The sequence below is a fragment of the Hippoglossus hippoglossus genome, chromosome 3, assembly GCF_009819705.1.
Source record: "Hippoglossus hippoglossus isolate fHipHip1 chromosome 3, fHipHip1.pri, whole genome shotgun sequence".
NCBI lineage: Eukaryota > Metazoa > Chordata > Actinopteri > Pleuronectiformes > Pleuronectidae > Hippoglossus > Hippoglossus hippoglossus.
Window position 1 is genome coordinate 24,861,175 of NC_047153.1, and position 144,179 is coordinate 25,005,353.

The 144,179-nt window shown below is 41.0% G+C and overlaps 1 protein-coding gene across 1 annotated transcript; it reads left to right on the forward strand.

Moving 5' to 3' along the window:
• Positions 1–9,728: 9,728 nt before the first annotated feature.
• On the forward strand, positions 9,729–120,501 carry LOC117753428 (A-kinase anchor protein 13). Its single transcript, XM_034571509.1, is given in 45 exon segments — positions 9,729–10,126; positions 25,599–25,642; positions 35,172–35,325; positions 37,698–37,858; positions 38,382–38,553; positions 44,221–44,404; positions 46,947–47,136; positions 47,403–49,503; positions 50,776–50,861; positions 64,306–64,360; positions 74,269–74,414; positions 76,316–76,320; positions 76,695–77,039; positions 77,944–77,991; positions 81,529–81,706; positions 82,361–82,463; positions 86,006–86,048; positions 86,252–86,363; positions 89,524–89,683; positions 92,349–92,416; positions 92,529–92,595; positions 92,910–93,060; positions 93,343–93,455; positions 93,725–93,871; positions 94,202–94,455; positions 94,901–95,026; positions 95,702–95,819; positions 99,189–99,437; positions 100,084–100,160; positions 101,392–101,573; positions 102,548–102,575; positions 102,625–102,676; positions 102,778–102,966; positions 105,707–105,853; positions 107,899–107,972; positions 108,800–108,844; positions 110,131–110,181; positions 110,428–110,700; positions 113,863–113,887; positions 113,890–113,954; positions 113,956–114,042; positions 114,461–114,532; positions 114,535–114,720; positions 114,723–114,756; positions 117,609–120,501. Coding segments are annotated over 44 exon segments (7,209 nt in total). The 5' UTR covers positions 9,729–10,126; positions 25,599–25,609; the 3' UTR covers positions 117,662–120,501.
• The last annotated feature ends 23,678 nt before the right edge of the window (positions 120,502–144,179 follow it).

The following is a 144,179-nucleotide window of genomic DNA, read 5'->3' on the forward strand; positions in this document are numbered from 1 at the left end:
CACCTGCTGGAGATGGATAATCATAACTCTCCTGCACCACATCTCATCCCTGTGGTTTATACACAGAAAATATACAGAATCAGAGGGAAGGAAGGCCTGACGCCACAGAGGGAACAGCAGTTATGTTTGGAGGATCTGATGGATAGATGAGAGCCCATTTTTCAAATTATACCACATTATACAATATGTTACAGTTCAAGTGTTGAACTTGAATGCTTGGATCATTAGTTGTGAAATCCTGAAATCTTTCAAATGTCAAGAAGATATTTCATTTAGTCCCTGTGATACCTCAGTGACCTGCCTCGGGCGTACTCCATCTCAATGTCAGGTGAGAGTGGCTCCAGCTTCCCCCACAGCCCTCAAAGAGATGAGCGATATAGATAATGGATGGATATTGAATTTACTCTCATACGAGCGAAATTCTTAAACTTGGGATATGTCAGATTATACATTTTCTGTTGATTGACTTGATCAAAAGCACTAAATATAGATATCTTACTACCCAATAGTACTCTTCATATCACATTAATCATCTTGCAACCTCGTACACTCTACAGGATCTACCTGGTTATTAGTAAAACATAAATTAAACTGTTAATTATTAAACTCGATTTTTATACATGTTTACAGATTCTCCCTCGTTTTACATTAATGCGTGTTAAATTTTCACTAATTGATGCATGAAAACACATGTCACTGTAGTAATTACAGTAATTATTATTATCATCCATCCATGAGCAGCTGTGGAGGTAGAGCGGGTCGTCCTATAATCACGGTTCGATCGTCATCTCCCCCATTCCACACCGTGTCCTTTGGGAAGATGCTGAACCCAAAGCTGCTCCTGACGGCTGTGTCAGCAGTGTGTGAGTGATGGGTGCTACAGCAAGTGCTGCTCATATATATATACTGTATGAATGTGTGTGAATGGCAAAACTGTACTGTAATTACTACAGTGATATGTGTTTTCATGCATACAATTGTTTGTACTGTAAATATTTGATAGGGAAACTTTAACACGCATTAATGTGAAATGAGGGAGAATCTGTAAACATGTATAAACAGTGGAGTTGGTTAGATCTAATGCTGCTACATACTTTTAGTGGTCATCAAGACGAGAAAAGCAGCTCTATAAATACAGATCCATTTACCATTATTGGTATCATTTATCCTTTGAGGATGGCAGAGGGTACACCCTGGACCGGGTACCAGCAAATCACAAGGCCTTTATTTGATTATAATATTACAAAAAAATTATAATGGTGTTTTTTAATATGTTGCATTGTGGGTAATATATTACTGTCAGTAAATGGACAACACTTCAAAAATGTCTCTGACACCATACATACACTACATTATAAAAAGTGAATGTCTATGTGCCACAAGTTCTTTATTCACTGCAGCAGCCAGTCTGCCAACTCACACACCCCCACCTGGAGACATGGTATGTCCTGCTATGGGACATCATTATAGAGAGTAGATGTCTTGCGTAGAGGCAAAGCTCTCTAATCCGAAGGCCAGATAATTCGAGTGCAAAGAGGATTAGCTCCACCCCAGCAGAGCCATTGGCTAAATTTAGCCCCCATACCCCTCCTCAAAGCCCCGCCCTTCACGCCCTTTACCCATCCATCCACGCACGCTCTCCACCAATCGCATGCTGCAGTGCATCATTATGCCATCATGACATTCTTAGACCTGTCCAGCCATATAATCCAGTATTTAGCCCCAACAGTCCTGCATCCTGTCAATGTAAATAATCACATCTTTACGAGATCGTGTTGGTGTCAGTTCTCCTGTGAGGGGAAAGTTAGAGTTGTGGCTGCTAACTCCCCAACGTCTCTGCCCTTCATCTGCACAGCTCAGTCCTCTGGCAAACACACTGGGATTACAATGCCGGCTCGCACAATCCCTGCGATGGCGAGCGTACTGCATCACAGAAACGTCTCATGCAAGCATCCAGGAAATTAATAGCATCCACGGGGAGGATTCTGGGACAGAGTGATAAACCCACTCCCTGCTTTAATTTGAAACCACTGTCTGCAAGTTAGCTTTATTATTATCCTCCAGTGAATTCCGCAATGATTTCAGGGTCACGTGAATGTTTGTGTCTGCCTCTGACACTCGACATCCCCTGTAGTAACTGCTCGTTGAAGATCAGGGATTTAAAGTTTGTTACACAGACTCTGCGAAATGCACATTATTTTGATTAGAATATGGTTCATGTTGACTTGGGTTGAGGGAACTATTTGCTTTTGCTGCTTTTCTTGTTTTAAATGAACACTTGATAAACGTCAACGTTGTTTGCTTTCAGTTAGATTTCTCTGAAATATCATTTATTAGCCCCTCAGGGTTTCTGTATCACCAACTCCGGTTTCAGTTCTCTTTGCTTTTGTCAGTGCCTCGTCCTGTGTGTGTGGGAGGAAAATAACTTTAAGAAAACAAGGCAGAGGCAGTAAGCAAAGCCCTGCTGGTGCAATTACTGAAATACACTTTTGTGTTTTTATTCCTTTGCTAACTGAGCCTGAATGGAAGTGTTGCATTTTTGTGAAAAGATGTTTTTTTCAAAAATACTTTTTTAGGGCTTTAACCACACCTACAGTTTTGTTTTGGGCTCTTTTCCCCTCTCCATGTGATTGAAAGTGCAAAATATAATTCAAATGAAAATACTTTTTAGAATAAGTGTCCTCTGCAATGCAGAGATATGAAGTGTATAATTCTTCTTTCACATGCCGGTTGAACTTTGTTTTATACATCATATCCAAAACCACTAGACCTTTCACAGAGATATTCAGAGAGATGTGTCAGCAACAATACATCAGGCCCTCCCTGTTTCTTTCCCAAACCATGCATCTTTGAATTATGTGTGTGGAGTCACTGTGCCTTCACTCCTCCTGTTTGCTCCTAATTAAAGAGCAGAGATCTGCCGAAGGTAATCTGTGGGGCTTTAGTGAATTGAGGTGGGATGTGGAAGTGGGTGGGAGGTAGTGTGGGTCCAACCTCCCCACATCCCTCTCATCGGATTGGGCATGCCCGTTTGGCTTAAATCACCTGACTCTGTGGCGTGCATCTAGGATTGAATACATGGACACACGCATGGTACATGCATGGAAACATGGAGACTTAGACAAAGATGCATAGGTTGATAAACTTTGATCTACATTTTTTCCTTCTTCATCTGAAAATATGCAGAATACACACACACTTATACACACACACACACTTAGAGGGAGAGAGAGAGAGAGAGAGAGAGAGAGAGAGAGAGAGAGAGAGAGAGAGACAGAGAGAGCTTGTGTGACAGTGATTTGTATAGTGGTGTGTTTAGACTGAACAAATCCCAGTTGATGGGATCAACTGGATTTACTGACCTGCAGCGCCACAGACACTGACATCTTGTGGACACGACAGGGACTGTTATAGTCCCTCTCCGATTAAATGGTTTTATTTGATGAAAAAACATTTTGGGTGATATAAGCATCAGTGAGTATTTCCACCTTAACACTGCACTAAACAAATGCCAGTCTGAAACAAAGTGAATTCTAACAGCCAGGGTTTGTGATGTCGCAAACCTAAGAAGCCAATCCTGTCAACTCGTGGGTCGTCTGGTCACTGGAAAAGGCTGATCAAGTCACAAAATGAGGAAGGAAGGTGTAGACTGTAAAGCTACATTTAAGGCCTTTTTATGACCATATTTAGAATTTTTCGATGACAAACCTTTTTGAATATGTAATTTTAAAGGGATAGTTCACCGAAAAACTAAGACATTCATATTCAACTCGAAACGAGGTCATTTACACCATGTTTTAAACCCTAATGTCCACTGATCTCTTCCTACGAGGTGCGTTCACAGACCCTCGGACACTCCATCTTGGTATTATGTCGGCTAATAATTTAGCCACTTCCAGTGGACGTTTAGGCTAAAAACACGATGTAAATGATCCCGGTTCGAGTCGAATATGAATGTCGCCATTGACTTCAATTGTATTGGATTCTGCTGCAACAAAGTTTACCAATTAAACTCCAGACATGTTGTTTGGACTCAAACACTTCACCCACCCCTCCGTAGGCACAGTGGTGAGTAGATGATGAGTGCATTTTCATTTTATGGTCAACTATCCCTTTAAGGAACTGGAAGAGAATTAGGGATTGAAATATGTTGCTGGACACAATAATACAATTTTTGAAGAATAGTGAAAGGTCTTTTCCTGGGAATGCTTTTTTATTTATTTGACCTTTGTTATAGTGGGGAACATGTTGATAAATGTCTGTTCTGGGGGATTAAAAGGAAAGGTTTTCAGCAAATAAAAGTCGCTTAATAAAAGCTTAAAGCTGCCCCCTTTCTCATTTTGACTCATGCATTAATGCAACATTTTGATCACATTGATATTCCATAGCTCAGTCTGTTAATGGTTTATAAAGTTGCATTCCTTTAATAAGAGGGCATACAATAAATAAGTGGGTTAGTCTTTAGGATAAGGATTAAGGTGTTTCTATATTTTTCTCATTGTCTTCTTATTGAAAGTCTACTGATACTTTATCACAATTTAATTTTTTTTAATTCTAAGTAATTTCCTCAAACAGCAGGGCACCAATATTTGGTAAACATTGCTCAAAGAGGAGTTAATGATTCCATTGTTGCCGATTATTTTCAGCTGTGGATGAATACACATGTGGTGCTCTTATTAACTCAGATTCAGCTTTTAATGAAGCAACATTTCATCCAGTGGTTTCAACAGTGGCTCACTGATGTGTTTTTAATGGTTCCTGAACAACAATAGAAGTCTGCGGCAGAGAGAAATAAGATGTATCCAGAGAGACTTGTTATAGGATCTATTTATTGTATCCATTTATTGAAATGTCCTAGGATTTCATAGGATATTTCACAATTAAAAACATCAATAGATTTATCCTTAAAAACGAGCAGATTGAGTGAAAATCCAACCAGCTGAACGACAGCAACATGACTGGTATGTTGTTAACTGTGCAATAAAGTATATAATGTCAGAAGGGTCAGTGACAGTGATGTACACACACAGTGAATTATTTACCTGACCTTGCAACTTCACTCAGCTCAGTCATTTATAGCAATGATTAAGCCGTGTAACTGATTGGGTTTTAAGTTTCATAACTTTAATGTTTTGGTTTATAATCACTGCTCTCATCAACCATGTTTCTATTTGGTCCAGGCAGCTGTTTTCAGTCCCCCAAAAAACAAACCAACTGTGCTGCTGCCAGAAATTAACTATTAATATAAAATAGCGACAAGCTGGTGAAAAATCAGTCGTACATTTAGAAGATATGTAAATGGCTGTTGAAGGAAAACTTACGATTAGCACAACTTTTCATTGTGGAGGTTGTTTGTTTCCACAAACTCAATTTGAAGTTGATGTGATTATTCTGTTGGAGGGGTTCATTAAAGTAGAATCCCTACAAATAGCAAAAACCAAGCAAAAAACTGTACATCACAATCAACATCGCCAACAACTGGCCATGATACATATACCTACCGATTGTCATAAATATTTTTAGGGGGCGCTAACAAGCCATTTTGCAACCATCAACTGTAAATACACATCAACTTTCGCTGCTATTCGTGTTCAACGTAAACGGATAACATTCATGACAGTGGTTTGAAATCACTTGAACTGAAAGACAGTACCAATTTAATGGTACCTGACTGACAGCAGATAGGTCAGAATGTTGTATTAGCTTGAAATGTATTGATAAATGATAAATCATTTGGATATTGAAGTTCACACAATTTCATCTGGACTGTAAACGCTTCTCAGTGCAGCTTTAACTGAAGAAAAACAATAAAATCCTCATGGCCCAGACTGAGGGAGCAAAAATGCGGATTGGGACTGCTGAGTGCAAGAAGCTTTCCACTGAAAGAGTGAGACAGTATATGCAGCACTCTGAAGGCACTTCAGCCAAATGATATGCCTCTCGCCCCTCTCTCTCTCTCCCCCCTCTACCTCCCCTCACAACTAGTGTGTTTTTGTCTCCATCCAAGTGTTTACTCTGGCTGGGGTTTTTCAGCACTATCGCTTCCATCCAAGTCCTCCAACTTACAAAACCTCTTTTTATCACCGCACAAAGGCAGCTATGTACTTCTTTGTGTCGTACTTGTTTCCCTGTCTCGCTCATGTTCTGGCAGCCGGCGGACAGCCCCTGCTTCAGCATTCCCCCCACGTCCCTCCATTCCTGCTCCAAACTGCAATGTGTCTGAAGGCGGCTTAACATGGCGGTGGACGAGGAGTCTTTTCAATACCACCTGCCATTTATCTAAGCGTCGGCTGGTTCCTGTGTGAGGAAGGAAACAATGCTCCGAGCTCATGCTGGTGACAGGAGGAAGGCCTGGATGCGTGCCGGGCCGTTGTACTGTGGTTCAGTCGTGATGGAAAGTGTACACCTGGTGTGTTGATAACTGTCTGCATGCTGGCTTGATGAGTGCCATATAGCAGCTTGTTTTGCAGAAGGTTGATCTTTAAAGACTGTGATGCAGTTTGTTGTATTTATATTACCGTAGCTATAACTGCTCTTCCAATATGCATATGTGTAATTTAGTCAACCAGTGACAGCTTGCGTCCTTTCCAAAATCATCAGAATGTTCCTTTTCCCACAAACACAAAAATGGAGTCGTACCAACTGTTCCACAAATGTGCAGAGGATGTATTTTGTGCCCCTCCATCAGGCTTAAATGTACGTCTCTATTTTCACCTGCTGCAGCTGAAGACGCTCCATGGCAGAAGACAGCGTATTTATTGTGGTTTCTCTCTCTACGGCAACAGGCATTTATTTTTAAAAGCGGGAGGACAGCAGTGTGATTCATCAGTAATGCTTTTGTCACAGTTACGATCCATAACAACAGATAAGCTATGCTGAGAGCGAAGCGTCCACTAAGTCTGAGTGGAACCTGATAGGTCACTCTTCCTCTTACAGTGTCAAGCTGTCAATCTGGACTCCCAGACTCTAGAATCTTTTATGACTATCAGCGCCCTCAGACTCACTGCTCGCTTCTTACATAACGCCTTCTCTACTGCCCCCAGGGACCACTCCTAAATTATTAACAGGGATTTCATCTGGACGTGTGGGCTCACATGCTGGAGATGGTTGACTGAAAGCCATTGGATGTTCGTATTTCAAAGCCGCATTATAAAAGCTCTTGTCACTCAAAAGATCCAGAATAACCCGAATTTGGAGAGTTTAAACACACCGTTTCCTTATGCATTATCCAGTTTCATGTGATGTTTCTTTAGAGGCTCTGCTGAATTTGATACATTTTTCTGAAGCAGTAACTAATTAAAGGTATAAAACTCAACTTGGTTGCCCAGTGCTGGTGAAATGAATTCTCCTTTTGAGCGTGGCCCTGCTTTGCACTCCCAGATACCCTTCTGCATAGAAACGTGATGAAAAGTAAGGTTACTCATTTGAATCATTTGAAGTCGTGTGTCGAGTAGAATACATTTCACACCAGTGGGCCACTGAGGATTGGAGACATTTGAATGTTAAACAGGGCCATCATATCTGAGCACAAGGAAACCATCTCAGTCAAGCACAGACACTCAGTGAGTTGCTTTGTCGAGAGGCAAAAACCAGTCACTGCTGTGAGTGGATCTGCTTTTCCAGGATGTTATGGGTCTGAGTGAGAAATAAATACGTTCCAGGACCTTTGTGTCATGTGTCATTGCAGGAGCCTTTTGAACCAGCAGAGGGCAGTTCAAACCACTAGAGTGTTCTTTGTCCCTTGGATAAAAGGTGACGCATGGTCATGATGAGACAGCACTGAAACCTCCCTGCAGAGTATTACATACACATAACTAATGTTTGCACCACTGGACACACCAAGTATATGTGATTCATACATAAATGACGGGGAGGTGTAGTTTCCACCTCTGAGTAATTGGCCCATAATATGAACGTCTACAGATGAAAGGGAGGACACCCTGCTCATACAGAGTCATGTAACATGTCTGACCTTACATGTAGCATTGAGGCCTATATTCCTACAGAGTAACTGAAATTAGCTTACATGTTAATGCTTTTTAATCCCTGTGTAGTGATACTAAAGCCCTCAATACAAAATGGGATTTACAGTTGCTCTTTTACAACTTTAAAAATGGAATGGGAATGTGCCGGGGAGGAGGAAGCACAGCACATCAGTTCAATTCATGCATTTAGTTTTTATAGTTGAACATGTTGTGCAATAACACTATTTCCACATCTGTCTTCCTTTATTGGGAACATGGAAACTTCTTTATCACTGACAGGTGGCATAGAGACGTTGTGTGGATTGCAGTTTTACCTTCACAATAAAAGCACATTAAAGTTAAAATGACAACAAATCTGTTGTAGCTGGTCTTCTCTGCTCTGTCTGCTAGGTGTCTGTTACCTCTGCAGAAAACAGACACACACAGTGGTTAGGTCTATGGTAACGGTAGGTTCAGGACAATGTAAGAGGAAACATATCTACAGGGAAACAGACTTCAACATAACACGTGTGTGACATGAAGTCTCGTCATTTCAAGCATGAAAACAAAGAGCTGTGCTACACAGTGATGCTGATGATGCAGAGAATAGCCCAATGTTGTTTATGTTGAGTTGAAGTCATTTAAAGTCTTTTAAAAAGTAGAGCCTGACCGATATATCGGTTGGAGAATATCGGCCGATGTGAGGATTTCACAGCATCTGCAATTATGTTTGCTGATAGGTGCCGATATGAAAACTGTGTTTATATTTTAAATAAACATGTTTATTTTAGTAATTCAAGTTGGATACATTTGGTTATAGTTGTGGTTTCTTTTTATTTATAGTTACTTATAATAAAATTCATGTTTAACTGCAAAATATCAATCCTTAATTACATGTCTTTGCCACAAGGGTTTAAAAATGACATTTTAGGAATCATTGAAGAAAGGAACTAAACGCACACCGCAAGGTGCAAGGCGGTCCGGAGCGATTAAACCAAAACAAAGAAGAGCCTTCACACTTATGCCACTCCACAATTCAGAGATAAATGGGCAAAATCTCGGCAACAACATTACAAAGGAACAAAAATCAAAAAAGGACAACAAGCCAAAAAGAAGACCACCAATCCATCGTACATTTTAAGGTCCTTTTTTTTATATAATATATTATCCTAGCTTTCTCAGACTTGTATTGGCCAATTGAATTATTGCATTTGTGAGTGCTGGTAGATAAGATTTAACTGTAGTGGTTGAAATAGATATCCACACTCGCCACCACAGAGCCCACTTGGTGCACTTTTTAAATATGGGTGATTCTCTTTATCATCCACGAGAAGACCTGGCGAAGATCCCATTCCGGATGGAAATGTTTTTCTCTGTGGCATAGAGTGGCATAAGTGTGCAGGATCTTCTTTGTTTTGGTTTAATCTTAGGAATCAGTCTAATTTTTAAAGATATATATATTTATATTTATCGACTGGTATGTTGATATTGAAAATGTTTTACTCAATAGCACTGGTTTTGGCAGCAGTCACCAAAAATCTACACGAACTCTTGTAAAAAGACAAAGAATGACGACACAAAGTGAAAAGGAAGAACACCATTAGAATAAGTTAGTTGGTTTAAAAAAGACATCTTACAATAGATGGCACTTATTTTTCATCTAATGAACAGTCACCATCAGCGAACCTTGTGATGTTCTCTTTTAAAATGGAAAACAGAAACAGGAAGTTGATATAATGTGTGCTAGCTTCATCCTGCGATAGAAGTGTGACCACGACCCCGTGTCCTTATGAGGAAAAGTCCCGATCACAACTCATACTGCTGTAAACTTACATGAATGTGAACATGAATAAATAAAAGTATGATCGCGGTTGTTTGGGCTTTGTTCAGCAGCTGTAGAGAAGTAGAAGTGGCGCAGAGAAGGAACAGCTCAGAATAGCCGCTGACTCCTCCCACAGAGTTGTCCTGGGAAACAGTAACAACTGTAAGAAAGTCTCACTTCTCATGTTTCTCTCCGGGGACTGACTGACGAAAAAGAAAGCCCTCACACTTCTCTACTCTGAGATCCACTGAAGGACTTTTCCGGCCGCGCGCTTCTCACGCTCAAACTTCGGCCATTAGCAGGATTATTATGCGTCCAAAAGCTGCGTCCTTTGCTTAAGGTAAGAGGAGTCATCTCCACATGTAGCTGCTACCACAAGCTAACACCGCTGAGCTGTGGCGCTAGCTCGTCTCTTCCTGTGTTCAACACGAGCAGCTCCATGGCTCTTTTAACTTGTTGCTTGGTAGCCATGACATCCTTCCTCATTCGGGGCCAATGTGGCAACCTCTCACGTTTCTGTGAACTCAGACGCCCCACAAACCTGTGAGAACATACCAAACAACAGCTCCGGAGCAGAAATATGCGACATGAAGTCAAAGTCTGTGAGACCTGTATGTTAGAAAATCCATTTAAGTAGGTTAACATCACTAAAAAGACGTCAAAGCCATGAAGGAATATTTAGAAATATATATATATAGATATATATATCTATATATATATATGTGTAAATAACTAATATAACAAGGCCTTACGATAAATATAGATACATGTATATTTAACTTATGTGTCATGTCAATGCATTTGGTCCATCCCTTTTTGGGATTACAAGACACCCATACAAAACATGTGGGAAAAAATACATGTTACTAAGAAGAAAGGCAAATAATACAATTATTATTTGCTGTATATTAAAAGTGTGGGATATATATATATATAAAAACACGATTTAAGTATGCTAAAATCACAAAAAAGATGTTATTGTCAGTAAGGAATATTCTCTGAGAGTTGAAAAAAGTACTGAACAAAACACGTGGAAGACATACCCAAAAAAAGAAAAGAAAAAATCAAATGACAAACAAAAATTGAGAAGGAATAATATAAGCTGTATATTCCAAGTTAGGAGATATAAAAAACGTGATTTAAGTATGCTAACATCTCTGAAAAGACGTTAAAGCCATTAAGGTGTAGTCTTTTGTATGAGTTTAAAAGTGCCTAGCCTTATTAATTGAGACATAGACAATTAGGATTTACAAATATATATGTAAATAACTAATATTAGGCCTAATGATAAATATACCTGTGTGTATTCTTTTACTTCTGTGTCATGTCAATGCATTTGGCCCATCCCTTCTTTGGATAACAAGACACCCATAATTAACGTGGGAAAAAGACACAAGCAAAGACACACACACAAAAGAGAGAACAATCAAAAGAAATTCTAAATTTGCTTTTGCTTACAGAACTATTACACATTCAAATTGACTGAAGAATGAGCTTTTTTCTCTCCTTCTGGGCTCATACGTAAGCAGCCAACTCAATCTTTGCACATCATCCATATATATAGAGGCATTTTTCAATTTATAAAACAGCATTCAGCAGTTCACAATAGAAAACAAAATGAAACTCATTTTCTGCAAATTGGACACATCTGCTTTCTTTTAAATGAATGCATCGTCCAGTTTCCACATTTTAAATGTAAAATAGGTGATAAACATGTATGTTTTTTAAAATATATTATGTGGTGTTGATGCTGCTCTCCATAGTAATTAAGTAAAGAAAAAGGGTCATTTTTCAGCTTCTCCAGGATTTCACAAGCAGTTCTGTGAGAAATAGCATTCATTAAATTGCTTTATTAATCAAGAATATAAATCCACTTTGTGCTATAAAAGTACTTTTTACAACAATAGTGATATAATGATAAATACTTCCCAGCCATAATTGTCTTCATGGGAATCATTACACTGATAGTTTCCCAAATAAAACTTCACTTAGACCATTATAAAGCCACTGCTGGGACATTTCAGGACTCTGTAGAGCTATTTCTCATCCAGGAAGTCCAGATGCATGAGCTGATTTCACTTCATGCTTTATTTCTTCATGCCCGTGGGACAATCTGCACACATGTAAGAAAAAACAGTAGCCTACTAATTAATTTGCACTCGCTTGACCTCACCCACTTAAAAATATTCAAAGGACCAGCCATATAAACATGGCCGCCCTCTGGTTTCCCGTGTTGTAACGCACTCATAGGTTTCCTCAGAAGTCACATCATGGGCCTCATGTTCCTAATCTTTATGCTGTCTTAATGCACACACTGAACTCTACTCAACCCTTCTCTCTACCCTACCATAATAATACTGGATCTTTGGATTCTACATCAATGATTCATTTACAACCAGCGCCCTGAGGAAATTAACGTAATGTGAAGGAGCATCTGGAAAGACAGGTTTTAACAACATTTGTTTTAATACCTCCTACTAAAAGGATGGATGACAGGGACTGGATACAGTTGTTATCACCCTTCTAACATGGTGGCATGAGCCTTGTAATCACTGGTTTTGACTCCTCAGACAGTTTGTGACAAGCATCTGTTTGTCTTGCTGTCATTGCAGGGGCTTCTTACAGTCAGTCTTAACTCTAACCTTCGTTGTCTTTTTTGGAAACCTAGTCATCTGCTTCTTCTATGTCTGAGTGGATTGGCCTGTAAATCTGAGTCGGTGCCTCTGAATGTAAGCATATCCAATGGTGAGAGGGTCGATGGATGATGCTGTCTTCTTTGACAAATACTGGAAGTGTTGTATGTTGAACAAACCGTCAACATGTTTAATTTAGACCTGCCATCAAGATGATAAGTTACAGTACAAGCTGATATGACAAATCACCAACATGTTTGTTTTTTTAACAGTGGAGCGGAATGTTTTCTGTACTGCTTTGCTAAAGCTAATGAATATTAGCATAGGAGCTCAGTAAAGCTGTGACACCCCATCTTCGATGTTATCATCCATATTGACGTTTCAATGTAGAAATCATCATATATCAATATCCCAACCCTTCTCCATCCTTGTATCACAGTTGGTTGTGCAGAGAAGGGGACTTTATAAAAGAAGGGAATACACCTTTTCTTACTTTGTAAAGGTGCATCAGACTTACAGAATCACTTTTTGTTCACGTTTGTTACATTTACACCTGGAGTCCATACTTGCTGCTGGCCCGGTTTTACTTTATAAACTGCATGCTTGCGTGTTAGTCTGCAGGCAGAAACTGAGACTGTTGGAAACGATGACGCAAATGCATGACCCATGTTTGCTTCCTGGGTGGATCTAATCAATTATGATGTAGCCTACCCTGATAGGTCACACTCCTCTATCATGTGACACCTTGACGCCATATCATGTGGCATCAGCTGTGACTGCCAGTGGTGAATGCAACATGGATAATGAATCACAAGTGTTACTAACCCTTACCTTCAGTAACAGTTCCACCTTCTTGTTGCTTCAAGCTAAGAAACGGTCAACTGCAGCTAAGCAACCAACTGAGTAGACGATCTACACCAACACATGTTTGCCCATTGTTAAAATGGATGGATGTAATTTCTGATGCAAAGATCCAATGCTCATCTGGATGAAGATCATCTTTGTTTAAAAAAAAAGAAGCAGTTTACACATCAGAATGTGTGGATGATGCTTATATATGCATGTGTGTCCGGAAAGTCCTGAGACTTGAACAACAAACTGCAGATCTTTCACTTTTCTCTGCCACAATTTATTCTACTCTTCATTGCCATGCTAATATACAAGTTTCTTTGCATAATTTGATATTGTTGGGTCTCAACATGTTAGCCTTCTTAGTCCGAAATTGATTTTATTATTATTGAATTATATTCACTTAGTTAAATTAGAATTAGAATATATTAATTTCTAGTCTGTTCAGAAACTATGAGGCTTCAGCCAGAAACTGCTTAGCTTAGCATAGCATGAAGACAAAAATATTATTTTAGCTTGTTCAAAACGTACTCTCCAAAAATCAGAAATGTAAATATAAAAATGTGCTGGTTTGTAGGAGAATTATGTGCCAGACTATTTCTTGGCTGGGAGCCATTTCCAGGCAACCAGTGGCAACTCTGGGAAGTTTATGGGTAGAGTCCCCCTGGTACAAAGGAATTTCCCTGGTTCCAGTCATTATACTAAGCTAACCCATTACTGTATGTAGCCAGAAATGTAATGCACAGACATACTGCCAGAAAGGCAATAAGCTTGTTTACCAAATATCGGACCTTGTGAGCTGCAGTTGCGCTGTTAGTTTGTCAACACTCAACAAACCAGTAAACATCTATCCACAGTTACATTTGTATTCATTTGAGACTGAGACTGAGACTGATCAGGAGGGAACATCTACACTGTGCCTGCACAAAACAAAAACTTATTACTCTGCTCTCTGTCTCCCAGCAAATGTTAGGCTCACTTGTGAGGCCGTCCCAGTCAAAAATATGTATTTAGCTCCAGTACAAGAAACAAATGAAAGAGGAGTTGGCTTCCCATTCAGAGTACAGTAAATTACCATGAGGATTCTGCTGGCTCGAAGCTGAACCCAGCCAATTTCTCATCTTCACAAACCCCCTAATTTAATGATGATGGAGGATATGCACAGTGTCAGCCTTGTAATTACACTGTATTTACTGTTGAATGGAGGCATTAGAGGAAATTTTCCAGGTATAGTTCATGATTTAGAGCTATCCCAGGGACGGGTTTTGCATGCCTGGGAGGGCGACTGCTGAATTCCCTACTGATATTCACAATAAAGCCTTGACTTAGTTTTTGTTAAGACTGGAATTGCTGGAATCCTCTCAGCATGCCAAACAGCAGCAACGCTGCCTGTTCTATAACAGTCGCCCTCTCTGCAGCTTGTTCAATCTCTGTACCCTGGAGTTGTGTTTTTTTTCTGCTGGAAATTATCAGACAGAATTTGTGGTTAATTGTTACCGTTCCTGTGGTGATGCAAAGGTTTTCCATAATGTGCCAGCACTAAGTTTATGGGAGAAAAAGTTAAATTGACCACTCTGTTTGGTAAGTTAGGGTTAGGCTTAAGTTAAGTGCACAAATTGCTTCCAACTCTGTGTTATGAATTTGCAGCATGGGGATCTTACATCTAACACTGAGGACAGGGGTGTAAAATATGGATTTTTAGTATGGAATTGGTTTATTGGATTAAAGCCGTTTGGAGGAAGTCTTCTATGTACATGTATACTAAAATCAGACTTCAATACATATACAGGTAATGTTTGTAATTTCCTGCCTGTGAATCTATTCCAGCCACGCACAATATGGCTGCATGCAGGTGTTTTTGTGATGCTAAGCCGTGATACAGACCGGACACTTACTCCTTTTTGTGGACCCCAAGGTAGGTGTAGGTACTATCCCTGCACAACTTATTGTCCACTGTATGTGTGTCACTCACCAGTACTCAGGATTTGATATATCTCTGCGATGTGTTACTTAGGATCCGAGCAGATATGTTAACCTGGCATGACTAGAGGAAGACGTTTGACAGATGGACAGATTTTAAACAAAATCTGAAAAAGCCAGGTAGCTTGTTACTTATTTCAATTTGTAACTCCCCAAACACCAGGACTCCTCTGTGCTGTTGTTAAGAAAAGTTTTCTGTCCAGTGCACAGTAGATTTTCATAAATTATTTGGGGGACTTTTGATAGTTGTGGACAGTTGTCAGAAGAATTTCCGAGTTTTAGGTTTCTGTTTGGTCCAAGCAACAGTCAAAGTGTTTTAAATGTGTGGTATTGCTATTTGCCAAGTTAATTATTTGAATACCTTTGCCACTACTGGACAGTTTGGATTAATATACACATACATTTATTGTACTAAATCAGAAAAAACGCATCATTACCAATGTCCGTTTCCTGTGATTCAGTGGTTAAGGTTGAGCAACTGTTGACATACTATTCTGTTAGCCTTTTCCACCAACATTTTAAGGTCTTGACCTTACTATGTGAAAGGCCTTGAGATATCGCACATTGTGATTTGGGGCTCAACAAATAAAGTAGAATAGAATTGCAACTGAATCAATTCCAAAATCTTGTCATTTGCCTTAAGAGATGGCGGCTTTGTCTCTCCCTATGCTTCAGATTACAGCACAGAAGAAGATGGTCAAAGAGCAGAGGCAGGATAGTTGGACTTGCACTGTAGCAGTTGCAGCAGTCACCTGACCGGTGGCCTGCAGACTCCGCCTCTCCCCTCTGACATCAGCGCTTTGATCTGCGTACTGTCTGTGTTAGCACAAAGCCATATTTAGCTCTGTGTAATCAGTGTGGTGAGAGCTTGCATGCCCACTGCTGACGATACCTGCCTAGTATAAACACACCTGCTCACTCTGATGAGCTTAAAATGAATTTAATGTGCACCTGAAGGAGTTTGGTAGTAGCAGTGTTCATCAGATAGACCGTGGGTAAGGTTTCCATCGATGTCTTCATGTGTGCTGTATTAGCTAGGACAAATGCTTTTAAAGTGTCTCAGTAGTTTGATGTGACAAAGGTAGAGGAACAATTAAGTAAGCGGTCTTGGACAAGACTCGGTAAATTAGGTTGTAGGTGTTGATGTCAACTAAACAAAAGCTTTAATATGTATATAGATACATCTTGAATTTGAGGTTATTCTTCCTTGTTGTTGTTTTGATGATATCCTTTAGGGCAAAGTCTGACTGTGATGCACCTACTCTGCTTAGCAACCTGTGTTTCTGTGATCACAACACGTGTTAGCAAAGAGTCCACTCTTTAGTTGTATTTGGGCTTCGCTTATCGGAAATTGTTTATTTTATCTCTGCTTGTCTCAGATGTGCTAGATACAAGATAAAATGACTTGAAGATAGATATTGAATTTGTACATTTAAATTTGGTTATATTTTATGAAAATGTAAAATCACAATTTTTTATAATGACACATTATAATGGGCCCTATGATTTTTTACCTGTACAGTAGTATTTCAGAAAATACGTATTCCACAATTGTAAAATTTGGAACTTGTCAGAAGAAAAATGGCAAAATCAAAGCAGCAGAGGCTGAGATATCTTGAATTCTAATCCCTAGAATGGGCAAAGCCTCAACATCTTGCATCCTACATTTCCCATAATGCAACTCATTAATGTCAATATCTTCTATTCAGTACATTTACTCCATTACTTAAGTCGATGTTCTTGAACAAGCTGTAGTTAGTCCCAGAGTTAGCTGTTAGGGACATAAAGTGTTCTTGTGGGCTGACTTGCTTGTTACTTAAAGGATGAATCAGTGGGGGAAGTGAGGACTTCATACACATCAGTTGCATAACTACTGCACTGCACTTCCTTAAACCACTGCAGTGGTTTTAGTTCCACACTTCTCTGAATCATAACCATTTCTAGAGAAACAGAGTGGATTGTTGGTTATGTGTCATCTGGTTGAAGTGTAACTCATTGTGAAGACCCTGGGGAGGTCACCATTGGGTCCCAGGGTAAACACACAAATGCGTGCATATTTGTGAGCAATTTAGAGTTTCTGATTGACTAAACTTGCATATCTCTGCTTCACAGAAATGGGAGCAGAGCTGTGATTCAAACTCGGAACCTTCTTGCTCTATAATGCAACTACTAACCACAAAGCCACTGTGGTCACTATCAGAGCTTTGTATGTAATATATGCCTTCATTGGTCTTGTTGTATAACTGCCTTTTGATGCGTATCAATTAAATTGGTTTGTTAATTGAAATGATGTAACCTAACAATACACAGCCCTTACTGCAGTGGGGAGGTTATATTAATCTGATCAGGCCTGCTATGAGACTGAGGTTAACATTGCTCAGGATTCTCCAGGTTAAACCTCTTACCTCCCATATGGGATGAACAGCCACTTTCCTTTTCTAAAACTCAGCTGTCTCGCTGTCTTTCTATGGATTTTCTTTGCTCCTGAGCTCCTATTTTATTTTATTTTAACTGTCTAATTGTAATTGAACAACACTGTCAAATCGCCCTTGCTCTCACTCTGTAAGAAATAAGTGGCCAAGTGCAGCAGACTTCAAACAAGTTAAATTGCACAATATAACATGTTTGATACATATATGATATAATATGATTTTTTTTTTTATATCTGCCCAAGCTTGTTCGTTCTGAAGGAGTCCCTTTGCTTCAAGCAGAAGCTCTCATATTGCTCAAATGTAATGTCAGCCATTTTGTAAAATCCACTATTTCATGTTCTTGCCAAACGCAAGCTAAAAACATTGAAGCCAATTACATATCCATGAAGCAAATATGAAGCTACCTACACCAGCCAACCATCTTAGCTTAATAGAAGCTAAAACTGTAAACAAGGGGATTCGTCTAGGTTTGCTCTGAACAAAGGTAATAAAACTGCCCACCAGCACTTCTTGAGGTCACCAATCAATACCCAGTATCCCATTTGTTTAATCTATAAAAAATTAAACTGTAAAGCAAAGAAATAAATTACTTTTTGCCCACTGTCAAATTATAACCTGCAGTTTTTGCACCGAGATATCTTAATGATTTATTGTACCTATTTCCCTATTTTTCCAATCTCTGTGATAACGCAAGTTAGTTGGCTTCTGGTGTTTTCTTCCTATACAGATGTTATATAATCTTCTGCAAAAAACTATTCCTTTAATATGCATACAGACTCATAGCATGTCATAGCCTCATGGTGGTGGAAACAGTGGGGAGGGGATGGCATCAAACCTGGGGAGGAGCGCTGATCAAGGCTCAGGCCCTGATTACAGGCCGGCCCCCAGTGCACCTCACAATAAGATAATGCTATCTGGGCCCACAGGTATTTGGTTTCAGTGGAGAGGGTAATAACTGTCACCAAACACTGAGGAGACCTTTCATCCCCTGGCCTTGTGTTGTCAGCCAGCGTTTGTGTGCAGTCTCTGCACAGAGGCAGCTTTTGTCTGGCCGGGTGCGGTCGCGTCACCACTAAGGCCTCATATCTGTCCATAGAGACAATAGCTAGGTTAGATTAAATCAAACAGCCGTGACTATCTAAATGGTAGTCAACATGGTGTGTCCAAGTTACTGTGGCTGCATTGTTGATAATGTGATGTAGCCCTGACTAATTTAGACGAGCCTCAGAAGAGCAGAGCTGATAGTGAACCGTAAAAAGAATCAGCTGAGTGTTCAACACAAAGCAGACACACTGTTACTATGGTGGCTTGTGCTGTGGCTGAGTGCAGTCAGTGTACGTCATGTTGTAGTGGTAGGCCAGTAACTAATGGTTGACTATTGGGAGAACACACGAGAGGTTAAACAAATGTCTTGAGTTAAATATCAAACCTCTGAGTCACATTGAGCCCCAGTCCTCAGTGTCCCATGTTTGAAGACTTTGATTGCCACTGTTATTTGATAATTGAGGAAACTTGCGGTTTTCATGAGTCTGAGTGATATATGATCAGGAGTTTTAGAAGTCTAATATTATGAGTGAGATATTGTTCATGTTTGGAATAAAACTAAAGGCAAAGTACATATGGTTATTTGGCCGAAATATGTCTGCTTTCATTCTGTCTTCGTTCCCACAGCAACTTAAAAATGGAAAATATGATTCAGCAACTCAAGCTCCCAGTCTTTCAATCAAATTAAATAGGTAGGATGTACCAAAGACAAGTTGATAATTACAGAATAAGAGGAGTGAAGATGAATATCATTTAACCATGGAGAGTTCATATGAACACTGTCTCCCGACAGGCTTTAAACCAGCCTGAAAGCTTTCCATGGCACCTCTGCCATGTGGTAGCAGAGTTTTTTTTTATCCAAAACTCCTACAGTACCATTAGGCCTCACATCTAAAGCAAGAATGCCACAGATGGGTCTTGAACCCCCAAAACTGGCATTGTTGTGGACAATTCTTCAACAACAGTTGGAAAACCAGCAGCATCCCATGTGGAGGTGATGTTAAGACAAGACATGTTTGGCATATATGCATGTATCAAAGGGTAGCATACAAAAATAGACCAAAAACAGGCAAAAAGTGAGGAATCCAGGCCAGATTGTCCTTCTCTAGTTTATGCAAGAGGGGCGGGCCTTCCACAGGTGGGGTACAAGCCCAGTCCAGCTCCTCACTGAGACTTAAGTTATTTTTCTGTTGTCATCATGGAGCCTCAGCATTGGATGACACCTCAGGTCTATATTGGGCTTCTGTCCCTGTTTACAGGTGTCTCCATGTCCTTGACTGCAACTCTCTATGCACTGCCAAATTCAAAAAACTTCACAGAGAGATTTCTGTCCCCATAATATGAATCTGCACTGACATTCGTCAAGTTAATTAATTGCCATTGGGAGGTTTTTGACCTAGAAAGACTGCAGTACAAAGCTTTGAGGTGATAAAACACATACAGCCTGTTATGCTCACCGAGTTCACTTAATCTGACCTATTTCATTTCAAGTATCTGCCGTGATTCTGCACAATGGACATTAAAGCAGCTACTGGCTTACTCTTTCTGTTTTTGGGTCTAAAGGATGATGGTCTTTTTCTGCAGCAGATGTGAATATTAAAACCTAGGGATGTACCAGTAGAATGACCTAACATGCCTTGCTCAATGACAGTTGTTGAGATAAATCATTGATAACTCTTAATATCCTATTGAGAATCAGGTGGTTTTCACTGGTGTGCGGCTCCTATAAGCCTCAGGGTGCCGACTCTCATTTGCAACATTTTGAACGTTCATTGTGAACGACTCGTTGTCACTTGTGGTGAGCTTCGAAGAAATGTTTCATGGAATAGAAGTAGATGCAGCTGTTTAAATTGTTCTTAAGCATTTTAACGAAACACAATGGTGAAAGCATTCTTGATGAAGTTCCGCAAATACAATGAAATGCACAGACAGTGGTCATTCTGAATTTTCCTTCCCAGTATTGATGTCATTTTGTTGATAAAATAAATGGGTAGATCAACCAAACAGAATGCGATAATGACCATGTAATGTTTTAAAGTGCAATGCTACACTAGGGCACATGGATCATGTTTATTGGGAGGAGATAGGTTCTAAAGGTTGAAACTGCACTGCCTTTGATGCATTTTGGATTTTTTATATATCCTCCGCTCCTACCAACTGCTTCAACTTTGACCTGCAATGGACACATGCATTTGTTTTAGTATTGTAAAGGACTGTGGCCTTTGGACAAGACTCAGATGTTCCTACAGGAAGTCCCTGGGGGAGTGGTGCTGACGGGAAAGATTATGTTGATGCCGTCACAGTCCTCCAGTCCCCTCTGATCTACCAACTGTCTACTGTTCCTCGCACCAATTCATTGGGTTACTTTCATGTTTTAATGCCATCAGATCTTATAGTAGATTGCCTTTGATCAGAAGGATTTAAAAAAGTTGATCTTGTGAGATGATTACATGCAACAAAGTGAATAACTGGTTTGTTTTGCTTCAAACTTACATTAGAAATGATCATCATCTCATGACTGAAGAGGATGCAACAGACATGTATTGTTAGAATATAAATAAATAAATAAAATGCATACACAAAAAATACATAAAAGATTTGTTTAAAAAAGAATTGAATGAATCATTTAAAGGAAAATAAAGCTGTTCCTGTGGCTAATAGGGTAAACAGTACAAATACTGTTTTTTACTTGACCTGTGACATTTACACATGCACAGACATGGGCAATACATTCACAGGCAGAGCTGGAGTTTTCAATATTAGCTAATGAGCTGTTGTCATAATCAGTCCCATGCATGTGTTTGTGTTGGGGAATCCTCAGCCTCAGCTGATTATTGGGAAAGGTGTAGGAGACAGTCCGATTAATGATTTGTGAAGCTAATCCTATTCATCCTCCCATTCACGTTACAGTCACATGGCTATTATGGCTTATTTTGATAGCCAGGGGACCTGTGGAAGCCATAACGGGTCCATTCCCACCCCTGACTCGTTGCATTACTACTGCTATTTCAGCAGTGAGGGGCTTTTGTCTCTTGATTTATCGGTCCATTTGTGACGGCTATGCACTTGAACGTAGCTGATGCCCTGTCTCTTTGTGGCCTTCATGCAGCACAGGAAGAGAATCCTGTTTTAGTAGCAGTTCAAAAGGCAGTTTCTGCCATTATAAAGACTCTAAGGAGCTTGGCAGAAGGCTGGCTGCACCCAATGTTTTAGGTGGAGTTAATGGGTTGTGCAATGTCTATAAGCAGGTGTCGGGTGGCCGTAGGTTGAGCTTAGGGAATGTCATTTCTCAAGGTTCTTCTGTTACCAGAGAAAGAAACTGAGTGTGGCTTGGATACAAGGTTTTATTCCTAAATTACGAGGATGATGCACAAGTTGTTAACTAAGGTTCCTCACCTTGTTTGAAGAATTGACGAGATTATGTGTTTCATATAGAGCTTCTGTGGTGATAATGGCTTTTTTTAAATATGTCAGTGTCACTCAGGCCCATTCCTCTCTTAACTAAACCGGAAGTCCAAAACTTAATATTGGCATCTGTTGGGCTTACTCAAACGTAAACTTTGTGCAGTTTAGTCCTCATCCGTTTTATTCATCACTTAAGAAATTGTAGAAATGGTCGGTTTCCAATCCTTTCCGATTCTACATTTTTTTTCTCCATTTTATGGCATTACACTTTAACTTGACCACCAAGCTCAAGCATTTTCCACAGCTCCAAAATATCTTGTTGCAGTAAATTGCTTGGAACTTGGTTACCTCTGTGAAAATACTGCAGCCTTTTGTGATACAGAAATCAGTGTATTCTGAAGATCATGTTACTCAAATACATAACTTTAAATATGAATGACAGAGAATAGCACCCATGACTGTGACATGTAACAACCCACTAGAAAAAAGATGTGTCACTCTGTTTGATTTGTAGCATCTGCAGACAGACACCTACGTGTAATTGGTGACAAATTGCTGATATGACAATCCGGTTTCCACCTCTGTTATTTTAATAGCAACGACTCTCAGAACCAGATAAAATGAGAAGCTGCAGCTAAATGTTTTCTACCTCGATTTGCTAACGATTATTATTGTTCGAGGTTAGTGAACCTGTGTATCTTTCTAACCTCAGTGTCTGAACTCTGTCACTCACTGCTGGGCCTAAATAGTATTTTACTTTCAGATGCTAACTTTCACTGGCTCATGCAAGAGAATACTGCATTCTAGAGTCATATTTCTTGCTGAAGTGTCTTCAACCATGAACTTGCAGCTGCAAACTCTGCTGTTTGAAAATCATGGTTCTATGAATAATATTGATAAAAACTGTATTATCAGTCACAGTTTTGGAAGTGAACTCCAGTCAGTATCATGTTTCTTGGGATCATGCTTTCACTCCGTCGGTAGGTACAAGCGCTCTTACTGACCATCAACCAAAACGTGACATTCATGAGACTGAACATGAGTGACCAGCATCATTGATGTGCTAACTAAAGTTGCACTGTTGTTCGACTTTTTGTCTATAAACTATATTTTAGACTAAGACTACATGTATAGGTGTGGAGAAATTGGGCTATGCAAGACTTTAGGTTGACTAATGTTTATTTTTATTATTTATTAAGTGTAATATTGTTATCAGCTGGGAACCTATCATATCATAGGCTTGTGAAGTTGAACTAATAGATTCCTGTTGCCTCATAGTTTTTTGTACATGTGCAGAGTTTGTTTTGGAGTCTGCATTGTGCTTGGAGCTGGTCCTTTGCTGACATTAGCGAACTCTATTTCTCAGCTAATGTTAGCTCATGTTGCACATTATTAGCAGTGTAGGGGAGCAGATGAGAGACATTGGGGCAAGGCACTTGGAAGCAAACATTAAACATGACATCCATAGGATTTTCCTGGATAATTTACATTCCAATCTATTCACACTTTGACATATAAAAAGTGATTACAAGCAGATTGCCTCACGTTCTTACATTTAATACAATTAACAACTGTTGATGTGCTCTTGAGCTTAGAAAGTGACCATTGCCTTGCAGACTGAGCTCTTGTGTGCACCTGCCAGGTGTGAATATACAGAGTGGAGTGAGTGGAGCTCATATATGGAGCTCAGCAAACCTTCCCTGGATGAACAATGTTATCAATTTTGTCATAAACAATGAAAACTTAATGTAGTAATATACTTACTTGCTACCAAATATGTTTTTATTATACAGCACGTCAGGTAATCTGGTGGCCAATAGCACATCAGATAGGTGAAATGTTAAAGGTGATCTGTGCTTTTGAAGCAAGACCCCAACCCATGTGTTGTCACATGCTGCAGGGTGGTCATATAGAGAGCAACGGGAAATGACAAATGTCCCAAATATCAAAATGCAGAACAACCAGTGAGGCTGTTGGGGACATTATGTGAGAGTCTTATTAGTCAAAGTCGTGCATGTGGTGAGGAAGCTGGTCCCTGGCCCAGTGCACTTAAGGCAAGAGGATTAGACTCCAGAGTATTATTAGAGCTACTGATTATCCCCTTACTTGATCCGCCTAATTCTAGCTCAAGCCCATTTATTTTAGCAGAAAAGTGGAAAAAAATGTTTGGATTTGGCTGAATGTTGTGAATTGGCCTTGCTGTGCCTCAGCTCACTGTTTAGTCCAGCGTTGACTCTTTTGGTGTACTCTGCTGAACTCATTAGGTCCTGGCCTTTTGTCGCCGCCTCCTCCGCTGTAGGGTGCATGTGATTAATGCACTGCTGACCACTGAGGCCAGCAGCAAGGACTTGTTTTAGTGCCAGGGAACAGCAAACAAAAGAAAATTGTCTCTCCAAATAACTGAGGAGAATACAGGCTCTCAAAGCCGGCCAGTCCCTTGACTCATAGATGAATGCAAGCAATATCTCTTCAAGAAAGTTCAATACAAAGGTTTCCAATCCATTTGTCCTCAAGTGTACAGCTGTAATATGTTTGTTTGGATTTAATTACACACCCACTGCTCCTGACCTTGTGCCCAGAAAACAGCTTTGAGGCCTGTGTCCCAGACTGGGAGTGGGGAACCAAACGTGAACATGAGCTGCTAAATCCTGCTAACTGATCTGTCCAGCAAAAACCCACGTAGAAGAGGCAAAGTATTGTGCTTTGGTGGTTTAGCTCCATGGCTTTTTATGCTTAATGATAAGTTAATTGGTGATTGGCGGATGCAGGACTCATTGCTGCAGCCTCTTTGCAAAACAAACAAGCACAGATAGGTAGGATGATGAGAGCGTGTGCTCCCATGTGGGAATCAGTGTGTGCATGTTCTGTACTCATGCACTATTAACAGTGTTGGGACTACTGCCAGGGTCAAGCTTAACTGTCACCTTGTCGACAACAATGTTCTGACTAGATGCATTTTGTTGAAAAAAGGTATCTCTTGTAATCAAGAGCAGTTTGTTGGCAGGGTTCTGTTCCAGTTAAACACTACAGCAGCTCATTCAGCTGAGAAAAGAACAACAGTAACAAATTAGAAGTTGACTAGAATTATCTGAAGCCATTGCGAAATAACACTTTTTACTAAACATTTAAGGATTTGGGGAAATGTGTTTATTCGTTATCTTTCTGAAATTTAGTAAGAAATAAACAATGAGAGTGAATATTTGTCGGGAGGCCAGAGACATGGCTCAAAATGAATGCTAATCTTGCTCCGTGTCTGCTGCTAAACAGGCAACATGTTAGCCATATCAGCTTTAGACGGTCCTAATATGTTAATGCTATGTTAACAGCTTGTTGTACTACCCAAAGTGGGTATTATCTATTATATAATTTTGTATGATATCTATATTTATAGATATAGTGGAATGCAATATGTTATATAGTATAATATACCACACAGCTATAATGTCTCATTTGCTTCTTCTTTTTACAGTGTCCAGGGACATGAAACTCAATCCACAGCAAGCTCCATTGTATGTAAGTATCACCGTTCATACTTCCAAAGCAGCAGTTTCTGCAGTGTATACTTTTCGGTTTCTCTGAACACCCCATAACACCCACACAGGTGTTCTCACTTTCAGACCTCTTCTCAGGACTGTGGATGTAGACAACTTCCATCTTGTTAATTTTCAGTTTGATGATCTCACGTAATTACTGGAATAGCCAAACATTTCTGGACTTCAAACCAGGAACAGGTCAAATTAACTGGGAGAGCTAAAATCAGCTGTGTGGGTGTGCAGGGAGGATATTTGAGAACACAACATTGGGCTGCATGGAAATCAACTTGCTATTTTAATGTTTGGCTGGGGAACATGCAAAACAGTTTGTGCTCATCTCACTGCCCTCCACTGTGTAGTCTATTCAGTGATCATGTTTTACAAGGTATCAATTGGATGAAATAAGAACCACTTGATGGTCTGATGATTTTATAAAAATAGACCCAGATAATTTATGAAGAAATGACTAACATGAGACAGAAACAAGACTGCTGATATAAAAACTGGAATTTTTTTTAATTATTTTTAGTATGTTGGCTTCATCCATTCATATGATTTGTGTGTGTGAATGAGAAAGAAAAGTCTGTAGCCTACTTCAAAGTTACTTTTGTTCAGCTACTGTGTCTCCTGGGGTATTGGATGTTTGACAAAGAAGTAAAAGGCCTTTACTTTGCAGAAACAACGATTTTATGCAGTTAATTTCCCTACAGAGCGGAGCAACAAGAGAACCTTTGTGGATGTGGTGGATGAATTTCTCAAGCCTCAACAAAATTTCTACGCCTCCTTTTGATCATGTGCAATGAGTTAAGGGTCAAATTGCAGATAATATCATTCAAAGCTTAGCGTTTTTTTAATTTAGATTTGTCCTTGTTGTAACCACTTACCTGGACTTTAGGGTCTTTCAACATGATGATCATGTTATCTTTCCCCAGGTGTTGACAATCCCTAAACATTCCCATGTCTACTGGGAGATTTACCTTTTTTTTAGAATATAGTTCCTTTCGTTTGGCTTTAACTATCAGGGGTTTGCCACAGTGGATCTTCATGCCCATATTTGATGTGGCATTGTTTTTTATGTTTTTGCGCTGGATTCCCTCCTGACGCAATCCTCCCACTTATATGGGCTTGGGTTCGAGGAAGCGTGAGTCCAATTCAGGTTGTTATCTCATCTGATTGTGTCTGGAACATCTCTGGAGTCAGGTGCCTGGGTTGTCTGCTTACTAGTGAAGCTAGATAAGGTGGTACGGGTGGAGGACATGAAGTTAATTGCTGAGGCCATCTCAGGTCGCTGAAGTACCCACTATACCTGCTTCCAAACCTTCTTGTGACCGCACGTATGGATGTGCCATCCTGGAGGAGCTGGACTACCTGTGAAACCTGATTGGGCTGCAGGTACAGCCTCATGCTTCCAGCAGTGACAAGGACACTAGCAGAACACAAAACTAGAGCAAAATAAGGAGAGAGCAATTGTCTGTGGCCACCAGATGCAAAAATATTCCCTTTTTTGGAGTTTGTCTTGCTTTTGCCTCTTCATTGCACCTGTTGCCACTTTCATTTGCACCAATGCAGTTGAAATTGGTTCACAATCACTTGTGCTTCCTAAATGGACAGATTGATATCACTGAAGTTTAACTGACCTGGTGTTATATTGTGACGATTGTTCTTTTGAGTTTTTTGGAGCAGTGTATATAAAGCAAAAAAAAAAAGACTAGTTTCCCCTGGCAGAGCATTGCGTTTATTTTTCCTTTTGTCCTTTTTTGTATGATGGGAATATATGGCTGATTTAGAACTCTGAGTAACAGATAGATTAGAAACAGACAGGTTCTGTTAAAGGTTCAGTGGGTAAGATTTAAGTGAAATAGATCTATTGGCAAAATTTTTATATAAAATAATCCTAGCGATGTTTTCACTAGTGTGCAATCATCTAAATTGTATGAATTGTTGTTTTCTTTACCCTAGAATGACCCCTGCAAATGAAAATACTTTATATTCACATCGGGAGCGGGTTTTCTCTACGAAGGCCGTCATGTTTTTTTACAGTCGCCAAACTGGCCAAACTAAACACCTTTTGAGTTTTAATGACAACTGAAGGCTACCTCAGGTTCTCTTTCATGTTTGGAAGGGGAGGGTGAGGTGAGGAGTATTCAGCTGCAACATGCAATTTCACCAGTTACGAAATTCAACACACTGAACCTTGAACTTATTTTTTTCCTCAATGCTTTTAGGGGGTTGAATTGTTTCTAAAGACAAAATGGTAGCGTTAAACTAATCCCTAAATATCTTCACTTTGAATTGCAAAATCTGCACTGATGCATATTTACCCAGATGTGTGTCGAGTTTGGAAAAATAATGTGTGTCTGAGTAGTCTAGTAGGCAAGGAAAGCACACAGGAAATAAGAGAGGTCAGAGGCATCTCTGTGTTTGTGGGTGTATGTCTCTAAAGGCTAGACCGGTTCATACATTAACCACAGACACAACCTTATCTGTGATTTACAGTCTGACTCTTCAGTGGAACCAGGCGTGTAGTAAGGGGCTAGTTAGTCATCAGATTTTGGATACTTCTCACAGCATTTCACAGTGACAAAGCTCATAGGGGTTAAGTATTTGACCTGTAATTGTGCTTTTTAAAGACACATTTAATGAATTCTGCCATCAAGACTGACTTAAGAGGATAACCTCCGATTTTTTTGTCTGAATTTCTCATTCACTAAAATGACTTTCAGACGTATGTGAGAACAAAAATGCACGAGTCAGTTGCACCAGAAAATATCTGGAAAAGGTTTCAGTGAGCCCATTTGAAAAAAATCACAGCAAGCTAGTGCACGTGTTGATGACGTCTCTAACATGCACCGGTTGAGATTCAAGAACGTTTGTCAAGAGCTGACAACGTTGACGATATGCTGTGAAATAATATCTGTGATTTCTGCAGCGGGGTTTAGACATCGTGTTCTGCCTCCTGCATGCTCTACCCATCCGCCCTCCCCTGAATGTTCTGGACATTTTCCTGTTGTTATGAACATGTCTGAATCTCCTGTTAAGTTCTATACATGGGAAAGACCAAGTCTGAAAAATATTTTAACCCAATTTTGTTGATGTCTGAAAACAACTTAACCTAACTTAAATCCATTGTAATGAGGCTGAAGGTAGATGTCTTATAGTTCTTTAAGAATGACTTTGGTCAAAGATTGATTGTAATTTAGCCGGTAATCGGTATAGAAATTAAAGGATGATTGTTTCCTTTTAATTGATGAAAGTCTTTAAAAATGAGGGTGTTCTTCAATACTAGAGAGTCTCTGCATGCAAAGTCTATGCTGCAGGACTAAGTAAAAGGTAGACATATCTCTTGTGTTTAAGAAACTGATGAGGAAAAAACATGGGATCATGTCACAGGATTCCTTCACAAGTAGTTTGGGTGCTAGTGAATTGAAACAAATCTCTACTTTATGCTGCCTATACTAATATATATACAGGCAAGGAGAGGATTATTTTAAAATCATCATTAAAATTAGCCTCAGAGAGAAATCATAATAGTATGTCCAAAGGCCTCAAACCACGCACTGCCTTACCTGGTTAGCTGAACCCAGTACACTTGCAGGATGTGTGGAAAGGGCTACACTCACACATATTTAAAAAGAGGGGGGTGGGTTCATAGCCTCCAGCTGTTCTTTTGATGCTGCCTAAAAGCTGCCTGTTCACCATTGAAGTTCCATGATTAGCAGGTCAATACCTCAGCAGGTCACTTTGTTAAGTACTTATTACCAGCAGAGCACGGTCATACGGTGTGGCTGAAAGAAATCCATTTGTGCATGTCACATTGCTTTAAAACGGCTGGTGTACCTTTCTGAGTTAAGATGTGACACACAATAGTTTCGTAGAGGTTTGTCTTTTTTGCAGGCCAGCATGCGATTGATACTTCAGCCAAGGAGGTTAAGTTTGCATCAGTGTTTGTTTGTTTTTTAGTTAGTTAGCAGGATAAAGCAAAAACTACTGAACCGATTTCCATGAAACTTGGTGGATGGATGTGATATGGGTCAAGGAAGAACCCATTAAACTTTTGTGTGGATCTGGATCAGTGAGTGGATACAAGAATTGTTTTTCACTTTCTTTAAAATTGCGAGAATATTTTTTCATTGATTTCTCAGAGTTGTTGGGCTTTGACGGTGGTATGTACTCTGCTGAGTTCTCTTTTGCATCATAGCTATTGTTACTGTGTGTGTGTGTGTGTGTGTGTGTGTGTGTGTGTGTGTGTGTGTGTGTGTGTGTGTGTGTGTGTGTGTGTGTGTGTGCGTGCGCGTGTGTGTGTGTGTGTGTGTGTGTGTGTGTGTGTGCGTGCAGGGTGGGGCAGCTTGTTTGCATGTTTTGCAAAGGTTGCACTGTGCAGCTGTTTCCTGCAGCAGCTCTGGCAGATGTTTCACATCTCTTTTTCTCTACCTCCACCCTCTACCACCACATGAGCCTTCTGACTGACACTTATTCTGTTGATATTGTTTTCAACTGTTTAATATTTATTCTGTTGCATAAGTATTGATTCATAGGAGATTGATTACAAGCAATCATAACTGAGAAGGTAAAAAGTAACCAGAGCAGAATTGAAAAATATAAATTTTGTGTCTTTTTTGGTTGAAAATAAACGGCATAATGGCATTAATAATGGATGGATATTACTTTGGACAAAATGTGAGGCAGCTGTGCTGCTGTCACAAATAATTTAAGCAGCTATTGTGTCAAAAAGTACCTGGTTGGTTTTGTGACTGAGGGGATTTTCCACCAACCCCCAGCGTATAAAGTACATTTATTTTTTTGCTTCTCCTTTGTAGTGAGGATATGGAAGTTATTTTACACTGGTACGTCTTTATTTTCACATAGAGTGCCAATGCACAAATGCACTCTGGTTCCAATCCTCTTATTTCCTCAAAACGTAATTTAGAGTCTGAACGAGACTGTATTTTCAGCACCCATTGGCCATTTAGTGTTGATTTGTAGTTGCAAAAGAGATAATAGTTTTTTTTTGTGTTTTGTTGGTTCTGTAGTTGGCTAGCAGCAGCATTTGGTAAGCATTTTTTGTCTTTTATTTGAGATCAGTCACAATTTCTAAATTACCACAATCTTTTTCTGCTTTATGTTTTGTAAAAAAGTTTCATATTTACACGTTAGATAATATATACACAAATACAGTATATATCTTTAATTGGCCAACATATCAAATGTTCTGTCTGACCTACCTCTTTTAGATGTTTTCTATCTGAGCTGATACACTACACAGTAGTGGGACTCAGGAGTGATTACTGATTGTATCCATTCACATTGCAGACAAAAGCCACATTAGTGGGTGTTAGTGTATTTTTTGACCATTGGAAAACAGGCTATGTATCGTACAGGCTTTGCTAATTGACTTGAGATAAGAGATTAGTTTTTTAATGGAGATAATGTCATGCCTGCTGGCTTCCATCCATCTACATCTAATTTATGCCAGTGCCTCTGCTGGTTAAAGCTGAGACTCTCTGTGCATAGCAAAGCATGCATCCTCCATGATGCAATTCCGTGCATTAAGTCCTTGCTCTCAGAAGGTTACTGCAGGCTATTTCTCTTCCTGTGGCCTCTGGCTATGTGGTCAGCTTTGAGCACATTTTCTCCCTCACATTGTTCAGCACCAGCATCAGCGGCTTGCCAAACAGAGACATGACAATCCCAAAGCTACTGGTAAGCCTCACTGCTGTCTACCTGCTGTTTCCCCTGCTGTGGAGCAAGGCCTTGAGGCTACCGCCTCATAAGAAGCACCTTTAACCCTGACGGTTGAGCTCTCCTTGACACTAGCCTTCACCAGCTGCCATATTAGGATGTTTCATATTGGACTGGGCTGGCGAAAGGACTGCAACATTGGTCACATCAAGCGGGATGAAATGTCGCATTATCCCTCCTCGCTGTTGACAAGCGGCCATCCCCCAGTGGAAAACAGCTAATTTCGAACAATATCCCTATTTTGTTTGCTTCTCCTCCTCCTCAGTCTGTCCTCAGATGACACTTCATCATATCCCACAACGCTCACACACAAAGCATCCAGTTGTCACTTTGGAAAAAAGAAGGCACCACAATGATCTGTGTAGAATTGTATTTTGTCATTGGAACATAAATACTTTGGCAAGACATTTTATATCATCTGGTTTGAAAAATGTACAGTAGTCTGAGACAAGATGTTGTCCGAAATATATTTAAACTGTTTTGATTCTAAAATTTGGCAAGCCAGTTCCCCAACTGAAGTAAAGAGCAGGATACAGTTCCTAACTTTTGTATGAGCTCTGAACACCAATGACCAGCTTCTACACGGATCCACAACAGTGTATGAGGTAGTTGAAAATGGGTTGTTGAAATAAGCTGTGGCAATAAGCTGTGGCCATAGGGGAACATACTACCTAGTGAGACTGCTAAGAGTGGGCCTGGCACCAGCCACTGTGACTGTCCTTTACCCTCAACAAGAGTAAGGAACAAATACCAAAAAACCTATTAACGGGGAAAACATGTAGAAACAGTGTATGAGGTAGTTGAAAATGGGTTGTTCAAAAACGCTTCTTTTAGATATGCACTGAACTCCGCTCTTCCTCCGTATTTTTTCCGGAGGAGGTGCATGTGTGAATGCAAATGTTCGAGTCAGACGATCCGCAGTTTCTACGGACTTCATACGCCTGGCCTCCTAGTATAATGACAGTATAAATGCAGGAGAAGTTGATGTGTGAACACAGAGGGGATCCCCCCCCTGGATTCACCGTGAGCGAGTGGGGGTTGATTACACTTTTAACGCGCGAAAAATGAAAAGAACAAAAAGAAAACAAATATCTCCCTAAGAAAAAGCTGTGTCATACTAGTAGAAGACACCGAAAAAATTTAAAAATGTGTGTCTGTGGCCCTCATAGGACTGTAATTACCACGACCAATCATTTCAATCGGATTGAATGGCGATGATTGGCTGGCGTACTCTCACTGCACATGACCAGTCTTCAGCCAGAGAGACATACACCGCTGGAGTAGAGACGATAGCCAGCAGTTAGCATGCAAGTCATGGAAAAGTCAGCTTCTAGCATTTGTCAGTGTGCATTCATGTGTTTTGGGGCGTAGCTTTGATGCATTTTTTCAAAGTGTGTCAGGCTCTTGCTAGCATTTCCAGGATTACAAACCCTAGGTTTAAGCTAACATTGCAGACAAACACACGCTTTAATCCATTTCTTTTACATTTGGTTGTCTTAAGTTGTGTAAAGAATAAAAAGAAATCCCACCATCACCATATCTCCTTTTAATATCTCGACACTCTTACTCAACTCTCAGCAAACTGAAGGTCAGTGCTTTGTGTCATGTGCTCCAAACTGGAACATATGGTTGTGGAAAGTGAATTAATACACTCAATAACTGGCATTTATTTCCATAACTGCTGCAGTTGACTTCAGGTGGAGAGTTTCCAGTATGAAGCAGGGGTCTGGCAAAGACCATTGACTTTAATTTCCCAGTGAAAAAGCTGGAATAGTTGATATAAAATCACATATAAAGAAGTGATGCTGTTAATCATTTTGCCTCCTCCTTTTGTTGAACTTTTTTTTCATCTTCCAACTCCTCCTCTTTTACTGACAGAGCTCTTTCATCAATTCTTCAAAAAGTCAAGCTGCTCCTCAATTTTTCATCCCTGTCCTGTGCCTCTGTGTTTGATTGTTAATGATGTGATGTGCTGCATTTCAGCATCAATAAATCATTATCGTATTAACATTGATGCATTAGTGTAATTGCTGCAAACAACTGTGGCTGTGGGAAAACTGGCAGTCTCCACAAAGCACTTACTCTGTGGCCCTGTTAATATTTTGAGTTCTAGATGATCCAGTTGGGAAGGTTTGTAGTTCATAACTGACATCAGGAATTGGACTTAAATGCATCTTAAGTGATCAATGGTGGTTGGATTCCCAGTCAGCGGCGCTGGAATCTGGTGGTGTAGATTGTGAAGAAGGCTGTTCTGCGCTTAAATTTTTTTCATGCATGTTCAAATGTTTCATCAGAGTTTTTGTGTTGCCGGCCTTGGCAGAAATGTTCTTTTCACATAGTCTGCATTCCATTGTGTGCTATTGGCATCAAGCCTGATAAAATGGAGCCACATTTTTCATTTTTTATGTTTAAGTACACACTTAGAAATTCACACTGTAGCAAGTCTTTGAAAATACACACACACACACACACACACACACACACACACACACACACACACACACACACACACACACACACACACACACACACACACACACACACACACACACACACACACACACACAAAATACCAGTGTCTGGGGCTACCAGCATTATAATATCATGGTACAAGCATGCTGCATGCTTATTGGCTCAGTGACAATGATGAGATGGAATCCTTAGGTATTAAAAATTGGTCCTGTTTGATAAGGCAGTTTTCAATCCGTTTGATTCGTCTATGGCTGATACACAGATACACTTGCTTAATTGCGCTGCTAGAGAAGGAGGATTGAGTTTAATTAGGAGTGGTAGTTTTTGTCTTGTTTGTGGTTTTAAATACCTGGACCGTCACACACGTTCCAGCTTTGTCGTACTATAGATACGTGATCTAATCCAACTAGTCTTTAATGGAGTCAGGTGTGCATTCGTAACCTTCACCTTTTTTGTTAGAGCAGTGCTTAATGAAAAGGTGCATGCTTCCTTGATCAACTCCTAATGTGGTCTGATAAATCAAATCCAAATGCCTTCTTCCCTGTACACACCTGGTATTAACATGTGGTTTTTGTGATCCGATCTCAAGTGGACAGCTCTAAGTACAGGTGTGAGCGCACTCAGATCGGATATAAAGCCGATCATTCCAGATTATATTCGGAGGTGGTATCAGCACTGATCACCACATAATGATCGATACTTTCCTTAAATTGTGGAGGTGAGATCCGATCTGAGATCCGATCAAGTGGGACCACATTATAATGGTGTTTTAACAGATTTTAAAGGCCAGGTGTGAATGCACGCACTCCGAGCTGTCCACTTGTGATCGGATCACTAAAACCACATGTTAATACCAAGTGTCTTTGGGGCCTTAGTTAATTTAAATTTGGAGCCATAACTCAGCGTCTTATTGGAACTGCCAAGTTGGATTTTAGCAAGCGTGAACAGGGTCTTTGTTCTTCTTCATTAACCAACTGCAATTTGCTTGATCGTGAAAGGTGCTGTTCTTCTTCAAACTTATTTCAGTTAAACTATTTTAACTACAGAAGTTCAACATTACCTCAGCTTGAAAAGGAGAACAGATTTACAAACACCACTCGTGTCCTCCATTTTGATATGATGAATTAATAATGTATGCAAATTAATTTTGATGTCTCTCTAAATAACTGTTAAGATAGATTTATTTTATATATATTTTGTCTAGATGTATTTTTCTCCTGCTATTTTGTTGACATCTCTGTCTTTGTGCTGCTTTCTTCTCTATGTCATTTCCTCTTGCTGTCTGCCTGTCTCTGCAGGGGCAGTGTGTTGTCACGGTGCAGCTCGCTGATGAAGAGCTGGCTGCGGATGAGGAGGGCGTGGACTACTTCCTTCTGTTTGCTGGCAGCACACAAAGGCACCTGACCAGCACCCAAAGGAGCAGTCATGACACCTTGCAGGCGGTGTGTCCTGGTAAGCCACCCCACCCACAATGCCTTGCAGCTTCCCTGTCATATCTAATGGACCTGTGGGAAAGTGGCTCCACCTGCAGTAATGAATTTATAATAAATCTATTTGAAAGTCATTGTTGTAGGCACCATAGCTCAGTCTAGGTGAATAAAACATGAAAGGAAAGTTCTCTGAATGCAGCATCATTGCAAACTCATATGCTGCAGATCAATAACATATAAGGGAGAGTCAGTCAATATCCCCCCAACAATATAGTCATGTTTACCAAAAAGTGAAAACAATACAACATCTTATAGAGGTCAATCCTCTATAGTGATCAAGTGCTATACATACCCAACATTAACATTAAGGGATGCCAAAGCATGCCACAACATCGCTGTCTGAAACAGTAATTGCTCCTAGGAACAGGATCACGGGGCAGTCAGGAGTTATTGTAGGCGAGGAAGAAAGTCTAAGTGATAAATAATTCATCATCAACTACCACCACCACTGTCCTTTCACCTCACTTTAGGTTTTATCGAGCCTGGTTCATTCGTCACTCTCCTCGGAGCACATCCCACTTTTAGCCAGTTCTGTAATACTCAGAGATACTTCCCCCTGAGGTGAATGAGCAACAGCAGGTGGCACTGAGATGAAGGTTCAAAGGTCCCAGGGCACAGAAAATAGGTGGCAAAAATGCAGAATAGTTGTTTGGTTTGGGTGTCCAAATGTTGAGAAAGACAAAAATATTAAATGATGGGACAGATTAAAAAGACATTGTTCTTTGTTTTCCTCAAGAGTGAGGTGTTGACAGGAAAAAAGAAAGCAGAACATGATAAACTGTTATCTTGTTAAGAGCTCGCCTGAATTAACGCCAAGGAAGGAGGTGTGACTCCTCAAACAGATTAGTTCTGCTTCACTGCTTCTTCCAAAGGGCCGATCCTGTGACCAACCAGAAGGTCTGTAGTTTGGGGTGCCTTTGAGCAAGGAACTTGCGCCTGTTTGTTTAATGAGCTGAGATTGTTTGTAGAGACACGGACACAGTAAATGATAGGAGATAATAAAGCTTCTTTCAGACATGCGCTAAACCATGCAATTTTCTGGAGATGCTGAATGTGAGAATGCAAATGTCTGAGTCAGTTGCTCCACACATTTTACGGAACTTTTCCTGCCAGCCCCCTAGTAAAATCTTTCGGCAATCCTGCAATTCGGCAATTTTTCGAGTGAGCCCCTGTGAGAATACGGCAGGGAAGCTTTCAGCAAAGTGAGTGGGCATGTTTCTGACACATGAGGGATGCAAAACTGACAAAACACAAATGTGTTGGGACAAAAATGTGTTGGTGTCATACATGTAGAAGATGCAGACAATGTCAGCTTTGAATGACAGCAAAGTTTGAGAACTTAAAAACTTGATTTTTGCAGTGTAATTTATAAGTCACGTCCTGCATCCTGCATGCTCTTAACAGGTGCCTGGATGTTCTGAAAATGTTCCTGCAATCTCCTAGACAGAAGTAAAATCATTTAGACGACCATGTTGAGCAGGAAGCCACTGAATACATGTAGAGCCTCTACACCCTGTTAGCTGTGTTTTGACATTGGCCATGTTTGAGCACTACAGTCCTCATTGTTCATTCCTTTGGTTGTGACAACTGAAATACATTAACATAAACATTCGTTTAACTGATAACGTCTTGTGTTAATTGCCTGTTAGGTCAAATTTGATTTGTGACTGCTGAAAAGGTTGTAGTGGGATGAATTAAAAAACATCAAGTCAAATATTATATTTTAATAGTATGAATTTAATTGGATTCAAACCAGTATACACTGGGCTGTAGCTGATTATTATTATTAAAGAATTGTGATGTCTAATGAATAATAATGTTGGTTTCAATGCACGTTTGTGTACTGTGACTGTGTATGAAGGTTTCATCACCTCTTCCAGATAAACCTGTACAATGTACAGAGTTTATTCAAATAACAGAACATCTCAGACTCAAGCCGTTTTCAGACACGAATTCTGTGCTTTTCACATATGAAGGACGCATTAGGAGACCTTCGGGTCAGATAGACATGTTTTGATTTTTTCTTTTCAGCTATTTTTCTTTGAATGACTTTCTTCACAGGTCACAGCCACTGCACATTCACCATTACAGTTCTTTTATGGTTTTTTGTATCTAAATTTGCCATGTTAGCCACAACTAGCTAACAACTATTAATGTTCATGCAACACAAAGACATAGAAAATTGGGTTTGCCAACTACACTTAACATTATAAAAGGCTTGTTTAATACACGTGGTAGACTTTGCCATATACACAGCCAAACGGATATCTATTTCATTTTGTTACCTGTTCATTCCTCTCTTCCTGTCTCTTTCCTCATTGTATCATCTTGTAGCCCATGACTGCTGTGAGGGGGTGCTGGTCACCTTGTGCTCTCTCACCCGAGTTGTTCCCGAGTCCCCGAATAAAGACCTAAGCATGGGTAGCGTGTCTCCACTGGGCGAGCAACGATTCAGCTTCGTCCAGGATTTGGCTTTTGACATGGCCCAGTTTCTGGTGAGCAACAAGACGAGTCATTTCCATTTCTGCATCAGCTGTAAAATTACAACAAAAGCTGACGTTTGTCATAGAGCAAGAAGAAAGTTGTTACCCATGGTTACACAGGGACACAGCAATGTGGGCAGAGTGAAAGATTAACATGTCCGGGTTTCGTTCTGGCAAGGTCTGATGACTGATGGTCCTTTTTAAAAAAAATCTTTTTGTTATCATCCCATAGAAATGTAGTAGTAAGTCTGTTTACCAGGGAGGATGACAAGATAGAATGTGTCTTGAGTTCTCAAAGTTAATTGTTTGCTTTTGTCAACACAGCACAGTTCTAATTTGAGTTTAGTATGATAAATGCATGTGGATTTTCATATCGTTTGTCTTCATGCAATTACATTTTACATTTTAGCCATTAAGCTAATGCTCTGTGCTAAGGCTTATGCTGAGCGCCTTAAAATGAGCGCTTCTAGACTAAGCCTCAGCTTAGCCTCACCTTTGGAAACTTGACTCATGTTTGCAATTACCCTCCAAACAGGTGAGCACGGCGGGTCGGGCCGACGCCCTAGATGGGGCGCTGCTGCTGGATGAGTGTCAGATTCCTCTGCGGGAGTGTGAACGTCTGGATGAGAGCCTGGCGCTGGCCCTCCAGCATCTCGCACTGCCTCTGGGATGGACCTTACTGGGAAACAAACCAACCAACAGCACTGGTGAGACTGGAGGGCAGTGGGCTGACTGTAACATGTCATGTCCTAGCACATTACAAGTCATAGACGATGTCTCTGCAATGATGTAGAGATACCATCTGTGATGATTTGATATTGTATGAATAAAGATGATGCACAGAACAATTTTAGCTTACTTACAAGTCAAAAAACGAGAAACCTCTTTTGTGTATTCATTTATGTGGCTCATGTCTTTCACAGTGCCAGTGCTAACCCCAGATCAATACAATTAGGACGATTGATCACTCTCAGCATTTTGTTTTGGCATTTTCAGAGTAGTGCCACAATTACATTTTACAATAACAGTAAAAGTACTGCTGTTAATCATGGTCTGCCATCACCCTCCCCAACACATAAAGGTAGTTTGTATGGATGTGTAAGTTATTCAGGTCTCAAAACACTAGTCTGAAATCATTCATGACACAAACTTTGTCTGACCTCCACAGTTTCAATGTAAAAGTACAGTTTGAAGTAAGTTTCTTGACAAAACCCAGCAGGAGTTACTTGCTAGCTTTTAAATTGAATCATACGATGCCGTGATTTCTACAATGCAATTAGAGAAAGAACATCATTTTAAAATAAATTGGAAACACATGATACTGTAGACACTCTTTGTAGAGTTTTCCATGTATGGAAAAACTCATTGAGTCTTCCAGCAACCAGAACCATACAAACTGCAGGGCACATAAACTGAAGACTTGTGCCTGTTGTGTGTCAACACATCAACAGTATGTCTGCAATATATACAGATTTTTATGCTTATACTGTATGACTCTCTAATATATTTTTCATCAGTTATCTTCAATAATATTAAATACATCACTGAGTTGTGACAAGACATCAAAACATCAAGGACATCTTGTGTACTAGAAGGGAATTCCTAGCTTATAACTGGCTACTTAGAGTTTAATATAATCCATCCATCCATCCATCATCTATACCACTTATTCTTTTAAGGGTCATGGGGGAGCTACAGCCAATCCAAGTAACATTGGGCAAGAAACAGGATAGGACAGGTCGCCAGTTCATCACCAAGAAACAGAGACAAACAACATTTCACACTCACAATTCAAGTCTCCAATTAACCTAACCCTGATCTGCATGTTTTTGTAATGTGGGAGGAAGCTACCAGTACCTGGAGTAAATCCACACAGACACTGGGATTTGAAGCAAGATCTACAGTGCTAACCACTGTACCACCTTTCCACTCCTACTTTGATATAATATATAATCTAATAATTTAATGGTATGTAAATTGTAAATTGTAAATGGTCTGTATTTATATATTGCTTTTCTAGTCTTCATGACCACTCAAAGTGCTTTACAGTACAGTTTATTGCCATTCACCCATTCACACACACATTCATACAGTGCATCAAATTTTTTCTATAAGGGGAAATTTGGGGTTCAGTAACTTGCCCAAGGGCACTTACGCATTTGTAATGGGGAAGACTGGGATCGAACCACTGACCTTCTGGTTGGAGGCTGAACGCTCCTCCCCCCCTCAGCCACTGCCGCCCCAATGTATGATATGTAGTTAATAATAGGGTTACAAGTAGCTGCTGTTGGCTTGAGTGTATCCCTTGAGAAATGTAACTACAAGTCAATGCTTCAGCTGATAGCACATGGATACAACATAAGCTGTGAATGCTGATTTTCTATCACGTTTCTGATGCTACTGGAGATTATCTGGTCCTTTTCAATAACACACATCTCGCAAAAACCATCTCCACTGCATGTGAATGAAGGATTGTAAACATAGTATGAGGAATGTTATTGGAGCACAATATGGCCTGACAATGTGCGGGACATTCATTCGGTGCTGCAGTGATGCTATCATCACTGCTTTCATTTATTTTTTTATAAACACAAAAATATTTTACTTTACTTTATTTTTACTATTTTCTGTTGGGTGACAGAAAAGCAAATTCCTCTACTGTTTATAGGAAAGGAGTCAATCATCTTTATTAAGTGAGTTGAGCAGTGTTTAAAAAAAACTGTGTATACCTACTAATTTGGAGTATAAGAGGTATATGACTTGTATGTTTATATACAAAGTGTTTAACTTTGCTCATTTTGTGTTAAATACCTACCAACAGTGCAGAAAAAGTACTTTAATTTGCTGTGTTAAATGCAAAACCAATGCTCGGGTTTCACATGTTTAAAATCCAAGGAGAAGGACTGTGCTGTAATTTGGGGGTTGTGACAGTCCGACATGTCTGAAGGCACGTCTGTTCTTCTGCTTCTTCTCTTCTTGTAACCCCAAGCAGACTGGGCCCATTTTGGTGCATGACACTTTGTAAAATACACGACTTACTCACTTATTAACACAGCTCTAATTGGAGAAAGAGCCAGATAAGATCGGCAAATCAAATCATACTTTCTTGTTATCTTTAGTTGACACTCAGTGGATATAATGCAACCCATTCAAATCCCTCTCTTACAAACAGGAGGTCAATAAGGTTAGTGTAGTTGATAGCTTATATTCACAGAAAGACATGAACATGAAAATATGTCAGTGAATGGACTTTTCATCTGACTCTGTCATTAGTATGATCAGAGCCTAGTGTCACTGTGCTGCAGCGCAGACACACAGCAGTACGGTTGGGAGAAATGTGTATGTCAGTACAAACAAACATACATCTTTATTAAAATGAAAGTGCCAATTTTTTCCCAGCCGTTGACTCTGACGACTTTAATCAGTTAAAGGGAGCGAAATGAGTTGACGTTGATGATAACCTCTGTGAGATAATTGCTCTCTGTGAAGCAGCGTAAACAAGACATTGGGGAGTAGTTTGAGCACTGCTGCTGCCTCTGGCTGTTGTTAACATAATAGCTCATGGTTTAGCTTGTACTTGGAGATGAGACCAAACCAGCAGGATTTTAGACATAACTGACAAAAAACGACTCAGTCAGTGTACGGCGGATATGGAAAGTTTCCACCCTCTTTCAAATGTTTTATTCATTGTTGGTAGCCTGGACAGAAAACTCATCAAATCTCATTCTCAGTAATGAACTCCCTCCTGATTAGATAAGATCCAATGTTATGAAAAGTGTTATGGCTGTTTTGAGATGGACACACACACACACACACACACACACACACACACACACACACACACACACACACACACACACACACACACACACACACACACACACACACACACACACACACACACACACACACACACATGCGCGCGCTCGCCTACTGTCTCCTTTGCACTGAAGTCTGTTGTCATGTTGTTGATGTGGAAGGCGGCTTCCAGCTGCGGTGAGTGATGTATGCTCTAATAGGCTCTGCTTCACAATATGTCAGCGCTTCAATACAAGACGCTCAGCTGCAGTGGACTGTGGGGAGGAAGAGGAGTACAATTCTGCTCTCCATTTATCAGATCTGTCGGATGATGGATAGCGGCGGACTATAGGTGGAGGTGACAGTGGTTTATCTCAGTCATCCTTCACGCTGTGGACACGCAGCAGTCAATGATCTCACCATTGCCAGTCATTTATTTTCCTCCGAGAAATTCACTTCTCTTGAAAGAACAGCGCTTGTCATTAAAAATGGTGAACAACACCCACTTAATTCATCAGTTTTGAACAGTTATCAACATTTGCTGTCAAATTATCTATAGCCTGTGGCTTGTCAATCAATACCAATGTGCTGGTTGTTGAATGAATGAACACGAGTGTCCAAAAGCCTTTGTAGTTTCCTGCTGAAACAATTATTTTGTACTGAAAGTTTCACTTTTGTATTCTTTTGGTCATCAACAAGCTTAAGGACTTAATTTTAACAATCTGAGCTCATAGTCTAAATGGCATAGTGCAACTGCATGTAGGGCATGTCCACATCTGATAGTTCAGAAAGGTTGGGCTTAGTCTCTTGATTAAAGGTAGAGTTGGCCTTTTGTTTCTGAAACACTTTTTAATCTTATGTGTTAAAAAACTCCATATACAAACGGCATCAATCAATAAAGTTGTCTGGAAAAAAAAAAAAAACGCCAATGTCCTTCACACGGTAATTCGGACTGTCTGTGCGCACCCTGCTTGTGCTCTCACTGCATATGACCAGAGTCTGTAAAAGCTGGAGAGGCAGAGAAGATACCCAGAGGTAAGCGAGCGAGTCATGGACGAGTCGGCTTCTAGCAGTTGTCAGTCGGTGCACGTTCATGTGTTTTGGGGGCGTAGCTTTAAAGAGAGGGCCGATGGGAGGGGGTGGGATGAATCGGTTTCATATTGTAGCCTACTATATGCTAGCTTTTCCAGGATTGCCAACCCTAGCTTTAATCATGCCATCGTGCCATCTCCCATTGCCTTCTAAAGCCAGGTGCCCTTCCGCTTAAGCTTGCTATCATAAAGGCGGATTTGCTAGGAAGTAAGAAACAATGCTTTCCATTCACACACAAGCAGACCACCTGTGTGTGTAACAGGCAGAGTGTATGAACATTGAGTGCCTGCTCATGTTGGCACACACTTCTATCTTGATAATGCGCTCTTAAAATAACCCTAATGCTGCACCACTGACTCCACACCAAACAATGTGCGTGACCACACCTCATTTTAAGACCAGCACACTCTGATGGGCACAATCACATTTGCTATTTTACAGGTCATCCCTCAAGGGATAGTGTAAGAATTTCTTTATCAAATCTCAAGATAATCCGTCCCACAGATTTTGAGATATTTCAGTCTGGACCAAAGCGCGTGTTTGCGTGTGTGCTTTTATTCCTTTGTGAGTACACAAATGTGTGTAACTGTTTTTTGTGACGGCTATAGAGTGTGTGTACTTGTTTTTGTTGCCTCTTTAGTGTGTTTATTTACTTGTCTTTATTGCCTTTGTAGGACCTATTAACACTGAATTTGTCTGGACCAGTAGACCTCATGGGGACCAAAGCCCAGTCTTGATGATGCATAAAGTTATTTCTGAGGTCCCGGTAAATGTTAGGGGTATTAAGTTAATTGTGGTTAGGTTATGGATAGGGTTAGGCATGAATTGGTCACGGTAAAGGTTAGGGATAATGTTTTGGTTAGGGTGTACTCAATGAATCGAAGTCAGTGTAAGGTCTGAATATGGGTAGCTGCGCAAACCTGTGTGTGTGTGTGTCCATGAATCTCCATTACTGTCTGTGTGGAAGAGTAAAGGGAGGGTTTCAGTGTTTGTTTTTAGGAGTTCAGCTGATATATATAGGGCCAATAATGGACTTAAATTAAGAATGGGTGTCTAGTGCACGTAATGGGGCTCACCTCTGATTAGATGGAATGGTGTTTGATTTTGTGCATGCATCATTATTATTGTTGTTGTTGCTATGATTTGTTGGTTTTATTATGACATTAAACATCAGATGCTGGTTCATAAACAACTGTATTGGCCTACAAACACATGCACTGATCCGCTGTTAAAGATAGAGCCAAGCTGTGGTTTTATCAGTCTGTATATGTGTAGAGGTCTGTGTGTTTACTGGGTCACCATGGATCCTGTACTGGTGTCATTAGGCAGCACTGTGTTGTTGCCAAGCTGCAGCGGGTGATGGTATGTCAGCTACCACACCACAAACTGGCAACCTGGACCCTTGCTCTCCTCAGTCTCTCTGCTTCTTGTTAGCTTTATTCTTTTTGTGTTACTACACCTGTCATCCTCTCTCTCTTCCTCAGAACTGAATCCTCAGGAGACTCTGCTGCACTTCTCCGCTCGTCGAGGTCTATTCCGGGTTACACACTTCTTGCTGCAGCAGCCTGGAGCTACAGAAGCCCTGCGATTGGCCAACAGACAGGGCCACACCCCATCCGCCGTTGCTGCTTTGCGAGGACACGGACGTCTCCATGAGCTTTTAACAAAGTAAGCAACAAACTGATTTCCTTAGGCACTAAACAGCTATTGTATAACAACACCACCGTATATTAGGTAAAACGTAGCATTATAGTTCTTTTCAGTTTTACATTGCTTCAAAAATAATAACCTAAAGACCATTTTCACACAGTGGCCATTTTCCTCAAATGCTGTTATGAGTCACAAACACAAGGTCTGACGAACTGTTTTCATTTCACAGGTCTCTATCTGATCAGCAACTAATAAGACAATGGAGAGTTAATATTTGGATGGACACAGGACCATGTTTCAAGACATATTTGATAGCATTAGCTACCCTAACCCTACAGCTAACGTTAGCAGCCAAGCACTTCCTTGCTAACACCACTGTTTAATACTGTGTGATGGGAAAGACATTTTAATCAGTGCACCTCTGGGACCCAATTATTTAAGCCTGGAAGTAAAATGTACTGGAATCAAGCTAATGCTAAACGCTAAATGCTTGATCCAATGCTAAAGTGCTTGAAACAAAATTTTGTGTTTGTGTAAACTGTTTGAACACTTCACAGACATGTTCCAGTGAGAACTATGTGACATGACGTCACTCACTCAAAATATTTCTGAGGTCAGGTGAAAAGACACGTTGATATTTCAATATAAAAACAGCCCTCATGGCTGTTGTGTAAATATGCTAGTTAACGTTGAAACAAGGTCCCATGTCTCCGTTTTTTATCCATTGTCTTTTCAGCTGCTGATCAGTGTGAAATGAAAACAGTTTTTCGGATTCTATCTGTATGTTTATATCTATATATCTATATAGATATAGATATATCTATATCTATATCTATATATCTATATATACTACTTATTCCACATTCATCTGTCTGTGTCTGTCTGAACCTGGTCTTCGGTAACTGGGTCACACCGGGGGTCATAATTCGTTGCCAGATAATTTTGATAATTTTATTATTTTTATTTCACCATATTGGACTGACAGACGGACTGACATGTGACAGGTTCAGATGTCCATCTTGGCAACAAAATTTCACAGTATCCCTTCCTGTTTGTCTTCAAAGTAAAAGCACAATGTTTTTGTTGCTGCTATGCTTTATACTGAGCGAATATACAGACCTTTTATTCAAAACAAAATGTAAGCTTGGGTAAAAACATACACATATTTGATATGTAGACACATGTTGTTTCCATAGGATTTATCACATGTGGTGTTTAATTGTACGTTAAAAGACTGTCTCCTCAGTGTTTGACAGTGAAACCAGTTCAGAGTTTCAGTTAACGTTGCTCTCTTCTCCGTACAAACACTCTCATATCAATATATCAGAGGGTGGATGGCGTAGGTTCCTCCTTCTGTGAGGCAAAATAGTTTGTCTGTTGTTCTCATGGAACAATGGAAGTATCCACAGAGCATCACCACAAAGCCACACTGCAGCCTAGCTTTAGCACTCTGAGCTGCAGTTAGAGAGTTGAGGGCTAATTGAAAAGTTGTGGGCTGCCATTATTGTTTTCCGAGGGAACATGATTGATAGATGGGAATCGTTCCTCAACACAAAAGCCTTGGTTACAACTCCTGAGTCTACTGACTATGTTTAACTGTAATTCAAAACATACTGCAGTGTTGTCCCTCTCCAGTTTAATTGCAAGGGTATTTATGTGTTTTTATTTTGGAGGTGACAGGTATTATCCCTAACAATGCTTTGACTCCTGAGGTCAAATTGTTCTCATCCTTTTATAATGAGACCTTAAACGGCTCTTTGGTAAATGAACTGAGACACGGTTTAAAGTGGAAATGGACCCCGTTTATGTCTTCTTAGCACTTCACTTATCTGCCGCAGAATAGTTTTCACTTAACTCAAAATGAAGATGCCACAAGCTGAAAGACAGCCACCACTTAGTGAATGCGCTCACTGCCAAGCGTGCACTTGAGCTGCTTTACAACTTACAGCTCTCTCTCTCTTTATGTGTCGGTAATTACATTTCCCTCATGAAAAGTGAAGTCACTCAGCCTGGCCAGTGACCTCAGCGCCCAGGCCTCACAGCTCAAGCAATCCACCCAGGATTACGCAAACATATCCGCCTGACTGGGAGGTGTCTCCTCTTTACAGCACTATCTTTATGAACAAAAACACTGCACATACTTTTACCTTCAACACTTCGAGCAAATGCAGCAAGCGGGAGTTTTCTTGGAAAGCTTATCAACAAGGAGTGGTCTTTATGTAGGCAATCACTGGGCGTATTTTACCAGGAAAGGAAAAAACTTTTTTTTAACCGACTACAACGTCTAGAACTTTTTAACATTTACTAGCTTCTTTATTACTTGACAATATCTGTGCAGGTTGGCTGATTACTTGCTGAAAGGCTAAAATAGATGGAAATAACAACCACAACATTTGACTATTGGCCTTTCTATCTCTGGAAATAAAAAAAACAGCAAGCACGTGGATTATTGAAGAAAATGTGTGAGCCTGGATCGGCTGTTCAAAGCAGTTCTGTGCTGTGTGAGCCAATCAGGCTGTATAGACCGTTCAGAGTGATGCAAGTGTCTCTTTCACAACAGGGCTAACACGGACACAGAGAAAGGGGCTGACGGTGTCCACCAGGTCTCTACAGATGCCCGGGTAATTTGTCACCTCCCCAGGCTGAACACACATACTCTGACACTGAGAAACCACCCTGGCCGCGAACCTCCAACCCTTCAGAAGAGTGTGGAGCAGCTGCTGCACCTGATATGCCATCTCCATGCCAAGGTGAGTCACACCACCCTGCCCTTCTAACATGCTATCTCTGCTCACGTTGGCTTCATCCAGGAGCTCTGCAGCCACTAAACATTGTTGGATTGTTTGTCTTTTCTCTGCCCTCATTTTTCTAACCTTCAAACTCAGTTTGTATAACCGGTGGAACACCTTATGCAATCAGTGAGCTGCCGATTGATAAGAGCTAAGGAGCAGCAGCTCTGTTGGTTTCTCTGAGGAAAAAGCTAACGTTTATCCTCCTCCTTCTCTATGTTCTACAGGGAGTTTCTGTACTGGAGCTGCAGTTCGATTGTCTGCACACAGCTGCCGATTGTTGTGATGGCATAGAAACAGAGAGAACCTGCGTGGAGCAACTACAGCAGGCTGCCACAGCATCGGAGTGTTTGGATACAAAAACTGAAGGCAGCTGGGTAGAAAACTGCCCAGTGGAAAGCAGCGGGACTGATTCAGGACACAGTGAGACTGGAAAGGCAGAGAAAGACGGGAGGTTGTCTGCGAGTACTCCAACATCAGATGTACGCCCTGAGGACCATGGCCTTCGCTCCCCAGAGGAGCGGGTGTGTTTTAGTTCAAACATTGGGAGAGATTACTGCCAAGCAGAGGAGGAGGGAAGAGAGCAGCCTGTTGTTTCCACCCAAAGTTTGAGTTTGTGTCACAGGAGTGAAGGAGCTCAGAGTGAGGTAGAAAGGGCAAATCTCACTGTGGGAATCCTACCACCAGCAGGCTGTGGTAAACAGGCAGAGGAAACTGATAGAGGAGAGGCTGGGATCCGGGAAGGACAGGAGGCCACAAAGGGAGAGGACAGATCTGAGCAGGAAGAGAAGCACAGCACAGCCAGGAGGAAGGAGGAGGAGACCAACTCAGAGTCAACAGATCCAATAACGCCCGGTGGAGACGAGAAAGCTTTAGTCATGGGCCAGACTCCGTCGTTAGAGGGCTCAGAGGTTTCTGACAACTCTGATTCTGAAACGAAAGACTGCGCTCAGGAAGAGGTGACTGTCGGGACAGAAGACATGAAACTGAGTGAGGAACTCTGTGATGGACTCTCTTTAGACGAGGAGAAGATGGAGAATAAAGGGTTAACAGACCCGGTATCAGCCTCAAGGGACCTCCCCAATCCATCACTGATAGACAGCGGTGATGTAAGCGAGGAGCCTGAATCTGCTTTTTCACGTCTCGTGATAGAAAGCCTCCACAAGGGGGAACCTCCACCAGACATAAACAGCCTGGAACAAAACCAGGAAACAGCTGGGAGGGATTACGCTACAGAGCAGCAGCAGGGCTTGGCTCCAGACACCAATTCTGAGAATTGTACTGGAACAGCAAATGGTAAAGAGCTGGATGGTCAGGATGTAGCTGAAACTTCTGTACAAAGTATCAAAAACTCATCTTTGCCTTTGGATGAATCTGACAACACAGCAGATGATCAGACCGCCGGGAACTCCACAGAAGATACACAGATTGACCAAGTTGACTGCATGGCCCGCAGCCTCTCCAGTGATGACGATGGCAGTTTCCGGTCAGTCGGAAGCTCCACAACGGAAATCTTCCACCCCACTCAAGACGGTGCCACAGCAGAGGAGCAGGACTTGGTTCAAAGCAAGATATCAGAACTGTCGTCAGCAGGATCCATGATGGAGGAATCAAATGATATGAATCAGAGTGAAAGCGATTCACCCACTGTGGATGCAGGGCTCCTCTCGGAGCAGGACGCTGACGGGGCAGCGACATTGACCAACTGCAACCAGACTGGCACCGAGCCTGAATCACAACTGCCACCCAGCCCTCAGACAATGGAGCCTTTGAACCCGGAGGGGACAGGAGAGGAACTTGTCCCCGAACTTTCCAAAGAGGATCTGTCGTTGGGTCCCGTGTTGTCAGAGAGTGAGGACTCCGGAGAGGCTAACTGCTCTGACCTGAATGCAGAGATGGAGCATTCAGCACCGGAGGTCACCTGTACGGTCCTAAGTGAACCATGTCAGTCGGTTGCAGAAAAGATCGAAGTGAATGTCCCAGTTGGAGGTGATCCTCAGTCAACAGAGACCAGTGATAAATCCCCGGTGGCCTCAGGAGAGGAGAATGGGCATTTGCAATCTGTGCCAGAGCAACAGAAACAGGATGATTTAGAGAAGACAACAGAAGAAACGTCACCTGACGAGGGATTAACTCATGCAGAGAATGAGATCAGTGTCCCTTCATCACAAAGTATCACTCTGCTTTCAGACTGTACAGAAGCAGAACCACGTTCTCCAAACAATGAAACAGCCGGTGAACCTGTTGTTGAGAATGATTTGAATGGAAATCCAAAGACGTCTGATGCAGTGGATGGAGCCTCAGAAAGCCACAGCAGTGCAACCCAAGGTGAGCAAACACTGATTTATTTCAGTCTGAGATCAGGTTTATTCTAGTGCGACACTATCACATACATCACTGGGCCATGTGTTTGTCAAAGCCTTTTTTCTAAACAAATATGCTAAATCAGATTCCGAACTCCTCCAGTGATTAATGGCAATAGCTCCACAAAGCTAAGTGCAATGTCGCCCACCATAATTGTGCTCGCAGATATTTGGCTTTTGTGCGACATCCTGTCGTGATATATGGCTGCGTTTTGTTTTAATTAAAAAAAGTAGGTTATTCTAAAACACTTTCCCTAAAGTTTGACAGCACATTCAATTTGCCACATCAGCTTATGTCGGGACTGTAGGATACATGGTGACATGTTATGTAACAGTCGTTTATATCTTTGGCACCCGAGGCCAGGTATAGTCTGACAAAACTTCCCTTTATGTTCACATGTTCCCTGTTAGGCTCTGTCTCATGCACACATGCACTCCCTGGCTGCAGTATGTCAGCAGACACAGTCACATTACCAGGGCATGTGACCGAGTCTTACACGCGGAGCCAGAAGGCTGTGCTCTCCAGAACAAACATACATGGGATGTGAGCGCAAAGCAGGAAGTGAGACCAGCAGAGTCTCTCTTCTCTAAAGTGAACTTGCAGCTCTCCTCTGTTGGCAATTTTCACTCATCAGGAATAATTGTACTGGACCCAAGTCCAATAAAAAGAGGTCAAGGGCATGACTGGCACTGTGCGTCACGTAGAGAGCGGGGTGTCATTATGAGCAAGGGAATGTATTTACAGCCTGACAGCGGCCTAGCGTCATGAGGCTGCCAGAGACAAGGTTTCTGTTGTTTCAAGTTTTGAGTATAAAGATGTAAAATATCCACTGGGATTCTAGTGGGGGCTTAAAAACAAAAAGTTAAAAGTCCATTATGGATAGTTGTTTCTCAGACATGGTCACTTACATAACAAGACAGATTCCAGAGGAAGAATCCATCTCAAATAATTATATGATATCATCAGTGGACTGTTTGCTTTCTGTTTTTATAATCAAAGAATGACAAATTCACTCACATTCAAATGGTTGTTCTCCCAATGGGAGTTTTAGAAGTAAATAAAAACTATAAACTAAAGCTGCCACATCATTATTGTACAACGTCTACCTCATCAGTGTATCTGCAGTGAGAATAGACAAGTCTCAGTTCCTTTTCGCTCTGAACACTTGTTATTGATTCCTGTATTCTGAGGGTTTGCCTTTGGACTGATTGCATTGTGTTGTGTGCATTTCTCCAGAGGAAGATGTCATCAAGTCTGAAGACACTGTAATTGCTGCAGGGGAGGAAGAAAATGACACAGCAGAGGAAACAGACTTCTCCACGGTAAGCTTCAAGTCTGTGCTGTGGTTGTCAGCTATCAGACTCTGCTTTGTTGTCAAAGCAGGTTGGATTAACATGAGTCCAAGCTGAGTCATTGTTTGCAAAAGCCTTGAAACACCCCTCTGGCATAGGAAATGATCAAAGAGGCGACCAGTAACCAGTTCCATGAGCGACTACATGACCTGGGGAAAAATGGGCCTGAGTCTGAAGTTTACAGCAGATATTTAACTTTTCAAACGCACATGTAGCTTCATTGAGCTGTTGATAGGACGTAGCCACTGTGCTTCTCCTGCTGTGACATGTGTGCTGTGGAAAAAGTTCTGTGAATCAGATTCAGTGAGGAACTACAAAGCAACGCGAGAGCTCTGATGCCAACAGGTAATCTCTGGTTAGCAAGATGAATTAAGAACAAACAACAAAACATACAGTACAAGAGGGTTTATGACGGAAAAGAAAAGTAGGTGACGATCATCAAGCAAACATGTCAGTTAAATACTCAATAAAAAAATTGTTTAAAGTTTATATAGTGGGAAAACCCTGTGTCTTTTGTGTTTGTCAAAAGTCTGGCATGTAAGGCAAAGTAACTCTAAACCAACAGCTATACATTTATATCCAAATCCAACATTTTTCAAACTTTTGAACCCAACTCACAGCCTTCATATATGAAAATAAATCAACAAATAATACAGCCAATACTAATAGATGGTGGTGAAATAGTGATTGTAAAATGGCACTCAGAGATTGCATAACTCTGCCAAGACCCAACAGACTGCTTGTGAAACCATATCTAAATTCACTAGATCTGTATATTTATGTGGATCTCCATCAAATTGCACTCATAAATATCAGTCCATTCATCAGGATTCATGAATTATTCTCAGAGAAATCAACATAAATGTTGCAAAATGTCCCATCTCACCATGTTAAAGAAAGTGAATAAAATGTTGCTGGATCTACCCCCTGATCTGGATCTGCACCAAAATTGAGTGGGTTCTTCTTCTCTACCTCAGCATGGTAATCCGTCCAGTAGTTTTGCTGAATCCTGCAACACATACAAAAACAAAGCCTCTTTGCTCGAGGTAAAATGGTATTTGTCGAATCCCTATAGTAGACTTTACCGTGATAATAAACATAATAATAATTTGCAAACACTGGGAAATTTGAGGATTAATCAGAAGTTAAACACTTAAATTAAACAGTAAGTAAACACACTGAGTATCACACTCAACGTGTATCACACAAGTACATGTTGCCATCGATCGTTAACGTGGCTGCATGGTTTCAACTGCCGCTGTTCTTTGCGTCCTCGGAGTCTAAATACAGCTCATTTAGAAGTTGCAGTGTTGGACAAGAGTTTAATCCAGAGCTCACATGACACGGGTGTGACTCATTTCCTTTCTTTTATAATTGAATTATTCCGCATCCTGTTTGCATGACTGGTTGGCGCAACAGATTGAAAAAGCCAAGGCGAAGTTAAACCTGCATTTTTCAAGTCCACAACAGAACCTAATGAAAAGGTATGCATGAAAAGAAACACACAGGTCATGGCCAGAAAATTTCCACTGGGCTACTTTTGTTAGTAGTTTCCTCAGTGTTGAAAGTGAATGTGTGGATGAGTAGAAACTAAATCCTGTCCTGTTTGAGGCTTTCCAGAGTGTCAGGTACTTTATCATGTTGTATTATACACACGCCATTACTAGATGAATTGTATTTGTTCTTTCCCTTACTTTAAGAGTGACAAACTATAGTATCTTTTATAAAAGTGTAATTCTTTTTTGGCTTGAATTGCTAAGAATTTAATTTTAAGTAAAGAAAAGTAGTTAAAGGTTTTGGGAGAGAAGGTGGAGGCAGGGTTTGCTCATGAGAAGCTTGAGAGATTTGCAGGAAGTTGAGGTAGAAAGCTGTCTGGAACACTTTCCCCTCTGAGTAAAAGCTTTCAGTTTGAAGACTTGCAGCTTAGTCAGCTGTTTTTTTTTGTAATTCTAGTTAGTGCAGTCATTCAACAAGGAATATATTACCTGCTGAAGTGTCCTTAAGTTTGACCTCTACATTTACTTTACCATTAAATCCAACAGAATCTCCCTGCCTCGTCCAATGGGAGTCATGTTTTGCAGTTAGTTTTCTCTCTCAGCCGCCTCAGAGCACATGGATGTGATCTTCACAGGCCGGGACTTTACTCTGAAATGTTGCTGACTGACGGATTCCTCAGCAGCCATAGACTGGAGTGGCTCTGCTTATTCCTGGGTTGTGGTCTGGGTCAGTGGCTTATTCTGAATGCCAGATGCTTGACTGCAGGGGGATGTGTGCAGGAGGGCGGTGCAGCCAGCAGAGGGCAATGTAGCACCAGTGGCATTGTTGGAGCCTCTCCTCTTGACCACAGTGACAATGTAGTGACCTGCATCTTGATCCTGTTAAAATCTCCTGTACTTTCTATGATGAGAAGGTAACGATAAGGCATGTAGCAATAGTACTTTCATTCAAACAGTTTGATCAATTGAGACACATTCATTGCGATAATAGGAATACAAATTGTTATTATAACTGAAGAGGAATAGTTCATATCATGTGAAACTATTTGAAAAATATAATAAAGCAAAGAAAACGTTGTATGTCATGGGTTATTACAGCAGCAGATAATGAAACTGACTGGATAACAGAATCTTAATGACAGCAACAACAACTAGCTGCCTGAATTGACGTGTAAGGTTAATGAAGTAATTAAAATCACAAAGAGTGCGTTGGTGGTTTGATAAGATGTAAGCTGTTTAGACAGCAGATAATTTGGTCGCGGATGAATCAGCAGCCGAGGCGTCTGTGTTTCATATTTTTGGAGTACGGGAACTTGTAGTTAGCGAGAAAACGCAGCAGCTTCAACGTTCTCTTAAATCACACCCCAAGAGCAGAACAACACGCTTTTCCTCTGCAGCTGCGAGTCCTGTCAAAGTGCCAAAGAGTGTAAAACACCCAACACACAGGCATGAGATAAATTGATATTATTCTAAGTTTTTTGGGGGGTGGGGTGGGATTCACAAATATGTACTGGGAAGTCATAGCAAAGAGGAAGACCGTAATTGTCCACGTAAATGTGCTGCAGCCGAGAAGCTGTTCAGTAAACACATTTGGGCACGGATGTTGCTTGTATTTATGTGGGGAGTGGCTGCATTCACAGTCTTGTTGTGTAACAAGGCAGTAGGCAGCAGTAGCCTTGGGGATGCTAAGTACATTTTAGCTGCCGTTTTTGGTTAAAGAAATAATTGAATAATTGAACTTCACAGCCAGGGGTCAGAAAAGGAAGAAATAACTATATGCTTACAGCAAGATGAGGGGTATGCAGTACTGATTTATTTTATACAATATGCAAGCTATCGGTAATAAAGCCTCTATAACACAGTATAATAAACCAGAGTTAACTGATCAACTATACAGACAGAACCTGAGGTATCGTTTCCTGTGTTTATACAGAAGTAAAAACCAAGTGACTTGCACTATTTAGTTCCTCAACTGCTTCCAGTCAAGATGAATATAATGAGAATCAGGAGGAATCAAGTTCAAGTTTATTTATGTCATTCCATCCATATCTGTAAAACTGTCAGTGGAACGAAATGACATTTCTCAGTACCTGTGTGAACATGAACAGATAATACGACACAAAAATCCAGCGGTTTTAATAAAAAGTGCAATTCTCATAAACTGCAATCAAGTCCCTGAGTTAAAATGATTTAAAATAATAAAAAAATATACACATTAAAAGTATTATCAATTCACTAGTTCAAACAGGACGCTGAAGAGGTATCAGTTACAGGTGGAACATGTGTGTCAATGCACAGTGATATGATGACAGTTGACTCCCTGGCTTCTGAAGACAGATAAATATTTTCTCACAGAGAGACTGAAGAATATTGTTCGGTCACTGGCCAAGGCTATATGATGGAGCAGCATTTCTCTTTTAACATAGTATAATATAAATCCTCAAATAATTTAGTGTGTGTGTGCGCGCCCTCTTGCAGTTTCCCCTCTTCATGATGAGAAAAGATGGAAAAAGACAAGCTGGGGAGCTGTTTGGAGAGTTAATGTGCTCCACTTATTTCCTCTGGCTGTACACTAAGAACTATTGCAGAGCGATGTAGAGATCATCAGTTTTTCATCCCACCAAACAGCAGTTTACATTCAAAGTTTTCTATTTTCTGTGCAAACTCTGTGGCTCTTTTGGCTGAGCAGATTGATCGCCGTGTTTCCCCTGGACCATGGAACACCTGGTACTCAGTGAAGGTCAGAGTTTTGATTAGAGAAGGGTTTGATTTGTTTGTGGCTGCAGGGATTCACGGCTTTGTGATATTGGCCAGCTGTGGCCAGGACCTGATGTCAGAGCAGATTCTCGCGTCCCAGCCCCCACAAACCACAGGTTTACATGGATCTGAGTATCCTGCAGGAGGTGCTCAACCACACAGTGCAGGCCGACTCTTAAACTCAGGAGTGTACGTTGGATTCGGGACGTGGTGGGGATACAAATATCATAGATCTTTGCCATGTATCTTGTTTGTCATAATAACAAATATGTGTGACTATTTCCAGGATATATATGATTTTTATGAAGGAACATAAAGGTACCTTAAGAGATCGACAGCAGTGAAGGGGCAGAATATTTCTAGATGATTTAGTAAACTCTTGTCCAGCTGCTGTCCTGAGTAGTGGGGGGGGGGGGTAGCATATTTTCATGCTCTTAAAGTAGCATTTTTTTTTATCCTAGCATGACAGAGGAAGCCATCCATACTCACAATATCACACTTCTTCTCCTTCTTAAACCCAAATTATACTTCTCACGTCTGTTTTGCAGTGAGGGTCTGCATAAATTTCACCATCTGCACATGCGTGGAACTTATCTGTGCACACACCCAGAAGTCTGTGCTCATCCACTGTTAACCTCGCTGTTATTGTCCCTGTCTGATTTGTGATGTATCATTGCTCCCCGTGTGCATGTGGAAAAAGAGTTTTGCCTTTGAGACAACTAATTACAGGAAGAATTAATAAGGCCATGGGGATTTGAGTTCTGTATTTCCAACAGAATCGTATCATAATGATATGATATTATTATAATCTCATACATACTGTATGCTTTGTTGAAATGAAGTTTTTCAGAACGGATTTCCATGAAACTTGGTTTAAGGATGCAGTATGGGTCAGGGAGGAAACTATTGAATTTCTTTTGCGGATCCAGGATTTTTTTTTTTTTAATTTCTCTGACATTTCAAGATAGGATAATTCTTTTGACATTTTCACTTATTTTCCGCTGGAAATAATTTATGGATCTAGACAAAAACCAGGCATGTTTAGGGAACTAATATCTATGAAGCTGCTTTCAGACATGCACTGAACTCCGGAGATACTCTTTCTCTGCAGCGACTGTATGAGTGAATGCAACTGTTCGAGTAAGAACCTTTGGAGTTTCTGCGGACTTCTTCAATCTGGCCCCCAGCATACAGTCCGCAGACACTCTGGAGGAGCCAATGTGAAAACACAGCAGGAGACTCTTTGCAGAATTCACCGTGAGCGAGTGGGTGTGTTGATGACTTTTCTAACTCTAATCGACACAAAAAAGATAAAAAAAAACAATATTGCAGGATGACAAAGTGGTGCCATACGCATAGAAGACAACGATTAGATGTCAAAAGAGTTTTTGGTGAAAAGGTTGGACACCATTGCTGTAAACAAAAACATGTGATTCTGCAGCGGAATTAACAAGTTACATCCTGTTTCTGCTGCTCCACCCCTCACCTGAATCCTCCGGAGGATTTGTTGCTGTTTTGAATGTGTCTGATTAGAGAATCTCCCGCTGCATTGTGCATGGGTGAAAGGCAAACTCTGGAGAGAGTCCAGACCCAATTCTCCAGAGGGTCTCTTAAGTGTGTGAAATATTGTGCAGCTTGATTGAATTTAAGAGGTACAGTATGTTGTTCCTCAGTGGAGGTATGTGCTATTCTAATTAATGTGCGAACATGCCATATTGTCACGTATACATATATATCCATATTTAATTAAAAAAATATAGTAATAATAATAATATTCTTAATTTCATGATATATATTACATGTGCAAAAATGTTAAGTGTCCCCTGCACTATGTTGTAACCTCTGTCTCTGGATAGACATACAAGCCTGATCATTCCCAAAATCTTTCAGCACAGCTGCATCCAGTTAGAGGGACATTGTGTGAGAGAGGTGCAGTCTAGCACAAGGCTCCTTATTGGTGTCCTCAAACATATCCTCGTCCAGCAGGGGGTGTTGAATCTCAACAGCATAAATTCTCAAGATTGAATCATACTAACTGTAATAATGTCCTTCTGTCATCCGTCATACTGACAATGTAGTACTTTGGATGGCTGATTCACAGGATGAGGGAGCGACATTCACAGCCTTCATAGAGAGCCAGTGAGAGAAACAGATAGAGACAACAGAGGCATGAGTCAGGCAGAGTGAGGAGAGAAGTTAAGAGGCGACAGAGGAAAGGAAAAGAGAGGGAGGGAAGAGGAGAAGGAGGGAGTGAGAGAGCAGAGCTGGAGTCTGGTAGGAGGCTGCCTCTGCGGCCAGATGTGAAGTTTAGCAGGCAGCTTTGCCTCTCCTCAGTGGTGTTTCCCCTGGATTTTAACCTTCTGCTCAGTAAATCGGCTCTGGATATTTAACGGAAAATGTACGAACGACACAAGCGGAGGTACAGTCTCCGTGCCAAAGGAGAAAGAGCTGTAGACGTGGTTTTGATAAAGGTAGGCTCCCGATCCGCACTTGAAACAAAGTTGTGTAGTAAATGTAATGTCGTGCTGCTGCTACAGTAATAACAGTCATTTGGAGAGAAGCTTTGAAAACAGTTGTTAAGTGCTTAAAACAAAAAAAAAAGTAAAGGCAAAAGCAAAAATGCGAGGTAAGAAGTTTAAAAGCAGGACTGAAATCTTATAAGTTAACCAGAAATGGGAGGTCAAAGATGATTCATGAATTTCATGAAGTGATTCAGCAGCGTAATCTCCTTCCAGGCAGAATGACTCTTATTCCTAAAAAGCTGTCTGGAAAAAATGATCTTTCTTTGTAAAACATAATCATAACTTGTCACAAAGTGCTTCAATGTGCTTTAGTAGTCGACTTCCAGTTGTGTAGTGACCGGTCTTTGCTGTATTGCTCCACTATCAACAGCCATGATTGCATGGTTGTTGATAGTGGCCCTCCAGACACAGGGTGCTGATTATTTTGGGGTGGAGTGTGGTTCTTGCCTCTGCATGGGTCTGTTGTAAGTGACACAACGACAGATGCCTCCACTCGACCCATCTCTATGGAATACCTGTGTATGGCACTTAATGAGGCTCAGACAGTTTCAGGTCTTTCAGGCTTATTTTGTCAGGACAGTGAGCGAGTGTCTGACAAACTATAAAGCTAAAAGATAACATAAAGACGGCTGATGCTCTTCCACGTGAACTGGGTGTTTGATGGGCGCTTTCTAAATGGGATCTTTATAGCCACAAAAAGTTGAGCTATTTAAAGCCCAAGTGGCAGTTTCCCTGCTCGACACATATAGAACCCCTCAAAACACCATGTACACAGCAGAATTTCCTTTTGGTTGTACAGGACAGTAGTTACCTCTGTTGGTATTGAAGTATAAATAGTAATATCATTTCAAAATCTATGAACTATAAATGTGACAAAACTAAGTATCAGCCAACAGCCATCCACAAAAAAGCTATAGCCCACACTACCAGGTGGGATTCAGGAATCAGGGGTCATAAGGGGGCCACAATTTACACAGAGTGGCCAATTATATTGCAACTATCCATAAACAATTCCACTTCGGGGGCCAATCAGATTTCAGTTGGGGCCAGTTGGGCCCCCACCCCTGGATCTGCCCCTGCTCTGTGTCTTCCCCATTCTCTCCCTCCATGTCACGCTTGAACTGTTTTGTCAATAAAAGGAAAATGCCCACAAAAATATCTAAACTACTAAACAAGGCTGGATAGATTTTTATTTAAACTAAGGTAATGACTCCAATCTTTGCTCTTTGCAATATTTCCTCTAGTTTGATGACTCTTAACTACGATCATAAGCTGGAGTCATCATCATAATGCACAGACTAAACTATGTCCTACGTCATTGGACCATCTGAATGTCATTTGCTGAATGTGACATCTACACTTAGATCAAAGCAGAGTTGGAGGTACTGAGAGGAACATATGCATGAAGTGGATTGCTCTCTTTTATGTAACACCTCTCCTTGGTCTTTTGTCACTTTCCAAACTTGTTCCTGATGTCAGCTCTTCTTAATAAATAGCAAGGATGAGAGAATGTGTGTTGTGTTCATGTGTGTGTATGTGAGTGAAAGAGAGAGAGAGAGAGGGAAAGGGAGAGAGATGGGATGGTGTGGGAAAGAGGCAGTGGCGGGCTAACGGTTTCCTCTGGCCTCAGATGGAAACAGGCATTCGGCCAAATGACTTCATTCCAACCAGCGTTTCACATCCCAGCATCTCTGCTGGCCTTGAGTCACAAAACACATCATTACTCCACTTACTTAGAACAGTAACTGTGAATACGCCTTTACACTAAATAGCATAGCATTACTGTATATACAGGCACATGTGGTTTCAGCACATGGGTCGCAAATAGGCAGAAAAGAACACTTCTCCAAATCTACTTGCGCTTTATTAGACTTTTGTTTGCCTCTTTAGCGAATTTTTTATATTCTCGATCATTTTATGTCACAGGAAAAGTCAAAGAAACAACCTCTGACACTGAGAAAATAATTCTGAATGAAACAAGTGTTCCGGTGTTTAAAACAAGCAGAGGACTGAGATTCAATTTCCCTTCACCCTGAAATGTTCTTTAGCAAAAACTCCCTGTCAGTTCAGCTTTAGCAATGTTCTGTAGTTGCCTGTGACCTTTGACACACCCCCAGTGAGGGAAGCTAAGAGGGCAGGATTTTAGTAGAAGCAGCACTTCAGAAGTGGTCTTAAAAAACTGATTTAAAATCCCAGCAAAAACCTTCAACAGTCATTATAAGGGGCCGATGTGTCTTTTATCCTGTTGTAAGTGTTTGGTTGGTTGAATTCCGAGTGTCACTTCCAGTGTACAACAGAGAAACGCTCTGTCCTCATGTCTGCAACCAGCCGCCCTCAGGGATCAAACTGGGTTTACATACCTGGCTGGAAACAGTCACTCAGTCCGCCATGGCATCCTTCAGCCCTGCGGAACCTCTCTGGCCGCCTGCCTGTTTAGAAACAAGGCAGCCGCCCAAGTCCCGTCTGCCGCTGCGCACACTCACTCGCACTAGTCTGCCTTTTTATTTTTAAACCAGATGTGTTTTTACTGGGTACAGTTTGGATTCCCCCGACACTGCAAATATGCACTGGGCTGTTCTGAATTCAAGTTACCAGTTTGGCGGGGGGGTCGGTTCCTCACTCACAGGCTGACTGACTTGCTGGAACACTCGCTCGAGGAATTTGTGGCTCACACTCTATGCCTCTTGATTTTTGTATTGAACAAAATGTATTTACAACCTCATTGATCTTACTACATTTTTCTTTATGTCCTCTGGGCTTCTCTCAGGAAAATATGCTTCCTCAAGCTCACATGTCCTTAAGATAATCACTAACTTTCGTAGCAGCATCATTGCTGCTCTGTAACCATCCGTGCTGAACTAAGTGAGGAGAAGTTGAAGCTATGATATTTGAGAAGCTTCTGTTTTGTACAGACTGATCGGTTTTCTTTCATTCTTCAATCTTTTGGTCACCATTCATCCAACCAACAAATATAGGGCCAGACAGGGTGAAAATGCAACCTCCATCATTTAGGTTAAAATAGAATAAAATGTGTAGAAAATACATAATCACAAAAATTGGAAGACAGTATAAAGACATACGAATGCACTTATTGGAAGTCGCTTTGGATAAAAGCGTCAGATAAATGATATATAATGTAATGAAATAAGAATAAATAAATGTGTAAGTAAAAGATTTAATTCCTGTAGAATATTGCAGTTATTGTAACTGCCCTTGAAGTGTGTGTGTGTGTGTGTGTGTGTGTGTGTGTGTGTGTGTGTGTGTGTGTGTGTGTGTGTGTGTGTGTGTGTGTGTGTGTGTGTGTGTGTGTGTGTGTGTGTGTGTGTGTGTGTGTGTGTGTTATACAGTTGTTGAATACAAATAAAATACTAAAATATACAAGTGTAGAGTATCTAAGTTAATCTATAGCAGGCACTTCCACATCTAGAACCTCCACTCTCAAGTTGTTCTGTTGGTTCATGGTGGGGAAACTGTCAGAAGAGAAAATACTTGGAGCTGCTGTTTCCTTTACTTTGGCTTCAGCCTGCGTTTCATGCAGGTTCCCTTGTTTCTGTTTGAAGTTCTGCTGTCACTGCTCCCCGCTTGTAGCCTTTTGTAATTTGGAGCAATCACTGGCAATCTTTCCTCTTTTGAGCACAACCTGTGTGAGCATTTCTACATGTATGTGTGTGTTAGTCTGGTGTGTACTTGCGCCCTCGGTGACCAGCTAATCTTTCCTCGTCAGCGTGTTTGTTCTCTCTCAGTGGGCTCTGTTTGATATCTGAACACAGCTGTGAGAAAAGAAAAAAAAGCCTGTGTGTGCTGTCTGTGCGTTCAACTGTGTGTGTGGGATTTCTGCTGTGGTGTGCACGTGATGCTTGATGAGTGAAATAAAGGAGCACAAGCGAGTCTGTGGTGTGTGTGTGTGTGTGTGTGTGTGTGTGTGTGTGTGTGTGTGTGCGTGTGCGTGGAGCCAGTTGGTATGTAAGAAGTTGTGTGGGAATGCATAAGTGTATGATCACAGTGGGATCTTTGAGATACACACATATGCACGCACACACATGCACACACCACTCCCCAGCCAGAACAACTGAGCTCAGTGTTCCTCTGGCTCTCTGCAGGCTTGTCAGTAATCTGCAGTGGGACAGTTGAGGGTTGGCTGTTTAGAAACTATGCTCAGCCCCCTCACCCCCCAAAAGCATTCTGGGAGTGTCAACCTTGCCCGTTGGTTGGGAATCACTCATCCCTGTGTCTGTTAGTGCTTTGATTTGATTAATTTCCTGACTTTTCTCCTTTCATTTCGGCCGCTTTTCTCTCTTCTTCAATAACTGCTGTGCATGTCGTCCACTTTAGTTTTAACATCTTTCCCTCCAGATCTCTGTTTTAGTGAAACTGTCCCATAAGGCGTAGGTGGGCAATTTAAATCCCACATGGAAATGGGGAACTTTTACAATGAGAAGGCAACTACAGAATGTAAACACATTTTGAGGCTGTTGCCATGAATTTGAATGTACCGTTTGATCTGAGGAAACTCCTAATTATAGATTTAAAAGCACATTTCAAGTAGAAATACTAAACATTCTCTGGTTCCAGCTTCTCAGATGTGAGGATTTGCTGCTTTTATCTGTTTTCATGTGAATGATAATTGAACATATTTGAATCTTGGACTGACGGTATGTAAAACAACCATTTGATCTTTCTGAGCTCAGGGAAATTGTACAAGTGTAACAAACAAGATAAATGATTTTAATCAGTGAGTTTTTAAGGTGCATATGGTCACTGTATCTCTTTGAGCTCAGCTAACCTACTGTCTTCTGCCCTGTAAGTAGCAGACAGATTTGAGAGTGGTATCAAGTAGGGTGGGGCGATGACAAATTATAATAATTGCAATATAATTTTCCTCAGATTAACAAAATGTTTTAGTTATCAGTTATCAACTGAACATTTTGATCTTAAAGGTCGGAATCGACAATTTGTTTCTGAAACACATTTTAGCATATTTGTTCAAATCCTTCTCACATCCCAAAAGCATCAATAAATAAGTTTATCTGAAAAAACAAAAGTAGAAGAAATGCAATAAACACGACCAATCTTTGCTGGCGTACCACTTACTTTGCTCACAGTCAGCTCTATGATAGTCCGAAGTTAGCGAGTGAATCACAGAAAAGTCGGCTTCTTGGGTCGATGGGTGGGGTGGGATGTATCATTTTTTCAAAGCGTATTTCCAAAAATGTCAGACTAATAAATTATTTGCTGCTCCACTGTTTTCTTGTCCTTATATTGTCTTATCTCAGATCCTTTGCTCCCTTTTCTTATTCAGAAAACTCCACACTGACTTACATCTTAGTAAATCTAATAAAATTGACATATTACATTATTGGTTTCTTCTCCGCATAACTCTAATGAACTAGTGGACTGTTCACAACCAACGACCTGATAAATGTCAATATATACTTTTGGATCCATATGTGTGTAAAACTCAAAGCTGATTTGGTGGCCCATGGTGGAACTGCATCTTTTTGTTCCCCTGATTCACACAAGGTTGTGGCCTTTAGATTAGTGACTTATTTATACTTTGACTGGAGGTTCCTTTGTACACAGCCAAGTTTAAAGGGCTGCGCTAAAGCCTGTTGATCTGAGCCGGGCTTAACCTGGGTTTACTGGGGTTCAGAGTTAAATGGGAAGAATTAAGGATGGGGAAACAAGCTACTGTAGCAACATAGAAAAAAGGAAAACCATTGATGGAGGAAAGATGATAAACATCTTTAAAGGAAGAAGCATCAATTCTCCACTACAGTCGATGTAGCTGCAGTTCAGAAATCACTCGAGCCCCCAAAAAACAAAGCCATGTTGTCAGCCAATAAGGCTTTTGTAACAGGGGTCTCTCGTGAAGAGCTTGGTGTTAGCAATCTGGCTTTGTTAATAGATTATTAATCTGTTTTCAGTTCACTTGGTTTGTATGAGAGACACATTCAAAGTCAAAGCTCATCATCTTTATCTGCGTCTCGTTGATGGAGCTCATTAAAACACAATGAGCTCCTCTGAGTCTGTAAGCTTCACATTCAGAGCTGTCAGTCACGTCTGCACAGCTTCGGCCAAACTGTCGAAGCTTTTGTCTTGCCTGCGAAGAGGGAGGGGGGCTGCCTGTTGCTTTTGTAGCTAAAACCAGCTCTCTCACTCACTTGCGCGTACACACACACACACCCACCCACACCCACCCACACACACACACACACACAGCTGTTTTATAGACAGTCAGACCACAGAGGAAGCAGAGCCCCAGAGTTGTGTGTGTACAGCCAACCACAGATCTCTGACAGGCAGTGTGTGTGTGTGTGTGTGTGTGTGTGTGTGTGTGTGTGTGTGTGTGTGTCAGTGTGTTTGACTTGGTGTCAGTGTGACTGTTAGTTCTGAAGGCTGAAATCAGGCCAAAGTCAGATCTTTGCGAACACTTCCTCTAGGAGATGGAACCGGAGTGTAGCTGCTAAATCCTATGAGTCCACTCAAGCCTGCGTTTATAAAGAGTGTTTTATCGTTGCTTCCCATCCTGTGAGCCGAGCAACACTTCCTAACAGACGCATCAGTCTGCATCATAATTTCTCTGTGGGTGACAATCACATGTTGCTCAGGCTGATTCAGTGTCTTCCTGTTTCTCTGTAGATCCACCGAGATAGAGAGGCGTCGTTCAATCAGCCCTGCAACACTCCGCACTCAGGTAAGAGTCCTTGCTCGCCACTATTTGTCCAGATTTGCTGGTCTCAAAGGCGTTATGTATTCAAACAGCCTTTTTGTACATTGTTCTGTGCATTGCTTTTTAAATGTAAGATGATTTATGTCTGTTTCTATAAGCTCTACTGCGAGGCTACTTTCCCATCAGTGACAAATGTGTCACGCTGGGTCAGTCATGCATTAATGTTTATGGAAGATGTTTATATCCCTTGTCTCACGGAACCCATTTGTTTGACACGATGGCAAATTTATGTTTGGCCCGGTGACTCCTCAAGCAGTCTGCTTGAATGTCGCTGACACAAAGCAAAGACACTTGTATCGTTGAGCTTCTGCATTTTGACAACAGCCATTTTTTGTTATATTCAATACTGTAGCTCAACAGCCTCTGTCTGCCTCTTTTTTGTACTCAAAAGAAAATGTGTGAAATACTAAATCAAGACTTTGACAGGATGAGGTTTGGCTGTTAAATGTTTGTATTTTAGGGAGCCTGATAACCTCTGATTATGCTTCTCTGCTGTCATTAAATATCTTTTGGTCTTTGGCCTTACTCGAGTACAACCAAATTTACAAAGGTGGTAATTATAATCAGCTCTGCTTCTCTCTGTAACCTTTAGCCTTTTGTCAACCAATAGTTGAGTTGTGGTTTGGATGGTAAATCTGCTGATATATTTGTTACCTTTAACCTGTGGCTAAGCTTCCTTACGCTGGAATCTCACATATGAGTTGGAAGTTTTAACCGTAATGCTGCTGATTCACTTTGCATTGAGTGACGTCATGTGTTGAGAACGGTTTTGTGGTTCATCTGGTTGTGGAGGTGTTTTTCCATGTACTTCTCTTTAGCATTGACACATTAGCATGAGAAGCCAACTATGTTGTGCGGGTCTTGAGCATGGTCGATTGTTGTCCTTATGAAGATCGACTTTACAAAATGTTGTATACTGATACTTATAGGTCATGTTGGAGTTGGAGCAAATCCTTTTGTGCAGACTTGGCTTAATTAACTTTTGTTTGTTTAAAAGTCGTTGAAAATTAGCATACAGATGGAGGAAAGGGAGGCGATTATTTTACTGGGAAGAATGGGGCTAGGGCAATTGGATCAATAAGAGTATACAGTATGTGCCAGTAAATAGCCAGGGTCACCTGTCCAACATCTAAATAGCATTGGCATTGTAAGGCAAAGTTTTGATGAGCTGCACAGTATGTGTTTGTGTTTGTATCTCATGCTCAGACAGCATGTGCACAAGGATGTGGATGAACGCCATGCGCACGTCAATGATTTGATACATATTTTTGCCAACAGCTCAGGGTGGATAAGTTGGTGTGGTTCCAGTTGACCCTTGCTGTATTCCACTTGCCCCTCTGGAGTGTTTGGAAGAGACCCAGTCAATGTAACAGAGCTAATTAATGTTGACGCCAGTGGTGGTGAAGAGAAACAGCAGGATGGACAGTAGAAACCCTGCGGTCACAGATGTCATCTTAGCTCTGCAATAGTTTTTGGCAAGTTTCTCATAGTTGAAAATATCGATACATTGTGTTGGCATTTTATGTGTTTCTAACAAGCAAATTGTCTCTACCCCAATTTCATTTAAATTCCAGTTCACCTTTTTATGAATGTCTTTTAATTGTTAACAAGACATAGAATTTTCTAACAAAATACCCTTTGAGGCATTGAAGCTGTCAACTAAATGCTAAGGTAAGCATGCTAACATGCTTATAGTGAAAATTATACCATGGTCACTTTAGCATGTTATCATAACATTTACTAATGAGCATAAAAGACACGACAGAGACTGATGCAGGTTTTGCAAGTTTTCAGTTACAAAGCAAAGTATTGCATGGATTTCAAGTTTGACTTCATGGTGGTACGAATTGTGCTGACAGGGTTTTACCACAGTTTATATCTTTTAATCTGAGGACCACGGATTTGTGTACATTTCATAGCTATCCATTCTATTTGTCAAGACGTTTCACTCTGGACCAAAGTAAGTGAAAGGATGTTGCGGTCCCCTTGAGCTTCTCTGCTTTTTTGGCCAAAAACAACGTGTCATTAAACAGCTGATTGTTGCCTCTGCAGCTGTGAATTTATTTTAGTCAGTATATGGGGAACGACTTGAGGAGGAAGCTCAATCTTAGAAATTTTTGATGTTGACACATATGTCTGCCTGGGGAAGAGCTATGGCAAAGATAAGAAAAAAGTGATTGTTTGACCTCCATAAGATGAGTCTGTCAACAGAGACCAGTCTCAATAAAAAAAAGGCCAACAGATCGATGAACTGGATCAGACTGAGAACAAACTGCATTTTATGTGCGTGGAAAACAGATGAAACATATCCGTCCTCCAGATGGAGAGGAAGAGGAAAAGATAGGTTCGAAAGGACAAGATGAAGAAATAGAAGGGAAATAAAGGTGAAAAGAGAGGGATAAAGAAAGAAAAGTGTTAGAGTGTTAGACGGAAGTATAATGTAAGAGTGGGATTTCCTGTGCAGCAGCTGGAATAAGTCAACATCACTTCCTCTCTGGTGGAAATATACCTCTCCATCAATCTCTCTCTCTCTCTCTCTTTCTGTGTTTCTGTCTTTGTCTCTCTCCAACTGTGTCTCTCTTTATGCTTATTTATTGAGGATAGCAACAGAAGGTAACCACAGCAGGGATCTGGCTGCTTGTAAATCTCTAATCCACTGTTCACTCATAAGAGACAGTAGAATACAAGAAACACTACATTTTTAAAGTTGTATCTGAAATCTGTGCCTGATTTACTTAAAGTGACAGTAGACAGGCTTCCCACCTATAGTGTTATTAATGTTCACGGAAATGAATTGGTGAAACCGAAACGTTTCATCCAGTTGGTGAAGAAGTACCTACAAAACTGAAGTCATTCCCACCAGCTTCATGCAGCTCTACTTTGTGTGTTGTGCTCAGCAACAAACATTAGCCTGCTAACATGCTCAAGAATTACAGAGCCAAATTGAAGACAGTTGTTTTCAGTATCAATTCCTAATAGAGAAGAACATTATAATACCTACGATAATGCTGTGCTGATGAGCCAAAAGATGAAGTATTTAGTTATTTGTGAAACTTTAACCAACTATTATACAGCCTATATACTGTTATTGGAATCAACAGGCCAATCTTCTGATATCCCTCCTCGACACCCTAAAATAATTATTCTATTATTCTCTATTCTTGTAATATTCTGACTTTTTTATCTTAACATTGTGACTTTATTCTCGTAATATTAGGACTTCATTCTAGAACTATTTCAAGTGTATTCTCCAAATCAACCTCCCCCATTAAGTGGCCGTGATACTCTGATGATCATGGTCAACTCTTTGTGCTGTCATTATGAAAAATAGTGCATAAATGGATGGTGACTTATTTCAGACAGAGCTCTAAACTCTCACAGTCAAGACCCTAATGAGACTTGGTTAGAGAACAGAAAACCATATGGTGAGGGAGGGAGTTGTGGGAACTGACCTTCTTCTGTCAAAGGTCATTGTGAATGGGCTGACTCAGGAAACATGACTTGCAAATAAAGGTCAAGGTTAAAATCACAACAGCGACCACAGTGAGGCTCTGCTTGTGTGTTATCTGTCAGTGTGTAACCCTATTACGTTGCCAAGACTTCTTTCTGTATTTGTTAATATCAAAAGCAGATCATACTATACAGATATGGAGTAGGTTTAGATGCACAAACATGACTCAAGAGCACTTGGTTTAGAGGTTTGTGCAGAACAGACTATATACAGGAATTTAATTTGTACAGATCCTAGTTTGTGATTTAGGATGGAGCTGGACCAGCTTCACTATGGTTAATGTGTTGTTGGAAGGCCACAGCTTGCCTGGCTGCCTGTGGTTCACTAGGCTGTGTTAAGAGTCACGCTTCTGCTGCTGCACACTGCTGTTTGTTATGTTCTATATTACATTTATCACGGGTGAAGCCTGTTTTTCCTAAACTCAATTCAGTAACCCTTATTTATATAGAAGGAGACACGTTGGGTGTGCCTTGCGTTCAAGGCAAAAATCTAACAGTGAGTAGACAAAGATATGGGAGTAAAAGGTGGTCTTGACATGTGTAAAAGTGAAGGTTGAAATTACATTATGGTTAAGCGTACTTTTCAAAATGTGTTCGAGGAAGGAGAGATTATATATCAGTGAAAATGAGAAGCTTTTTTCATTAGGTATTTCAATAATTTAATACATTTAATGGAACAAGTTCCTTTGAAAAAATCTTAAACAACTTTATGTACAAAAATTATGTTGGAGCATTTAAATAAGTGGAAAGATTTAGACATATGACAGGATTTACATATTTCACTCATCCTAGATTCTTCAGTTAAGTTAACTAGGTACAGTATAACAGAAGTCTTTGGGTCCATTGGTTATATGTTAGTAAGTGAGACTTAAGTTGATTGTAATAATTTGGGCTATTAACATAAGAGTTCTGAGTATATACAATTTATCCTGCTCCAAAACATTGCCTAGAATCAACTCATTTGTATATATATATTTTTTAATTTATTTTATTTTGTGAATGTGTTTTGCTCTTCACTGGGTATGATACTGAATTAATTCAGTCCATCTACTGCATAGGACCTGCTCTGTTCCCTCAGACTTGAACACTAAAAAAGGAGCTGGTGCAGCTCAACCTGTTCAGGGTGTCTCCAGTGTGCTGGGTCCCTCGTGGTTTCTCAGCTTTGTAGAAAGACTGACTGGCTGCTGTCACCATCTGCAAACAACCAGCCCAGTCACACAAAGACATACATTTAATTTCCCATATTCTCTGAAAATACAGGACAAGGAAATGTAGGGTAAAAGGAGTGCTGACATTATCTGCACTGAGGGGAAACGGTTAAGATAGCCTCAGTGGTGACTTATCTGGACTAACAGTAGGAAAATGTAGGGATGGGTGTTTTTAGACAGGGAGATGCTTTATCTGTTATTCATCACCAGGTTCTCATTGCTACGAATTGATTTTTGTGCATCATAGCGACTTTTCAGTTTTTCCTCTGCTGCATTCCTCTAACAACAAACATTTCTCCTCCTCAGTTGTGCTTTTCGTTAACCAACATCACATCGAAAACACCAACAGCAGTAACTGTTTGTTTGACCTGAGTAGGTTCAGCATTGACAGCATCTCCTGAGCTATGAAAAGAGCTCATGTGTTTCAAAGTGAAAATATGTTTCTTTTGTTTGCCCCTGTGGAGATCTAGAAATGTAATATTTTTCTTGGGTGGGCCCACTGTTCTCCACAAATGAAAGTCAAATAAAAGATATATAAATAAATGAGTTAATATAAAGTCTCCAGTTGTATGAACTAATTTACATTAACAATGTTAACCACCCACTATGTCATCAGAGAACTTTACACCTGTTCTCAGTGTGTGTGTGTGTGTCTGTGTCTGTGAGAGAGAGTGAGAGGGAGAGTGTGTGTGTGTGTGTGTGTGTGTGAGAGTGTGTGTTTGAGACAGCTGACAAAACTCACAGTCCCCTGCTAGTTTTGGTGGACAGGTGCGAGGTAGTGGAGAAAAAACCCTCCCATCATCCACCACGGTCAGCACCACCACCCAACACACACACATTCACACGCGTTCACAGAGGAACTAAGAGCAAATGAAGAACTAATGCTAAAATGGTTTTACATTAACTTCCACATCCACCGTGTTGAAGTTAACGCTCCACTGTCTGCAGCGCTTACAGTCAAAGGTCAGTGTAGCTTTCGTGTTTGGACTGTGATGTTATTCAGCATAATTTACAAGAAACCTGCTTTTAATGAAGCCATGAGGTAACAGTCTATTTAATAAAACAACATAATACATAGGGCCCTGTGAAAACAGTGTTCAGTGATTATTTGATGAACAGAACTGCAGCAATTAAACTTGTGACCTTTCTACTGCAGATTTTTTTTTATATACGTGTCCTAAGGGAAAACAACAGAAATAATCCTCTGCATGTCACAATGTGGCCAATAGAGTCACACACCTCTACTGTGTTGGATGTAGACATTAATTTCATTTAATAATAAGATTTGAATGGCTGAGACCTCTGAAGACCACATTCATAATCAGAATTAAATATAATGTCCTTTCATGGCTTTGTCAAGCTCTGTAATTACAAATTATGTTTTATTGCATCAGTTCTCAAATATGGGCAACATAGTGCAATTGAAATGCACAATTTTAATTCCACTCAATTATGAAAACAGCTGATGAGTTCATCCTCTCAAGTAAAGAACATGATTACGTTCACACAGCGGGCCCAAGTGGCCACAATCAGATTCTTTTCTCCCCTGTGTGACCCAGATCTGATTGTTTAATGACATATAGTCACATGGAATCTGATCTTTTCAAATCAGATTTTGGTCACTTTCATATGTGGGTCTAAATCAGATACAGATCTGATTTTTTGAAACGCGTCCTCAGCCTGAACAGCCATGTGACCCATCTCTGAATTCAATGCGACTTTTACATCACTCTAGATCGACGTTCCTCATAATTTACACGGGTGAGGGAGTCACCTGGCGAAAACAAACATGGACGACAGCTGCGACGAAGGTAGTCATTGAGGTTTTAGACCTCATAAGTACTTGGGGTGACACGTCCTGTAAGCAAAACCTGAGGGTGTGAGTCTCTTGAATGTAGCCTTCCTCATTAATGCCGTGTAAAAACTTACAGTAATGTCTGTTACCCCCACTAACATCCCACCTCCTGACCCCCTGATGGCCTCTTCCTCAGCTGATTGGAGCTTATTTTGCAGCTTCATGTTTGTACCACCCTCAGGATTCTCAGAACCCCTCTGTGTAATAGCCCCATCCAGCTGGTAACATGAGAGCTGATTCAGGTCACTTACTGGAGGACCTGCTCTGCTTGTTCAGACTTTAACACAAAAATTAAAAAAAGTTGGTGCTGCACAACGTTTGTGCTTACGGCTACATCCATACAACCATCTCAAACTAAAACGATCACTATCCATACAAGCATTTTGGCTCTGTACTTGATTTTATCCCTGTCCATACTAACACACCTGAAAACACATATTACATGACCACTGTTGTACTCTGGGCATGCACCTATTGGTGTGCACAGGAAGCATTTGGTTGTTAGTTGCAGAAAGAGCTAGGCTACAAACGAGAAGCAGAAACCCATGACGGTCAGCAACGCTTGTAAATGATGATCCATGTTGTGTTCTACACTGGTAGCTGAGGGTTATGCCAGTTGTTTTATTCTGGAAAAGGGTCATGTGATAGGATCCTGAGGAATCAGCGAAAGCTATGATGTGACCAAAAAGACCCAATCAGCAAGCAGTTGTGAGTGTCTATGTCATCGTTTCCAAACATCTCCGTTTCTGCCTGACCTGACTAAACTGAAGCCACGGGAGTTTTCAAACTTCTCAATTTTAGCGGCTCCAAAAACTCCGACGGGAGTACATATCCGCAGCAGAGTTGATGCATTTTCAAACAAAACTGAGCAGGTGATGTAGTCTTAGACCTCACAGTGTATCCAGAGTGCTTAGTCCTCTGTGGTTTCTCAGCTCTGTCACCATCTACAAACAGTCACACAAAGAAACTGGAACAAATTTGACCTGTCGTGTTCTCAGAAAATATTGGACAGGGAAATGTAAGGGTAAAAGGAAAAAAAGGCATTTAATCTATAAGTGCTGCTTTTATCTGCACTGAGGGAAATCCGTTAAGGTAGCCTCAGTGGCGGACTTATGTGGACTAAGAGTATGAACATGTACAGAAGAGTGTGTTATTAGACAAGGATGCCTTTTAGATACTTATCTTGTCTGTTATTAATCACCACATCTCATTTCTACAGATTCTTTTTGATGATGTCTAGTTTTCAGTTTTTTCATTCATCTAAGCATTTCTCCTCCTGAATTCTGCTTGGCCTCCTCTTTCTTCATAAAACACCAACAACAGTAACTATTTGACTGCAACCTTTGACCTGGTTCAGCATTAACGTGGAAAATTGCTGCAATTTTTCTTCATCTCTCAAGATCAGTCACATTTGATTTTTGCAGTTGATGGAAACTTTCATAATCCCTTAACTTGGCAGTAAATATTGACATTTTTAGTTTTCTCTACTCTGGATATTTTTGGTGGGAATGCAACACCTCTATGAGGACACTCATATACCTCTTCTACACCAACATTTGCGAGTACACGCAGATTTTTTGAATCGCTGGTAAATCCACTAAATAAAGGTGATTGACTCCTTGCCCATTGCCAACAGCAGTTTGCATTTCTTTTCTTTTTTAACCTGGTGGGTCATGTTCGACGTCACAACCGTGTCTGAGACTGAGAAGCTCCCTCACCTTGCTGTCTTGCCAGCGTTGCATCTTTCACGATATGAAGAAAAACTGTTGCACATTGTTTTTGTTGATGTAAAAACACAAGTACACAAACGTAAAGTGCTTCTAATCCGCCAATGCCCAGAAGTTCAATGTGCGTCATAACACTGCGCAGAAAGGTGGAGGATCAGCTTCTAGACTGACAAAGTGAAGAAGAAGAAGAAGAAATTAGTGTGTTCGCCTCAGTGTCACGTTTTCATTACTGCCGATCGGAGCTGATAAAAACCTGTGTTTACTGCAGACTCATTTGACTTGGGAGTGAATGCTGATTGTATCCATCCCATTGCAGAAAAAAGCCAGATTTTAGTGGGTGTTTTGTCCAGTGGAAAAGGGGCTACACTGTATGGCCACATATACAGGACACGCACATGCACAGATGGAACTTCCTCCCGCTCACATGACTGCAGCGGACGATAAATAATCCTGAGGGATAAAGAACGACTTCCGCTTTTCACGCAGAAAATAGACATGAGAAATGATGCAAAATAACAAACCCCGGTGAATGATCTCATCTAGTTGTTCTTGGCAGCTGGCTAAAGTCAGCCTGCTGTTATACGTCTGTGGCTGCGGGTACAATCTTCCTCTTTTAGTCAGCTGTGGGATACTTATCTGTACATGTCCTTACATGTACAGAAAAATTGCAGCTGCAAAACACCATTGCATTAGAAGTGTTGTTCTGTGTGCAGACTTGAGGATGGATTGCTTTTCGCTGGGTAAGGGGGCTATTTTATTTATTTTTACTTAAAAATGACTCATGGTGGGTTGCTACTGAATAGCTGCTGTGGTTAAGAAACATTGGGGCCTTGCTGAGAGGCAGCGACCTGGGACTTCAGACCAAAAGTTTTCTACGAGACCATTCTGTTAAAGCTGCTTTGTCTTGAAGACATTAAATGTAATACATCGCTGGCTGTGGTTCAGGTGGAAAAGTGACCTACTTAAGTGCACATCAGTGTAGCTGATGTTCAGACTTCAAACTTGTCCGCATGGTATTTCTCATTCCTCCTCAGCAAACAACTGTTTACTAAGAGTAAATTACTTCTAACATCAGGGTGCAGTTGGCCTCAGGGTGACTAATGGTATATGTGATGCTGCGCTGTCATAAAAAACTGTTTTTGCTGCACTCTCCGTAGCATCAATAGCATTTTCAGTTTCAGCGATTTTTCTCTAAGTGAGATTTTCAGTTCTGGCCCTTAGACCTTTTGGAACACACAAACAGTAATTGTTTGCCTTTGCAGTTCAGCACAGACGGCTTTAGTGAGGACAGTTGGCCATTGATCCGTGCAGGCTTTTCACACCTTCTCAAATTCCTGCACTGATGTCTAACAGACCTGCTTGTGTTTGAGAGCAGTGAATGAAAATATATTATTTTGGAGTGAGTGCTCTCACTGAGAAAATATTAACATGGAATTTAAGTTTAATCACACAAACAGAATGTCAAGATTTCTCCTCTAATTTAAAATGTTTTATGGTTAACATTCCTCTTCTTCTCTCCTCCTGTCAACATCTGACATTTAATCGTTAACACATTATTGTTTTGTCTCACAGGATCCTCACAGTCATCAGCGTTTCCCAGTTTGCCCAGTAGGACCGGCAGCACCACCAGTTGTCCCTCCACAGCTCACAGAGACTCTGGCAGCGACATAGAGAGCTTCCTGAACGTAGAGCCCGGATATGACAGCGTCTTCAGAAAGGTCGGACACACTGCTGATGTATTTTCTTTTCATAGCCAGGGTTGGGTGGGAAGGGTGCCACCTCCATGACACACACGCTGGACTGGTTTGCCAATTAGATTGAATTTGCCAGCAGGGGAAATGACCGTCCACTCCCTGGAAATCAGTGTGAGATCAATTCTAATAGTGTTTATCTGAGGCTCAAATCCCTGTAATATAAACTGCGTTGCTGTATTAGTTTGAACCAGCTTGTTACAGAGCCCAGTAAATATAAAAATATAATATAAATATAAAAATAAGAAGAAGCAAACAAACTTTCCTGCAGTGTTCACCTTTAATGGCTCCAGTCTAAACATACAGTACATTCAGTCAGAAAACATTTTGTGTTTGCTCCTGCGATTTGTCCTATTGGGATTATAGGCTGTATATAAAGCTATTTTGTCAGTCTGTGCTCAGCTTCTTTATATATCAGCACCCAAGGCTGATATGCCAAACATCTACTAAGCATCTTTTTAAGCCCAGCAGCTCCATGCTGCTGCTGCCAGGGAGGTGCAAGCCTTGGTCCCTGCTGTCACTCGGCTCTCCTATTGAAAGTCTGTTTGAAGTCGGGCGCCCTTTGGTTAAAGTTGAAATACTGGTATTTCTCAATTTCTGCTGTGCTGGGCACTTGAAACATGCTTATGGTAATGTGAACCGCATGTCCCTTTTTGTTGTAAACAACAATGGGAAGAGTCAGCGCAAGGAATCAGCTGCCTGGGATGTTTACAGTATGATGCTGAGAGGGGTTAGGGCACTGCAGAGAGACAATGGCGGGTGAAATGTGCCATGAAGTCCACAAGCTTTGATTCCAAACAAAGACTGAAGGCTGAATTGAGAGGATTAATGTCTTTACTGCTCTCTGTAGGGAAATTGTCTTTCCTTTACACGATGCAGGACTGTAAATTTCTCTTTTAGTATAACTTTACATGCTCATTAATTATAATGTGTGAGGATGTGAGCATCGTCTAAAAGCGAAAATATGCAATCAAGTTTAAAACCTAGCTGAATTCTCCTCTGAAGCTAAAGTCATGTGACTCACAAACATACACTGCAGTCACATGCAGTCTGAACGGGCGCGCGCACACACACACGCACGCACACACACAAATAAACTCATGCGTCCTCTCTCTCCCAAAGGAAGTCGTGTATGCAGCATAAAGCAGATCTTTCATTCCCCGCTCTCCCAACAGAGGCAGCTCTATGCTCGGCTCTCACACTGCAGCTGGCTGCACAATAGCCCCAGTTAAAGCTCACACCTACAGATTAGCTCTAAATGGACTGTCCCAAACCTGTGTGCGCACACAGGAGCTGGTTCCCACCAGAGTCAGGCCAGATCGCAATTACAGTAATATTTCCTTTCATAGTTATACTCCTTACCTGTGTCACAGAGCTGTCAGACAGGTAAAACCCACCATGAATTTTGCATTTTATCATTTGCAAAGATGCATATTAGTTGACAAATCTCGTATCACAATGACAGCCTTTCAAACAGGCATGTATAAACCTAGAAAAGAAGTAGAAACATTTTCCTGGAAAATAACATTTGTTTTCACATGGTAGCCATTATTTATTGGTGCTTGTTTTAATGGCAGTGTTGCTATAATCGGCTCTGGCTCATATCCCTCAGCCTTGCCATTTGGTCCTCATTATATGCCATTCCTGTGGGTTAAATAGCTCTTCCAACTCCTCCTAATTCATCTCATGCTTTGGTGAAGAAATGCTAATGGGTACAGTGTGATAGGCTATTCTCTTCTTTTGTTTTGTTTCCTATTCTATTCTATTGTACCTCTATGTGTCTGACAGAACTGAAACTATATTGAATTCCCGTAAGTTACTTTCTTGTTCAGGGTTAAAGGTTTCTCTTCCTGTGTGACTGAGCAGAGCATGAATCTAACACTGCCAATTATAGTTCTCTCTCCACAAAGGCACTCCTTGATTAAATGAGGGACAGTAAGTGAGTGCTTAAAAAAACACTACTTTTACACATGTCTGGTCCCTGAAATAATAAATCAATAAAGATTTTGTTGGAGTTTGACTCAGGTTCCTTGAGGCTCATGGTAAACTATCACTTTTGGATGGAGTTTCTTTTACTTTGACAGTTCCCTGTCTGTAAACAATGCAGGGCAGTAGGAATTTTAAGAATATAAATATATTGTATATATTATTACTTTATATTATTATATCATTATTATTATTATATTATTATTATTATTATACTATATATATATATATTTTTGTGTTGTGTTATGTCTGCAGAATGACTGAACCAGTGACAGGAGGAGACCAGTGCCGCGAGGTGTCCATCTCCTGTTCCTCCACAGACGACACCGCCAGTGTCGGCCCGTCCAGCTCCAGTCCTGAGGGCAGCCAGCACCTGGGCTGCAACTGGAGCCCAGAGGAGGGCGTACGGACAGGGGCTACCTCTGCAGGTCCGGACGGAGGTGGAGGAGCGGGAGAAGCTGAAGAAGAGGCCAAAGACAGAGTGACAGAGGTGCCGCGGCGCTCTTGTCTCCTCCGGAACAGCATCCGCTCCCTGTCGCCTCTTCGCCGCCACAGCTGGGGTCCCGGAAAGAACAACAGGGGGGACGGCGAGATGAACCAACGGAGGTGAGATTGTGCAGAGGTTTAAATTAAAATCCATTCATTGCGATGAATGATTTCTAATTACATTGTGGATAAAGGTTGACTGATTTGGAGAGAGCAATATTAGTTCTTTGTCCAGACATTAGCAGCTTGTGTTAGTCTGGTGTTTGTCATTAGACGTCAGCAGACCTGATGAGTGCAGATGTATTATTAGGATGCGCTGATGTCACTCCCTCTGTGCCATGTAGAGTTATTCCTCCTGCTGTGACCAGCTGCGTTGCCATTTGTCTGATGTTTGTAGGGAGCTGCCAAAATTGTACACACACAGATGCAGACGCACAAAGAGCCAAGAGATACACACCTCAACTTGCACAGACACTTAAAGCCACACACTTCACACCCTCAGCATCACGTACAGTAGTCATCAGTTAACACATATCGCTTCACACTCATGTTAGAGCAGCGACCTGTCGATGAAAGTCTGCAGAGTAGTTGCCTGGCAATAAAAGGCCCGTGACACGATGTTGGAGTGAAAATAGAAAAGTAACTGTTTTAGTCTCTTTAACAGCTGCTATTTTTACGACATTCAGGTTCAGCTGAAACAGCCATTGTCACCAAGCTTTCATCTGCTCTCATCAATTTTATCATCAAACTCTTGGCAAGAAAGCAAACAAGTGTTTCCCAAAATCTATTCATTAATTATTAAATCTATTAGGATTGTTACTCTGGATAAATGTGATGTGTTACGACTCTTCCAACATGGTGGCATGTGCCTCAGAGCTATATCCTCAGAATATTTATAGACCCTTCATCAGTAAAATTGTTCATTTATTGATTATGCTCTTAATGACCTGCCATCCCCTCATATCCTGACTCATCTCACACATCATCCACCACTTCCTGTCTCTGTCTCATTGATCACCCGCAGTTCCATCCGTAGCCCTGGTGAGGGGAAGCCGACCTTTCACAGGAGAAGGTACCAATGAATCACAACAGTCAGTTTAACGCTGACTTGTTGCTAGGTGACATGAAATGACAGTTTTCATGTAGGTGTAGCCTGTGTGTGTGTGCGTCTCTGTGTTTGGATCTCCCACTTTGTTTTTAATGTATGCTTGCTGAACTTCTGCTGCACTGCGCTCCATCCCTGCAGGCTACCGCTCTGAAAAATGTTGCTCTTTTCACCCGCTGGAATGTGCACGATGTACTGTGGCAAATCTATGGTTGAGACACACTGGTGTATTGTAATGCAGTGGTAACAAGCAGCCACACAGAAAGAGGGAAGTCACAGGACTGTGTTGGCCAGAGACTGACAACAGAGCATTTTTTTGGGTGTAACAACTTTCTGTAGGGAATTTTTCAAAACTGTAAAGACATCAGTGGAGTTTTGAGTTCAATCCTGGAGGAGACGGTGTGCCACCGCAGTAAAAACAAGATTGAAGTTTTTCTGCTTGTGTGCAGAATGGTTAGATGCGAGAATGACTGTGTGAAAAACTGCACTAAAGTCAAGCAGGAAAGAGGGAGGAGGCAGCAATGAGGAATGAGTCAGTGTCATCGACCCCTGTTCAATTGCTGTTCATGACTGTGCGTGGAACCCTTCTCCACTTCAGCCTTCAAAGTTCTAACTATTGCTACTATCACTAAGATTTGCACCTGTGGTGGCTCCACACAGGCCTGTGCTTAAGGCTTGTGTATGCACCACGGCTTGTGAACGTGCTGCTATGACAGATAGCAGAGATTTTTTATTTCTTTAGGGCTGAGTCAAACTATTGACCTAGACTCGTCGTGATGGTTGTTGAAGATGGAGAAAGTTTTGCGCCTGTAATTGGCCAAAGCATCCATCCTTGAGGCTGGTGATAACAGACCTATGTGTAGTGCAGTGTAGGTGTAGTCTAGTTCTTTGGGATAGGGAACCAAGCAACATGTAGCAGTAAAGCCCTACAGAGGTTAGAAATTATGCATGTGAATGTGCAGAATCTGTAGGTGAAGATATTTGGGGCCGGAAGCCTTCTGGTTTACATTTTTAGCTTGACCAATCACGATTGTGCAGGCTTTTGTACGCTCCGCAGGTAAACAGTCAGTTTGGAGAGAAAGAGGCAGAACACATTGAAAGTATTGACTTTTTAATTGATCTGCATTCATATACAGATAGCTGTTAATAGAGATTAGCCAAAATGTCGTCTGGACCTAAAGCACCTACAAAAACTATCACTGTTTGTATTTTGTGTGAAAAAACGTTTAAGTCGTGTAATAAAAACTAGTTGCACTGTAAACATTGCATGGCGAGTAGAAGACGGAGCTTGACCATCTTACGATAGCCACTGTCTACACGGGAAGCCCCAAAATATTGGCTGTTGCCCACAGAAGCTAATTCGCCGTCAAACAATATGGGCTCAGAGACCGGAGGATCCTATTTGGAGACCAGAATGAGATACTGTGAGAGGAGAATATCATTACAGTATAGACTGCGTCAATCATTTACTGTACCTGTATTAGTGGTTTCCATTTGTTGTAGTACGAGCCAATGGAAGAGAGTAGGTCAGACATGGCCCTTTGAGCTCAGATATGAGCGTCGCTGATTTCTTCAACATTCTTATCTTGTTCTGAAATATTAGGATTCTTATCAATCAATCGATCAATAAGTTCTTATTGTTTGCAATGAGCCAAAATCAGAGCATCACTGACTCACTCTGGATTACGTTTATTCTGATGAGCATCAACATAAAAAAGAGCTTATTGCTTCTTTAACATTTGCGCGCTGTGAATCCAGCTGACATACTGCAAGTGCTAACTGTGAATAGCTAATAATGAACACTAATATCAGCCAGTCTGTCAGGTAATAATTATGACCTGACTGTTACTGTCAGAGACCACTGCTCTCCTTGGATGGTATCTTTCACATTCAGACTGAAATAACAACACTGCTCACTGCCGCAGTGGCTTCAACAGTGTTATCAGTAGACTAACATCTTTGTTTTCGAGTTTACTTCCTCTCTGGGTGTGATGTTACCATAATGCTGCAGCAGGAAATACGTGTGTGTGATGGTGTGAAATTGTCGTAGCTGTATGCTGCGCTCTGAGCAGTAGTCCTTTTGATGGCAGAACATCGTCGCTCTCCTCCGACGTCCCTGCAACTCCTCACGTCCGCCACTATCTGCATCATTATTACTCTGCCATACTCGCTTATCCACCTTCCCATCAGTCCTCTCTCCTGTCCGCCTCCATTCTTCTGCTGACTAACCACTCCACTTCACACTCTGTCAGCATCAGCTGGTGCCCTCCCGATGTTCCTCACAGTCACGGTGTGGAAGTAGTTAGATCCCCCAGGTAGTTAGTTAGTGTGTGTGTGTGTGTGTGTGTGTGTGTGTGTGTGTGTGTGTGTGTGTGTGTGTGTGTGTGTGTGTGTGTGTGTGTGTGTGTGTGTGTGTGTGTGTGTGTGTGTGTGTGTGTGTGTGTGTTTTTCTTACTTTGTCTTGCAAAGAGCACTTGACCTACTTTGAATTGGTCATATTTAAATGCTGCCTGATTTGCATTTGTCATTGTTGTGGGTGTATATACCCATGTGGATGTATGACTGCCCTAGTCAGTCAAGGAAGTTAATCAGCCAGTCTGTCATTCAAACAGTCAGTCACTTCCTGCAGCTGCTGGTTTTATTTATGTGTCAGTGCCGGGGACCTTCTGGCTCTGTAGGCTCGTATGTAATAATACTGGCAGCATGGAGACCTTAATATGACAAATATAGTCAACTGCATTCACAGCCCGGAGGTTCAGTGAGTGCTGCTCCATCGCTGGTCACTGATAATCACCAAGTCATGATTCTCTTGGTCCAGTTTAGGTTACTGATGTTTGAATGCGCTGGACTGATGATTTGCTGGATAATGGAGTGCCATACAGAGCCACGGGCTGCAGATAGCAGAGATTTACTGCTGCAGCTTTAACTATCACCGAATCTGTCCTGAAGCGAATAGAGCTGCAGCCGGAGCCGTTGCATAGCTCATCCTGAAATGTAGCTGTAGTTTACTTCTCCATAATCATTGTATTGGATTCTTCAAGGCCTCTTATTTCCAGTCATAGATCGATGTAATTGGGTTTGTAAATCACAGCTCTCTATGTTGATGCTGATGTAGGAAATCATTTGCACCTGCTTCAGTTATAAATCTGCTAGGGAGCCCGGTGATAACTCAGCTGGCTAAACACTACGCAGGACCAGCTGTGTGTGTGTGTGTGTGTGTGTGTGTGTGTGTGTGGTGTGTGTGTGTGTGTGTGTGTGTGTGTGTGGTTGTGAGTGGTGTGTGTGTGTGTGTGGTTTGTGTGTGTGAGTTGTGTGTTTGTGTGGGGGGTGTGGGTGTGTGTGTGTGGCTGTGTGTGTGTGGCTGTGTGCGTGTGAGTCCATCAACAGGTGCATGTGTGCATGTCTATTTTTGTTTGATGCAGTACAGTAGTTGCGTGTAACCAGTAAACCTTGACAAGAACAGTGTATATTGAGGTCACCTCTGCCTGTTGCTTGTCCACACAGCTACAGCTTGGAGGGGCTCAGTGGGGTGCAAGAAGAACTGAGGGGCCCCACCCCCCAGGGGCCCCGAATCCTGGAGCCATTAAGGATCCCCCGACAAGACAGCGACGACAGGGGCTCACTGGTTTCTCTGACAGAGGAGCAGGAGGAGCTGGGGGAGCATGAAAGACTACAAGAGGCGGTCAGCTAACAAGCACACGCACGCACGCACACACACATTATTGTACTTATATCTTAGTGAGGACACTCATAGTCATAATGCATTTGCCAGCCCCTTACCTTAGCAATCTTAACCCTCAAACGAAAAAAAAAGTGAGAACCGGCCAAATGTGCTCACTCAGTAAGGTCTATGCTCAAAATGCCCCCACAAATATATAAGTACAAGTACACACACACAAACACACAAACTCATTAGATTTGTCCTTTAGATGTCATATCTTCATACTGTCACACAGTCGGCCCAGAGGGATCCTCAAAAAACTTCCTCAGCCTAATTCACATGAGAGGAGAAACTGATGTTTAAAGCTTGCACATAAACAAGACTCATAAACAGTTTGGGGGAAATTTCTGACTTTTCAGTTCTGGGATTAGTACGATTTTAATAAACATTACTCTCCTCAGGGGGCTTCACTCCGCTCTCATTGAATTTAAAACAAATTGTCAACACAACGTCACAAACCATTTGTCTAGTTTCCCCTTTGAGTTCCTCGTTCCTGTTTCACATGAAGCGACTGGTGATGTTTTGTTCCATATCTGTCATATATGCATGGTTTACTGTCCTTTTCAGTCACTTTGTCATGTGACCTCACACTAAACTTTGTGTCTCTTCCTGCAGAAATCGAGGCGATATCGGCCTCTGCGAAATAGCTGTTCTGCCATGACCCTGCCCCTCACCAAGTCTGTATCCATGCTCGCCATCAGCCAGAGAGACATCGATGGTGAGTGACAAGCTGTGAGGCCATGATTACTGATCACGGCCAATACTTGTAACATTCCGCCGCATCAATAGATGCCTTTCTTTTATACTTTTAGATTTAATAAAGTGGTAAATAACTAAGCTAAACAATAAAAAAAAAAATTCAAAGAGAATTTCATATGGTCTTCTTACTGTTTTACTTTACCATATTAGATCGGTCATTTTAAAATGAAGAGAAATCATTGTTTTCTATCTAGATAAAAATGTTGTGAAATAAGTATGTAGGTAAAATCGAAAGGTTCCTGTTTATTCAATCAATTATTTACAAGCTTACTTGGTCTCGGCACCATTTAATTTGTCAGAAATTTAAGCTTTTCCCCATCCTGACAATTCTACCTCATATCCTCTACCATTCTTCACTGCTTCCATGAAGTTACTATTCTTTCGTAAGTGATCTGATCCTGTTCTGGTTCTTTCCTCCCTTGCTTCCTCCCGCTCAGCGGTGGGACGCCTGAGACATAAGAGGCGAATTTCCTTCTCTTTCAACCTTTCCCCAATCCTCAACAAATCTAAGTCTCATTTCATTTACGGGGATTCTTCATCTAGTGAGGATGAGGATAACTTAAGTGAGTACCGTAAACGCACAGTAGCTGCAGTAGGAAGTAGCTGTGGTGTCGGATTCCAAACAATAGTTGTGTCCAGATGTCCACCCTTTGTGCGGCAATAGTTCACTAGATAGATAGCTCCAGCGGTAATTCTCTCTTTTTCCCTTTCTGTGGTGGGCAGCACTGTCCCCCCCACAGCAAGAAGGTTCCCGGTTTGAATCCCAGCTTGACTGTGTGGAGGGTGCATGTTATCTCTGAGGGTACATCCATACTATTACATTTTCATTTGAAAATACATCAACTCTGCTACGGATAAGCCAGGTGTCTGCACTACTCCAGTCTTTTAGAGCTGCTAAAACAGAGAAGTTTGAAAACGCTGCTGGTCCCATTTTAATCACAGTCTGCATGGGTAGAAAGTGAGATGTTTGGAAAAGATGACATAGACATTCACAACCAATTGGTGATTGGGTCTTTTTGTCATGGCGTAGCTTTCACTCATTCCTCTTCTATGACATGATCCCCTTCTAAAAGGAAACAGCCGGCATTAGCCTTGGCTACACGTGTGGAACACAACATGGATAATCAATTACAAGCGTTGCTGACCCTGTTGTCTTTGCTAACAGCTGTTGTACAGTAGAACTCTGAATTTTACAATGATAGAACTGCGTACATGTGTAGGAGATTAGCTATTATTTGAGCAATCCGTGTACCCCGGCACACACTTGAGTGGTCACGTGACATCCTTTCTCAGGAATGTTAGAAGGGGATTCAAATTGATAAGGGGCCAAAATGATCGTGTGGACAGATGTCGTTTTAGTTTAAAATGCAGTTTTCAAACGTAATAGTATGGATGTCTGCGTGGGTTTTCTCCGGCCACTTCCTCCCACAATCCAAAGACATGGATTAGGGTTAGCTAGACTCTAAATTGTCCATATGTGTGAATGTAAATATGAGTGGGTGGTGTGAGTGGTTGTTTGTGTCTGTATGCTGTGATATGCTTGCGACCTGTCCAGAGTGTACTCCACCTCAATGTCAGCTGGGATTGGCTCTAGCTCCCCAACCACCCTCAAATACTTAGCATAGTAGATAATGGATGGATTGATGTTCACCCATGAGTGGAAGTATTGTGTTTATGCAGCCTCTCTGGAGGTGTCAAAAATATTTCTGTAACCACTCAGATTAGATGTAGACAAGGTCGGCTGAAGGAAATCTGCCACTCTGAAAAAAAATATCATAACATTCAATCACAAAATACAAATAATGGATTATGTTTAATATTCTTAGAGAGTATGCAGAAATATACAGCCTAAACTTTGCTGCGACCTTTCCATTTGAACACTTTTGTAGAGGGTGAGTGCTCTCTGTAGGATTTATGCCAGATTTGCACTTCGCCCCCAACACAACTCGATGCTGAAGGCAGATGGAGCCCAAAAGTTCAGATGCAGCAAACTTTTCACAAGGAAACCCCTAATTACTGCCCATATAATGCTGCTTGTGTGAATGTTCAATTAGTTTCTAGCAAAGCCACTGGTGTAGAAAACTACCTTTCACATAGGCAGCACGCTTTGTGTTAATAATTCCAGTTGACAACATTAAATAAGACCTTGGCATCTCTTGTCTCCCTACCTGGCCCTGTTTTTAGCTGACCTTTCACCAAGATTAGTCTTTGGATTTGTCTCTTTGCAAAAAATGAAACACAATCAGCAGAGAAAGAGGAAAGGAATGATCGTAAACAGTGCAGGTGAAATGAAGAAGCTCTTTCTTCCCTGCAGATAAATGTGAGCTTGTCACCTTTAGTCAAAGTCGCAGAGCCATTCCTTCCCTTTTCTTATCTGTGAGATATTTCCATTAGTGTTCTCTGTCTCCTTGACTATGTTGCTAGCAACACAGGAAGGCCAAAACTTTGCCCTCATTATGCGGTTTTGGGGGTTTGACTTTCTGATGCAGAGCAGGGCGAGCAATTCTTTGCATATTTCTGTGTAAGTCCGAATATTTGGAATAAATTATGATGTTTAGAAGGAGGCAGAGAAGTTCCTTCGAAAAGAAGCATACCCATGATCAGCTGAAGCCAACTGAGTCTCTGGTGATTTTTTTTTTGCTCATTTTCACTTGTTTTAATTATTACTATTATTGGTATTTTTATTTATCCATATATTTTATAATCAGAATGAACAGTGACAGTTCAGTGTTTTCCATTAATTATCTAGACTGTGGCGACCCTCCATATTCTGAATTGTCCCGCCCCAGTTTCATAATGAACAAAAGCGTTTGTTGCCGTACACTTGCTTGCACTCCGTTACCGATATGGATCAAATTCTTTGGGAAAAACGCTGCAGTTACTAGAGTTAGATAATCTGTAGGGGACTGTGGGTGGAGCTCGGGTAAAACAATGTAGCGGCAGCCAGCATGTCTTTGACAGAATGAGTATCATTTACTGTGGGAAAAAATGACTTTGTATTTTCAGAGTTCATAGGCATTGGTGTTTGGCAGCCAGAGACTTTTCTGAGCCAGCGTCTAGCAGCCATTAATGGCACTGGATCTAAAGGCAGAACTGGCTTCAGCTTTTGGCCTTTATTTTTCGTGCCACCCTCGTCGGTGCCAGAGCCATTTTGTTGTCAGCTTCCACACAGGCTGGCCGAGGGTACCTAAAGGTGAAGTGCATTGCTCAAGGGCATTATTGTGTTGCTCGTCCAGCTCTTGTAACCAGGACATGAACTGAGAGGCTTCTGGACTACAGACAGATTTTTTTAACTATTAGGTCTGTAAGGTCGTTCCGTCACTTCAGGGGAAACCAGGACAGCACAGTTGCAAGTGTGTTCAACCCCTAAACAGAGATTTTCACTGCCCAAAATAGACAGAGGAAGAACCATTTCCTTAGCAAATAAAAAAAACCTGTCCTGTTTATACCACCTCCTGAATCTTTGTTCTACTGCTTACATCCTTTCCTGTTTCTTTCCAGGTATGAGGTCGTTTTCCAGCACCTCTGGGTCACTAGCATACAGGTCAGTCCTGCAAATACACATCACCAGAAAACAGTTCTTTAGTTTTTTACTGTAGCTATGATGATTATAGTTCTATAAAGAGTCTGTGTGGGAAAAATTCCATTCCAAAAAACAACCATTTTCAGAATGAGAGAACAGGTATGTGATGTAAAGTGCTGCTGTTAAGGATATTGTGCATGTGTGTGTGTGCGTGTCTGTTTCAGTATATCAGAGGAAGAGCCTGGGCCTCTGCGGAGTGACACTGACGGAAAGAGTGTGACGAAAGTCAGCCGGACTTTCAGCTACCTCAAGAACAAGATGTACAAAAAGACCAGGGTGAGAGAACGTGGAGTTTTATTTAGTTCTCCTTAATAAAACTGCAGCAGGACTTTGAATGTAGACTATATTTACTCTGTATTTATAACTCTATAGCCTCTTTAATGCACTGTTCCTCAGAGCTGAGTCTCCGTGTCTGCACTTTGTTTGGTCAAACTTCTGTGTCCTTTCATGGCCTTCTCCTCCTTAAACATTTATTTGTTCAAGCAAGGATGACTGAACAACTGGCTGCCTCTCAGCCTCACACTGCTCCACATTCGTATGTGTGCACACATTCACATTGGAAGCTGTCCTGTGCATCTTCCTCTGCTGGTCTCTGAGCAGCTCCTGTTGGGTCACCGGGGGTTATATGTCTTGCTTTAGGGCAAGTCTGTGTTTCTTGTAATGTCCCGACATTCACATTTCCCCAGTGGGTTTGTTTTTGAGACCACAACATTTTTCACATCACAGACCTCATCTCAGGTGGAAGATGTGGTCGCAGTCATCTTTCTTTTACATACAGAACAAAAGCATGTAAGGGGATTTACCTAAATGTAATTTCCCTATGAGATCCTGAACCCGTATACCTTTAAATTGCACTGATAAAAGGATATCTGCAGGTCATCACAAATCTTAAAAACAGTTGAATTCAGTTTCCTCAAAAAAGGCCTTGGGGTTAGTAAAAGTCTTAAATTGAATTTACAAAAGTAAACAATATTTCCTCTTTTCCGCAACAGGCAGTAATGTTAGTTATAAAATGTTTTTGTATCGAGCTGCAGGCTGTCAGGAGACATTACATGGCTGTAAGCTAAAAGTGGGAGTGTTGTGACAGTACATTGTGTGCAGAGAAGGCTGCGCAGTCTTTCGGCGTATCCGTCATCCCTATTAGACCTTTAGCAGCAACTGCTACTGCTGAATGAATTTGTCATTTTTAATTGTTTAATCCATCTTTCTATGTCCTGACAATAAATAATTCAAGGCCATATTGCCCTACTGATTTCCATATTATCTGGTCGGTATGATTGTGAATCTAGTATCAAACAGCTTGTTTCGTGGTATTAAAAAGTCTTAAAGTCTTGAATTTACAGTTTTGAACCATGTAATTGGGGATATAAATAGTGGGGTGAAATGTCTGTGTGCTTTCTGAAAATGTGTCTGCCCTTGCAAAGAGACACAGAGGTGAACAGGAAGTAAAACAGGAAGATGAAGTTGCTTGTGGTTTTCTAATGTCTTCACTAACCTTGGTCGCTGCTTTGCTTTTAAAGAAACGGTTATGACGGAACACGCTTACAGCTGCTCGCTTCCCGTCAAAGCTCAAAATTATTTTATACGTGATTTAGAATCCAAGACAATTACAAAACGTTGATGTCCTTATTGGGGTTGTTGAATTTCATCCATAATTGACTAATGTATTTAGTGACAGTTAAAGTGGCCCCTCAGCACCCATCTCTCTCTTACTATTTTATTTATTGAATTAATGTGAATAAGAAGGACAGAATTAAAAACATCTAAATCATTTTTTACATCTGTTCTGTTTTGGAATACACTACCGAGATACAGTTTCAGCACAAATCAAAAGTGTGAATGTTCTGGGGGAACTAGTTTGTGCTGTGTTGTCATAGTGTCTAGTTGTGTGATTACTGGACCGAAGGGTCATTGCAGAAATAGCACCTCCCGTAGCCATGCAGTCATTTCCTCATTTCAGTGTTCCTGATGTAGTCTCTGTGCTGGTTGTAGCTTCAGCCATTCGACCACATCCAGGGATGTTATACAGGAGATTCACAGGGAGCCATAGCTTGTCGCTGAGATGGAAAAGTTGGTTGGAGGTAGGCTAACAGAACAGAAAGCTCTGCTTTCCCAGTCAGATTACGGAGAGAGAGACTGTCACAATATCATGTGTTAAAAGTGACCGGTGTTCCTTTCGTGGCTGAAGTGTTATTCCGCTGAAGTCATTGCCTGTTACGTTATATTTCACGAGGACATCTTTTTGTTTAAATCGCTGGTTTAGATGTCACAAGTGATTCATTCTTCCATTGTGTTCGCTTGTAGCCAAAGGGAATGTGCTGAGAATCGTCCTTTGCTTCCTGTGTTTTACTAATAAGTGGAACTGTTTTTGTTTTGCTTTTGTTTTTTTCTAGCTACTGTGAAAAATACTTTATTAAGTTTCAAGTTCATTCATAGATGTTTTTTCAGTGTGTTTCACCACTGGTTAAACAGCTGTTGCTGCAGAAACTGAGAACAAATGACACATAAGTGTTGTAATGGCTATAAACACGTAGGCTTGCTGTCATCCAGTCTGTCTTATGGCATCCCGACTCGTCTGAACCAAACCAGCTCCAGTGTGTCAGAGCTTTGTGGTGCCCTCAAACCAAGAGGCCCAGGGCTGGTCATTAAAAGGAGCTGGAAACTCCATTTTCCCATTTCCTTTGGGTTTGGGTGGAGGCTCTGTGATGTAAATCCAAGAGAACAAGAGCTCTGTTCTTCTCGGCATCACTTCATGGGATTGTGATTCAGCTCAGTGTACAGATATGACCAACAGCCGAGGATGACCTTGTCCAACGATGCCAAGGCAGCAGAAAGACTGCCCTGTTGTAGAAAAGGTCAAAGGTTTGATTCCCAGACAGCGTGTCTCCGACAGTAGTCATGCATCCGGCAGGAGCCTCTCATACAATGGTTTGAATATAAGCTGAGAAAAACATGTAATTTGGTTATTAATATGGTGATATGTTTACTGTTTGTGCTGTTTACCAACGTCTCCAACGTTATAAACATCTACAAGTTATCCTGTAAAATGTATCAAATATGTCAGTGTTAGAGAGAAAATCCCAGACAAACATGGAAAAATGTCCTGAAACAAAACATGCAACATTTAAAACAGTCTCTTAATGAGACAGTTTGTTGTCAGCATAAATAATGCATCACTTAATACGCAGAGCCCCCCTGCTGTGTAGTACATCAAAGTAATAATGTTGCTCTGCTGGATTCAGATTGGAATTTAACATAAGCAACTAGTCCAATGCTGAGACATTTTCTTGATGCCTAGTAAATTAGTCTAATCTTAATTACAGTGTTATTTTTATCTAAACTTCTAATTGGCTGGAGAAAAAAAAGTTTAAGTAATTATTGAGGTAAAGTTCATCGTGGGTACGTGTTCTTAACCGGGATGATTCTGTGTTTGCAGGAGAAGGAGCGAGATAAGAGGGAGAAAGACAAAGAAGGCAAAGAGAAGGACAAGAAGACAGTGAACGGTCACCTGTTCACTGCAGTCGGCTCGGGCCACGCGGCCCAGTGTTCCCAGTGCAGCAAAGCTATCACCAGCAAAGAGGCGTTCCATTGCACACGTAAGAACCTTTGTTTGGTTTTGTTTTTTGTATTCTCCTTTGTTGTTAACTCCTGTTGTTTCATGTCTGTTTAAAACCCATTAAATCCTGTGATCCTTTATTCATAGTATTCACTTCATCACAAATTAATTTCTAATCTGAAAACAAATTTAAATTCTCTGCACTGTTAGAAACACAATGAGGAGAAACAGAAGAAGACAGTGGAGAAGAAAACCTCCTCAGTGAACTTACTGCACTGTACATCATTAGGCATGAATAATGCTGCAGGGGAGGTCATATCAACTCACTGTGGAGGCTCAGTCAGTACATTTGGACCATGCACTTATTGCTTATTGCTCACCTATTTATATTTGTATATAGCCTACCAGTCAAAAGTTAAACTTACAGATAAATGAAATGATTCTTTTGTTTGCTAGTTAATCATCTACTTACAAATTCCACAAACTCTCTGTCTGTCTGTGGCTCACATTTCTCGTGAACCGTTCATCTTATCGGTTTCACACTTAACATGTGTATTTTTAATGGCCCCAAAAAATTTGGGATCTATTTAGTGAGATTTGGACATGGAATATATGCTAAATATTAATAAACCTTGAACAGGCAAACAGGGGCGGCTGGGAGTCATCAACACAAGTCATGAGCTGCTTTTAGATATGCACAGGACTCTATACTTCCTCTGTATTTTCTCCGCATGAGGTGAATGTGTGAACGCAAATGTCCAAGTGAGACGTTCCGCAGTTTCTGCGGACTTTATCCCCCTGACCTCATAGAATAATGTCTGTAGAAATATAGGAGAAGTCGATGTGAGAACATAGCAGGGGATCCCCTGCTGGATTCAACTGGATTTGATGCTGTTGTGGAAGCGTCTGTGCATATCCGATTCTCCGGATTTTACCCATACGTCATGTCTGAAAACGGCTATATTGTCGATCATGACAACAGCGAGTCCACGATAACAACTACTGATTCTCCAGTTTAGGGTTCAGTGTACTGAGTCGAGCATCACTCAACTTTGAATGAACAGATGAACAGTTTTTTGTGCAGCAGTCAAGTTTCTGTGGACTGATTCCCGCAGCAGGTCTTAACTTGCGGCTCGGTTACTGCAGGTCACTTTTACAGTTTCAGAAAGAAAGCTGTAACCAGCATCACCGCAGGCCAAGTAAACAGCCCATTCCATACAGGAAGGTTTAGAACAGGCACTGCTCTAGAAATTGAAAATCTAAATTGCCTGTTAGAAAACACTTATTATGCACATTCATTTATATTAAAAGAGTACCTCTCAATACACATTGTATGGCTTGTATACTAACTACTGTCTTTAAACAGCTCATTCTAGTCTGCATCACCCCCATGATCAGTATGAAGTAGTGAAAGTCCCTAAAGGCACACTTCTAATGTCCCAGTCAGGCTTTCGTAACAGACAGAAAAACATCTCTTGCATTGTTCTCCACTGGTGCAGGAGCAGCAGCAGCAGCTCTGAAGAGGATGTAGTTTATTGCACAAGATTTTGGCGCAACCCCAGAGACAGCCTGAAAAGGAGAAACTAGTTCTGCAGTAGACAGCAGCAACACAGCGACCCTCTCGGCGGTCCCAATCTGCATCTGATACTTCAGACAGATACAGCTCTCGTTGTGTTCAGGCGTTCTGACTCGGATTGTTGGAGCCACAGACATGTCGGAGGGTGTTTTCTGGAGGCTTGTGCTTGCAGATGTCTGGCTGGTGTCCATTCAGCAGACAAGTACAGTGATCCTTTGTCTCAGATTAGCTGGAATTAGTTGGACATGTGCAACACACAGGAAAATGCCGCAAGAAAGACCATTTAAGACAAAACACTGCAGGAATATGTATATATAGGAAGATATGTAGATACAATACATAATTTACTAGGTAGATACTTTTATCCAAATCTTTATTTTTTTTTTTCACTGTAACATGAGGTCATAGTTTCAAGTTATGGGGGAAGTGAAAATGGAAATTTTGACCCTGCCAGTATCACTGCCTTTTTATACTTTTCTCACCCTCACCCTCACTGTGAGCTGTGATGATGTAATCCCAAGAGCGGAAATGCACTATACATTTTAACATGACTATGTATTTAGTGAGTTTGTGGGTTTTACTTGTGCAACGTGTGTGTTTAAAAAAACGTCTCTCTCTTTACAGAAAGCAGAGATAGTCTCTTGCTTTCACTTCCTGATCTGGTGCTTCGGTTGTTCAGTTGTATGAACAATCAACAGTTTTCTGCTTTTACAGCCCCAGTCTAAAAGCAGTAACTTCTAATGGAAAACAGACGACTAAACGGGATCAGATTACAGAGCAGATCTTATTTTAGTGCTCTTGCATGATGACCCTTGTTCCAAAATGGTGATTTGGGAATGTTTACATAATTGAAACGTTCCCATGCAATTCAGTTTTTATGCTCATGTGTCATTCCACAGCCTCATCTCATTTTTTCCCCCCCTTCGTCCATGCAAAGTATTACCTCTCGATTGCATCACACGCGCTGCTCCAGTCTGGCTTTCATTAGTGGGCTGGTGGAGTTTCCTGGCCGCCTATGAAACCCAGTCAGAATTTCTAGCCCCCACCTTTCCACAAAACCCTCAGCCCCCCCCACCCCGGCAGCCGGCTGGCTTGTATTCACCATGCGTTCTGTTGCTTTTCTTTCCAGACTGTAATGCTTCCGTCCACAAGGGCTGCAGGGACAGCCTGCCTGTTTGTGCCAAGGTGAAGATGAAGGTAAATGTCCCCTCACACTTACTCCACCACCGACTCTATAGTGTTCTGTTGTCTTGCCGCCAATGTTGATTTGAGCTCATCATTTTTGCTTTTATGCTGTTTCTCTGGCCAGTTGCCCAAGCCGCAGTTTTCTGTCCCAGATTCAAGCTCCTTTTCTACAGTCACCATGAGGAACAAATGTGAGTGTCAACGCAAAGTAGGATTCCATATGTAGTCATCATGTTCTGTAACCATTCACAGAGTAATTGTCATTTTTTAACAGTCATTTGAGCCAAATTTAGCAAAAAGTATAGTTTCTGTACATAAAACTCAATTAGCTAAACAAAATTCTTATTAAAAGTTGTTATATTGGAGATGCATGATTGAACTCTGTTGTGAAATTCAACTGTAGCAAATACACAATAAACAGGCAGTATAAGGGCTCCCTCAAGGATCCTTTAAGGATGACTGGAGGTTTGTTGCTAACTGCACTGTGTGTCTGTCTCTGGTCCAGCTGGCGGGCCAAGGGAGCGCCCCTGGTCGGCCATCTTGTCCCCTGAAGATCACTCGTCTCTGATTATCCCATCGTCTCGGAGAACCACCAGCATCATGAATTTCCACAGCAACAACCTGTCCAAGAGTTTGTCCATAAGCAACATCGCTGGGTGAGCTGGCATATGTGTGTCTTTGTGTGTCTATATATATTTAAGTGCATCTAAATAAAGTGGGATGAGGAGACTCTGAGGTTCCTATTTCCAATTAAATGAAATGAAGTTCAAGTTCAATTGCTTCAGCTTTTGGTGTTAGTTTGCTTTATTTTTATTTGACCACTGCATCCACAGTGTGCCATGTTTTTTACGCATCTTAATGTGTCTCTGTGGTCATGACTGGTTATGAAACAACACTGTTAATTAAAAACATTTTGTCATTATTATTTCCCCACTCAGTCCGGTGTTTGATGAGATGCCCATTAAAGGTCTGCGGTATCTCTCTCAGTCCACTGACTCCCTCAACAGAACCAACCAGGTCACAGAGTCCATGGAATCACTCACTGATGAAGGTCAGTACACACACACACACATGTGCACCCTCAATCAGAAAGAGTCAACTTTTTTATTTTTTTATCAGTGTAATTCAGTGTCAGAATAATTGGGGGGAAAACTGTAACCTAACATTTTAGGCTTTTAACGGCGCTTGCAAAAAGTTTAAGTGAAAGGTAATGTAAAATGAATGTGTCAGAAGCTGTTTAATGCATTTGATATGATCCACTAAATACAAAATGAGCTTTATATTACAACAGTCTAAGTGCAATGTGTGTTGTTGGCTTAGGGACGGAGATGATGGATGGGCAGCTATTGGGGGAGTTTGAGGCCGAGGCAAAGGAGCTAGAAGCTGATTCGTGGAGTTTGGGCGTGGACCATCAGTACATGCAGCTGCTGGACAAAGAGCTGGTGAAGAGACAAGATGTCATCTACGGTACAGTTCACTACACAACACTGATGAAACAAAACGTGGAAAAAAGGAACATTTGATAAGGTTATACAGTAAAGTTGCCCACATGTTTCTATATCAAGCTTAGCTTTCAATTAAATAATTGTGGCAAATACATTTGATTGAAATGATTCTGAGTGACTCATTCCTGGCGAAATAAAACAAGCAGTAACATCTTGTCACGGATATAATTAAACTCTTTATAGTTTTCTGACAAAGAAAGAGGCAGATACATACTGCACATCTGTGGAAGCATTTAAAACTGCATTTTATGTCATTGTGTGACTAAGTCTCATATCCTGGTATGTTCTCCAGAGCTGATGCAGACGGAGATGCATCACATCCGGACGTTGCGCATTATGTCAGAAGTGTACAGTAAAGGCCTTCAGAAGGAGGCGCAGCTGGAGCTCCAGACAGTGGAGAAGCTGTTCCCTGCTCTAGACGAGCTCCTGGAGCTCCACACGCAGCACCTCCTGCGCCTCCTGGAGAAGAGAGAGTGTCAGCTAGAAGGTGGAAGCTTGGATGGAGGATTCATCATCAACAGGATAGGAGACATCCTGGTCAGCCAGGTCAGAGAAGGGATGGAGTGGGTGGATCGGGATCTTGTGTGTGTGTGTGTGTGGTGTGTGTGTGTGTGTGTGTGTGTGTGTGTGTGTGTGTGTGTGTACGTGTGTACGTGTACGTGTGTGTGTACGTGCGTGCGTGTGCGTGCATGTGCAACTGTGTTTGTATTACCCTCTTGGGACCTTTCCAGTTTAGTAGTATACCAAGTTCTCGTAGTCCTTACGATTGCTTCATATATGTCTGTGTTTTTTATAAAAAATTCTTTAGGTATTCAATTTCGCAAAAACTTTCTTTATATTTCTCCTAGTATATTGTTAAAGTTTTTAAAACAAAACAATTCAGTTCAAATCAGATAATGTGAGCCCTAATCCACAGAGTTTCAGCTTTCTACCTTAGCGTTTACTTGTGGTGTTAATGTTGCATATTAAAGTTTCTCATTTTCTGCTCTAGTTCTCTGGCTCCAGCGGGGATAGTATGAGGAGGATTTACGGAAGATTCTGCAGTCGCCACAACGAAGCAGTCAACTTGTACAAGGACCTGCTGACCAAAGACAAACGCTTCAAAGCCTTCATTAAAGTAAGGCCTCCATCTCAGACCTTGATGTGTTTATCATACATTTATTGTATAGTAGTGTTACCATTTGGAGTAGAAGACAGGAATGTCTGCACACTAGTTGATGCTCAGATAAACTTATTCATTTTATCCACCGAAACGTTACCTACCTGGGAGGTAAAATAAATAAGGTTATGGGAGCATCAACTGGTGTATGGACATTCTGGTCTCTAGATATTCTGTCCAGCATGTATAGTTTATCACATTTTATTTTGCATGCTTTTGTATACTTACTGTCTGGAGAAGTGTCATCTCATGCATGCATTGTTCTGCTTTTGAGTGACAGGTCTAACATCTGTTATCTAAAATATGTTTTAATGCTAACCCTCCTATCTCTGTCTTACTTTTTATAATTTGTTTGCATACACAGTACATTTCATTCAATCCATGTTTGTAATATAAACACTTGTATAAACATTTGTATAAAAGCCATATTTCCCGATTATAGAGGCCTAAGTTTTTCCAGCCTTGTGTCATTGCCACATCCATAATCACAGTAATCACCTTCTTAATATTTGATTATATTTCTACAGAAAATGTTTTTATGTTTTCTCATTGGTTATTTGAAACCTTGTCTCATTTTGAGCCACCTGTTGTGTGGGCATGATTTGCTAAGGCACCTTTTGTTGGTTCTTCCAGAAAAAGATGAGCAGCAGCATCGTGCGGAGGCTTGGTATCCCAGAATGCATCCTGCTTGTGACCCAGAGGATAACAAAGTACCCGGTGTTGATTCAGAGAATGCTACAGCACACTAGAGGTGAGCTCCACAACAGTGTTGTCTCAGTGTTCACCCATGATTTTACTGTGTGCACATGAAGGATGAAGTTGGCTTAAAGGTTCAGTGTGTAGGATTTAGTGACATCTAGAGGTGAAGCTGCATGTTGCAGCTGAACACCCCTCACCTCACCCTCCCCTTCCAAACATGAAAGAGAACCTGTGGCAGCCTTCAGTTGTCATAACAACTCAAAAGATGTTACTCAGGGTTGGATGGACCCAATAGTTTTCTTTTTTGACTTTTTCAAGATGTAAGAGGATAAAAATTCATCCTGATGAATTGACTCCATTTGATCTCCTGCTAATTTTCGACCCAAATAGAATAATAAAACACATTAGACTCAGTGTGCAGTTTTCTGTGCCTTTCTGTGTACGATTCGTATTTGATGGCGGATGTACAGACTTGGTGTGCAAAGACACAGGTACAGTCAGTGCAGAACTTGATGCAATACCTGCTTGTCACAAACCTATAGTTTGACTTACCCAATTTATTAAGGTAGAGAAATAGGAAGAAAAGTAGATGAGTGAAAAGTACTGTATGGCACTCTTTCCACTTGAATGCAGAATAAATGAGGTCATAGATTTAAAGGCAGTAAAGTATCATATTCTGTCATATTCTTTAAGAGAGTTTCTGGTCTTTAAATTGAAACCCTCTGCTTGTGAGCTGCATTAATTATGCTCTCATCTAAAGGATTTTTCCATAAACCAGTGACAGAGAATAAGACAGAATAAGTCCAATTAATGCATTAGGATCTAGAAAATGTTGCAGCTTTATAGATCATTAGAGTAACACGTTGATTTGCAGATCAAAGCACATCTAAACACTTAAGAAGGTGTTTGAGCCGTTAAAGTCGTAATGCTGCGATGCAACTCCGAAGTGTCACTTGTTTTAGGAAACAAATATTTCACACCATATTTATATCTGATTTAAAGCAGCTCTCGTCAGTTGGCCTCCCACTGTGTACATTCTCTCTAATCCTTCCCCAAAGCCTGTTTATAGTTCCATGTGGGATGAGGGAGCTCTGACTTAATCCCTAAGGTGCTTCAAGAAGAATCTCTCTTGCCAACTCTAATATATTCTATACTCTATATTCTATTTTTTCTATAAAACACGGTACAGTTGGTGCTGTAGAGGACTGAAGTACAGCAGCCTCAAGGGGAAAATATTTTTCTTTGGGAGGAAATGTTACATGTAGAGTCCAAAACTCAAACATAGATGGTAAGTATAAGTAAAGACATAATGACTCTGCAGCTGATTTGTTCATGAAACAAGTAAATACTTTTACATAGGACTGGGCGATAAAATTATATCAACAATTTGATATATATATATATATATATATATATATTTTCATTTATAGCATTGCAACAAAAGTCCAATATAAATCGATATATTGCTTATTCATTGTACACAGTGAGGAGATAAAATACATAATTGATCTACCACCAAAAAAGAAAAGTTTAAAACCCCAAATCTTTACTCAGTCTGTAAAATTGAACAGAAATAATAATGCAACATTTATCGTGACACAGGAAGTGATACCTAACGAGAACTGACATGTACAGAAATTTAAACTACACTGACAAAACATTTAAATTATTAATTTCACCTATTACACTTGTTTATTATTCACTTATTTATCTTCTCTTTAGCTTGTCAGAAAAAGCAGCCAGAGCCAAGTTAGCTTAGCTTCGCACTAGGGCTGCATGATCAATTATTAAAATCTCAATCTTGATTCACACCTATATCATCAATCAAATTCAATCAATTTTTTATATTCATTGTTATTCGTATAGCCCATATTCACAAGTTACAATTTGTCTCATAGGGCAAAACAAGGTGTGACATCCTCTGTCCCTCAACAAGAGTAAGAAAAAACTACCCAAACAAACCCTATTAACAGGGGAAAAAACCTAGAAACCTCAGAGAGAGCCACAGGTGAGGGCTCCCTCTCCCAGGAGGGACAGAAGTGCAACAGATGCTGTGTGTATATGCAACCCAATTTCTTACTGACCATAAGTCGTTTGTGCTGAGCTAAGTTAACAACCTGCTGGTGGTATTGCACTTAAACTGCACAGAAAAAGCAAATAAATATATATTTAACAAAATGTTGGTTTACATTCTGGATTCTGGAAACCATACGTTCTCTATCATCCCCTTACTTCAGGCACTGGGTCCCCATTTAGCCATTCATCTCCATAATAAAATATGCAGCACTTGAAATTTTTCGGGGGGGAGACTGTTAGGAGAAAAGCCAGTAGAGAAGTGGCCACACTCTGACGGACAAGTTCAGTTCAGCACAGCTCTGTCATACTGATCAGCAACAGAAACAATAGGTCAGGTCAGGACTTTCCAAAATAAATCAAATAAAATGTTCTGTTAATCTAGTGTGCCATGTTACTCTCAGACCATATCCCACCTCAAAATATCCATATTGCATAAACTGCTTTTAGTAATATAGGTAATCATCAGCTTGCATTGTTAAATGCATTATACTCTACATCTTAAATTCCCATTAATTGTATGTTGAAAGGAGCTTTTCAGGAAAGTGGGAAGTCAGTGTTGAACACTTGGAGGAGATGTTTTCAGAATATTTATATTATATTTAAGCAGAAGAGCAGAAACTGTTGAGTCAGAGAGACCGCCGGCAGCGTTGCATACAAATGATTTGGACTGACATTTAAGATAACTGTGTATATTTTTGAGATGCAATAATCTTAACGTTAACGGAAACTTCACAGCGAACTCTTGCCCCTTTGTCAAGGAGGAGGAATGTGGGCGAGCCAAACAAATATTCAGAAATCTGGTGACCTCAAGTGCAACGTTGGCACAGCTCAATCTCCACTGAGTTTTATTTTGGTTTGTGCTGCAAAATATACAGGTGTGAGAAACAGATCAGAATGAAAAAGGCAAAAGTCACATGGAAGAAGGTTAGACGACTTAATACAGATGTGTGTGTCTAACTCCATCATCTGAAACCAGAAAATGTTTTCATCTCTCTCTGTGAGCGAGTTGAAAAGCAGACACAGTTAAATGCCAAATGGGTACCAAAGTTTCACTGCACCTTCTGCTGTGCATAAACTAGACCCATCTGGATCTAGTGTGTTAGTCTACAGACATTAAATTACAAAATGGATTTTACCAGCATTTCAGCCAGTGCTTGATTTGAACTTGTATAAAAATAAACCTTTAAAGTCTTAATTTTTCTCATAAAACAAGTGAATCAAATTGATGGTGAGCTTTGATTTTTATCCCATTGGTAATGAGGTATGGTGTTAAGTGTTTAACGGTATAGTTGTAATGTAACCTGAGGCTACACCGCTGCCACTCTAACTTCTCTCTTCAACACAGAGGGTGAGGAAGAGTACGAGGACCTGACGGATGCTGTGCGCATGGTGAAGGAGGTGATCGCAGCGGTGGACAGCAAGGTGAACGAGCACGAGAAAAGGCGGCGTCTGAAGGATTTCCATGGTCGCATGGACAGCAAATCCATCATGATGACGAAGAGCGGTCAGATCTTCGCGAGGGAGGATCTGCTGAGGAGGAGGCTGATCCACGACGGAGTTCTGCAGCTGAAGAACAGCCAGGGAAGGTTAAAGGGTGAGGATGCTTCAGTAGTTTTCAGACATCAACTCCGGAGAATGTCCCCACAATTGGGTCCGGGAATTTCTCCGGAGTTTATGTGTCACATATGAACAACGTAGCAGGGGATTCTCTGCTAAGACGCCTTCACAGCAGTGCAGAAATCTCTGGAGCGTTCAGGTGAGGGATGATGCAGTAGATAGAGGCTGGATCATGTAACGTATTAATCCTGCTGCAGAGATCCCATGTTTTTGTTAAAAGCACATTGACACCGACATCGGCGTGTATAACCAAAAGCAGTCTTGACATCTTCGTCTGTGTCTTTTACGAGTTTGGTATTCTTTTCCGTTTAGTTTTTTTCCTTTTTGCATCTCTCGCGTGTTAAAAGCGTCATCAACACACCCACTCACTTGCGGTGAATCCTGTGGAGGATTTCCCGCTGTTTTATCACATGGGCTCATGCAGACATTATCCAAAGTTTTTACAAGGGGGCTGGAGAAACTCTGGGGAAACGTCTGAGCCTCTCACTCGGACATTTGTCCCTCAGTGCATGTCTGTAAGCAGCTTTACTGTATGTCCGACTGACTCTTTGTCTTTGTAAGTAAGTAAAATATGGAAATATGTCATTTTATTGAAATCGATTTTTCTCCCAATGATTCTCCAGATGTTCACGCTCTACTCCTGTCAGACTTCTTTGTCTTCCTCCAAGAAAAAGACCAAAAATATGTCTTCGCCATGCTGGTAAGATCTGTCATCATATCTCTTTCGCGCTCTCTCTCTCTCTCTCTCTCTCTCTCTCTCTCTCTCTCTCTCTCTCTCTCTCTCTCTCCCCCCCCCCATCCTTCTCCTTCTCTCTCTCCTCCTTCCTTTATTTGTTGCTCTACCTCCCCTCAATATAAAGGTATTATGAGCACTGCCAGAGATGTTGTCATATTTTCCTATCCTACTTTCGTTGCTGTTCACATTAGCTGCCATTTGCTTGGTGCTCCTATCGTCTTTACACACACATGCACGCACACACATTCATGTGTCAGGCTGGATGAAAACAGAGGCAGGCCTGTGGCATAATAATCACATCCATCATTAAAAAAAGGCTCTGCCTGTTGACATTGAAAAAGAGGAAAACATGTGTTTTTAAATAGATGGCAGCCACGTGACCCTGAGTGAGTTTTGGGGAGGGGTCAGCTTCACTTCTGAGGTTTACCAACAGACGTCACAGCACCCAGACAGGAGATATGATATGTTTCTGTGAGTCTGTGGTCAATAATATGAAGCTTCAGGAGTCTGAATAAGCCAAATCAGAGGCATCATCCAAGGTTGTGGCTTTTTTAGTGTGAATTCCATCTTGCCACAGACAGTTTCTTTGCTGAGCTGAAGTGGAAAGATAGTCTCACAAAAAGAGTTTTGTACTGAAAAAGGCTCTAACTTGAACTTCGAACTTTAAGACTACATCTCTGCACAGATATTTATTTCTTTAAACCTCAGACGAGAGATATCAGGGAAAATGTGGGGATGTGGTTACGTTTTCCGAGTATTACAGAACAGACATGAAACAGCGGTTTGTGGTGTTACTGCACTAAAACGTGCTTCAGATGACAGATGCTATAAGACAGCTGAATCTAATGTTGATGATAACCAGAACCTTATTCTGTCTTCTTTACCCTTTATTCTACATCTTTTTCATTCTATAAATCCTCCTTTTTTCTGACTGACCTTCCTTCTGTCTGTCTGTCTGTCTGTCTTTTTGTCTTCACTGCACTTGTTTCTGTCTTGCTATCCTTTTTCTCCTCCACTAATTATCACTTTCCTCCTCTCCCCCTTCTCTTCTCTCCCAACCCCTCATCCCGCCTTCACCATCCTCTCCCCTCCGTCGCCATTTGTCTTCCCTCCCCCTTTCTTCCTTGACCCTCCCACTGTCATCTTTTCTTGTTCCAATCCCTCCCCATCCTTCTCCACCTTCCTCTCCCTGCAGGACCAGCGCTCCACGGTCATCTCCCTCCAGAAGCTGATCATCAGGGAGGTCGCTAACGAAGAGCGCGGCCTGTTCCTCATCACGACGGGCATCGAGAAGCCTGAGATGATGGAGGTCCTGGCCAGCTCGAAAGAAGAACGCAACACCTGGATGCAGCTGATCCAGGACGCCATGCAGTCCATGTAAGTAGAGTATATTTAGAGTGTATTATATGAAAACATCTTCAGGTTAAATATGCACATACTTGAATGTTTTATGTATTGAGTATTTTTTTATCTAAATTTTATAATCCAAATGTAGACACTGACCTGACCCACCCCATTCACTCTAACCCATAATCACGATTGCGAAACAAATTTCATAGTGCTTTACATTTATGTTTGGCCTTTTAGAGTTCACCAGCAGTACATTTGTGGTGTAACCCAGGAGTTAGACCGGGCCCGGGTCTCTAGATAGTAATATACGGTAAGCTGCAGGAGAGCACTGTGCTGTCAGGAGGATTAGCACTACTCTACCTGGGGATGGGGTGTACTCAGGGACAGTCTAATGCTGGATTGGCTTCAAGGGCAGCTCTCTATAAGCAGAGGATTATTCCACTACAGCCAGCGGGAAGGAGAGAGATTTAATACTCTGTCCCTCTCGCTCCCTGTCTGACTTCCATCAAAATATAAAACTGAGATCAGGCTATTGGCAGGAATGAGAGATTAAAAAAAAAAGTTTTCCACCGATAGACGGACGGGCTTTTCCACCAAACACATAATATCTATCACATTTTTGGAACTCTCAGGTTTTTCTAATGTGTTGTCCTGTGATATCAATGATGGACATAATGATTGGTCATAGATTGGCCTCAAGCTAGTAATTATATAATTAGACTTGCTTAGTCTCTAAAATTTGAAAAATGCATTTTTGCCTTACAAACTTTAATTAATTATCAAATACCTGAGACATTGATATTTATGATACTATGAATACGATTGACTTATTTGTTTATTTGTATTTATAGCCTAACTGATATCAGCAATTGTTATAGATGTTTTAATAGCTAGGTATAGATAAAGACTTTTAGATGTTTGCAGACCTCGTTTCAGTGTTGTTTAAGGATCTAATATTATATAATACTAACATAACATGTTTTATTTTCTCGGTTTGACAGGGACAGAGATGAGGATGAAGGGATTCCAGTGAGACAGAAAGAGAGAAACAAGACTAAAGCCAAGGAGATGGAGAGAGACGACAGAAGATGACAAGAGACAACTAGAGACTAAAGCCAAGGAGATGAGAGGTGAGAGAATGAAAACTGGGATGAATTTGCCTCCTAATGTCACAAAACATTTTTCTCACCATCCTCCTCTCTTTTCCTGCCCACCTGTCTCTGCTGGTTAGATCTGCTGAGGCAGAAAGACACAGAGATCATGTCCCTGTTGGAAGAGAAGGTGCGGCTCTTCAGGGGCATGTGGGAGGGATTGACTCCAGCCACAGACGCTTGCCAGCAGGTCAAGCTTTTCTTCAGATCAGCCTGCAGCCTGGAGCCCCCCAGGGGGGCGTCTATCATGAAGGATGCCCTGCAGGAAGGTAAGAGAGAAAGAGAGTTTTTATCATATACCTGTATGGGCTCTAGATGCATTGTTCTTCTAGTGTTCTCAGCACTGAGGTAGAATGAACCCCAATGAATAGAGAAAACAGTGGCAGTGCTTTATCTCAATTTCCCATATATTTTATGGTAAATAGTAATGGTAATAATGATTAATAAAAATCATCAATGAATGAAAACACAATAAGTGGCAATGATCAAAAAACATGCATATCATGTTAGTGTGTTCATATATGACTGGATATTACTCCAAGATAGAGTGCAATTTGGATCGTAAGTCACGGGCAAAATCAGCAAACCTTTTTTGAATGCCAGCAGCCATCTGTCCCTTTCACCTCACATGGTCTTCCCTCAAGGCTTTAAAGGGTTGTCTGGGAGCTATCAAATATCATTCATTAACATTGATAGGTAAATTAACAGTAACTTAGCAACAAACATAACACCACTCTGTAGTTTTTCAAGCAAATTCGCTTCCCTTAACATTTCTGCCGAAAGGTCGCAATGCAATTGTGAAACATTTCCTCTACTATTTGTTTTTGGGTCTGCATGAAAGTTCCATCTGGACCAACCTGTAGAGGGCCAGATGACCACTAGCTAGGTTAAATAAAAAGTGGTTACTAGCTCAAAAATGTTCACCTTTTTTGCATTATTTGGAAAGTAATCTGTGTGGGAGTTGGATCTCAACAGAGTCGGAGGGAGCAGAAGCTTGAGGAAGATGATGTTTGTGTTTTGGGATGATTTAAAGAGAGCGTGTAGAAAACATATAAGAAGCCAGAGTGTGTTTAAGGATTTCATTACAGCTCTGCTTGGTGCTTTGGCAGCCCCTGTTCATCAAATGTGTATGAGAAGAAAGCAGCGTGAGCTGAGAAGTGAACTGAGAGAGATACCTTATTTTGTGACAAAGAGAGAATGAAGTGTGGGGAAAAGAAGCTGGCTGCATTCTCTGCATATGAAATTGACTTTAAATTTATATAAGCGGGTCTTGAAAAGTAAAACTTTTGCAAAAATACCGTTATAACGAGTATTTCAAGCCTGAGAGTGTCAGAAGTATCCTTAAAACATTTGATCAGGTTGAATCATGAAGAAACTTATCCCACTAGTTTCAGGACAGTTTGACTTTTTCACCTAATGAAAGACTTTTTTTGTGTCCTCATCATTGATGAGAAGATGCAGAAAACACTAGTGTCGTAAATCATTTGCAGTGCAGTGCTGTGTAATCATAAATCAAACATCTCCTGGCATATTAGACGTACCAAGAGCTAACTTGTGTTCTGTGCATTTGCATTTTAAATAATATACACTCACTAAAGCTGGGCTCAGACCACAGGAGTTCCAGGAAGATTTAACCCTGATTCTGTCCCACTGAGAGTCACAGGAGAATTTCTTTGGGAATCTTAGTCAGTGCTGATGTTCGGCCCAGATTATTTGGCAGTGTGAGGGGTTATATGGCCGTTCATCAGCCTCCTGAGCTGCCCACAGAATCACTGGGGCGGCTTTGAAAATGATCTTACATGTTTGATATTTAGGATTGAAAATGGCGATGATCACGTCAATACTGCCACAACAGCCAGTGAGAGAGACAGAGATCGGAAAACATTCTGAGGCTAACAACTGCTAGCATCTTACTGCTGTATGTTAAAGCTATAATAACTGATCTCACTACAGAAATAGATAACTCGTGCTGACCTCGCCTTCCCGATCGTTTTCTCATCCACACTAGTTTAGCCTTCTGCCTGTGTTTATTAACATTGGGGCAAGTTTTCACTTCACGCCAACTCTCCATTTTGCTTACATCTGCTTTCCCTTGAGGTCACTATGACTGATCTTAAAAATATCCTGTGTGTGATTCACCATTTTTTTTCTAATCTTGTATGGACATGATTAAGATTGTAGAGAAGCATATCAGATTCTCCTTATTTTGGTGTTTGGAACCTGATTAAAAACATTCCTGTCGTCGGAAGTCTAGCCTGAAATTCAACAAACTCTTGTAGGTGCCATCTGAGAGAGTTGAATTACGGTAAATCATGTTGGGCTGGTTGAGAAAGTGCACACAAATGCATCTCTTTCACTGATTTCTAAATAATGCTGCAGGAAAAGAAAGTTTGCAGGTTGGCAACTGTGACATTTGTCTGCAGCTCTAATGCAGGAAAGATTTATGAACAAAAGTTGTGAAATGGTTTTCAGCAGAAGGTTTAGCTACAGTATTACAGAATGTATTTTTCGCCTCCTCCCTCTTAAGCCTAGGGCAGTAATTGTCCTTATTTGATATGTGAATTGGCAGGAGTAATGTCATTTCTTCTGCTTTTTCTCCTTATTGAGTTTGACTGTGGATTCACATCCACCATCAACAGCTTTGTTTCTCCTTATTTTCACTGGGGAATTCAGAGTCCTGCACGCTACATATGGATACTGCATATGTATATCGAGAGTATATATTATCTCTGAAGGAAAAGATGTTTAAACTTGTAGTAAAAGAGCTCTCTGGTTCAAACAGATTGCAAATAGTTGCTTAGCAACTGGAGCCTATGCCAGGTTGAGTGCCTGGTGGGATTCATGAGTGCAGAGCTGAAGTGTAACACAGTTAGCCAGGATAATTCACTTACTGACCTGCACATTGTGTGTGTGTGTGTGTGTGTGTGTGTGTGTGTGTGTGTGTGTGTGTGTGTGTGTGTGTGTGTGTGTGTGTGTGTGTGTGTCTGTGTGTCTGTGTGTGTGTGACAGTGGAGACGTTACAGGCACTGGTGAACGGCAGCCTGGGCGGAGCGATGGCCAGTGTCCAGGAAGGAGGAGGGGTGGGGCCGGTGTGTCTGCCGCGTCGCGCCGAGACTTTCGGAGGCTTCGACAGTCACCAGATGCACAGCAGCAAGAGTAAGTCTGCTGCTGCTGAACGCCTTTTGATGTTGTGTTTAACAAATGTGCTGTGAAACAGCACATTTGAACCCTGTAACAGTCCCTGTAACAGTCAACTCACCTGCTGATCCAGACAACTGTACAGGCTCAATGACTTCACTGCAAATGTGCGCTGACACTGCTGGAAGTCCTCCACGGGTAGAAAAGTTAAATATTTCAGTTTTTCTCCTCAAAGGGGTTCTTAGCAGTCAAGTAACAGGATCCACTACGGCTGGCACTTCCCACAAAACCCCTGTTAAGTGCAGTTAGATAAAACATTTTAGACAGAGCCTTGGACAGTAGAGCAGAAGTTTCCAAAGGGGCTCAGAGCCTGGGGCGATACCTCTGAACTGTGGCTCACAAACTCTGAGTGGGACTCTACTGACAGTGTGGCAGATATTGAGCTGTATGATGTCCACACTTTTGCATCAGTACACAACAATATATAGCTTTTCTACCAGTGAAACACTACATTTTACGCATTATTTTGTTTAAGGAGCAGAGATGTTAACAAATGACAATCACTGAATATGATTATATAAATGAGATGATATTAAAAGCAAAAACTCCAATGAACTGCATTAGTAATTGTATTAAAGGAGGATTTAGCAGTGGTGAAGAGATTTGTGTGAGCATGGAGGGAGGGTAATGAAAAGGCAAAGGAAAAACTAAATGTGTATAATAGTATTATAGTAAATAAATGAATATAAGAACAGGCTAAGCATCATTTATAGAAGGGATGTAACATTTAACATTACAAAAAGGGCATAAATGTAGGTCAGCAGTTCTTCATGATGCATTATTTACAAAAATAAAGAATTAGAGCGTAGCCCAGGCCCTTCTGTCCGAGCCAAAGAGGAAACTAACAGAGCCCAACACAAACCCGTTCGTCAGTCTGTTCTTTGTGTCTGAACTCGACCCGAGCCTGATGTTTTTCCAGGTTACAGGCACATGCAGTGTAGAAAATCAAGTAGGTAACCCATTCAGTATTACTTAACCAAGAATCCACACTCTACAGACAACCACTTGGTACAATAATGAACGAGCAGATCTTAATCTTCAGAGAAAGATGACATCAGTTGGTTGATTGTCACCACATCCATTGGCGCGGACTGCATAGGTTCATATATAAGTCAACTGTCTGTCTCCTGATAGCCTGCCCAACGCATCTGTGAGTCGGATGAGCCTTCCACTCTGCAGTAGAGACACTGAATGTTGAATGTAGAGTGAAGACATTTTACATAAGCAGGATCATTTTTAACTTCCAAATGTTTTTTCAGCACCGAAAGAAACTGGCTGTGAATGAAGAGCATATACTATCAGAAATATGAATAAGATGAAGGAGCCAACTTTAATTATCTGTATCATATCTGTTTTACATAAAAGCACATATTCACTATCGTCAGCTGGCACAAAATATGTATAAATATTACACTTAAACAATAAAAAATTGTATCTGAAATTCAGGTGTGATTTTTAGCTTTTCCTTATGATGAGATTATCCGTATCCTTGTGGAGTTGGTTGACATGGGTGTGATCAGCTAGAGAATACCGTTCATATACCTCTTTATTCAGTTATATGCTTCTTTTTATAACTCTCTCTTTTTAATTACACTTTCTTAAAAAAATTTCCTCCTCAAAAATACTATTTTCTTTCTTTAGTTTCCAGCTCTAATCTACCAGCCTCTGGTATTCTCTTTTCCACTTATATAGAACCATATAGAAACACTTTTGACAATGGTCTGTGTTCATTGTTCAGAATTTGTTGTACATCTGCAGTCGCAATTGTGTTGAACACCTATTTATCTACTCAGTGCGGAACAAAATGACCACCTATTGACCATATTCTTTATATAATCATCTCATCAATTGTTCGTGTCATATATTCACATGGTTTCAGTAGTGAGATGATTATTTGTTTATTCCGCGTCTGTTCTCATATTCTCTTGCAGTAAACCTGCCTCTGAATGTGGATTCTTTTCTGCCTGCCTCATCTTTTCTCCTGTGGTTTCCCTTTATGTCAGGTGGAGACAGAGACGAGGGCGAGGATACGGCGGGAGATCTGCGCAGGACGGAGTCTGACAGCGTTTTAAAGAAGGTCAGTTTCTCACCGCCTAATTATTCTTGACTCTGAAGCCGCTACACCCCCACGCCTCAATGAAAACTTGAGGCTGCGTGTGGGGGTGCATTTGTCCTACATTATTAACAATAAATTAAGATGAATTAAGCTGCTTGTCTTCTTTCAGTGAATTAGCCTCTTGACTTATCCTGCCAGGTCCCGTTGCTAATGGCGACCATCAGTTGTGTAAAAATTCAATAGTGAATGGAAATGAATGGGCCACCTTTAGCTGCTGCCACTGTCTGGATGCCTGTCTTTGTTGCCATTTATCCTGCGTATATCCAGCTGCTGGACTGCACATGATTGTTTTCTGAATGTTTTAGTAGAACCAAGCGGCCGCAGTGCGCTGCCTAACAAATGCACTTTTCTTGTCTCTGAGCTCACACATCAGGACATTCGTTGTTATACCAGTGAGAGAAGCTTGATCTCATCCTGGTCTAAAGAGTTAAAGAGCACTACAAGAAGGGAGTGTGTGCAGAAGTCAGAATCATCTTTAAAAATACAATGCAGAGCTAATTTAAGCATTTTTCTATAATATCTACATACTTAACAGTTTTCTTTGTACATGAAAAATAAACAAATTATGGATTCAGCATATTGTAACGCAACAGCTGCAGCACTGCTGTGTAACTGTATCAGCTGTTCATCATCATAGCCAGATACAGATAACATTTTACAGCACACCCACATGTGCAGTTATAATCACATTCCGATTCATACTGTACAGTATGCATCCTCACACACACTCATGGATGTGCATTACTGTGTTCTGGCTGTACTCAGTGTGTGTTTGTGTTTATGTGCAGGGAGGAAATGCCAACCTGCTGCTGCTGCTGAAGAGGAACAGTGAGGTAACACTGACTTCCTGCCCCTCTAATTCAATCAGAGCTTCTATTTACATGGTAACTGTCAAAACTCTGTAGCAAAAACATTGTTTGCAGCATCGATAAACGCATTAGCTGAATAGGACGCTATAACAGCAGTGGTTGTAGTTGCAGTAATATAGATGTTCCAATCAATAGCAGTATATTCAAAATGCAAGGAGAGACACACACTAGAGAGTGAAAGAGAAGTTCTCATGTGAGAGAGAGAACTGAATAATTGCATCTCACAACTGCAGCTGAAACTATGACGTCCGACTGTCTATGTAGATGGTAAAAATGTCATGGACGGCCAATAGCGCTGCACACAATACAATGCACAATGCAGCAATGGTGCAAAACATGAAGAGGTCTCTTATGTTATTATGAGACATGTACAAATATTTTTGGTTCATTATGAAACTGTGGTGGAACAAAATAGAATGTGGTGGGCCGCCACAGTCTAGATAATTCATGAGAAACACTGAAGGATGGTTTTGATCATGTTCAATTCTGTAACCAGTTAAAGAAGAAAAAAAACATAACGTGAAAAAGGTTGCACTCAATCGTATGTATCTTAACTGTTAAAATAAATCACATTTTGTAAAAGTTGTGGGAAGAAATCCACAAAATCAAGCACTTTTTCATTCATTGTAATTTAACACAAAACAAAAGAAAGGTCAAGGAAAAATCCAATAAACAAGACGCTAAAGGGTTTAATTGTGAAATATTAACCTGCAATAGATTCTGGATTTATACAATTTGATAATTATTTTCTCTTAGATTTCTTATATAGAACCCAATGATGTATTTCTGTGTGGTACCAGAACACATTGTGCAGATGGGCTGGTTAATAAATGTTTGTCTGTGCAGTTCCAAATGAACATTCATTGGAGAATTTTGGGTCCTGGTAAACACTGGCAGCAGCTGAACACTCGGCGGCCTGGTCTCTTTGTCGTTGTTTGAATGGAGAAAAGGTCACTCATCATTTTAAACTGAAGTTGGTTTAGTGCTGGATTAGTCTTGCACTATTAAATTCACATTACATGAAATCCACTGTTATTACTGATTAAATGAAAAAGTCGATGTTTTAAATGAAGTGCAGCTACCACTCATGGCATTTTTTAACAAGCAGAGTCGAGGGCAGCAGTAGGCAAAGCAACATTAAAACAGTTTCCTCCTTATACAGCTGAACAGCATTTTTCTGTTACGCAAAAAGAAAAAGAAAAAAAATGTTTTGAGGTTCTGTGATACTCAGTGTCTCTGTTTTCCAACAGCAGGTCCTTCACAGTGTCTCCAATCTGCATCTGCTGCTCAGCGCTCTGCAGGTAAGATGTAACCAATGTGCTCCACATCACACGTGAAATGATGCAACTCTGTGAAGCCTTTAGCTCTCTGTGTGAATTTGAAAACTGAACTATATGTGGACCCTCAGAGTCTGCAATGCTCACACTATGGTGTATACAGAGAAAATGTGAATGTCTCTAATACTTCGCCAAACACCAGGCTATAGCAGGAGTGGTGTGTCTGACTCTAATCTCTGTCGGTTGTGACTCTGGTCCCGTTGATTCCAGGCGGTGGTGGTCCAGCAGGACAGCTTCATAGAGGACCAGCGGCAGGCCCTGAGCGAGCGCTCCTCCTCCTGCACGTCTTTGTCGCGGGCATCCTCGCGGCCCAGCTCCCTGATTGAGCAGGAGAAGCAGCGCAGCCTGGAGAAGCAGCGGCAGGAGGTGGCGTCCCTTCAGAGACAGCAGGCAGCTCATGCTGAGGAGAAGAGGAGGAGGGAGAAGGAGTGGGACATCAGAGAACAGCAGCTGAATGAAAAAGAGGTGCTGGTGCACATACAGGTAACCAAACATCACTTTCTGCTTGTCCTGTGTGTTGTCATGTATGTGTGTTTCTAAGCAGCTGTAATTAACTCCAAGGAGGTTATGTTCACCCCTGTCCACTTGTTTGTTGGTTGGTTTGATTACCATTAAACTTTGGTCCGGATCAGGGATCAGGAATTCTTTAAGACATTGTGAGATTGGGCGTTTTTAGACATTATCACTTATTCCCCAGGGAATAATTCATGGATCTTGATTAAAAATCTGGTATGCTTAGGGAACTAAGGGAGTATGGAGCTGTGGAGGTATCCGCTCTACTGTGTGCAATTCTAGTTGGTTTATTTATAGTTTTTTGGTTTATTTGTTTGTTTATTTGTTAGTGGCATTATGCAACTACAAAACCAATTTCCACCAGACCTGGTGGAGCGATGGATCCTGGAAAGAACCCACAACATCTGTGCCGAAGCATGATTTATGTTTTTTCAATTTCTTTGACTTTTGTTTTATGACAAATAAATCATTAAGGTTCCATTTTCTATTTTCTTTTATAATACAACATGAGAACTAGACAATCATGTGTAGGATTATTTGGCCTTGGTGGAGGAATGTACCATTCTAGCTCTTAATGTGACCCTTGGCATTTTTTAAATTTTACAGTAATTTAACTTTTATTGTATTTACCTCATAAAGGCCATTGGAGCGTCGTGTCAGGAACTCTGCAGTTTGCTTTAGTGAATCTTAGAAGAGTCTTGTTATTGTCTAAATAACAATGACGTATGGGCCACCTATACATTACTGCAGTGCAATTCCTGGTGTCCCTGTTGTTGTGATCAACATCTCACCCGTCACTGGTTGCCTGTTTATTCAAAGTTTATTAAAATAAAAGAATCACATGTTGAAATCGCACCAAATTCAGCTCTGCACTCATTTCATCACCAAACTGATTCACACATGAATGATGTGTTAACTCCAACTGTCATATTTAAATATAGAAAGAAACCACATTTACAGGTAGATGTTACACTATTCGTTATATTTATATATAGAGATTACATAATTTACATCATTAACATATAAACTACGGGTGGGGGTTGGAGGTGAGGAGTATAGGCAAGGGGGAGGAGTGAGAGGGGGCATGTGGAAGGAGGGAGGAGTGGCGAGTGGGTGGGGTAAGAAAGGGGGAAGGAAAAAGGGTGAGAGGTTTCAGGACAAACGTCCACTCATTCCTCTCTTCATTGGAGAGGGATTTGTCTCCTGGTTCAGGAGTTTATCTTCGTCCTCCAGCTGCTCCACCTTTCTCCTCCACTTCCTCTCAACCTTCTCCAGCTCGTTCTCCATCTCACTGAGCTTTGTCCAGGCAGGTGAGGTACGATTTGGTGGAAGTTTGTCTTTCCCTGACTTCTTTCTTTATCAGCTCCTCCTTATGTCGGACCTCCTCCTGGAGGTTCATCCGTTCACGTTTTAGTTTGTGAACGTGCTCCTTTAGAGCCTCATTTCCAGTTTTGACAGTCTCCACCTTTCCGCTGCTCATTCCCTCCGTAGGAGTCGTCCCCAGCCGCAGTCTCGTCTCCAGCCTCTCACAGTCTGCCTGACTCTGATTCAGCTCCTTCTCTTGGAGCATGAGCACGGCCAAGCAATCAATGTAGGCGTTGGTGCGAGTGCGCCTTCACTTTTGATGAGCTTGTTCTTGGTTTTGATCTCATCCTCAAGCCTCCTCTGTATCATCTTGACCACAGCTACCTGCTCCTTCAGAGCCTGTTTTTTTCCTAATCGACCTCCTCTTCGCTGCTCCAGCTTTTTTCAAGCTGAGCCGGCTTCTGTTGCAGACTTGCCTCCAGACTCTCACACTTGGCCTGACACTCGACCAAGCAGTCCATGTAGGCTTTGCTGCGAGCCTGACGTTTCTTGGTCTCTTTTTGTAAGAGATCATCCTTCTCTTTTAGCTGGTCCTGGGGCTGCTCAACTTGTTCCCTCAGAGACGCCTTTCCTTCTGTTAGAGCCTTCATTTCAAGGACGGCTCTAATGAGTTTTGCTCTAAATCTCTTCTCAATGTCTAGTTTCTCCATGGTAGACAAGAAAGAGCAGATCTACTTCTTTATGAAGGTTTGAGGAAACTCGTTCTCATGTGAAAACAGATTTAATAAATAATAATAATTATTATTATTATTATTAACTGGTGCTGCTATTGTTATTAACATCAATATATCTATAAATATCACTCTTGTTATTGTCATTATTCCAGCCAGTCTGACAGAGCGTTGGTTTGACAGTTACACTTCTGCTCCTGGCCTCTCTTTTTTAACTGCTTGAATTTCGTCGAAGTAAGGAATGACTTGCAGTTTGCTTAGATGGGTACTTCTCTTTTAACCTGCTACCACGGTTTGTGGAGATAAAAAGCTGAAGTTATTGCTCTTATACGCTGCAGCACCAAACAGTCAAATAATTGGCTTGGATTCAGAAAAACTCCAAGAGAAGGCAGGGACCGGGCAGAGAAACTGAAGTGGGATGATCTGCTATTAAACAGTTGAAGATCTGCTGTGATACTTCAGATTTCAAGGAAGATGAATGTAAACCACAGGAGGCTATGACTAAACACTGCAGCTTATGGGCTTTTTAGCAGTTTGAAAACTGAACGCATGACTCATTATTTTTTGTCTTTTTTCCCTCAAGGGAAGTTTTTTGTGGAACTGATATTAGTAATGTTGTGTTTGCTATTGTGTGTCTTCCGTTTTTCTTCCTGAGATGTAAAAGGGTTTCATCTGGAGGGACAGGTCACTTCTCTGGGCCCTTAAAGGGATAGTTTCGGGGGGAATCAGTGTTGCCGCCAAATCCAGCAGTATGGAGGCCTTTATGTTTTTTGTCTGTTATTACGTTTGAAGAATGGTCACCATTTACTTCAATTGTATTGGACTTGTCTGCAACGCTGTTTACCCCTGAAACTCCAAAAGTGTTTTGTAGACTCAAACACTTCACCCTCCATCGGTGGTGGTGGTAAAGGCGATAACACTAGTTGATACTTATATTAACTTTAAGAACTGATTATTGCAGAGGCCATTTTTCAGATTTATCAGACTTATCCTAATCAACAGAAACAATGATAGACTACCTTCCTTTTCAGTCTGAACCATGCTGTGTCCTGCATAATTTAAATAGATCTATCAATGCACCTCTCTACCATTGCAGGAGGAGGAGGTACAGAAGCAGCACAGAAGGTGGAGGACGAGAGGCGGGAGCTGCAGAGAAAGAAGGAGGAGTACCAGAAAGACCTGGAGAGGGCTGAGGGACGCACAGAGGAAGCTGGAGAGGGACAGGGAGGCCGTGCAGCGGCAGTTCGACAAGATGGAGGAGCACCGTCTGGCTGAGGTAAGCAGGACACTTGGAAATCATAACAATAATAATAATCATATGATTTGTTGCTCCCTGCAGAAGAACAGCCTCTTCTGTTGCCCCCTCTGCTGCAGAGGATCACTTACTGAACCGAGCCGGGAAGGATTCAGTGTTTTACTCAGTGGCACTTCAGCTGTTTTTTTTATGGATGCCCATATTGGAGGCTTAAATTCAAGCACTCTTGGCGTGACACACAGCAGATTTAAATTTCTAAGTTTTTCTGCCAAAACTTTCTTTTCTTCTGCCATTAAAGTATTTTCTGGAAACATTTGAGCTCATATTTTATTCAAGATATGCTTGCACAAACATTAAAATTAGCTTATCTCTTCCATATTAATTTGCAGATGTAGACAACAGCTGTTTAATCTGTCTAATCTCCTTCTTTTACCTCCAGAGGACTCCCTCTACGACGTCTGATGAATCCCAGTTCCCCAGCAGCTCCCAGTCTCTGGAGGCGGACCCCACTGGAGCTCTTCTCCTCCTCCTCCTGCTCCCTGCCCCAGGCTGCAGCCCCAGCAGTCCAAGCCCAAAGGAAAGGGCCTCAATCCCTTCACCTTATCCTCCACCAACTCCAACCTCAAGGGCGACAACCAGATCTCGAAGAGCCTTCTGCAGCTGGCCAAGAGCAAGAGCAAAGAGGGGAAGGAGAAGAAGAAGAGAAGGGCAAAGGAGGGAGTGCACAGACGGCAGGTAGAGAATGAAACAGAGGGAGGGTTAGGGTGGATTTACATTTAGTATTTAGTGTCTTACATTGAGCGAGCAGTGTGGCGTGAGAAAAGAGGTGGCAAATAATCAGCCAAAATAGTAGGTGATGGCTTTGACTTAGATTTCTGGCAAAAAGCCTAAAATTCAATAAGTATTTGACTCTTGTTCTGAAACTATTGCCTTTAAAAGTTTTATGAAATTGAATTTAGTTGTATCTCATTTTCTTATTGGAAATAGTAGATAATACTGTACGTTCAGAAAGATTAAAAACCTTAAAACCAGTTTACAGTGTCAGTGACGTCTCACACAAGTGCATTAACAGTAAACAAATGCAAAAGTGACATCACAACAAAAAAAGCCACAGTAGCACAACCACAACAGAGGTGAGTGACAGTGGATGTTGAGTGAAACGAGCAGAGTGACTTACTGCAGTCAAGGGAGCTGTTGTGTGTGAAAACACAGTCAGGTCAGTTGCTGCTTAAAATCTGATGCTTATCTATATGAGTTGTTACGGTACAGGTGCTCGGAAGAACACAAACTTTTTAACTTTTTGTGTGCTCCAAGCATCGGTCACACCTCAAATAGACAAGCATCACATTTTCAGCAGCGATGGACTTGTCCAGGCTTTTGCAAACGGTGGCTCACTTGACCACAGAAAGTAACTCTGCTCATTGATTGGATTGGACGATCCAATCAATTGATTGGATTGGCCCATCAAACCTCTGGTAAGTGGACGACTCGCTCTCCCCCCTGAGCCACAGCCGGCCACAAAATGTGTCCTGACAAAGTTTAATGTGTCTGGAATTTTTATTTGTGCTTAACTATGCGTGACAAAACCTATAAAATCATCAGCATTACACTTTCAATAAAGCATCTGTATCAAATCCACATGACACAGAGAAATATGACTTCACCGACCGTTAAACAGTTTAATCACTAGTAGTACAAATCCCAGCTTGTACAGCTTCTCATGGGCGTACAGTCTGCTCATGTATTTTAAGGAAACGTGGCTTCTGAGTGTCAGCTTGCATTAATTTGCTTCTTTGTCCTCTTTATCTCATTGTAAATGTTACCACAGCCCACGCTGCTGCACAGTTACAGCACAACAACGGTACCACAAAGTCAGACTCTTCATTTTATCCAGCTAACTTAGGGCCTAACTTTCTGTTATTGCGAAGCTGGTACACTTTTATCCAGGGGAAATCACCATGGTAACCTCTGCTGCATGGCTGACATCAGAGGATGATATTAAAATGTGTCAACAGCCCAACTACTGATCAATCAAATCATTCAGCATAATGGTGAATGTCCACTTTTAGAACGACTGGTCGCTGAAGTAAATTTTTTATATTGAAGAGTTTTAAATCTGGAACCAGGCCGACCAACTACAAAATGAAATTGACCATAAAACATTTGATTCAGAGCAAAAAGAAAATGAAAAAAAGGCAAAGTTACAAGGACTGTCTACATAATTATTTTAAGAGTGAAGAAATACACCCTACTTATCCCATGACCAGTGCAAACCCACAAGCTGTCCCTCACTAACACTGTATTCCAGTACATGACCTGCCTTTTTTTGATTTTCACCTTCAAACTCTTTTCCTCATCTCTAAAAAACACAGCATTTTAGAAATAGAACTAACGGTCGCTCTGTGATAGAAGTTATGTAACGCTGAAGTATCTGATTGTAGCTGATATGATTTCATGGTTGTGGTCAATATTTCCATGGTAACAGCGAGCTCCATGAATCAGAGACATCGCAATTACTCCTGAGGATTGTGGGTAGTGTAGTATTTCTCCTTGACATCGCGAATAAAACATGTTTTTCTCAAACGCAGTTGATAGCTTGTGGTCTATATTGGATGGTTAAAATATTATGGTTGATATTCTAAACCTCTTTTCGGAAGATGTTACTTTTTTAGAACCACGCTGTTGAACTGTTTAGGAAAACTAGGGTCATCATTCCTACAGGAACCCGACAGGGACAAAAAGGATTTAAATTATGGTGACAAATACTAAAAAGATGTTCTGGTTTGAAAAAAGTGTTTCGAATAAACAGAGGAAGAGTTAATTCCAATAAATACATATTCAATTCACAAAGATTCCTTTCCTCAGAATAGTTTTGATGCTTTTCCTATTCTTACTCTTACTCTCCTCACAGTTACTGCAGCTCAGAGTAACATGAGGAGACTTTGTACTGATCATTACAAATAAAGACTAACCCTGATGTCCTTTATAAAAGCAATGATCCACACACTTGTTAAATATTTCAGATTGACCTAATCAGGCATTGACTACTACTACTACTCTCCTGTCTGGAGTGTGTCAGTAATTTCTTATAAGCATCACATATTCATAATAGTTTGTGCATCATCAGACAACTTGAGTGTTTCTGCAGCTGTTTCACCACCATGCACAACTATTTTTCTTTTTTTCCTGATTGTGAGCAGCTTGCTCATTTTCGTGGTGATTTTCATCATAGAGAGAATAAGGTGGATCAGCAGCACACACAAAGGAACAGGATTTCCTTTTATTTGTTTTGAGTAAATCTTAGATAAATATGAAAGAATAATACAATTCTGGATATGAGACTCTGGCTCTCACATGAGCAGTGAGAACAGCTACGTTGAGCCGCTCACTGAGGCGGCTTCTGTCCAATTCTTTAATGGAGCTCGATGACGGCGCTGTGAGCTCTGCTTAGGGTTCAATCAATATGAAGCAGGTAGATGCTGCTCACTAAACATCCCCAGAGAGTAAACATTACAACAGAACCCACTCTCAGGAAGATTCGTCTCTTGGGACGATTGACACTGACTCTACTCTTCTCCTCCTTACAGACGACCAGCACCGCCCCGAGCCTCCTCTTGATGGAGAGATCTTCTTCTGCTGAGAGAAACGGTACCTCCTCATCATCATCATCATCATCACCATCAACCCATCATGCCATTCTGACATCCAGAGGAACATGTTCTTGCTAAGTAGTAGCACACGATGCTGCAGTGTACTACCAGGCTTTTCAGCACCTTTCAATTTTCATTGAAAAGACTCATTGTTCACTTCTCTTAATTAGATCATATAACAGATTAACGTCACATGCAAAGGTTTTTAAAACAAACACAGCGTTTTTTAGTTTCTGGAAAGAAGCATATTTTTGGGGATTCTGTTATCGTATGCAAATAGGCCCACATACACTCACAGCTTATTAAAATAGGAACCATGGATTAGCTGTGCACATTTAGATAGTCTTTGTCCAAAAACCCTGTTTCCTTTTCCAAAGAAGTCATTATGATTTCTTCTTTTTGAAGAAAAATATGCTTTTGTGACAACTCACAGTGAAAATGTCTCACAGTGGGTTGCCTCAGCATCTCCACCAACTATCCTGACTGCCTTGTCATGGTTCTCACGCCCTCAGCCTTCTTTCAGCAGTCCGTCCTGGCATCAACACCAAATCGCTGTTGATATAAGTTTAAGAATCATGGGGATTTAACCTCTGAGAAACAGACACATCCAAGTGCAAGTTGAAACAGATGAATGTAAACGTCGCAGTGGAAACGCCTCTCTCCTGATCACCTTCATTAATCATAGAGGCCTGAAACCACATCTGCCGAAACTTTGTGTCCTAGCAACAGTTCCCCATGTTTGTTCCAGTGATTCTTTCCAAAGTGCTTCTGTATAAATCCACACTGAAAGAAAAATGGAGCCTGACATTCCTTTACACGCAATTTGAAAAGCAGATGTGATTACTGGCTCTAACTTTGTCTCCAGTTTTCTAAGCGCTGATAACTTCAGCACTCCTTGACAATGATTTGATGCCATCAATCACGATCCTCTATGAGGTTTTATTTAGTCAAATCGTGGATATCTCCATTCTGGAGTGAAACCCTTCGTGTCTGTTTTTCCCAGACTTAACAGCAATGAAAGGATTGAGCCATATCTGCCTGTGTCTAATGCTCAATTCATATCTGTTAGTGTGTTGTAGAGCCTTGGACGGATATTAGCTTGATCCTCGCTTTATCTGCTTGTCAATGGGCTTTTTATGCAGCCCTCATCTTTCATCTGAGCGCCGACAAGTGCAGGGTTTTCTTCATGTTTTTAATTGCATGTGACTGCAGGTAGCATACTGATGGCCTCTCTCTGTTAAATAGTTTAACTTTCTCTTTCAATAGACTGGCTAGACGCACACGTCAGATAGTTTTAGGAAGTGGAGGATGCAGCTGGTTAGTGAAAAAGAGAAGGGACATTATCTAAAACCACCAGAATATGGTACCTGTTCCTGTTCTATGACGAAAATCATTTCAAATGAGTCAACACACATCAGTGTTGTTAAGCACTCTTGGTCCTAACATGTTGATGTATTTAATCAGTATGAAAGATCTGCATTGTATACTACGGAGTATAATAGAGCGCTCTGACGCTCATGAAAAGCAACAATGATCCAAAGCAAGAAAATTTGTTTAAAATACATTAAGGATGATGCAGTTAGTGTAGAATTTTAAAAGGGGCTTGTAGCTTTTATGCTATTTTTCCAAGGTGACCTGTCTGACCTGTTAAACATTTGAAGCCCCACTGAGCCCGGAGTGGGCCACACAACTACCTGCTGGACAGGTAGCAAATAAAAACTGAACATGATGGGGAAAAAAAACGACTCTTTCCGTTGAATACAGAGCAGCGTCAATGATCTGCTCTTTACTGCCTCTTTGTCTCATGTTAAGTGCTGATTGTTAACTCGCTGTCCGTGCTGAGGATTTGACTTCACGTCCAGGCAGTTTATTATAGTGTGTCTTCTAAGAGGCTTACAGGGCCAGCCAATTAGTTGCTTCATGTCTTTTGTTTATGGCTTTGGTGTAATCCTTCCAAAGAAACAGAGAGGAATGGGCTTCTCTTTTCCTCTGTTGCTTTAGGTGTCATTTGACCACTAGGGAGCACTGCACCTTTGACTAAATGAGACCCGTCTCTTACACAAGAATAACAACTAAAAGTGTGGTTTTTTTTAATTCTTTTTCCTTTTTTTAAATATTCTCCCTACTATGCAAAATTGACATATTTTTCTCAGCCGGTCATTGCCATACAGAGATAATGTGATGAGCGTGGGTTCTCACATTCTGACATTTTCCCCCACGGCATTTATAATTGACTGCAGAAACAAATAAGTTGTCAGAGATTGTAATTGGTTATTCAGTGAAACCAGTCAGCAGCAGCTTTAATGTGGGGGGGGGGGGGGGGGGAGCTCTAACGGTTGGAGGGAGCGACCGGGCAGAACCACAAACCTCTCTCTGTAAGGGACAATCAGCAGACGCGAGTCAGGAAAATGAACTCCTTCCCCGATGATGATAGGCCTGTCCATGAGATGAGTGTGTCCATCAGGTGAACCCTGCGTAGCCTTAAATCTTAACAATAAAATGCACTAGAGTAGAAACTAGCATCTTCTCAGGAAAGAGAGGAGAGCTTTTATACCTCGGCTTTGAAACGAAGGAAATGTTTGTACTATAAAAATAAAATGGTACACAACTGTTTTATTCTCAACATTGTAAAAAAAAAAAAAGGGCAAATGTGTAAATATGATTTCTGTATAAAACAAATCAAATGTAAAAAAATTGAATTGTTCCATTTGTGATTTAATGCAACATTTTGTAAGAATGTTTTATTTATGTTTTATTCTCACCCTTTGGGTGATAAACAATGTAAAGTCACATTTCACTCATAATAAAAAATAATAATGAACATTTTAAATGGTTGTTGTGTCATCATTTGTCTCCTGTAATCCAGTAATCTTATTCTAATTTAATTGCTACATAAGCAATACTTAATATATTGTAATCAAAAACTGTGTTACATTAGAATGGTAAATCAAGACTTTTCTAGTCTTGATGACTCAAAGCGCTTTACAGAACAGTTTATTCCCATTCGCACACCATTCATACTTTGCATTTATGGAATTTTTTTCCATAAGGGGCAATTCGGGGTTCAGTATCTTGCCCAAGGACACTTCGGCATGCAGGATGGGGAAGACTGGGAGCGAACCGTCGACCTTCTGGGTAGAGGACGACCCCCTCAGCCACAGCCGCCATTACAATGTGTTCAAGATGTTTAGTGCTTAAATTCACTTCATGACATATTGCTCACACGCATCATTATATAATCTGTTGGTATTGACCTTTGGAGCTTTACCGCGGCACCCCCAACCAGGAGGAGACCCCAGGGTAGACCCAGAACTCGCTGGAGAGACTACATATCCCATCAGGCCTGGGAACATCTCAGGGATCCCCCAGGCAGAGCTGGAAAGTGGCCAGGGAGAGGGACCCTACTTAGCCAGCTACATCAACAACCTGAGCCCAGGATAAGTGGAAGACAATGAATGAATGGTATTGAGTTTGTTTATTCTAATCCCACACAGCCTTTAGTTTCCCTGAGAAATCAGTGGTTGAAACATTGTCATGTGAGAAAGGTCATGTCTGTGTCAAATGCAGTCAATGACCGAAAATACAAGATACCCTTCATGTATTTGTTCAAGAGTCCATTATTGTTGCCCAGCCTTTACAAAGTGTTACTTTCTGCCACAGGTACAGGACACAGAAGGGATTGAAATAAAGTTAACTACAGCACTGATAAACTGCCTTGAATCCACATGATCAGTGAGTAGTCTGCTATATTCCTGTCCTGGAATATTTCACACCTTCATGAGTGGTGATGGTCATTAAACACAAGCTACAGAGCCTGTTAGGAGCATCCCCTCCCTCAGGGTTGGTTCCAGCTCATTTGCTTTAATGCCTTGTGCGATAGTAACCTGATTATCTTCTCTATATCATTATCTTTATCCTTTAGAATTTACAGATGGGCACTTTTTAAACTTTTATCAAATCTAATGAACCAAAAAATCAAGAAAGTATTTGGAGATAAATTTATAATAAAAATAATCTCTAGTGTCAGTCATAGATCTTATTGTCTTGATTTTCTTTGATTTAAGAAGATTTAATGCAACTTTTTTCAAACTGAAACGACCTGTTAATGTCAATTAGAAAACATATTTTCACAAGATTAAATCCATATAAAATACAACATGTATGTTTGTGTTGTGACACCCCTGCTATGACGGTGCATTACGGAGGTAGAGACGTCACCAGTTTGCACATCTGGTCATTCCCATTCTTTACAAAACGGTGAATAAGCCATATGAGCCACACATCTTTGCGTGCTTTAAGATCTGGACTGTGACTTGACGACTAGAGGAAGTCCAACACATCATCACACATCAACTCGAGTAATCACAGTCTTAAAACTGTGTGACCAACCTGGGGTCTGGGGACCTGGGGCAGTTGCACAAATCGTCAATTGGTGCCGTTATTCTGATCTGTAGTCGACACACGTGTTTTCTGTCTGTTGTGTTTGGATGCCTTATTAAAAACAAGTCTTCTCGTAAATCCACTGTTTGTCTTTCAGAACCAATTAAATTGCTATCATTCACTTGTGTTAATGGTTGGATTTCCTGTTCCCATTAGAGGCCGTGCTGCCGTTGGAGCACCACTGCCAGAGGAGAAGGCAGACAACAATCTTGATGGATTGACAGCAGTGCGGGCACACAGCAGCATTCGTACCTGCTGATAGATAAAGAAGCAGCTGCACTAATCTCTCCGCTCTTCTCAGCAAACAGTGCTCTGCCTGCTCACCCTGCAATGTTTTACCTCTGGAAGTCTCCACTGTAGAGTTTTCACAACATTTTTTTCCCCCCTTAACTGTAGGATCTTGTACATCAAGCCAAATTCATCACTATCCCATCCCTCCACACTGCTGCCCAGCTCTAACTTATCATTTGAACCGTGGGATTTCTCTTCAGCCCTTTCAAAGTATTTCTCTATCCTGCTCATTCACCATAAAAAAACCCCCCCAGAGACGAAACGTGATAAGACCAAACAAGGAATCAGCAGCTTGATAGGAAGCAGAGTAAACTGTTTCTCTGAGCAAAACACTGTAAAAGCTCTCTTATCTCCTTTTGGATTATTCCCACAAATAGAAGTTGTATAGCCGTAAATTTATGAGTGAGATTCAACGACAGTAAACTAGATAGTCTCATCTGCTCCTGGTTGTCATAGTGATTCTGAGACACACATGGCAAGCTGATGTTGCAAACTGACAAACAGAGAGTGAGAGACAGAGGGAATGTAATTATTGCAAATTAAAAACCAACACAAAATGTCCAAGAAGAATAAAAGACTGTAAGTGCTTCCTCAGCTGATAAGTCTGTAATGCTTCAGTCAATAATGATTAACATTTGCAGATTCATATTACATCAGCTTTATTAATTATCTGCCGTAAGATAAGATTTGACTTTGTTGATCTAATTATTGTTGAATCACAATTCACTAAATCTGTCCAATTTAAAGCTGGAGAACCACTCTGAATTAAATGAGGCTGAAACAGGGACTGACACAGTGTTAAAGCTTCAGGTTAAAAATCAGATGATAAATTCATTTATTAGTCCCACTCATACACTGTATACAAAGATGACATGTATAAATATGTAAACATTGACACACTTCTCCATTATGTTAAAAACTGTTTCTTCTAATCGTGTCTAAATAGTGTTATTTTGTTGATGCGTTCAGTTACACGCGGCATCTATTGTCTGTCCGACCGAGGAGGGGGAGCCCTCACATGTGGCTCTCTCTGAGGTCTCTACGTTTGGGTTTTGTTCCCCTGGTAATAGGGTTTGTTTTGGGAGTTTTTCCTCACTCTTGTTGAGGTTGAGGACAGAGGATGTCGCACCTTGTTCAGCCCTATGAGACAAATTGTGATTTGTGACTATCAGCTATTCAAATAAAATTTGACTGATTGATTGACATGGACCAAATGAAAAAGTCAAATGTAAAAATGTTTCTCTCTTTATAGTATGTTTCTTATCACACTGCTCTTGAACACTTTGTTCAAGAGCTCATTTGTCAGATAGGTGTGGTTTAGAGATGATAGTTCAGCTCTCATTCTCCTCTGTCCCACCTCCTCCTAGGACCCTTCCTAATCAGTCCGTCCATTCAGACATTCAGTAGAAGTGAAGGCTATTGGGAACACCACCAGTTCATATCACTATTCTACGTAAGGCAATTAAACAACATCAATAGATACATTTCATCAATAGCAACGTAACATAAGATAAGTTGAATGTATATTGATATATTGCCTATGCATTGTGCAGTGAGGACGTATATCACATTATTCATCTATCTCAGATTTGTCCAATGTTTTGCTGTTAATCAAGTGTTTGTCATTCTCTGCTCATAGAGTTTAAAACATTCACTCAGGAACAAAAATCATAAAAGGAATAATAATAATAATAATGTGATATTGAGATAAGTATCAACTTATAAGAGTTCTTTTTATCTTGATGTAAGTTTTGGACACACTTGTACACAGAAACAGTGTTGGTGTTACACGCTGCCTGGGCTCTTGAGGTGTTTCCTGTTTTATTTTGAAAGGACTGTCCTTCTCTGTCTGTTGTGAGTCTACTTCCTGTCTGCGCTGCGTTTCCCTCCAGTTTTCTCTCCCACCTGTTTGTCATTGACCCATCACTTCCTGTGTGTGTTGCACATTTAGAATTGACCCAACATGTCCTCCTGTGGTTCCTTGTGTGTGTCTTTGGATCTGTCCACTGGACTGACTCCCCTGCAGGGCTGCTCCTCTACATGTTGCCTCACCACTCTGCTGTATTCAGTTTGTTTTAAATCAGTGAACTGTAGGAGCTCGGTCTGCACAGGGGGCCTGTGTGTTCATCCCCAGGTTGTGACAGGTAGATGAAGAACTCTTGCTTAGGTGAAACTAGAAATGCTTTTAATGGCCATCATTATTTGCCAACTCGTGGGTAGCAGAAAGAAGTTGTTAATACAACACCAGCTAACTTATGGCACCTTTAACATTGATGTTGCTAACATGCTAGGAGTTACCTTTTTCTGAGCAGGCGAGGAGCAACATTAGCATGTTTTCTGGCCAACTGATAAATAGAAGTCCAGTATTTACTGTTTTGCTTTTTATCTTTTTATTAAAGGGGACATATCATGAAAATTCCACTTTGTTAGTGCTTCTACACGTTAATGTGGGTATCTGGCATGTCTACCAACCCTCTGTCTATCTGCTTGTGTGCTTGTAGTGGATGGGCAGAGGGGGACATTTAATTATGTGATTGGGAAAATTAAAACTCCAGGACAACAGAAGGGGAATACAAAGTATGGGATGCATATTTGATAATTTATATCATATAAAATATGTAATTTATATTGTTTAAAATCATGGGGGGGAGGGGGGAGCTGGCTCATTAGCATTTAAAGGAACAGGCACTCAAAACAGGTCACTCTGTGGAGGGCTGTTTTATACAGGGTAAAAAGGGTGCTGTTTTAAATGATCCTTGTGGTATTTTGACCAAAGTATGTTACAGACATTTCATTAAGACCCCAAGGAACCATATCAACTTGTGGTAAAATGGGCATGCTATGTCCCCTTTAAGGCTTGCAGCTGCATCAGGGAGACGTCTGGTTCTTTGGCTGCTACTAGCTTGAGATTAAAAATGTGGCTTCATTTCTGGATAGTAGGAGGAAGTGGGGATGGTGTCCTCAATCTTTATTTACAGTCTGTGGTCTGTCATTAATTGCGGCAGGTAGGGTACAGGTTGTGTACTATGGGGTTTTTCCATTGAAAATAACTGCCTGCTGCATCAGTAGACTAGGATGATGGTGACAGTAAACCTAAACAGTAAAGGTGTGGGCACAAACAAAATGGACTGAAAGAAACTAAATTGTCATTTCAAAAAATGTGTAAGGAGAAAAGAAAAATTACACTTTATGATATATTGTTCTATACATTTTCTTTCTATTATATTGGATCATTTGTTGCAGCTAATAATGCCACACTAATAAGTAGACTTGAAGTGGGTAGCTGTAACTGGTATAGAGCTTGACTGGTTTCACTCATACTGGCTTGTTCAGGTGATTTTGTATTTTACCCCATACTTGTATGTAGGGTAATTTGTTACTATAGCTAAATTGTATTATGTACTTTTCTAATGCTGTTATGGTAAGTTCATGCATGGTTTGAGGTGGAATTAGAAATTTTGGAACGTTAACTCAAACACAAAATGGAAGCCTGTGGTGCATGAGCACTAGCGCCCCCTGCTGTTGATTGGCTGCAATAGTGATTTGTGTCCTCCAGTGCCAATCTGGACAGGCCCAACTTGTTTTTCTTTTCCCCTGCCCACACTATTTTCATCTGCTTTGGGAAGGAAAGATAATCGGGCTCATTGTCTGAAGCATCCTATGATAAGTTGTGGTTCTTGGTGAAATTTGGTCTCTGGGGACCTTTGTCCTCATCTGAGGTCAAAAAGCAAAACCTGGCCATTATTTTCATGGTCTGCAATAGGTGCTCTGAGCTGTGACTATAAAGCCATATCCCTCTGTTTGGGACTTCCATATAAAAGGCAAGGCAAGTTTTATTTATGTAGCACAGTGTATACAGAGGCAATTCTATTCTATTAAAAACAGAAATACGAGAAGATGAATAAGAAGTATAAATGCATTTAAAAGAACCGAAACAATAAAATGCACATAAAATACATGATAAAAACCCACTGTGTTGGTCTTGAGACATGCCAGCTATTTATTGCTGGAAAAAGACGAGTGGAATTAATTTCTATTTTCTTTCATTGTGGCCTTTCTATCAATATATTACTGGCTTAGGTCTGTGGGTACATTTTCTGAGCACTTCTAGTAGTCCATCTCAATGTCCCAAATAAAAGTTAAGGCAAGTTTTGAATACAAATCCTTGTCTTGAGTTTGGAACTTTTACCTGCTGAAAGGTTTCATGTGTAGAAAGGACTGTAGGAGTCCAGCCTCTTCATGACCCTGAATAGGAATAAGAGCTGAGCATGAATAATGAATAACAGCAGAATAGGCTCCTTCACTTCGCTGCTTCCTCTTAAGAATCATAAGGTGAAGTCAAAGAGTCTTAGTTGAGTATCAGCAGCAGAGCCTGTATACAGTATCTGCGGAGCAGCTGCAATGAACTAGAGTACAGCCTTCCATTGGATATTTGCAGAATGCTGAGCAGATAATATTCCAGTTGTCCTGGAGGTTCAGGGGAAATCACGGCTGCGAGCAGTGTCTGTGCCACAGTGGGGAGAGTGGTTATGGCTGCAGCGAGTGTGGAGGGCGGGTAGAGACGATGCCAGGTCCTCCATCTTGCTCAGAGATGTGAGGATGATTTAGGAGGCTTGTCTTTGCCAGGGTGTCGAGAGAGGGAGCGGGGTCGAGCAATCCTATTACTCCTCAGTGACCCTGCCCTAATGCTAGTGCATGCACACACACGAACACACACTTTTCCAGTAGCTCACACAGCAGCAAGTCAAGAAGTCCCTACCACACCTGAAGACCACACAAAAAGCAGGAGGTAAAGTACTTGCTCAAACCAGAATACAAGGCCTCCCTACACAAATTAATACACTGGATATAAATTCACAATTGATGATCATTATGTCGAACCTTTGTCAAACTCTCCTGCACTCAGTGTTTAAGTGAAAGGAATGCCTAATGTGTAAAGGTGGAAATACAACATTTGATAAATTAAATTAAATTTGGTACAGATGCTAAGTAGACTTTGGTGATCACCTAACCTTTCCTGTAGCGCCACCATGAGGTTGAAATTAGTTGCTTTGAGTGAAATATCTTAACTACTGTTGAATTAATTGCCATGAAATATATCTAAGGCAGTGTCCATGTGTGTCCCTCTCAGGTTGAATTGGTGATCACTACCTCTGATCTAGGACCAGCAACATGTCAAAATGTGTCCAGGACTTTGGTTTAGGACCTGTAAATCAATTCCTTTCAGCCTCAGCTGTATGTTCCGCTTTGTGCTAATCAGCAAATGTTGGCATTCTAATTGGTGTTTCATCAGAGGTCAGTGTTTCCGGTGCTTTCAGGAACGTACCGATCACCTAACTTTCCCACCAGCCCCAGTGTCTGTTTCATTTTATTACAGATGTAAAAACTCTTTGTTTATCAGTGGTAGTGCCCACGCTCATCGAATTTAAGAAATCGAATAAGTAAAATACTAGTTTCTGAGTCTGATGTTGCAGTTATAAACTTAGTTAAATTTCTGATTCTAGCTGCAGGTCAGTCACACCACAGAGTAACTGAGTCTTGGAGGAGAGTTGACAAAGAAGGATGACGAGGATTTGGTGCCAAAGGACAGTGAAAGCGTTATGGATGTTTGAGAGATGGATCCTTGTGTCTTTAAGAGAGCGTGGGAGTGAGCAGCAGATCTACAACGACGCGCAGCACCAAACACCAAGTTATAGCTATTATGTTATTATGAGAAGCGAGCCTCCACAGTCTATAGTTAATGGGAAACACACAAAACTTAAGTGCAGCAGAAGAGCGAGGTTGCTTGCAGCAAAATCTGACCTTAAAGATCTCAGTGAGCGCTCCACGGATACTAAGCACACACGTCTTGTTGTAAAATGTCTGGTGTTATACGAAACGCTGGTTTTGTCACTCACAAGTTAATCACCTGGTGGAAACATTTTCACATCGTAGCATCCCTAATGCTAATACATGTTAAAACCTTTTACCTATAAATTATCATTGCCATTGTGAACACGTTAGCATGTAGCTCAAAGCACCACTGTGTTTTAGTACAAACCTGAGATACTAGTGCTGGAAAGAAAAAAAAAATACAATAAAAAAGGGAACAAATGAATCTTTTTTGTGTACCTTTTGGAATGTTAACTCAAACACAAAATGGAAGCCTGTGGTGCATGAGCACTAGCGCCCCCTTTTTTGTGTACCATTGTGATTTCAATATGAATCAAGTAAAATTGGTATGTGCTTCTTCCAGGAGATGCTATGCCCACACTGAAAAACTTTGACTTTGACCTTTCTTCATGCCCTGATTTTTCACAATTAAAATAACTTAAAACTAAAATGATCAAGAATACGATTTGTATTTCAGAAGCCACAACACATCCTCACAATAACTAACTAGAGTGGTACTCACTAGAGCACATACATCAGCCAAGGCCCAAAAGTCGCCTTATGAAACCACGTTTAAATTCTCTAGATCTGGATTTCATTTAGATCTGCACCAGATTGCACACACTCATAAATATTTGTCCCCTAAACATTTTTCATCAAGATCCATAAAAAATATTCTTCGAGAAATCAACCAAAAAAGTTGAAAAATCTAGACATGTTAAAGAAAAGAAAAAATCTGCATTTTCCTTTTTATCTGCATCCACATCTAGTACAACATTTAATGAGTTTTTCCTTGGGTCATGCCCCATAAAATATCATGGAAGTTGGTTGATTTGTTTTCGAGTAATCCTAAATAAATAAACGCACATGAAAACACAACCTCCAAATTATTTTAAAGGGGACATAGCATGCCCATTTTACCACAAGTTGATATGGTTCCTTGGGGTCTTAATGAAATGTCTTTAACATACTTGGTCAAAATACCACGAGGATCATTTAAAACAGCACCCTTTTTACCCTGTATAAAACAGCCCTCCACAGAGTGACCTGTTTTGAGTGCCTGTTCCTTTAAATTGCTAATGAGCCAGCTCCCCCCTCCCCCCTCTCCCCCCATGATTTTAAACAATATAAATTACATATTTATATGATATCAATTATCAAATATGCATCCCATACTTTGTATTCCCCTTCTGTTGTCCTGGAGTTTTAATTTTCCCAATCACATAATTAAATGTCCCCTCTGCCCATCCACTACAAGCACACAAGCAGACAGACAGAGGAGAGAAAGAGAGGTGGGGGGGGCTATGAAGACCATCATTTACCCCGAACCCCGACATTCAACGGGTACAACAACAAGCGGAGAAAGCAGAATCGCGGGCTGACCTTATATATACAGTCTATGGGGCTGACCAGCGTGAGAAATGCTCGTCCCGTGTGAACAGCCAGGCGGCTGCGCGCTTGAGAACGGCGCTGCGCTGCCTCGCAGCGGCGTTTCCGCGTCCGGTGTACCCCGGCGTAACTACTGTAACCCGGCGTACAGTAGTGCTGAACACTGCGGAAGTCTTCCACACTGCTGGCTGTGTGGCGTTGACACAAATTCCAGCTCACGCATGGGAGAGCGATGTAGGGAGACTTCCAGTGCCTTGTTACGACACAAAACCCAGGAAGCTCAATCGAGTCACTCAAGCATGACGTTTCTGACTTAGAGGAACCATAACAAAACGCGCGGAGTGTTTTTTCCCAGAGTTTTTGGGTTGGTAGACATGCCAGATACCCACATTAACGTGTAGAAGCACTAACAAAGTGGAATTTGCATGCTATGTCCCCTTTAAGTTCTTCCACTAACTCATAAGATATCACATGGCATGGTGTCAGAATATCAGACTCTCTGGAGCACAGTGTAACATAGATGGCCATTATTGATAATAGTCAATTTTTTATAAGGTAATATGAGTCCTGTTGATTTGGTGGTGTCTGTGATGTTAATAATCTCCTGCACCACATTTGCTTTCCCTTTAAACAACAAACTACCCATATATTTATTTATGTAAATGTAGAAAAACTATCAATGTGTCATTCCAGTCATGCATTAAAGCTCTCCACAATAATAGGATATGGCTGATCAAATCCAATTTTTTACTTCTAAATGTTAGTGAATTGGATCACTGCTCACCTCCAGATACCAAGGCAGGATTAAAAGGATAAGAATATATTAGGCTTTTTCAAAAAGGATGAAGGCAACAGGTGAAGCTGGAGGAGGTGGAGGAAGAGTCACCTCCTGTGCTGTAGCAGCAGATGAGTCAGGACTCAGGCTGGTGAAGAGGAGGCCTCTTCTGCTCCTAGTTAGTGGTTCTCAAACGTTTTTGTCACAAGGGACAACACTTGTGAAAACACAGTTCCGAGGCTCACATTTACATATGATTGTAGCTTTGTGAATTACCATAAATAAAACTAATTCTAAGGAGCACCAGTGTGTCATGGAAGAGACCAACTATGATGCAACAGAGAGAGAGAGAGAGAGAGAGAGAGAGAGAGAGAGAGAGAGAGAGAGAACTTGAAAGAGCAACAAAATCACAAAGATCAAGGGAAGAGGGTAGATGATGTTATCAGACCACAGAATCCACTGATTACACTGCAGTGAGTAAGAAACAGCAATATAATGCTGATTGATGTACATCTGTTCAGTACTGGCCTGTAGCTGCTTTAATTGGGGCTGCTAGTGAGACCATATGGAATAATGAGTATTGATGTCTACTGTATTTAGCCCCTATGGGATGGAATAGTTCATTAATGGAGTGTTCCAATAACTTAGTCCTGTGTTTAATATACATCTATAACATAAGTTGTTTATAATCAAATAAGAAAAGAGATTTGATTGTGGCTGTTATACACTGATTTCATCTTTCTATGATCAGGAGAGAACAGGAGGAGAGAGAGCGGAGGGGATGAGGAGCGTGACAGACAGATGATGAGGCACCAAAAGAGCTACTGAAGAGGTGAAGAGTGTCAGACAGACAGATGGTGAGCTAAATGTCCCAGTGCTGTACCAACGTGATTTATTCCGGGGGGGTCGTGACTCGAAAAGGTTGAGACTCACTGAACTAGAGCACTGTCACAGACACATGGGGACCAGCCCCCACCCATTTAGCAGACACACACCAACACACTCACAAAGTACACCAGTAAACACACAACCTCAGAGCCACACATCCTACAGATAGAGCGAGACAGACATATGCATGTTGAGATTGTCTGGGGATCTCATGTTTGCCAGTTGGTGTAGCGTGTTGCCCTGGTAACAGTTAGCCTGTCTCATTTAAAGAAGCTCTTGATGACCTTAGCGCTGCTTATTTAGCTGTGATCAACACGTTTGCTTGTATAACATCAACTCCCGACAGGTTTCATCAGACGGAGAAGTCAGGGATGAAAAATAAAACCTTTGTTGTTCTTTTTACTGTATGTAGGGCTGAGCGATTTGACTTCAAATAAATATCACGATTATTTAAAGCTTTACCTTGATTAATGAACAATAATTTTATGCCTTTTCTCGTTATGCGTAACGGGTGGACTGCGTGTTAAAAAAATGTTGGATTTTTTTTTCAATGTGTTTAAATACGTGTCTCAAACTATCCAGCGAATCAAACAAACACAAAGTAAACTTCAACGACTGTGCTTGTCCTAATAACTGCTGGGGAGTGAGAAGGGAAAGACATGCAGCATGGTCATGCGGCACAGTACAAGGTACCCGGGCCGCCGCTGCAAAATGAATGTAGCAGAAAGCCCGACAGTTTGTGAATGCACGCTTTGGGGGAAAGTATTAACCGACATGAGCAAGATTGGGTCAGTTAGGAGGTTCTAAATATCTGTTTCGATACATTGTCGGTTTATATTAAGGTTCTAGACACTGAAATTCCTGTGAGATGGATTAGATAGAAACAACAAAACTTGTCACAATAATTGGAATTGATGTGAATCAACTTTCTGTAAAAACATGAGCTCAATCAACCCCATAGTGGCGCTGTAATTAGTCTCAAAATACAAATTTTGACAAGCCACCCCTCGCACCATAAGTCTGATTGACTTAAAAATCAACACACAAGTCCATCTCAATTTGTTCTACAAAAAAATCCTCTTGGACCAAAAAGTTTGCAGTTATAAATGTTTCGCCAATTTGCATTAATTGAAAAAGAAGTAGTGGGATATCTTCTTTTTGTATTTTATCCTATCAAAACCAAATTTAGTAGACAAGCATTGTGAGACTGACAACATACACACACATTTCTATTACAAATGAGCAGGATTGGTCAAAAAAGATGATCGCATTTACAAAACAACTTTTCGCAAAGGGCGGAGCTTATCAGGACATTGGCAATAACTCCTCAACATTTGGTAAAATCATCAAAACTTGGAAGATATGTTTGTATCGGTCTACGGGAACAAGCAAAGCATTTAGAGTTTTGCCATAGGTGGTGCTAAAATCTCCCTTAATCTATAGCGCAGTAACCACCTGAACCAAATTTACCAAATTGGTAGGAATGTTCTAGGGGGCAACTACAAATGAACATTGTAAAGTGCTGAATTGATTGGTGGAAGTGGGCGTGACCTATCAAACATTTGCATATTTTGCGGGAATTCTTCAACATTTTAGGCTAGAAACATAAAAATTGGTACATCCAATGGAATGTTTGTACAGGTAATGCCCCAAAAAATTGCCCAATCTGCCACATGGTGGCGCTATCACATTTGACAGGCCACGCCCCTCATATAGTTTGTCCGATTGACTTGAAATTTCACACAAATCCAGCTGTGTCTTCTACAAAAAAGCCTCTTGGACCATAACTGCCGCCATGATGGATTTTAGCTAATTTGCATTAATTTAAAAACAGTAATGTCAAATTTACTTTTAGATTTTTCTTTTTATCCATCAACACCAAATTCAGTATATAGCATTGTGAGACTGAGATACACATTTCTATTATCAATGTTCCGGAGTGGTCAAAAAACACGGCTCTGTATAGAAATTGGCCATAACTCTAAATATTTGTCTAATCATCGTGAAACTAATTAGATGTTTATACCCGATTGTAGAATAGCTGTGTGTTAAAGATTTTAAGTTTTGCACATAGGGAGCACAAAAATCTATCCTATTGAGCTGCTCCTTCTTATTGAGCTTCTTCCTCTAATTGAGCTGCTTCCTGTAGGTCGGCTGTGGCTGAGGGGGTAGAGTGGTAGTCCTCAAACCAGAAGGTCAGTGGCTCGGTATCCCAGCCCATGCCAAAGTGTCCTTGGAAAGATGTTGAACCCCCAATAGCCCCCTCATACATGTTGAATGCACTAAGTGGAAGGGGGCATTGGATAAAATCGTCAGCTAAATGATATGTAATGTGCTGCTTCCTCTAATTGAGCCGCTTCCTCCTATTGAGCTAATTAAGGCTCGAACCTGCTCATTGCCGCTTACGGCTATATTTGCATTTGTTTTTGTTTATTAAACTTGAGATAAATGCAGTAATAAATAAAGGTAATAACGATTTGAAGTTATTGAACACCCAATTTATTCACGTCAAATGGAAACTGTATTGCACGAAATAGTTTTACTTTGAAAACCGAGTGTGATTTTTGTGGTCTGATTTCGGTCCTCAATTTCAAGATAAGCAAATTCACAATCTTAACACATATTCATACATGTATAGTGTGTGGGGTATGCGTATATATATATATATATATATATATGTGTGTGTGTGTGTTTATTGTTCACAGAGTCAGTCAGTGCCCAACATGTAAACTGTTCAAAGTCAATGAGCTCTCTCAAATTAGTTTGGCAAAATTCAGACAATAAAATTCATGACATGGAATTTAAAGCTGAACATCTGGGATAGCAAGGTAAGCTGTTGAGCCTGAAAAAACACAGTAGTGACAAATTTTAGAATTAGGTCTTCAGTGGCTTATAGATTCAAATCTTTATGGCCATTATTTGCCTCTTTACAATTCCACTGTGCTCCATGTTATCCTACAATTACACTAAGACTAGGAGCCTGCCCCATCGCAGTCATCCACCGTGAAATGACACCAGAGCACTAGTTGTTACATCATGGCTTGCTCTTGATACTTTTGATTGTATTGTCCACAGTACAAAAAGCTTCTCGAAGAGCAACTGCTTAATATAAGTTTTTTAAAAAGCATCCAGTCGGGGGCTGCATTTTGGCAAGCTAGAGCTAAATAAAAGTACGAGGCCTCCACCCCCAGGATACGATTGGTGCAGATCTGATTGGCAAGATGGAGGAAATGTCAGCAGGCCTTTTTAAAGGGCAGCGATGAGTCCATCTTCCTTAGATCTTCATTATCTCCAACAACTATTTTGAACTTTGTCTCCCCTTTCACAAAAAGAATATGGTAATAGTTATCAGGGATCAAGACTAAGGTTATAAGGTCCCAAATATGTTTGGTGACAGACAGAGCTCTATCCCCGGGTTGCCTACGGGACAAACAGGATTTTTGTATGTATAATGATTGTTTTGTAAATGACGCGCTGACAACAACAGAGTGCGTCTTGCTGTAATAATATCACTGGCTTGCTTATTGGTACCAGACCTGCGAAAGATATGAAGATTCCGACATTTTCCCGCGACTCAGGTCCATCTACCTCCTCCAGTCACAGACACTTGTGGCAGGAAACGGGAACCAGGCATGCATTCAGCGACCCAGAGTACCGCCAACAAACCCCGAGTCTGAGGTAAGGGACAAATGTATATTTTATTAGTCATTGAATGAAACAGTCTGGCCAGCTGCTTGCTACTTGCTAGCTAACTAAAGCCTGGTGTTTCCCTGGCTGTCATCAAGTCATTTTCTCCTCTGATAATGCTGTGAACAACAAATCTACATCATCAGGAGAGCTAGTTAGCTGTTAACAGAGCCGACCTGCCCTTGCATCCTTTGGAAAAATAAATGTCGCCTTGGTGTGTTTGGCTAACGGAAATAACAGCAGGTAGATGGAAACACAGCAGCCGGCAGGACTGAGGGTGCATCAGAAGATCTCTAACTAAGCTAACAGCTAACCCATGTGAACAAACACACAGCAGCAGGGCTGCATCAGGACTTTTTATTTAATCCATGTTTCCCTTAATTTCATGTTTTACTTGTGTTCTGTCCTACACATCCGGTGGGAGACACAAGAAAAACATACAAAGGGAGAAGAAACGAGGAATTATGGTTTTAGGTGGAAATTAAACCTACTTTTCTTTGAAGCATCACGTGAAGTAAACATCCATCAACTTGAATTCATAATAAAAGTTAATGGGGAAAAATACATTAGGGAATGAAATGTCTTTCTAAAAAATGGATAAAGCTGTTTATGGTCATTTTGCTGTGACTTTTTCTATAGGGTTAGCAATAATAGTATGCCATAATGATGAATCGTGAAATAATGACTGAATCAAACTAATTTATTTTCTACTTCTTTACAGAAATAAGGAAGCTATGAAGCCAAATGTAAAAGAGAATTTCTTACGGAATGGAAAAAGTGCTACCTATTTATAGAATTTGCTGGAACTGCACAACTTTTGTACTGCAAAACATGCAGGAGCTGTCCTGCTCAGGCCACGGAGCCTGTTCAACAGGGTCACTGGAGAGAAGGGCAGAGTGAGGACCATCAAGAGCACACGGTCACAACTGCACACAAATCAGCTGAAGATGCCCTACAAGCAAGAGCTCACCCAGAAACATCAGCGCTAGTGGCAGCTTTCGACAGAATGGTTGCAGAAATTAAAAAAAAGATGGTGAAACTCTTCAACAAAGCCTACTTCATTGCTAAAGAGGAGGCACACAAATGCCCTGGACCTCGGCAATAGCAATGACCAAGCATGCCGCATGTTCATCACAGCCATTGGTTCGTGCTTCATTAAGGAGCTTCAGGAAAAGCTGCAGCCAGGTTCCTCTCTAACTTGTCTGACTCTTCAGAGGACTGATCAGTGGAGGACCAGGAGATAATCTACAGCACCTTCTTCAGAATTGCAAACCAATGAACCAGCTCTTCCAGATTGTTAACCTGGACCATGCCCATAGCCAGGGCATTTTGGAAGCCATTCTGGCTGGACTGTTGAGGTAGGAGAAAAGAACCTGAAAAAACTTTGTTGTGATGGTGCTGCCATTACGCTGGGTGTGAACAACGGATCGACCGCCAGTGCACTAAGTGCTAGAATAAAATACAATTATATTAACATTTTGTTTGTCATTGAAACGTATACATACACATTTAAACATTTTATAATTACGTAATTTCATTTTATATTGTCATGTTTTTTGGTAAATAAATTGCTAAATGTTAATGCTTTTTTAATTTTTTTTAACCGTAGACAAACTCTGGCCCAAGCCTGAGAGCTGGAAAGTACCTGGTAGGGTGTCCAGATCAAGAAGTTGCAATGCTGATGATGACACCTTGAACGCCCTCAAGCTTCGCCTCACCACAAGCTTCTGTGGGGTTTGTGTCAGTGTTTTAAGAGTTTGGAGACCAGTGTTTTGGAGGCACTTCACACTTTTTGACCTGTCCAACCGACCTGAATAGACCACTGATCTGGCAACATTTGGCACAGCTGAGCTGAGTGTCTTCATGGAGCACTTCCGTCCAATACTTGAGACATGTGAGGACTCTGAATCCATGGAGGCAGCTAGGCGAGAGTGACTTGACCTTAAGATTCTCATCGCCCGTCCCTATAGGCACCTCAATTCCCAAGTGCTCTAGCAACGGCTGATTCAGCCATTGGAAGGGACGGCCAGTTCCAGCACATGCAGGTGGTAGCAGAGATCAACCTCGTCCTCCCCATGAGCTCCTCTTGCTGTGGCTTCTCCAGTATGAAGAGGATCAAGCTAGACTGGAGGTCCTGCCTGTCGCATGAGATGCTCAACTGCCTCCTGCAAAGCTCTGTTCATGGCCTTCCTGCACAGCACTATGACCCAGTGAAAGCAGTCCCTCCAAGGTTTGTTAATAATTCTTCGTCTTATTTATTATTTGTCAGTTAAGTGTATGACAACGGTTTTGTCTGTTTGTCATAACCAGTGTATAACTTGTTTCTTGAATGGAGCAAAAACAATTGAATTATTTATTTTCTCAACATTTTGATTGTTTTTATTTAGCCACTAACAAAGTCAAGAAACAGCCTTGATTGGGGACGGTTTAAATTTCACTTTGGAACAGTTACAATTGTTTTTCAGTAGAGGTTCAGAGATGGTGGTGAAAAAAGTTAGTCTTGAGCCCTGAGTTATTATAGACTAAAAGTTCTTCAAACAGAAAAACTATCATCTCCAGCAACTAATTTGTTACTTGTAATGTTTTATTTTGGCTCCTGGGAATGAAAGCATACAGTGGCCAAGTGTCCTGTTAAGGCAATGAGCTTTTATAATTAAATCAGGATAACACAGACTCAAAGCTTTCCAACATAATTGTTTTCCTATGACAGTGTGGCCTGGAATACATGTTGGTTTTAAACATGTCCAACTTTTTGGTGCAAGATACAAAACTCATCTTCACAGTCTTGTCACCAGAAATGCTGTAGATGCAGCGCAGTCTACCTAACACAACATGTATCTGTACTATATGATTTCAGACTATCCACAGATGACTTCGAAATGAGATTGTTTATCTTATTTACGTGTATAGTATATAGTATAATATAATAATATGCAGAATCTGTAGGCGAGGGGACACATCTTTGGAGATAGAAGCCTCTGGTTTCTGTTTCTGGTTGACCAATCACATTTGCGCAGGCTTTGGCTGCCTCCATGGAAACAGTCTGTGTGGAGAGCAAAAGAGATGGAACACATTCAACTACAATGCATCAGCTATCAGCCTTTTAATTCATCTGCATTCATATGCAGATTGCTTTTTATAGAGATTAGCCAAAATGTCATCTGAAATTTAAAAGCCTACAAAAAAGTATCACTGTTTGTGTTTTTGTTTGAAGAAATATTTGACTTGCGTGATAAAATAAATGAGTGGGACTGTAAACAATTTACAGCCAACGGAAGAGAGTCTGGATATCCGCTGCCCCAAAATATTGGGCATTGCCCCAAGAGACTAATTTGTCATTAGAGGATAGCCAATAGCTTCCAAGATTGCCATTACAGTAAATGACTCATGGAAATTACATATGAAAGGTTTAAGTCGTAGGTTATAAAGAAGAAAAACTCAGCTAGTTTTACCTTCACAAGAATAGATTTGGCACTGACTGATTGTGGGGATGAGCAAATTCTGTTACTGCATCATAACCAGATTTGAATATTTAAAAAATATTGTCTAATGTAAAATAGGACAAATACAGTACACTATGAAACTACTATTGTATGCCATTAAGACAGTTTATGTAAAAAACCACCGTAGCAATAACCATGGGTAATGCATACTCAAGTGATGCCAGATGCCATTGGTATTTTATAATGCAATCGCTGTATGGAAATGTATGTCTGTGACTGCCAAGACAAACTGGTCCCATGCGCTAACAAGTGTTTAGCCTTCCCAGACCTGTGTCCCCTCAGTAATTAGTGTGATCACTTTTACATTCACCACCTAATACAGCAGTGCAGCCAGGACTTGCAGCCCCCAGTGCCAGTACAGGACTTAGAAGTTGGCTCATTTTGCCATTAAATGGAGCTAACAAGGTCCCCTGGGATCAAGCCGGCACAGCAATTGATGTCAGTTTAGAATAGTTAAGGAGCGCTGATAAGGCTTGCAGGAATTTCCCAGTGGCCCAATGCTGGAGCGGATAGGGGCGGTACTGGACTCCATAGAGCCACAAGCTTTCTCTTCCACTCTTAAAAGGAAATGGCTTTTAATGAACCTGTGTCCTAAAATCGTTACCACTTCATCTGCAAATAGATTCTCTTTGAAGCCTGCAAGTTATTCTGCGAGCAGATATATCATTGGTGCAGGTTATTGTCTTGGCAGACAGTACACATTCTGACTGTTTGCATTAACCAGATGCAAGTAGTGATTACCTTGCCTTTTTCTGGTCACCGTAGTATATTGTAGAAAAATAAAAGGATGTGAGTGAAAGTGTGTTTTTCCTTGTCTCGCTGAGCTCGTTGCATGCAGGACATTTGCATGTGATTATGCTTACCTCAGACTTTTGATCTGATCGTGTTCCTTGAAGCTGCAATCCTCTGGGCACATGCAGGCGTGAACTTCCATTTGTCATATACTTCCCTGAGCTCATTGCCAGGGAAATGGGTCAGCAGCAGAGTTTAATTGAGTTCACTGAATATAAGGTGGCTCTGCCTGGCGGGAGATGGGTATATAGAATAAAATGTTTTTTTTTAAAAAGGCCTTTTGAAATTTCCTGGCACGCTGTCTGCCACAGTTAAATATTCAAGTAATCCTGGTCTTGAGATAACACACAGCAAGTTCTGGGCATAACGGAGCGATAAGAGCAGAGGCACAAGACCCCTGTTGTGTCACTGGTTTTAAACTGGAGGTTATTTAACTCTTAATTTTATTAGAGTGGTATTGTTACAACAATTTATTCTCATATAATTGAACTGCAAAGGTTTGGGTCAGTTTGGTCAAGTGTGTGCTCAGACTACTACCAGTTAGTGGCAGAAGCTGAATAATTTAACTATTTCAATCATTTATGTATTACTTAAGCTTCCTGACATTTTTCCCAGCTAACCTCTTTTACTGCCTATCCATAACTTCACTACCTTGTTCAACTGTCTATAAATCAGCTGTTAGCCATAGGTGGTGCTAGCACGGGGACAGGGGAGGCTTAGCTTCCCTGAAATTATTATGTAAATATTATAGTGAAGCTTTTCATGAATAACTTGGCTTGCTGTTTGTTATTAAGATGCAAAAGCTAAAAGGCTGCAATGAGTAGCGTAGTGAGTTTTTCATACCTGCACCCGCCCAGTATAATATGATTGAATTTGCACCACCTGATAAACAGACTTGTACGTTAATCAACCACCCACTGTCCAGACCCGCTAACTGACAGCTGTCTCTCTTTCTCTACACACAATGGATCCTTCATATCAGGCAACTGAATAAAATAGCAGCCTACATGTGTATGGTTACTTTTTTTTAACTGTCCCAATGTTTTAGAAATGCAAGTCTGGGGTTGATAGATGTACGTTACATTATAGAGAGTGACAGAAGGTGATGACTGAAATCACAACTTAGTGCACGCAGTGTTTCAGTAAATTATTTGTAACCTACAGAACACGCAGGTTACGGGTCGACAGCAAATGTATAGAACGTGCATCTAAAATGGCATCAACATAAAACAATGTGCAGCGTTTCCCCTACGTTCATTTTGCAGCAGCAGCCCGGTATCCTTGTACCGTGCCACATTACATTGCATGTCATTTAGCTGACACTTTCATCCGAGGGGCCATGTTTTTTTGGGGGGGGGGGTTTCAGCATCTTGCCCAAGGACGCAGGGCTGGGATTCGAGCTGCTGACCTTCTGGTTAGAGGACAACTGCTCTACCCATCAGCCACAGCCCCCCATTACCCTGCCGCATGTCCTCACTCCCGCTGACATGCGCTCACTTTACACGTCAACTATAAACACCATCACTAATAGATAAGAGATAAGCATGGATTTTGAATGGGATCATGTTCAACAGCCATACTTAATTTGTTAAACAGCAGTGTGAAGAGTTTAGTTTCTTCCAGCATGATTTCCTGCTGCCAATGCTATTAGCCTATTGTCCTTAACTTTTTCATGGGGTTTACTGTTTGTTGTTTGCAAACAATAAAAATGTATCTAATTACTTTTGCTTTTTAACAATTGTGTTCTAACATTTTATGCGTATGCAATTGCTTATTAGCCTTACACACCCCCCCACCCAATAATTTAAGCCAACTGTGCTGCTTATCTATAATATCGTTGAAAGTACTGAAGGAACAGTTAAAATAAATCAATGTACTTCAACTGTTGATAGATTACTTTTTAGCTGTTTGGACTTTGAGTAAGCTGTTCAGACTTAAGACTCAATCTCATAGTCTTCAGCTGACTCAATATGTGGATATATTTTTTCTAATACGTTCATTTGTATTTTGTCAAATTAGTTGAGCTACTCTACAATCCTAAGTACCCCCCTGGCTACTGCAGAAGTACCCGTGGGGTACTAGTACGTCTGATTAGGAATCCCTGCTGTAATGATTAGAAAAGCACATTTAGTGCAACTGGTGCAAACCCAAGATAACTTAAGGAAACCTTTTTCAGCTTAAGAAGTAAACACCCTTTTCCTAAGCAAGGCACATGAACTCCTATTTCTGCAGTGAGGCTGCTCTTTGTCTGACAGGTGCAGCCTGTGGACAGGTACCAGCGTGAATGTGTGGAAGTGTGTGAGCGTGATGCAGACAAACAGCATGCAGCTCAGCCGACTCTCCCTGAATAATTACAGTCTGCTCTGAAGAAGAATCCGAGAGCAAGACTACTGCAGTGGCTTATGTGTCTCTGTGTCGCCTCTACTCTAAGTGTGCCATCTGTTTTTGCATTGAGTCTGGCTGCACTGTGAACTGTGGGTCTGAAAAAACTTGTGCGATCCTGCTCCCATTCAGCAGGTCATGCTGCTGCGAGCAGACACCTTTTTTCAGCCTCTTGTATGTTACACTAGTGCAACTATTAAACCCATACGAAGCACCAGGGGTGTCATGGGAAGTTAAAGTGTGGGGGTGGCACAGTTAGTACAGGCACAACTATAGTTTTCAGAAAAATATAGTTCTGTAATTTTATCAACATAATATAACTATAGCCTATATGGAATATTTATGATATGGCTTAATGGTACATATAGTCTCTTGACCCAGTCTGAAGACTTTCTTCTTTAATCACTGTTGAATAATTGTTGACAAATTGATGAATAGTTACAAATTAAGTCAGGCTATATATTTTCACAATGATTGTGATAGCTTGATAGAACATCAGGTGAAGGGCAGTCGACCTCTCGTCTACGGTCAATAGTTTTCCTGTATCTCTGTCGAACAGAAATTGCATTACTACTTGTGAAATTGAATTAAATATTTAATTACTGATGGCCATTACCAAAGACAAACTTAAAGATGGGGCTGGCAGTGTGTTTAGCAGTTCGAGCCCCAGCAGTTCAGCCAATTAACCGTCAGGCACATGTTCAGGCAGACCTTGAGGACAAGGGTGTACACAGCTGTTATATTAGTTTGTTTAGCAGCAATAAATCAACCAACTGAATTGCCCCATTACAGCTTGATCAGCTACACTGTTTATACATGTAGCTAGCTAAATATGAGGAAAGTGTGAGCAGCAAATAGAGAATGCTGTTCTTTAGCTAATCTGCACTATTACCTTTTTGTCTCCATAGCAGAACCGACACGTTTTTAAAAAAATATATATATATAATATATATATATATATATATATAGCCTTAGTTTCCCTGCATAATTAATGTTAGTGAATTGGAATTTAATGTGTGAAGCACAGGGATTAAAAGCAATCCAACAATGGTCCTTCTGTATAAGGGGGTACATGCAACCGACTGACTACTCCTCCCATCAGCCCTCCCTTTCAGAGCCTTCACCAGAACCCACCGTGGCCCTCATGAGTTTTGTTTTGGTTCTGTTCTACATTAGAAACATGGTGATGCATCGTGCTAGGCTCTGTGGAAGAGGACACACTCCTCAGCTCTGGTAACAAAACGCAGCGATTCGTAGTTTAAGGTGAATGTACACTGTTGAAAACATAATTAGGAATATTCCATTGCTTCCAATACATCCCCCTACATTGTACACACTGGTCCTTTAAAATATTAATATTCATTACTGCTTGTTATTGCCACTGAGACCCATTAAACTTCAATTACCTGTCATTTGAATTCCCATGGGGGCCCTTGTGGGTGTTTTTTAACAAAACGAAAATCATTTGCTGTTTGGATTACATTGAGAATAATCTTTGTTTTGTCACCAGGTGAAGTTAATTGCCGAGTTGTAAAGGAAATGGCAACAGATTACTGCAGAGACCTTCTGTTCCCCCGCAGACTGCAGGGAAGTTGGATGGCGTCCATGTGAACCTGCTGACTGGAACGAGCATAGAGAGCAGAGCTCCTCTTTCAGCCGGGGAGGAGGGGGAGGGGGAGGAGGAGAATAGAGGAGTTATCTGATAGATGCTCGTAGCTTTGTTGGTTTCACAAGAGTGTGCTTGCACTATTGTCAGAAAAAAAGAACTAGTTTAAAGAGGCATTGTGCAGCACAATGTGCAGAGAAAGCTGCTCTTTTTTTCTTCAGGCTTTGTACCATTTTTTTCTTCAAGCTATTTAGTTTAATTTGGTAATTTTCTAAGAGTTGTTGTAAAAACAAACTTTGAACCTGACAGATTTAAGATGATGAATATATCAGAAGTTGTATGCATTACAAAATGTACCACTTCATACACTTCAACTGAATATTACTGTTGAAGCAGTTTACCCCATGTGTGAGTATAAAAACTTCTATAACACAGGAATTCCAAATTGGAAAATTAAAACTGCACCACCACTGGTGAAATACTACACAACCGTTTGAAGTATTGCCAGCAAGGACAATCGAATGCCATCTATCTCAGATTTATTTAAGGTCATACAGTTCAGTAGAAGGATTGATCTATAAAGCAAATGCTTTTGTACATTTCTAATCTTTCTCCATGTAGGCTATATTCTTTTTAGGGCAACAATAAAATCAAATGCCAAACTTGTATAAGTGTGTTGTTAAAATTAAAGGTGTCAATGAAATTTTGATGACAGAAACAGGGTTACTGCTTCTGACAAACTTAACAACCAGTGGATAATAAATGGACCAACACAAGTCTCAAACACACTTTTTTTTTTTTTTACTTTTCCTGAAATTTAAAGAAATAAAGTACTTTATTGTGATTGGAGATATCTGAAGTTAGAGTGCACTATAAACACACAC